Source organism: Ostrinia furnacalis, unplaced genomic scaffold (genome assembly GCF_004193835.3).
Source record: "Ostrinia furnacalis isolate ACB-3 unplaced genomic scaffold, ASM419383v2 OfSCF1780, whole genome shotgun sequence".
Lineage (NCBI taxonomy): Eukaryota > Metazoa > Arthropoda > Insecta > Lepidoptera > Crambidae > Ostrinia > Ostrinia furnacalis.
The window spans coordinates 1011667-1143100 of record NW_021132019.1 but is presented as its reverse complement, the minus strand read 5'-3'; the positions used below and the strand labels follow the sequence as shown (position 1 = coordinate 1143100).

The following is a 131434-nucleotide window of genomic DNA, read 5'->3' as shown; positions in this document are numbered from 1 at the left end:
GGAACCTCGGCCAGGTCATCCCGTGCAGTTCAAGTTGCAGCTCACAGATGACTACAATAAGAACATGGGGGGAATTGACCGGCTAGACCAAATGCTGGAGCCGTATTTGGTCGAGCGCAAACAGTGCCGCAAATGGAACAAGAAACTGTTTAAGCATTTATTAAATATCACAATCCAGAACGCCAGGATTTTGGTAGAGAAATCTGCCAATACCAAAATGGACTCATTGGCGTTCAGATTGACTGTACAAAATGACAACTTGAATGATTTTCCCCAGCTCACACACAGTCAACTTATACTAATTTCTTTGGGCACATATCAAATAAAGCAGGCACGCTCCTATTATGGTGAACATGGTTGATGACGAGGGAATGATGGTTTTGTAATAGAAGTGTGCAGGGAGGTCAGCAACAGCCTACTTCGAGAGCTGTCAGCTTCTAATACATCGTGGCTACTTCGAGGACGAATTCCAGACATATTAGCCGAAAAACATATTTTATTTATATTTTAGTCGACAGCTCTCGAAGAGGAAGGGAAGCAATACTAAAACATTATTTATAATTAATAATTAGCATCACATTCTAACAATATTTTAATAATTGATTAATTCTATCTTTATTTTATAATTATCGAAACGTTTAATAATTACATTTCCACCTATAATAAAACGACTTGAATGCTTGCAGGAAACGAACCGAAGTTTTATTTGATCAAACCACATTGACATAAGATGGCGCTACTAGTTCTTCCTTAGTATAGATTAAACATCATTATTGTTTATGATATTATTTCAACACCGCCACTATATCTAAACAATAATTAATTAACATTTTGAATACCTAATTTGTTTAGAAATCTGTAATGTTTTGCAGTACATAAGACCTTGGTCAACAAATCTGCAGGCATCTCAGCTGTTGACATATACATCAAGTTAATAACTTTATTTGCCACACAATCTCTACAAAAATGATACCTGATGTCGATATGTTTGGTCCTTTTGTGAAAAACTGGATTATAATGCTAACTTTTGCGCACTTTGGTTATCATTATAAAGATCAATACTATATTTTATTTATTTATTTATACATTGTTCCTGTAATCTCATACTGCAAATTCTTTAAATAAATGAAAATGAAATATTTTATTAAATTAAATTAAATTGATTCCTTACAAGCTTCAGTTATTGCCATATATTCGGCCTCGCTACTTGATAAAGCTATGGTTTGCTGTTTCTTGCACTCCCATGAAACTATACAGCCTGAAAAAATAAAGCAGAATCCAGTATAAGAACGTCTATCAATGATATTGCCACCCCAGTCAGCATCAACATAACCCTCTAACATTGAATTTCCATTTAGCAGAATATACAAGACCAAAATCTCTAGTCTTTTTATAGGCACAATGTTCAGTCGTGTAACAATGATTAAATTGGCTCAAAAATCCTACCGCAAACGAAATGTCTGGCCTGGTGAGCACTGCCAAATACATTAGGCAACCTATTATTTGCTGGTGAGGAAAATTACCAACACTACTATCATTTTCAGATACATTCAACTTAGTCTCCATAGGAGTCTGAACTGTTTTACAATTTTCCATATTAAATTTCTGCAAAATTTTATCAATATATTCCTTCTGATCAAGAGATATACCTTTGTTACATTTATCAACATTTACATTAACACCAAGATACTTCTTTATTTCACCCAAATCTTTGATTTTAAAATTAGCAGCTAACATGTCTTAAAAGTTGGGTTTCCTTCATATTATTTGTGAAAATAAAAAAATCATCTACGTACAATGTCACTATAACAATCTGTTTGTTTGACCTTTTAATGTACTATCGGGGACTCTTCCGCCTGACCACTTTGTAGAAATTATAGCGTAAGCGCATCGCTCCGGTCACGTGCTCACCCCGTCTCTAATTGGTTACGCATTTTACTATATTTTTACTACGACCAATAAGAGACAATCAGGGCTTAGGTTGCAATACGAAATACCATTGTGCACTTTATTGTCATACGGTTAGGGTTTAAAACGAAATGTTTCTTTTTCTTCAATCTTTCTTAGTTTTAGGCTGAGTTGCACCACCTAACTTTGACCGTAGCTATAACGGTAACCGGTGCTTTTTGTATGGAGTTTGACAGAATTTTGACGTTTGTTAAAGTTAAAGTAAGATGGTGCAACTCAGCCTTAGAATTTTAATAATAGAATTTGGTTACAAACAAATAGATATGTATTTTTTTTTATATTGTGTTTTTATACGAGGTCTGTATGCTTTTTGCTTTGGCGATCTGTTGACATATTCTCTCCTTTGTTTTTTTGTGAAGTTTCGTGATCAATAACCGATTGATTTGTGTTGACCCGTGCTAGTAATTGGACTGTTTGATTGCCTTTTTATTGACCTCCGCTCGATTACTGAACCATGCCTCTCAAAATAATTCTTATATTTACTTACAAACTTATCTATACATTGTTAACTGTTTAAGTATTATTTAGTTTGAAGTTTAATTGTTATTGATTTAAGACCTTGTGTAAAGACACTTAATGTGCAATAAAAAATTGAATTTGAAATAAAACTAACTTAATATTATAATATTTACGATAACCAATTACCTGGATCATTGCTACCTGGACCCAGAGCGTCGGATACCGGAGAAACTCGGACCCCGGCGAGATCCATAACGGATGAAACGAGGTACGTGGGATTCTGATAGTTTTAACACTCTTTTCGATCAAATGATCATTCTCGCGAATCTCTATATTGTATAAATAGATTGAATAACGTACAACCATCTTATACAATTTTAACGGCAGCCCCGTCAGCCCCAATCGCAAACATTACCAATCAAAATACGTTGTTAGCATCACCACAATCGAAAAGCACTTTAAACTACAACTATTAGTAGACTGGGCGGCCACCCCCAACACTGAGCCAGCTTACAGCTTGAATTATTAAATTCTAATGTTTTTTGCAAACTAAGAAGCTTAATAAGTATGACAAAATGTGCTGAGTGGTATCCTTCCGTTTGGCCAAATTACTTTTCGCCAAATTTCACTTCGCAAACAACTTATCGCCAAAGTTTCATTTCCCAAATAAACTTTTAGCAACTGTACTTTTCGCAACTAATTCATTTGGTCAAATTATCATTTGGCCAAATTTTACTTGGCAAATGTTTAAATAGCAAATGTTTTATTTTGCCAAATATTATATCCCAAATAATTTGTTTGGTCAAATTGACACTTCACATACTTACCCACCGTTTCCCACAAATCAAAGCATAAGGCAGATGATCATGGTTTTTGCATTGCAGAAAATAGTATGGTTGCAGAAAGTAGGTATTGCAGAAAATAGTAGGTTAGGTTAGGTTAGAACAGTGACCCTTAACGCGCGAAGGCGAGCGAAGCGTGCCGCGGCAGCGGCCGCCGAGCGCTAGAATCACCTCTATTGTTAATTAATCGTTTGGAAATTTCGATAAAAAGATCTAAATAAGGAAATTAATGTAGAACAAATTTTATATTAACTACCCACTAAACAAAATAATTACCACAAGCTAATTTGTATCCATTCTATGCACCAATCAAATTATTTTGTAAATAGTTTATCGTGAAATATTTTTGCCTAATGAAACATTTGGCAAACCATACTTTGCCAAACAATAATTTGCTAAAGAATAATATGCCAAAAACAACATTTGCGAATTCAAAGTTTGCAATAAGTTGCTTTGCCAAATGAGAATTTGCCAAATGAAAATTTGCGAAACGTTGTTTGCGATGTGATAATTTGGGAAACGTTTTTTGGCCAAACATTAGTAATCCGTGCTGAGTGCATCTAACATGTATACCTCTATTTGGCAACAACATAATTTAAATTGTAATGTGACATGCAATAAACGTTTTTGAATTTGAATTTAAACATGTCACGAGCGTATCCTGGCTAAAATTCCTAATAAGCATTGTGCGAGGAGCACCCTCCCAGTGCTGGATTTTTGTTCGGCAAAATCACCCTGTGCTCGTACTGGTGATATCCAAAAAATAATCCGACCTTGGTTCTCTAGCCGGTCTCTTCAAGCAAAATCAAAACATAATAATATCTTTATTTGCTTAGACTGATTAAATTAGTTCTTACAAATCGTCAAATACGAATAAGTAAGCAACCTTTACCTACACATCTTATTATCTTTAAAGCAAATACATAAGCCTCAAAATAACTCCCTTCGATTTAGAACAAAAAGCCAAGGATTCCAAATCAGTCCCTTCAGGTCCCCTTGACGACCAATAAATCAATAATTATAAAATTCATTACAAATGAAGGGCAGGGCAGCGTAATAAGAACAACGAGTCAAATGACCATCCACTCAGCAAATTCTATGGAAGCTGCCTTTGAGCGTATCTTGGGCATTGGCAGGCGTCATCATTCTGCGGAGGTCAACCTGTTACCTGACAATGGTTCTAGGGATGCGTCTGCCATTCACCTCCAAGCCGGTGCTTGCCCCTGCAACGCCGTGCCTTATTCAGCGTCTTAACACTTTGACTGTCTAACGCTGACCAAATAAGAATAGCAAAGTCAAGTGACTTTCCACTCAGCAAATTCCACGGAGGCTGCCTTTGAGCGTATCTTAGGCAGTGGCAGGCGTCATCAGACTGCGGAGGTCAACCTGTTACCTGACAATGGTTCCAGGGATGCGTCTGCNGCCCAAAACTCTTTACCTAGTTGGGCATCGAAGAGCATACATCTCGCCTTCTCTACGACTGTGCGGTTAAAACGCTCACACAAGCCGTTCTGCTCAGGCGTGTATGGGTTGGTTTTCTGATGGATTATGCCAGCTTTATTCAGGAAGATATCAAATTCCTTGTTGCAGTACTCTAGTCCGTTGTCGCTTCTTAATATCTTGATCTTTTTCTGTGTCTGATTTTCGACTTCTGCCTTAAACTGTTTAAAATACTTCAAGGCTTCATTCTTGTGTTTCAAAAAGTACACAAAGGTCATGCGACTATGGTCATCAATAAACAATATAAAATATCTGGAGCCTCCGATTGATGTATTCTCCATGGGTCCACAAATGTCGGTATGCACTATTTCTAGTAAGTCACTGCTTCTCTGGCCGGTACTTTGGAATGGTAACCGACTCTGCTTACCTTCACAGCATGTAGTGCAAGAGGATTTACTTATGTTCTCAACTTTATTACTCATGGACATGCCAAGCACTGCATTGTTCATTTGTTTCAAGTAATCCTTGTTGACATGACCCAACCTGCGATGCCACGTTCCTGCCGACACAGCTGATGCGACGAGATTCTCTCGGTTAGACAGGTTCACTTTGTAGACTCCATTTACTAGCGACGCTGATGCCACAAGAACGTTGTTTTGATTATAAATCAGACAACCGGTCTTGGTAAACGAAATTCTGTTTCCTTTTTCAATGAGTTGACTGACAGATATCAGATTCGTAGTCAAACTTGGAACGCAAAGTATTTCCTTTATCACTATCTCATGTTCGCAATCGTCGGTTTTTGTCGTAATTCTTGCATCGCCCGAACACAAAACTGGCACCTTTTCATTGTTTGCAACAATAATTTCCTTCTGTTGTTCGTATTTTGCATTCATAACACAATTTTCATTTGGTGTCAAATGGACGCTTGCGCCGGAATCAATATACCACTCGTTTTTATTAAAATTTCCACTCAAGAACACTGCGCTGAACGCGTTCGTTTGAGTTTTATTGTTCTTCTTTGAATTAGACGAGGAATTTTCATTTAAAGGGCACTGGTTACGATAGTGCCCGGTTTGTTTACACCGGTAGCACTTCACCATTTTGACATTTGATTTGTCACTGCTGCCTACATGACCACTATTTTTCGCCATAGACAAACTCGTATTTTTCTTTCCATTCACTTTTAAACGAGTTATAAAGGCTCCATTCACTTCACTATCTTCATATTCTGGAGATGACATGTCCATTAACTTGGTTTTGATGGAGTCGGCTGTTAATGACATTCCTGAATGCTCGATCGCCATTATCATTGGCGAAAAACGGTCCGGCAAACCCGCCAACAATAACGATCCCGTCCATTGATCATTAATCTCAAATCCAATCCCACTTAGTTTTTGAGCAGTATCGATAAATAATTTGAGTAACGTATGATGTCATTGATGTGCAGTTTTCAAGCTTTATTGATATTAGATTCCGCAGTAGACTTATTCGCCGCGAAAAACCACTGTCATCGAATAACGGCTTGAGTTTCTCCCATAATTCTTTCGATGATCGCACTGTCTTTAAATGGACGTATAAAGACGGGTCAATTGTCATAATCAACTTTGCTTTGGTTTTTTCATCATCTGCAGCATCCACAATTTTGTCTGTCACTGGAACTACACAATGCTTCATGCCTTCTAGCATTAAAAAGTTTTCTGCTGCGAAGCACCACTCGCTATAGTTCTCACGGCCTCGCAATTTTGGCACATTAACCATATAGTTAGCCGCCATTTTTCGCACCAAAAGGCTCCTCTACACGTCGGCGGACGCATCTGCAGACGTCATCTGCCGATGCGTCCGCCGACGTGTAGACGGGGTAATTTGCGCGTCTGTTGTAGGTATTTAATGTCCGCAGATGCGTCTGCCACTTATCCGTTTGTTGTCGGTTTTTGTGGCACGGATCAAAGGGTTTTGGCGCGAACGTCCGGCGTCCTGTCCACACGTCTTACGACGCATCAGTTTGCTCGGAGTTGCGATTGAATGTGCACGCGTACTTGTGCTTTAATTTACTTTGCGCAGCATTCGTGAAAACTTATGAAATGGCTAACAATATGAGCACTGAGGATCAAGCTGAAAATTGTTTATGGAACCCTAAAAATAAAAATGTTGTAGGTACCTAAACTATTATTATAATTTTAATAATCTATGTATGTATAGTCAAGGAAATGTATTCGTGTACCTTTTTGACTATTATAATCTTATTTTCATTGCGACGAGAGTGAAAAAGGTACTTACGCGAATACAATACATTTCCTTGACCGTACCTATTTCAATTAATTCATTCTATTGAGGCTACTGTAAAAGTAATTGGACATTTAACAGTAGTCTAGTTAAGTATTTTCTTATTTCAATTGAAATAAGAAAACTTAAACAGTTGATGTTTTTATTTATTTTTCAGGTTAATGATTCGTGGAAACGTATCGCTGACGCGATGGGTGTGCCAATACACGAACTAAAAAAGAAAATCTACGAGCTACATGAAGAAAGTTGAGAAATAATAATATTTTATGTTAGCGTCATTGATTTTTATACTGTGTAAATTGTAAATGACAGCTAGAAGACTCGATGACATTTGTATGGATATTCTTCCTACTCTATGGTAACCTGACCTGTGCAAGACGTAATAAAATAAGTTAACTAAATACTCTTTCATTTAAACTAATTCTAACAGGTTATGGGCTGATATTATATTATAAAAGTGATAAAGAGTGTAATTTGCTATTAAGCCAGATGTAGGGTTTGCTCCCGGGAAATCCCGGTACTCATTTTTCCCGGGAATTCCCGGTAATCTAATCCTTTATCTAGTTCCGGTACTGACGATGCAATTCCCGAGACTTTCGGTACTTTCGGGACTTCAATCATTTATTTTTGAATAACAATTTTTTGACTAGATGCCATCATCTTTTTACGTACACACTATCAACAAATGAAAAAATATTAATAATGTTCCTATTCATTACTATCCTTTTAAGACTGATTATTTTATCTGATTGTACTTAGGTACTACTTATTATTTCTTATATTAGCGTGTTTTTTTTATAAACCTAATTTAGTTAATTTATGTTTTGTCCCTAACTCTTGTCGCTGCCAGTATTTGACATTGATAGAAAATACTAGGTTGATTAAACGATTGTTGCTTTTTATGAATATGGCGGTTATGATTTTTAATGGGCATTTATAACTAATTTTGTCGTGTTGTGTAACTGTTTTGACTGATGTATTATTAAGGTAACAGACCAATTGAACTGAACAGAAAAAGTTTAATATTTTTGTTAACCTATTCACATTTTTATTAAAATTACGTACAAATTAGGTAATTTGTTTTAATACCATTCACGTGGGTACCGAAATTCCCGAATTTCCCGGTTTTCCCGGTACTGGCTTAGACCTGGTACCGGTAATTCAGTAACACTCCTTAGTACCGGGACTTGCAACCCCTNCATTATTGTTTTACGATATCATTTCAACAATTACAATTCTATATCCGTAAATAATTTCTCCTTTCTACCGTGTTCGTACTACTGTCCTCGTAAAATCATCGTAACCGATTGTTGTAATCGGATTACATGAACATCACTCGACCATGTATGTCCATTTGGACATATCGGAATGGCACGCTTTGACGATCAACTTGCTGTATCTACTCTAATCCATATCTGTGCCATTGCTACTGGAGCTAATACGTGAGTGAGTGATGTAGCGGGGTAAAAAAAGATCAGCTAGCAACACGTTTTAAAGGCTCTATGCCTTTGCTACTGGAGCAAATAATAAATGTGTAAAGGAAAAAAGAAAATCAGAGCCCCGATTACGGTAACTTTTATAACGTCTACAATCCAGACGCGTTTCTGATTCTGCGATACGATTGGTCAAAACAGCTGACGTACGCTGTTGAACGACCAATCGTATCGCAGAATCGAGACGCGTGTCTGGATTGTTGACGTTAAAAATTACCGTAATCGGGGCTCAGGCAGCAAACACCAATTTTGTAGGTGGAATGACAGTTATTTATGCCTTTGCTACTGGACTGGAGCAAATAAGAAGGTTAAAAAAAAGAAAATCATGTAGCAACAGGTTGAATGAAAGTCATAAATCTTGTAATTCTTCTCTTCGTCTTAGATTTTTTAAGGATGCTCCAGATTAAAAACTAGTCTGGTTGCTAGACCATTATCACAATTTTTGATAAGGTTACAGTAGAGTCAATGAAACCGAATGTAGAATTACTGATTTAAGGCTGAGTTGCACCACCTAACGTTAAACGTAACTTTAACGATAACCGGTGCTTTTTGTATGGAGTGTGACAGATTTTTGACGTTTGTTAAAGTTAAAGTAAGATGGTGCAACCTAGCCTTAGTAATTAACTAATTAAATTAACATTTTGTCAGTTTTCTGTGGTTATGTGATTTACAGTTTTCTGTGTTCATATTTAGGTAGGTACCTACCTGTATTGAACACTGACATCATTTGGACCTCGGTATTAATGGATAATTAATGCAAACTTAACGCGTACTTAATTGACCGTTAAGTAAAATAATACAGTCATCCTACCTCATTAATTAGGACATTAACTCAAAATTAAATCATAGCTATTTTTAAAAAAAGTTATTAAAACAAAGTAAATTAGTAAAACAAGCGCTAATAGGTACACTCGGCTTTGAATATGTAAAAGTAGGTAGGTATTCGTTTCAAATTAAAAGGTAAAATAAGTACTTGAAAGTAATAATGCTCATTTATCATCATGTTATTTGATGCCATCATGTTATTTTGGCAGACTAACGTTATTTTTTTACCGTCTTTTAAGTAAATTTAATAAATGAAGAGTACCTGTACTTAACTACGTAGGTATCTACTTACTAATGATGGTATCTATCTTGTATTGACGCTTTAATAGATAAAGATATCAAAAAGATTTATGGCATTTGATCTCCATAATTTGATCATTATTTTACATTAATCGAATAGATAAAAGATGTACGATAGTGGAAACAGATTCTTGTGCATTCCGAAAAAGGGAAAATTGCGTCAATAGCAAAACCTACAGTCTAGAATCGTCACTCTTTAACATTACATAATAATTAACATAAATATAATAATATCACTCTATAATACTAAAATGCTCCAGCTAAAGCATTTATCTATCAGAATAAAACTTGAGATAAGTACATACCTACCTACTAGGTACCTACATACTGTGCACTTAAAACTAAGAAAGAGTCAGCAATAGTCACTAGGCTTTATCTTGGTTCTGAGATAAAACTTTAAGCTATTATAAATTTCTAGGCTAGCAAAAAAGGGTAGGTACATTTGTAAAAAAATTTGACAGACCTAAGGACGATTTCGGTCAAATTCTTAATTTCTGAGATCCACACTGAATCTGGGTAGCATAACCAAGGAATGTGCCCTCACCAAATCAGCCAACATAATAAAACAAAGGCGCCCAATCGCCAATCCAAGTCTTATTTCTACTACAATAGAATTCATATCTCATCAGATGGAGTTCCTGGAGCGCCTGCCGTACTTCCCGTACCAGATGGAAGAACACAAGCGGACGCCTGGCATAGCGCGTGCGCGGATCTGCGACCTACTACTTCTGGCCGATCTGGAGTTCTTCGAGAAGGTTCCATTCTAATTTTAAAAACACTATGATAGTTGAGTATTTTTCTTCTTTTGTTTATGGCCAGGTCTTGGGTAACAGAGAAACCTCCCCACTGAATCCAGCCAAACTGACGTTAAAACACACCAGTAAGGCTGGGTTGCACTATTTTACTTTAACTTTGACAAACGTCAAAGATACAAAATACACCGGTTACCATTAAGTTACCGTCAAAGTTAGGTGGTGCAACTCAGCCTTAGACATTAAATTACTTTGTATGACTTGCGTTTTAACAGAAGTCTCCATTTTGTGTGTAAAAGAGGATTATGAGGTCTCCAGGCTAACTCAATAGACAAAGCCACTAAATCAAAAAATATAGTGCAAATAGAAAAGTACTTCGATTTTCAGGACTAGATTGAAGTGTCTTTTAAAAGAAGTTATATGTCTTGGAATCATTATTGGACGGTGTTTTGCCTACTCTTTATTGACATGTTTGACTTTTAACTCGCCAATGGCAAAAATGTTTAGGTACACCTTCCATTTGAAACACCAACTAATAGAGCCTTAGTTTTCCACATATTTTTGTAAATAAATTTATTTTGAAGGATGCGAACGCAAGCCTGAACCACGTGGTGAGAAGGATGATGCACGCGGTCGCGCAGGCCGATATCATATTCAGGAACGCCGACTTTGACGAGGACGGGGTGCCTGATAATATTGGTGAGCAAACAAGTGGATTAATGAATGCATACGTTTAAAAATAAACTATTAATTTTTGATACGGTACATTCCCGAATAGTTCAGTAGGCGATGGCGATGGGGATAGGAATCGAACTACTAATTTATTGATCATACGCCTAAACCGATGTCTGGGGCTGTTGCCGCCATAAATATGGTTTAGTAAAACCAAGATGATATTTCATACTGCAGCTGTTTTGACTTTCGAATTTTAATTCTTCTCAAAAATCCCCTTCTCAAAAATCCTCAACGTTCACAGATGATACAATGTAGACCTTACCTTTTTCGTGCCAAAAAGAAAACCGTCATTTTAATGACAGAAGCAAATACCAGCCAGTATGATCGACCCTGCAAAACGCTTCCCTTCACAGTTTTCTCTTCGCTACAGAAAAGCCTTTCAATAGCACATAAACCATCTTCTTTTATCTTAGGTTTTTCAGTGAAATACATCCTAGTGCTAACGTCCGAAGACACCAACATGCGGGTATTCGGCGAACTCCTGAAGGAGCACTCCATCGACGGTCGCGATTACCTGATGCGGTTCGCTCGGCTGCGGCGCCTATCAGAAGTCTGTCTCGGAGTCGCCTTCTCAGGACACGCCTTCCATAATAGGACGCTTGGGTTGAGGTAAAAGGAATATTAACACTCGCAAAACAGAAATATCTTAAATCTAAAGGTTTTATACCTCTAAAGCCACTTACTCATAGTACATTTGCACCACGCACGATGATGGTTTTTCACTGTCCACACTGATGTACCTGCCTACAGGAGTAAACTAAGTACTTATTTTTTGACTATTTGGAACCACTTTGCATTCAACTCTCCCATCGCAACACCTTTGTACTGCGTATAGGCGGAAGAACCAAACCCAGGCTAGTTCTTGGTCGACTCTACAGTGTGAGTCACGTTAAAGTGTACATATGAAAATAGATGAAACTAGACCTATTTTTATCGACAAAAAAGAGGTCAAAATTTTTTTGAGATTTTTTTTTAAATTTTTTATAGAATTTTTTTTCTTCCAATTACTTATTGTAAAGAAAACGTAATAGCTTTTAAACTAAGCGGTATATCCTGATAAAATAAAAACAGTAATAATGCAAAATAACAGGCGATACTAAAAAAATACATAAAATACACAAAAAAGGCCAACAAATAATAAAAAATGACAATTTTTGAAAAAAATCTGCTTAAAAATTCGTGTTTTTTTGGTTATTTGATAAATTTCTCCAAAAAATGCCCCCATAACCGGTAGTTTTTATTACTTTGTATTATTCTCTATCGTATTACCTTCGTAAAACCAAAAATCGCATGTCTCTATCCCTATCACAACGTTTGCAATGATCGTTTGAACTAAGCCTCTCCGGGCGCGCCATTCAACGCTTCGTTAACAACAAAACTGAAAATGGCTCTAGATTTGTAATTTTGATAAAGACAAGTTAGATTTCAAATGAAAACAAAATATTTCGAAGTAAAATAAGCATTTTAGTTAAAATTAAAATTGTCTCCACCTGTAGCGGAGAATAATGTTGTGGCAGGCCTTTGTTCAAACGATCATAGCAAATGTTGTGATAGGGATAGAGACATGCAATTTTTGGTTTTACAAAGATAATACGATAGAAAATAATAGAAAGTAATAAAAACCACCGGTTATAGGGGCATTTTTAGGAGAAATTTATCAAATAACCAAAAAAACACGAATTTTTAAGCAGATTTTTTTCAAAAAGTATCATTTTTTATTATTTGTTGGCATTTTTTGTGTATTTTATGTATTAGTTTAGTATCGCCTGTTATTTTGCATTATTACTGTTTTTATTTTATCAGGATATACCGCTTAGTTTAAAAGTTATTACGTTTTCTTTACAACAAGTAATTGGAAGAAAAAAAATTCTCTAAAAAATTTTAAAAAAATCTCAAAAATTTTTTGACCTCTTTTTTGTCGATAAAAATAGGTCTAGTTTCATCTATTTTCATATGTACACTTTAACGTGACTCACACTGTATAGAACACCTCTGTTAAATCGTTAAGTTGTCCATGGACTAAAATCAATGATGTAATGTTTCATCGTTTTTCCTAGAGGCGGCTTTACCTAAACGGGCGCACAGGCCTCAAGCCTCCTATTATTACAAGAGAGCGCTAGGTTAATCGTCTAAAGACGCCAATGGTTTTTCAGCTTCACCTCCCTCGGTGGCGGCATGGGCGGCGCAGCGGGCGGGCTGTGCGACCGGCGCGCTTACGGGCGCTCCTTCAACACACTGGCCATCGCCCACGCCACGTCTGATGAAAAGGAGCGCGTGCCAGAGAGGATAGCCGCTTTAACCTTGGCGCATGAGATGGGTGAGGCAAACACCAGTTAAAGAACAGGTTTCAAGGGTGACGAGTATGATACTCCCCAACCCATGCCAGCGTGGGACTGTTATTCCCCAGGCCGTCTGGCTAGCGTGGGGAGGTGTAGATCAAGTCTTTCAATTGCCTCTGGTACTTAGTCTCGTAAAGTGGAGAGGGTCGTACTCCTGCAAAGGATACTAAAATGACCTGCACACAAAAAATAACAGGCACAAAACTTCAGAGCAAGCTTCAAAAGAAAATGAGAAGCTTGTAGGTATACAAGTTCCCTAAAACTGCGCAATGCGCATGATCGCAGTACACGTCGACCCATTGGGATCTCTTGTGCTTGTTGTCATAACATGTTAACACGATTGATCCAATCCGAACCAGCGAATCGCTGTCACTTCTACTATCCGGAACATATTGTCCGCTGAATTTGGTGAAAGTCGCGGAAAGTACCTGGATGCGGGCAGCGCAGGACCGGTCGTTAAAGAAATCTTTGGGGGAGGCTCTTGTCCAGCAGTCAGAGAACGTCATTTGTTTGAAAAGAACGAACGAACTTCTTTTGTCCACAGGCCACAGTTTCGGCGCCCACCACGACGACAATTTCCCAAACCCGGAGTGCCGCGGATACCTCATGGGCTCGCAGTCCACCGCGGCTGATAGTGGCATGAACTTCGAATTCTCTATGTGCAGCAAGCGGCTCATAGCTGCCACTCTGAGCAGCATGAGCTACTGCCTGTCAGAGGAAGACAGGCCTTATTGCGGTAATGGTAAGGGTCGTTTTTGCCTCGAGCTCTTTATGAATGATGAACGAAAATGGCGTGAACTTCGGCTAGCTAATAGCAGCGACATTAAACAGCATAAGTTACTGCGTATGAGGATACTTTTCGAGTTATTTATTGTGTAGCTAATGGAGTATAGTAACCATGAGCTGCCAATCTAACGTAACTTTTTAAACACTTCATGATACAGAAGTACAATTGTTGCAGGTATTGTGGAAGAAGGCGAAGCATGTGACTGCGGTCTCCCATCACGGTGCAGCCACAGAGACCCTTGCTGCACCCCGCGAGCTGGCGGAGCGCTGGTTTTTGATGAGGGGTGAGTGAAAATAATGACAATGACATGACCTTATCGCCCGTATTCACAAACGACGCTTGCTTAAGTGAAGCAGCAAATCGAACGCACAGCGTTGAGCTCTGTAATTGGTACCCTGTGCATCCACGCTCACTGTGAGACCTCATAGTAATATTTGTGAATACGAGCGTATTTCTTCTTCATAATCATCGTCTATTAGTCTTAACTGCAACTTTCTAACTGCCTTTTACGACTTCCATGGGCAGAATTGAATTGAATTGTCAATCAATAATTTGATTTGTTAACAAAAAACTTGACTATTTTAACCAGTCACATCCAGATTTGATGATGGCAAAAATGTGTTTTCAGAGCCCTACATAAAGAAGGCTGCTCAGTGGCGCCCTCTGCGGTGTGCCACCCCTCCCAAGGACTGTGCTGCAACTCCAAGTGCCAGTATGCGGACCTCTCGAATAGCGGTATTGTTAGTAGTTCTGACGAAAAAAGATATTTTTAAATAGAATAGACTTCTACGATCGCGTGTTAAACCCATCTCATGCGTCCACCCCACACTGTCCTGTATAGGGATATTCCGATACTAATAAATACGAGTAGGTACTCGATACTTTTGATTCGATACCAAGTATTTATTGTATTGAATCAATTTTGCGATACATAATCGGTATCGAAACAAAAATACTTGGTATCGAATCGAATCAGCAAAACAACCGAAAACAATAAAAAAAACCGAGAACGCATCATACAGAACTGAGAGAGCAAAAACAGTCAGCTAATCAGCTTTAATCGGTTACCGAGTTACCGGTATTCGTCGCGTGGCGGCGTGAGTGACGCGTTGTCTCGCTCTGGGCCAGCCGAATTCGTCCGACTTCAGCCGAGCCCGAGCCGAAAGAGAGAAGGAGACACCCGCACCCGCCCGCAAATCATCTCGCCATTCCGCCATTGTAAAAGTCCAAAAAATCAAATATATCATAACATTCAAAATAAAAGTTCCAAAAAGTATCGATATCAGTAACTATCGATACTTTAGGAGTACTTATTTAAGTAGTATCGAAAAAAGATTTGAGTATTATCGAAATGAGTAGGTATCGATACTTAGGTGGTATCGGAACATCCCTAGTCCTGTATGCTCATACTAAGGTACTTGATATAAATAAGGCCTACCTAACTTTAAATGCTTATATTTCAATAAATATTAACGCTAGTCAACAAAAACAAGGTTAATTAACTTCTTCCATCCTTTAATTTTAGCAATATTACAAAAAATAACACAATTTTTAAGTAAATCTATTCAAAATAAGCAATTTACGAAACCACTGATTTTGGCTTTATTAAATCACCTACACGGAATAAGGCCTATATGATTCAAATGCCTGTAGACCTTAAAATTGAGGTTGTATTAAACAAAATGCGGTCTTATAACATTAAACACGTCGATTTGTTTGCGTTATCAAAATTTTACATACCAAGTAAACAGAAATATACTGTATATCTCTAGATAAACTTAAATTCCACTTATTAAGAATAATACATAAATTATAGATAAAATTAAATATTCATAGTAACAAAGTAATGATTCCTTACTTAAATTATTAAAAAAAATATCAAAAACAAACAATATTATTTTTTTGTATAGGGCTTATTAAAACACCGTGTTTGAATAAGGCCTACACATAAAACCTTTTAAATAAATCAGTTTAGGAACATAATTTAGTCTTGATTTTTTGTAAATAAAATGAGATCTCAATTTTTGTTAGAACCAGGGCATAAAAAGGCTTCAGAATCATTTTTACGAACTCCTACACAATCTATAAGATACCACCAAAAGCAGTCCTTTATGGTAGCATATCTGCTACATTGTCTTCGAGACAGGCATGATAATATCAGCTTTAATCCTTTAGAATTATACATACGGCTTTTTTTTCTTATTTTTATTGGTTTTGTATTTTGTTTCTTTTTTTTACAGGTTTAGTAATTTTTTTTTACTCTGTTTTCTTTTTATTTTCTGTGCTGTTAGTAACATTCTTATTAAATAAATATTTAGTTACTCTTTGACTCATTTAGTTTAATGAATTTGTCCGTAATCAGGTGTTGACATAAGTATCCAATATGGCCTACCATGCTGAAATAAGGCCTAGGCCTTATTAGATATTTCGCTCTTGTTGTCTTTAAAAATTTACAAATAATGCATCTATAGCCAGTAGTACAAATTAAGGTAATTATTAGCTAGTAAGAAATATTTAGAAACGATTACTAAGAAAAGCTTAATCTAAAACAGCGTTATTTTACCGAAAATTTAAGATGAAATCCCCAGATTTTTATAAGAGAGCACGAAATCACCCACCACCTTAGAAGAACGCGTGCCAATTGGTGCTGGGATCGTGGATCGGGACGCTCTTGCACTCTACCGGGTTGTAGGGCATATGAGTACGTGTCCTTGAAGTATTATCCCGGTTGGATTTGTTTATCTGTGTTTTCTGATGTATGGGCCTTATTAGAACGTAGGCCTTATTTGTATCAAGTACCTTATTTTTCGATAAAACACGCATGTTTGTTGTAGCGTAAGCCCCTGTGGCTCGTGTTTGGCCATGTTCGGCATTACCAGGGAAGGGTCAGGGAATTCCGCTTCTTAGATAATAAAACGACTGAGTTCCTTCTGCCACTTCATCTCAGTACCAGACCTTATGCTGCCCCAAAGTGATGGTAGTCCAAGCTACATTTGGAACGTGAACAAGTGCCTTGGAAATGACCTAACTACTGAATACATAAATGATTTGAATTTGAATCAACATGATTCCGACACAGCAACGTCATATGCCCTGAGTCCTGTTGAAACAATTTTACGCCCGTATTCACAAACGATGCTTGCTTAAGTGAAGCAGCAAATTGAACGCTTGAATAGAGCTCTGTGATTGGTTCGTGTGTCACCCTGTGCGTCCACGCACACTGTGAGACCTCACGGCAAGTAATTAATCCTCTTTTTCCTCCAGGACTGCAAACGGCAAGAGAGTGAATGCACATGCGTGAGCGAGGCCACTGAGTGTCGCTGCGGACTCAACGGGCGTTGCTTCGAGGACGGTAGCTGTCATGCGGCCGAGTGCGCCATATTGGGGCTGCGGGAGTGCCCCTGTCCGAAGAAGGGACCGGTATGACACTAGTACATTATCTAGAATTCTAGATGATATGCTTGTGTTCTCGAGTGGCGAGGACGGGACAGAAGACGTAGTGTGTAGTGTGGGCAGGACTAGGTGGGCCGATGATTTATTGAAGGTTGCGGGAAGTACCTGAATAAAGCAGCGTAGTACTGGTCGTTAGGGAACTCCTTGGGGGAGACCTTTGTCCAGCAATGGACGTCATCTGTCTTAAGCTGTAGATGCGTCGATGCATATGTGTGAGCGAGTCTACTGAGTGTCGCGGCGGGCTTAACGGGCGCTGCTTCAAAGACGGCAGTTGTCATGCGGCCGAGTGCGCCATATTGGGGAGTGCCCTTACCCGAAGAAGGGACCGGTATGTTCTTCTTTTTCTCAGTTTTTTGGCTTTTCAGAGCGGTCGTAGTCACATTGGCATTGAGGTGTCCACATCCATTGTAGAGGCGAATACAGCTTTCCGCACGATCTCCCGCGATCTCACTGTTGGCACACTGCCTTACGCACGCGGTATCCCATTGCGAATTTCAATTCGTCAATCCAGCGCATATGTGACCTCACGCGATTGGGTTCTTTCAACTTTTGTCTGAACGACCAATCGCTCATCATTTCAGGAACAGAACGTTCACTGCTGAACATAGGGCAAATAATTCCATATTTATCAGTAGATAGCGGTGTGCATCCAGCGCCTTCTTTAATGCGTTCCTGCCCACTTTGTAGTGGACGATCCAATAAATTTTGTTACCAAGTCGCATAAACTCTTTTCTTCATTCCATTTCTCTTTCAATTTTCCAGGGTGGCACAATCGGTTCCCTAAACATGTGTAGCATATGCTGCGAGTTGAACCGCACCGTGGGAGAGAACGGAGGCCTGTGCATGGGAGCGGAACTGGCCGCCAGAGAGCTGGTGGCTATTGGCACAAAGCTGCCCGAAAACTGGCCGGACGAGGACTATAGAGGACGTAAGCGATTATAAACTTTATGGTTTTTTGAGTGAATACTTAGGATATGATATCCTCTGAAGTTGATACCAAGCAATACGGGTAATCTTACAAGTTAGGTTAGTACCTAATAAAGTCAACTAAAGCTGTGTGGTGACGGCAGAGTAGAATACATTTGTCACCAACCCCTACTCTTCCCGCGGGTGTCGTAAGAGGCGACTTAAGGACTAGACACATCAAACAGAGAACGGGCAGCAGCGCTCTCTGAAAAACATCAATCTGCCTGCGAAGCATCATGCGATCTCCAACCCGCCTGCCAAGCGTGGGGTTATGGCAAAACCCTCCACTATAGTGGAGGAGGCTCATAGTCCAGCAGTGGACTGTAAAGGGCTGTTGATGATGATGATTATGAAAGTCAACTAAAATGCACACAGAATTGATGTTCACTTGACTTTCATCATAAATACATAGCGCCAATACTTTTACTACTGATTGCGGCAGCATTAGCTCACATGCAGCGGCTGGATTACTGGTTTATTGTATTTCATGGCAACCACTGCACGTGCTATCGGAATAGCACCTTCACAATCTGGCTGTACAAGAAGAATCTGTGTAAAAAGGCGTTAACAGAAACGCGGGGCAGATTTTAAAATGTACCTACTTATTTGAAGTGTTCCCATTTAAGGTAAACGGCTATTAGTTCGTGATAGTACGTAAGTTCGTAAGTTTTTTTTCTAGCTCAAATAATAAGCAAATGGAATATTATTTATAAAAATTCTTCATTACTACAAAAACTCTATTATTTAAGCTATCTAAAAAACCAAGTACCAACATTGTGCCGCCAAAAATGAGAGCAATACGAAGCTTCAAACTCTCAGAGAGCCAAAAACAGCCGTGCGGCGTGCAAAGGTTGCTCTCATCCTAAGGTTAGCGCTCCAACTTCTTAAGCTTATAGAAAGGCAAAGGAACGCCCATTTGAATAAAACTTGTAATAGTGGTTTCATGTGTTCCTTGACAATTGATTTGGCTTAGAAAAAAGTTAAAAGAAAACGTAGAATTCCTTTAAAATTGCGATTAATTGACTCACGAAATAGCATACATATAATTTTTCGGGTGTCCCCTACTTCATGACACTACCGAATCAAGGATATTATGGATAACATTTTGATGCTTAGTTTTTAAATAATTATTTATGATAATTTAAATGTAAGTTATGAAACAAATAATGCATTTATTTAAGTTTCTCATGACCTAAATTCGGTATACGTTTCGTTCACTAGAATTTATATGACACGAGTTTGAAGTTCACATAAATGATCAATTTTAAGATAAATTAGCATAAGTACTACCAGTGCAATTTTGGTTTTAATTCGATTTGTTTTATTTATCTTTGTTTATTTGTGTAATATATGAGTTAGATAATAGTTAATTGACACAATTTGACAAAAATCCATGAATTTTACTAGGGGAATTTGGAATAATCAATATCACGAAACAAGAAACCGTATTAATGTTACTTTTTTCCAAGTTCGTGATATATAAATGTATAGTGTTAGGTACTTTTATGATACATACCATCAAAGAAATCGACATATTTTTTAGTTTTTTTAATACTGACCTACCTAAAAAATGTATTAATTACTTACTTTTTATTATGAATAATTGGCGTATCTGGGGTTATTTTCAGGGGGGGCTACCCTCACTTGAAGCAAGTCCAGAGATGGGATTAGGGGGAAGGGGGGCCGCCAGCCTCCCCCCTCCCCCTCCACATTTCTAATGGCTTGTAAAAATATTTTCACATACTTATCGTCAGAAATAACAAATCAAAATTTCACGGGTACGAAAGAGGGGGGGGGGGGCAGCCCCCCCCCCCCCACATTTCTAATGGTTATATCAATATTTTCACATATTGTTAAACTAGAATTAACAAATCAAAATTTTATACGTAAGTACGTACCTGCCTTGCTTGACTCACAATATTTCTCATAAATATTTCAGGTAAGTAATATCGTTAATTTCACACAATTCATTTATTCTAAATGTATATTTTCGTTTTTAAATTTATTAAACCCTTAATCATTATTAAAATATCATAACTCGATCCATAAAACCTTATCCCGAAATAGGGGACATGAGTTCACGAACTTAGAATCAGAGCAAAATTTTATCACGAAACAGGATCCAAACAAGAGGTCCACAGAACAATTGATATTAAAAAAAGTACAAAATATATAACTATAATTTATGTATTAAGTTACTGTCAAAAGACCAAAGTTTAGCATACAAAAGCTTTCATACTGATATCATGCTTGGTTATTTTTAAATAAAATGTTAAAGTCGTAAGTGCCTTAATATACCGAAGTAGGGGGCACTTACCTTATATTGGGTGCGTTTGGTGGAAAAAAGCCCTTATAAGCAAAATGGCGATAGCTACGGCAGTTTTCTGCGAGGACACGTTTTCTAATATTTGCTAACCTAAGTTATCAAAAAAAATCCCTATTGAGTGACGTGTTTCATTAATTTTTTAGCAGTTACAGTTAGAGTGCTTACCGGTTAGCGATCGCCATTTTGCTTATAAACGCTTCCAAGTGCTATTTTCCGCCAAACTTACCTCCTATTTATTTTAATTTAGACGTCCTTTTCTTCAGCAAACGTGTCAATCCGCCTGTGCAAGAACGAGCAGTGCAAAATAGCGGAGCTTCGCGCGTGGACGCCGGGAAGTGCGTGCGTCACGCGTAACGCAGTCGGAGTGTGCGCACCTCGAGGAGTCTGCAAGCAGAGCTACCTTACACCACGCTCGAACATCTACCCCGACATTATGGTACTTATTCCGCTGTAATAAGGTTCAAATTGTCGCGGCTCGGGCAGCGGGTGCCTCGAGGCAGAGTAAATACAAATGAGTAGGTCATCTTCATAGAAACGCACCGAGCGCGGTTTGTATGTGAGCGCGCCAATACGTATGCGGCGCGCACGCACACACTGACAAAATTTAGCGTGGATCAGCGGGATGTTGCGCCGAATTTTGTCAGTGTGTGCGTGCGCGCCGTATACTCATTTGTATTTACTCTGCTCGAGGCCTCTGCAAGCAGAGCTACGTCACGCCGCGGTCGAATATCTACCCTGACATTATGGTACTTATTCCACTGTAGTAAGGTTTAAATTACACTTGCAATGTACTCCGTGCGGCGTCTGCAAACAGCTACGTCACGCCGCGCTCGAATATCTACCCCGACATTGTGGTACTTATTCCGCTGCAATAAGGTTAAAATTAGCAGAACTACCTAACGCCGCGGTCGAATATTTACCCCGACTTATGGTATGATCAATATGTACTTTACTCAACTGTAATAATATTTAAATTCCAATGAAAGCCAGCAGTGCAAGATAGCTGACCTGCGCGCGTGGGCACCATGCATTTACCAATTCTATAAGTACTTCTGTCTTCTTCAGTCTGCAGTGGGTCTAGTCAAACCGCACTTTAAAATCGCAAACCCATCGCAAACCAGTCGCAAACAAATAAACAAATCGCAAAAGAGGTCGATAACAAAAAAGGCTTAGTCAAACGGCAAAAAATCGAATCGCTAAGCCCTACCTATCGATAATCGAAAGACTGGATTGAAATTTCCCATACAAAGGCTTAGCCAACATGCATTTAAGACTCAATCAAAATCGAATCGAATCGCAACACCCGCCATTTTCATTGCGATTACTAAAACCCCGGTGATAAGCTTGGATTCGATCGAAAACCAATAGGGTGAGTTGCACCACCTAACTTTAAACGTAACTATGACGTTAACCGGTGTTTTTTGTATGGAGTTTGACAGATTTTAGACGTTTGTCAAAGTTAAACTAAGATGGTGCAACCCACCCTAAGGCTGTTTTGACAAATCCGTATCGCGATGTCGTTTTGACAGCTAGTTTGACAGCGAAGCATAGACGTAAACAGAGAGCAGAAAGAAGGAAGAAACTAATTTAAAAAAAAAAGCTAGAAAAAGTAAAAACAATCGCAAAGTCATAGACATTTTTTAACTTTTATTCGATTTTGAATGAACTTTTATATCGCCGCGTCGTTGGTGGTTCAATGTGCATTTTGGCTGCCATTTTCCGATCGAATCGAATCACTGGTGACGCGGCGACTGACATTAGTGAAAACTTCACATTGGTTTGCGATGGCATTTTGACTAGACCCACAGATCCTCTAACATTGTCGTAAAAGTGGTAAAGATGACCCACGCTGAACTGTCCCGCCAAACTCAATGACAGGGGGGCGCTACCATCGTTCAACTATATGGTTTCCAACATGGCAAAAATCGGAACTAGCGATCCGGTATTGACGGTGGCGCCCCACTGTCAATGTCATGCATAGGACAGTTCAGTATTTTGGAACTATGTATATGTGTAGTTGACATCTGTCATTACAAAGAGTCCAGCGGGTCTAGTCAAAACGCACTTTAAAATCGCAAACCCATCGCAAACCAGTCGCAAACAAATAAACAAATCGCAAAAGAGGTCGATAACAAAAAAGGCTTAGTCAAACGGCAAAAAATCGAATCGCAAAGCCCTACCTATCGATAATCGAAAGACTGGATTGAAATTTCCCATACAAAGGCTTAGCCAACATGCATTTAAGACTCAATCAAAATCGAATCGAATCGCAACACCCGCCATTTTCATTGCGATTACTAAAACCCCGGTGATAAGCTTGGATTCGATCGAAAACCAATAGGGTGAGTTGCACCACCTAACTTTAAACGTAACTATGACGTTAACCGGTGTTTTTTGTATGGAGTTTGACAGATTTTAGACGTTTGTCAAAGTTAAACTAAGATGGTGCAACCCACCCTAAGGCTGTTTTGACAAATCCGTATCGCGATGTCGTTTTGACAGCTAGTTTGACAGCGAAGCATAGACGTAAACAGAGAGCAGAAAGAAGGAAGAAACTAATTTAAAAAAAAAAGCTAGAAAAAGTAAAAACAATCGCAAAGTCATAGACATTTTTTTACTTTTATTCGATTTTGAATGAACTTTTATATCGCCGCGTCGTTGGTGGTTCAATGTGCATTTTGGCTGCCATTTTCCGATCGAATCGAATCACTGGTGACGCGGCGACTGACATTAGTGAAAACTTCCCATTGGTTTGCGATGGCATTTTGACTAGACCCACTGTACGCTATCGACCAATGTTAACCACCTGACCTACATCACCTTTAGATACGCGCTGCGATGAATTCTTATCGTGGTATGCGGATGGAGTAGGATGCGCGCCGTGATAAAATCTTATCGATGATTTTTGACGACAAATGTATGGACTTATCGCATAAGATCAATAAAATGGCGTGATAAACGATTATCCCAGCGTACATCTTAGGGCTACAGGACTAATCCGGGTGGAAGATCCTCTTTCCCACCACTGTATGACCTACCTATAGGCAGCAACTACAGTTTGGCATCTAATGAAACCCAACCAGTGAAGGTTGAGTAGTCCAGGCATAGCTTTAGTCTTGAAACCCGCAACATAATCAAAAGTAAAGAATATCATCGGAAACTTAACATCTCGCGTTTCCTTTTTTTCAGAGAGTAAAATTTTTGGATCAACGTAGAAAATCTTCAACATGCTGGCGGCCATCGACTATGCATTGCTTAATACCATTTGCTCTAACCATGATTGTTAAGTGAAATATACCTTTTTGGAAAACGAAGAGCTTTTATTCAACAAATATTTAAAAATTACAAAACAACTGTACAATATTAGTGTACTAAAATAATATACAATATGATACAAAAAAAATACATCTAAAGACATAGTACGTATAGTTCGCATAGAGGTGCCAAAATGACAGACTTTTTCGATAAAATTCAGACTCAAAAATCTAGTCGTTTCAATAAAACGATTGATAAACTATATCTAATCTATTGGTAAACGGTTACCCCGAATAAGTATTTACAAATTTTAATTTTATTTATAAGTAGATATCTAGGCCCTCTACAGAAAACTTGCCTATTGCAAAATAACTCGAGAAAAATATGAAAATTACGCTATAATTAATTAATTATAATTACGTCACGACACATCAGATAAATATAAATCCACCTTGTCTTGCTCGCAATATTACATACACAAACAAAAGTACCTATACCGTAACTATCCTCCCTTTAACTTTGATTTTATTCATTAACTACGTGCGGCGTTACTGACGCACTAGCGTGCTAGAGATAGATAGAAAATTTATCGTTCGACAAGAGTGAAAAGGATGACTTACAAAACTAAACGATTCACAAACGTTCCATTCTGCCGCGCCGTCCCACCCAATGTTCGGTGATTCCCCGATACATCGAGAATCACGCATTCAGATAGCCGCAGTGTTGCCAGGTTACTTTTGTAACCTTTTAGGTTACTTTTGAACTGCATTGGTTACTTTTAGGTTAAACTAATGAAAAGGTTACTTTTAGGTTAAACTAATGAAAAGGTTACTTTTAGGTTAAACTAATGAAAAGGTTACTTTTAGGTGATTTTTCAGAAATTGTAGAATTAACTTTTACAGGTTATTCAGTAAAAAATATTAATAGTGACAATTTAAAAATTATGTCATAAACTGCATTTAAACATGAATTTGATTTATTATTTGTTATAAAAAATGAGTTTTAGCCAATGTTTTTCGATAGTGAAACGCAAATCCATGAAACGTTTTTATACGACCGGTCACTTTTCGGTCTTCATGGAATGGTCAAAATTTCGAATTTAGGTAAATGATTGATGATCAATTGTATTCATTTTCCATCCATGAACAACCTTACACAATCGCTCCGCACGCCCCCCCCGTAGAAGGTTACTTTTTATTCAAAAAGGTTACATCCCAATCCCAACTTTATAATATTATAAATGCGAAAGTAACTCTGTCTGTCTGTCTGTCTGTCTGTCTGTTACGCTTTCCCGCTTAAACCTCGCAACCGATTTTGATGAAATTTGGCATAGAGATAGTTTGAGTCCCGGGAAAGAACATAGGATAGTTTTTATCCCGGTTTTTGAAACAGGGACGCGCGCGATAAAGTTTTTCTGTGACAGACAAAATTCCACGCGGGCGAAGCCGCATCGTTCGACAAGAGTGAAAAGGATGACTTACAAAACTAAACGATTCACAAACGTTCCATTCTGCCGCGCCGTCCCACCCAATGTTCGGTGATTCCCCGATACATCGAGAATCACGCATTCAGATAGCCGCAGTGTTGCCAGGTTACTTTTGTAACCTTTTAGGTTACTTTTGAACTGCATTGGTTACTTTTAGGTTAAACTAATGAAAAGGTTACTTTTAGGTTAAACTAATGAAAAGGTTACTTTTAGGTTAAACTAATGAAAAGGTTACTTTTAGGTGATTTTTCAGAAATTGTAGAATTAACTTTTACAGGTTATTCAGTAAAAAATATTAATAGTGACAATTTAAAAATTATGTCATAAACTGCATTTAAACATGAATTTGATTTATTATTTGTTATAAAAAATGAGTTTTAGCCAATGTTTTTCGATAGTGAAACGCAAATCCATGAAACGTTTTTATACGACCGGTCACTTTTCGGTCTTCATGGAATGGTCAAAATTTCGAATTTAGGTAAATGATTGATGATCAATTGTATTCATTTTCCATCCATGAACAACCTTACACAATCGCTCCGCACGCCCCCCCCGTAGAAGGTTACTTTTTATTCAAAAAGGTTACATCCCAATCCCAACTTTATAATATTATAAATGCGAAAGTAACTCTGTCTGTCTGTCTGTCTGTCTGTCTGTTACGCTTTCCCGCTTAAACCTCGCAACCGATTTTGATGAAATTTGGCATAGAGATAGTTTGAGTCCCGGGAAAGAACATAGGATAGTTTTTATCCCGGTTTTTGAAACAGGGACGCGCGCGATAAAGTTTTTCTGTGACAGACAAAATTCCACGCGGGCGAAGCCGCGGGCGGAAAGCTAGTTTTTTTTTATTTCTGGTAATTTCTGACAAGAGCATTTTTCAAGGGCGCAGTTTTGAAAGTTCGCACCGGGCGCATAAAAGGCTAGTTACGGCACTGACTTTGGATAACGTTTTTCGGACTAACCCCGCGGGCGTCCGAACCGTGGTCCGAACGCTTATGACGATTGACCGTTTTAGTTGAATTAATGCTACTGTACAAAGACTCACTCTACTGTACAGATTAATACCACGCGCATAGCTTCTCCAGCATCACAAAATAACAATACTTGATGTCAAACTCCATGTCATACCAGTAGTTGGCGGCCACACAGCCGTGGCTCTGTCGGACGTGGTGGTACCATAAGCTCGGCAGGTACATACAGTCGCCCTTGTTTACTAATCCATTGGGAACGACCACAGCTACAGTTTGCGAGAGAAAAAGACAAAACATCTTTCGGTTTGCAAGAAATCGTCTTTCATCAGTAGGACTACTCCGAAACGCTGTTTAGTTTCGAGTCTTTCTGTCACCGTCGCTCATGCTGGCATCTTGCTTTGCGTGAGAGGGATGGCAACATTCGCAATATTGGATAACGTTTTTCGGAGTAACCCCGCAGGTGTTCCTATGCCGATTGACCGGTTTAGTTGAATTAAAGCTACTGTACAAAGAGTCTAATGCCCGTTTTCACCATCAATCCCTAATTTTTAAGTGACTCCTATGGTAACACATAACAGGAATTTTGTTTAAAAAATTAATACCACGCGCATAGCTTCTCCAGCATCACAAAGTAACAATACTTGATGTCAAACTCCATGTCATACCAGTAGTTGGTAGCTACACAGCCGTGGCTCTGCCGTACGTGGTGGAACCATAAGCTCGGCAGGTACATACAGTCGCCCTTGTTTAGGCGCACGTGGTAGCGGTGAGCGTTTTTGAACTCGGGGTGCTTTGTGTAGTCCGGGTTAACGGGATCTGACAATTTTTAAGGGTTTTTAAAAAACTTGAAAAAGTCGAAAATGGAAATCTATAGTTTGAGATGCAACTCTTTAACTGTAAACATTTTCAATAACTATTTCAAAGATTGTTGTAATGTTGAAGTGTAAGAAAAGGTGTGAACCCTGTTTGAACCGAAAAAATGTTGATACAAAAAGTCTTTGTATTGAGCATGAGAATCATCCCCTTTAGGACCTTTTATTGCATGCATGATTATTTAATTTTATTCAGTATTTGAATATAAAAATAGGGGATAAATGGCGTATATTGGGGAGGCCTATATTCAGCAGTGAGCCAGTGATGAAGTAATGAATTTATCTCAGTTGAAATTTTAAAACGATAAGCAGTTTGGTATTTTCAAACATAATGAGCCAAGGTTTTTCAACACAATGAAGCTTGAACTTGAATCTAACAATCCAGTACTTACTTACCAATGCAAATCCAAGGAATCCCCGGCCTGTTAAACTCATCCAACTCTTGGTCACCCTCTTCCAATGAGTCTGCTACATTTTCCTCTAAAGGCTCGATATCCCACTTGCCGTTGTCATGTTTGAAGATAGCCTGAGGGTACCTCTTGTATGGGACGTAGGGCAGATCAGTTGGCGGTATGAGAACAAAGTCTTTGTATCCGTCGATGACACAGTAAATGTTCTCATAAGGATCCTTGTGCACTGTGGAAGGACAAATGAAGTCTTAGGCTGAGGGCAAACGAGCGTAATTTACGACGCGTTTTTGTGTCTACACAAAGGTTCTTCATGAAGTTTACGACGACGCAAAATGTGTTGGAACTTGAGCGTTTGGAACGAACGGAAATTACGCTCGTTTGGCGTTAGCCTTAGGGCGAGGAAGCGCCATTGTGGCGCATTTGCGCACTACTACCGTGACACGCAAATGGTAGTGGCGCTGAAACCGCGCATCTAGAATTTTTATGAAAATTAGGAGTGGTGCAGCAAGCGCACCTTAGTGGTGCATCCTCGCGCCTCTAATTTGAAGGCACCCTTAGATATAACTATGGGTTTCAGTGTCACAGAATGTGTCAGTGACACTTTTCTGATGCTTTAACTTTTAGCATGATTTATATTTTTTGATTGAATGAACATTGAAAGATGATTGATCAGTAGTTCAGAATATGAAAACATAACAAAGAAAGAGACATAGGTGGAGTTACTTTCTTAAATACTAGGTACTGATTATTTTACTGAGATTTTTTGTATATGCCCTTACTAGAAGTTATAGCCCGTTCGTCTCCCATCCAGAAATTGACTGCATCAGGTTTCTTGTTGAACGCTTCACTGGCAAAGTCCACCTCCGGGGCTATATCGGACAGTAGCTCCTCGAAATCCCCAGTTAAGTTGGAATTTTGCTTCTGAATGTAGGGAATCATGTTTTCTCTGTAAAGTAAATAAATAATATAAACTGAATGGTGAAATTAGATATAAACTTCATTAGAAATTATTATCTAGTTGTGAAAAAAAAGTGTGTCAAATGTGTTGCTCTAGAGTGAAAATTACTTCTGTAACAACATTTTAACGAGTGCATTACCGCAGCAAAATTTTTATAAATGTTGTGCTTTAGAGAGTCGAGAGTATAGCAGATAATTAGTCCATCGTGAGCAGAAATTTGTCCACTAATAGCAAAATTCGTTCAAATTATAGTTTTAAAGTTATTAGGAAAAAACAGATTTTGCTGGGGTAATGTTTGAAACATTACCCTGGCAAAATTTTTTTTTGAAAGTCGTTCTATCCCGGAACCAAATACATGGATAGATAGCTTTTGTTGCGTATTAATTTGTCCACGAATAGCAAAATTTGTTCGTGTTCCGGTTTTCAAGTTATTCAGAATTTTGCTGGGGTAATGTTTTGTGATGTCCCAGATCTCGTAAATGGCTCAACGCAGAAGTTTAAAAAAAATACCAATGATAGGCCTTGATATGTCCAAATTAGTTCAAGCATTAGTCATTGATTTGAATGATAAACACCAGTGTAATTAAATGATTTCGAAAATCAGATAAAACGGATTTGTGAGTAAACCAGTACTCTTACAATCGAATAAAAAGGTGTAGCATGTACCCTTGGTACACCTTTATAACCACAGTAAATATAAATGATGTGGCTTTGCGCAAAAGAGAGATTTCAAGAAATTTAATTTATTTTAACAGTCTTACTTTCGTGGCCGAATACGCAATTCCCTTATAACAAGGGAACATGGCATACAATGGACAAATTAAAATGTTCCTTGAATAAGCTATCCTGTTAATTTCAGCTTTATATTACGGCTTATAAGAAAGTTATCGGACTGCAAAAAAATATCAGGAATTCTTCTATAAGCCGACCAAATTATAAAGGTCACAAAAAAGCGATCACTCCATACATACAGGTATACTTCGCAAATTAGTAGCTTAGCTGTCAATGTTTTGTACAGTTATGTGGAATATTGTAATTCGTGCAAACGATTTTTAAATATTAAATTTCTAATCAGTCTCCATCGTCCTTCCACCATGCGTTTTTTTTTTCAAAAATAATGTCTAAAGTCTGTAGCTAAAGGTCTACGCTGCAAGATGGAAGAATCTTCTAACCAAAAAGATGGCAGATGCAGCAGATGTCAACGGATTTAAAACTGGAGTTCATGTGACTCCTTGTAGACTTGAGTGTCTAGAGCGTCCCTTCCTCCACCATGCGTAAGAATTTTCACAAAAATACTGTCTAAGGTCTGTAGCTAAAGGTCTACGCTGCAAGATGGAAGAATCTTCTAACCAAAAAGATGGCAGATGCAGCAGATGTCAACGGATTTAAAACTGGAGTTCATGTGACTCCTTGTAGACTTGAGTGTCTAGAGCGTCCCTTCCTCCACCATGCGTAAGAATTTTCACAAAAATACTGTCTAAGGTCTGTAGCTAAAGGTCTACGCTGCAAGATGGAAGAATCTTCTAGCCAAAAAGATGGCAGATGCAGCAGATGTCAACGGATTTAAAACTGGAGTTCATGTGACTCCTTGTAGACTTGAGTGTCTAGAGCGTCCCTTCCTCCACCATGCGTAAGAATTTTCATAAAAATAATGTCTAAGGTCTGTAGTTAAAGGTCTACGCTGCAAGATGGAAGAATTCCTGATATTATTCGGCATGTGACGATGCACAGCATCTGGTGAGAGAGAGATGCGTCTACTTCCGGTGTAGTTTTTTACCTTTTTATACCTTAAATGACGTCATTTCCGCAATTATTTAATAGGAATTGATTTGACTTACTTCCGTTTGCCGCCATTTTAGTCACCTGGAGGCGAGCTTGCTCGGAGTTCTTCATAGCGTCCTTAACTTCCAAACTAGCAACATCGTAAGCAGAAACTCTGCTCAGATTTTTACTGAAATAATTTATTTCTCAACGTTCTTATACTAAGTTTAAAATTAAAAAGTGCAATTGACCGCGCGTGTGTGACCGCAAACGACATTTGTACATGATGGTGGTTGGCGCCAAAGGGGACGAGTGTCTTCCGGACGACGAGCAGGCGGACCCAGAGCGTCGGATACCGGAGAAACTCGGACCCCGGCGAGATCCATAACGGATGAAACGAGGTACGTGGGATTCTGATAGTTTTAACACTCTTTTCGATCAAATGATCATTCTCGCGAATCTCTATATTGTATAAATATNTCAGTAGCTTTCCAGTTTATTCATTTCAAACATACAAAAGTACAAACCCTCCTACTTTGTGTTAAAGCTAGCTAGTGCTGCTCTCACTGGGCATTTAGAACAAAACATGTTTATACCCTGAAATTAATCATGTTCTAATCTAGTTCTGTTACAGAAACTCGAAAACTTTCATCACATAGCGCCTTTGGTAAGTAGTCACCAGGAGCTAATAAACAAGTCTCTCACCAGATGCTGTGCATCGTCACATGCCGAATAATAGTACAAGTTTTACAAAACAATAAAACTTGTATTATTGAGCAGAGACGATGCACAGCATCCCAAGAAGGCCTCCTGGTGAGCTCTCTATGAAGAACTCCGAGCAAGCTCGCCTCCAGGTGACTAAAATGGCGGCAAACGGAAGTAAGTCAAATCAATTCCTATTAAATAATTGCGGAAATGACGTCATTTAAGGTATAAAAAGGTAAAAAACTACACCGGAAGTAGACGCATCTCTCTCTCACCAGATGCTGTGCATCGTCTCTGCTCAATAATACAAGTTTTATTGTTTTGTAAAACTTGTACTATTTTTTTGCAGTCCGATAACTTTCGTATAAGCCGTAATCTTAGATTAATAAAACTTAGTTAGCTAACTTAGTTTTATTAATCTAAGGCCGTAATATAAAGCTGAAATTAACAGGATAGCTTATTCAAGGAACATTTTAATTTGTCCATTGTATGCCATGTTCCCTTGTTATAAGGGAATTGCGTATTCGGCCACGAAAGTAAGACTGTTAAAATAAATTAAATTTCTTGAAATCTCTCTTTTGCGCAAAGCCACATCATTTATATTTACTGTGGTTATAAAGGTGTACCAAGGGTACATGCTACACCTTTTTATTCGATTGTAAGAGTACTGGTTTACTCACAAATCCGTTTTATCTGATTTTCGAAATCATTTAATTACACTGGTGCTTATCATTCAAATCAATGACTAATGTTTGAACTAATTTGGACATATCAAGGTCTATCATTGGTATTTTTTTCAAACTTCTGCGTTGAGCCATTTACGAGATCTGGGACATCACAAAACATTACCCCAGCAAAATTCTGAATTACTTGAGAACCGGAACACGAACAAATTTTGCTATTCGTGGACAAATTACTACGCAACAAAAGCTATCTATCCATGTATTTGGTTCCGGGATAGAACGACTTCCAAAAAAAAATTTTGCTGGGGTAACGTTTCAAACATTACCCCAGCAAAATCTGTTTTTTCATAATAACTTTAAAACTATAATTTGAACGAATTTTGCTATTAGTGGACAAATTTCTGCTCACGATGGACTAATATCTGCTATACTCTCGACTCTCTAAAGCACAACATTTATAAAAATTTTGCTGCGGTAATGCACTCCATTTTAACCAATTACAACAAAAGGAGGACTCAACTCATTTGGTTTTTTAGGGTTCCGTAGCCAAAATGGCAAAAACGGAACCCTTATAGTTTCGTCATGTCCGTCTGTCCGTCTGTCCGTCTGTCCGTCTGTCCGTCTGTCCGTCTGTCCGTCTGTCACAGCCGATTTACTCGGAAACTATAAGTACTACAGTGATGAAATTTGATGGGAATATGTGTTGTATGAACCGCTACAAAATTATGACACTAAATAGTAAAAAAAAGAATTGGGGGTGGGGCCCCCCATACATGTAACTGAGGGATGAAAATTTTTTTTCGATGTACATACCCGTGTGGGGTATCAATGGAAAGGTCTTTTAAAATGATATAAAGTTTTCTAAAAAACATTTTTCTTAAAGTGAACGGTTTTTGAGATATCAGCTCTCAAAGTCGTAAAAAGTATGTCCCCCCCCCTCTATTTTTATAACTACGGGGTATAAAATTCTAAAAAAAATAGAGGTGATGCATGCTAATTAACTCTTTCAACGATTTTTGGTTTGATCAAAGTATCTCTTATAGTTTTTGAGATAGGTTGATTTAACTGTTGCTGCTACGGAACCCTTTGTGCGCGAGCCCGACTCGCACTTGGCCGGTTTTTTATTATGTGATAATAGAATAGCTTATTTAGTTAGGTCTTACTCTGGGTGTAAGTACACCCAGCTGATGCTTAACTCCAACTGAAATATTAAAATTTATCTGCTTTTTATATAAATAAAAGTTTAACCTTTTTTCTTCTAAACAATCAAGGAACTCGGCCATTGTCATCTCGGTCTCGTAGGGCAAAACAAAATGCTCCACACCCTCACTGTCTGTGGTGATGCCATCAGCTAGGCCATTCGGTGTTAGTGCTACTGTCACCTTTTTATCAGGAATGGTGTTTCTGTAAAACACAATAAGACTTCAATTACTTAAATATTTTAAGACAAGGTAACCCTTGGTATGTAATTATTAAGGCCATTCATTTCTTTCTCGAACAAATGTGAAAGTTTAGTAAAAAAACTTCTTACCTAAAATAGCGAGCGTTCCATTTTTTCGTAGCTGGCCATGACGCGCACCCTCCTCTGATAATAACTGGTAGATTTTTGGACACATACTCTCTATGAAACTGCAGTGGATCTAATTCATTGGTCTCAGCTACTTCATCGCCAAGGTATAACACTGATAAGCAAACATTCAGAACAATTTTATTTTTAAAAGTTACTATTTACCAAAAAAAATTGCAATTCATTGTAAATTACCTACATGAAGTCTCCTCAAGTAGCTTTTTAAAAGCTGCATTAATTTGCCTATTCATTTTTATTTAATTTTAAGCATTTTACACTCGTCGCACTTAGAAAATAACCTAAAATTTTTACCGATTGACTTTGACAGTAACTTTCCAAAACACAGGGAGAAAAAAAAACTATAGTGCAGAGTGCAGCCAAGTGTCTGGCAAACTGAATCGACTTTTAAAAATATTATTGTCTTCGAGGTGTTTCAGTACTAGAGACGTCTTATAAAACACTTTTTGTTTTGAGCATATAAAGAAACCGGTTTCTACCAAAGCGGAGACGAGAGGAAATGTTATATGTAGCCGAGATGTGAGCTATCGTCAGCAGAAATTCTACAGAAAACAGAGGCCGCGCACAAAATATCCTCTCCTCTCCACTCGATCAATTTCCACCGAAGCTGGGTGGAGAGATTAACGGAGTCTGATTGGTCATTCAAAACACATCTCACGTTTCCTTTCCCCTTTCGTCTTGGTGGAAACCGGGCTTAAAAAGAAATTAAATCGACGTCGTTATGGCCACTGTCAAAACTCATGCGGGTGCACAAAGCGGGCTCCCGCCAGCGCCTACAGAAGTAGAATAGGTCTTTAGAATGACAAAAACAAGCAATCAACAAATCATTACTTTATTTACACAACCATACAAAATTTTATATTTATATTTAAATCTAAACAACATAAATAGTAATAACGTTCAATATTTTTACGACAAGTACTTCATTGGCATTGGTTTCTTCAGTATTCCCTTGATAGGTGGTACAGTGGTATCAAGCGATGGTTGCTTAGGTTCAGGCGGCGCTTCCATGGGTGGGGCTTCGGGCTCGCGTGGCGATGGTTCCGGTCGGTTACGCCAAAAAGCACGTGGCATGAATGTGTAAGTCGAATCGATTGCTGTCACTAGAAAAGAAAAAAGAAATATTGTAGGTATAGCCTGACCAGGAACATAAAAACCCTCGCCATGTTGCGGAAAACTAATGGTACTAATTTCTTTTAATGGCAACAGTAGAGTAGAACTACACTGAACTGTCCTTTATTTGACACTGACAGGGGGCCACCGTCTATAGCGGATCGCTAGTTCCGATTTTTGCCACGGTGGAAACCATGTATAGATGACCCACGCTGAACTGTCCCGCCAAACTCAATGACAGGGGGGCGCTACCATCGTTCAACTATATGGTTTCCAACATGGCAAAAATCGGAACTAGCGATTCGGTATTGACGGTGGCGCCCCACTGTCAATGTCATGCACAGGACAGTTCAGTATTTTGGAACTATAGTTGAACGAAGATAGTGGCGCCCGTCTGTCAATGTCGTCGGTGGGACATTTCAGTGTAGTTCATCTATAACTGAAAACTTCATTGACATGTCACCTTGCATGTCAGTCTATTGCTGTCAAAGTGTAAACAAACTTTATTTTAAATGTGCGCAATTGATTTTGTGAATTAAATTGCCAAAATCTTTTTATAGTCGTGAAAGAAAAGTGGTTCACAATGTGTTAAAGTATTTGTCGAAGAGAAATACTAAGGGTTCGGACAATATTTTCATTGAATAATGTTTCCGACAAAGGTTGTCAAATTGACTGACATGTTTATCGTATAGTACCATAGACTTATTAACCCAGGAGTGGAACTGACAGGCAATCCCCTCTAGCAATGTGAGTAGACCAGTGGTTCACTCAGTTTATTAAAAACTAGTTGCAGCGCCACCAATGACATATTCCAAATGTCACTATTGATGAGTAACGTGCTGAGACAAAAATGGTGAATTGCAGTGTATTTTATTGTAAAAAGATATCTGAAACTTCAAATCTTGAAAAGGACAATATTACCTTCCATCAGTAAATATTATTTTATTTATTTTACTTTAATTAATACACTAAATTTGCAAAAAACTAAATTTCAAGAAGTGTTGCCACTGGAAAGCACAAATTCCTAATTTTGTAATATTTTTAAGAATAGTGTACTTATGAATATAATCGAAATTTTATGTTAAAAATTTGATACTGCCTACCTATTGGCAGGAAGTAAGTATTTGGAAAAGAAAGTTTTTTTTTATTTGGTCAATATACTAATTAATTAATGTAAATAAATCCTATGTCCAAACGTTTGTATTAATACAATAAAATAATGTTCGTCGAATCTGCCTATTTCATTATTACATAGTACGGTCAGTGTTTGGTAACCCAAAAGTGTTCATTTTTATTTCAATACGCTGGCCACCCAGCGGAAATTTTAGTGTGGTACAGCACAATATGAAATATCGATATCGACATCGACTTGGTGATTGTATTGTTAGAAAAATGTAAGAGTCGCACTTCTCCTGTAAATAATTTTACGTATAAACCGAACAAAAGAAAATTGAAACAGAGTTCCATACCATCTTTTAAAGTTGAATTTCGACGTTGAGCTACCCTTCTCAACGTCGAAATTCAATATTGAATATTGAAAGAGAATTAATACTCCAAATACCACCTCCTGTTCATCCTCTAAGATCCGGTTTACACTAAGGCAGAGCGGAGCAGAAAAGTTTTTAAATAACCAATCAGAGCCCCGATTACGGTAACTTTTATAACGTCTACAATCCAGACGCGTTTCTGATTCTGCGATACGATTGGTCAAAACAGCTGACGTACGCTGTTGAACGACCAATCGTATCGCAGAATCGAGAAGCGTGTCTGGATTGTTGACGTTAAAAATTACCGTAATCGGGGCTCTGATTCCCTTATTTGCTCATCGCCACTGCTCCGCTCCCATGAAGCTAAAGATAAAAATGGAGGCCAGACTTGGAACAAAAACTTGAGTCAAATACCTACTTATCTCTATCTCGCTCTCTGTGGGCCGACCTCTCTTTTTAGTGTGGACTGTAGTATTGCTATCTCCTGATTTAAATCTCCTAGTAAATTCTTCGAAATAGCTAATTCACAAACCAAATCAGAAGTTAAACATATAAATAATTAAATATTTCTTTTTGATATCCCATAACTCTAGGGTATTAATACGACCACATAATAGGATCGAATGGCATAGTTAATATTTTTCAATTCATTATTTCTTTTTCATTTTTCATGCAAATTCATTCGCCAAGAATACGACTATTATGTAAAACACCGTTACATTTCTTTTAAATTATGAATAATACAAACGAAGAATAAACCTCACGACATGTTGACTTAAAAATCGTCTTTATCTCCTACAAAATAAAAGCGCATGTTGCATTGGAACGGTTACACTTACTGTACTGTGGTATGTACTAGTGTAATTATTTAAACGTCGCAAGTATAAAAACCAGTCATAGCGGTGACAGTTTAAGAACTAAAAATGATGATATCTTCGAAAATATGCATTTTGGGACACATGATTCTTGGACATTATAAATTATTTTTATGTAGGTACAGAATAAACCCTTAAAGTAATGGGATATCAAAAGGTTACACGCTGTATAAATATTAGGTACCTATTTCATGAGTAGTAGGGTAATGGTGGTAGGGTTAATACTGGGACGTTTTAAATTGCTTTTTAAAAGCCCTACTTGCATAAATAAATGGCTTGTTAGTTTTTTTTTTCATGTAACTCTTAGACTTCACAATTCGTATTGGTGCTAAGGAAGAAATGCCAAACTTCTGCGTATTTTCCTGTAAATAGAGATCTGAAACATTGAATCTTCCTTATGATAATAAATTAATTCATATTATTTAAAACAAAAACCATAGACTATGAACCATAGAGCAATGATTCTCATCGACAAAAATATCGATAGTGTCCCAGCGCCATCAGCTGTTACACAAATGTCATTACCTCGTCCCCCTCAGGAAATGGCGAAATTTTTTGTATGGAAATAAACGCGCGCTGCTACTCCTGGGTTAATAACTCTATGTATAGTACAGTCCACTATGAAAATTAGCTGTGGTTTGTTTCAACTACCTATTTTAATTTTTTTTTGTCACTTTCTAAGTGTTGAATTTTATGGAATTGGGAAAGAAGTAGGTACCGAGTTTGATGCGTTCATGAGCAGACATTGCCGTTGAATATTCAAGTTCTGAATTTGATTATTGATGAATAATAAAATAAATCCTACTAGCTCGATTGATGGTTTCATTTAATTTATTTAAACCAGGTTACCTATAATAATATTTTTTTCGTTAATTTATGAAAATATCAAATTAGCCCGTAATCCTAAATCCTGATACCTACATAAAGTAAGCCTATTAATTTAACACAGGTACGACTGTACTCAGTGTTGCACTATCAAATGCAATTGACGCGCCTCTATGCCAGGGTATTTATGTTCCTGGTCAGGCTATAACTTTAAAATTACAATGGAGTTTTGGAAGCATAGGTTTTAAACTTCTTACTTTTGGGCTTTTCGTTGGTAAATTCCGATATAGTGTATGCGCTCTGAGCCCTTGGCCCTGGCAACATGTTCAGCTCGAAAAACTCGTCAACTCCTCGCCGGTTCATGTCTAATTTGTTTTTCTCGTGTAGTTGACGGAGACGAACGGCTTTGTCGAAGCTTTGCAAAAATGTTTTTGAGTTGTTGTGGATGACTGTGGTATCTAAAACACCTGTAAAATATTTCAATAAATTAATTTAAAAAAATCTTCTAACATAATAATAATCATCTAGAAATAGACTTACGCAATTGTGAACATCTTGCAATAATGGTCTCTTTATAGCGATGCTTTTTAGTCATTGGGTTTCCAGTAAAATTGGCATCAACCAGGGAAATCAGTGTGCATAGATGATCAGCAACACTCTATAAAAGTTAAACTCAATAAATTAAAGCAGAAATTAAGGAAAATGAAGAATTATTTTTCTTTAATTTCGACGTAACAAACTTTACCTGGTGATCTTGTAAGTTATTCTTTTTTGCAATTAAAACTTCAAGTCGTCGTAAAGGCCTCACCCAAGCCAAATCTGTTATTTTGTTTTCCGATACGTTTAAAATTCTTAGGGAAGGCTGTAAAGTGTTATTAATTATTTATTTTCGTATCTTCATTTTGAACTCTTTAATATAAAAGCATTGTAAGATATTTTGTTAGTGACCTAAAAAGTCAAAAATATTACCCCCAGTGACATTATGGACCGTGGATCAAAGCAGAGACCATCAGCATTATCCATATTTTGTTTTTCAATGTGTACCTCTTCCAAATATTTTAGATTTTCTAAATTCTCTACCACACTAATGTGATTATTTCCAAGGTATAATTTCTTCAGGCTGTGCAGTTTTTCAAGGCCTTCAATCTTAGTTATTTTGTTCCATTGCAAGTGTAAATGGGTAAGATTGTAAAGCAATTCAAGGTTTTCTATTTTGCTTATATGGTTATTGTGATAGTATGCGTAAATAATGTGACTTGTATTCTTCGGTTTAGGCTAAAATAATAACAAGATAACAATTAAAATGCAAAATATCCGAGTGCTCCCGAGAGTCGGTCAAGACCCTCGTCTTCGGCTTGCCGAAGTGGAATCCGAGAGGGTCTGCAGGACTTTCACCTCTGGCTTGCCTTAACCGGCCGGCCAGAGTGGAGTCGCTAGAGCTATATGCTCCAGGGGTGGAAGTGTTAAAGGGCATAACGCCGCGAGTAACTCCGGAGAAAGCGCAGCACACCTCTCTACACCCCTGAGCTGGCAGACGCCAATGTTGCCCCTCAGTCCGGTCTATACGACCCATGACGTCAGGGGGGGCCCATTTAGTCGCTGGCTAGTCACCGCCTGCCATTTTTTCAGTCCGAGACTATGAACCAGGCAGGTGACCCGTAGTCTCCATCCATAGCCCAGTAACCAGTCCCTCCATCCTTCATCCATAACCCTAGTCCGTTATCCAATAACTGCAATAGCTCCTGTGCACAGGCTGGGGATGGTCTCTGGCTACATCCCATGATATAGTCAGAGACTAGATCCAGCATGTGCACCACTTTCACTTTTGTCGATTATTTTACGCTTAAGTACGGCCTTCTTGAATCTGAGTCGCCATATTACCAGTACCAGCCGGTGCCAGTTCTTGAAAATGGTCATGCATTGCTCTATTGGGATCGGTCTATCATCACAGACAGGACTATTGTCTGTAATAAACCTGATATTGTGGTGGTTGATCGATCCCAACGTCGGGCAGTGCTCGTTGACATCACCATCCCGCATGACGAAAACCTCGTGAAGGCCGAGAAGGAAAAACAAAGCAAATACCTTGACTTGGCCCACGAGGTGACCGCCATGTGGGATGTTGACTCGACGATCATTGTCCCGATAGTTGTCTCGGCAAACGGGCTAATAGCGAAGAGCTTCGACCAACATCTAAAGAAGCTCTCGCTAGATGGTTGGCTCAAGGGTCAGATTCAAAAGGCGGTGATCCTCAGCACGGCACGCATTGTCCGGAGGTTCCTCAGCCTGTGACCCTGACCACCGGTAGCTTGGGCCCTGCTCCGCTACCAGCGGATTAACTATTTTTAAGAATTTTTTTTATAATGTATTTTTAGTTTTTTTTATAATTTACATTGTAAAAAAAATATTAAAAATAAGAAGGAAATTGAATAAAGAGATAATAATAAAAAACGTTTATCTGGTGATGACTTAGAACGTTATTTAGGTAGTGTAGTGTACCTGTTTGTTGTTAAAGAACAAAATCACACTTACAATGTTAGTCAAACACTTTTCATGTATGAATAGATGAGTTGGTCTTTTAAAAGAATCTTTGTTTCTCTGCCTTGCTAACTTCTTCGCTTGTTTACGTAAAATTTCTTCACTCTCCTTGAGAGAACTCAATTTAGTTACACTAGTCATAATTTATTACACGTACCAGAAAAAACTCTTCAGAAAAATATTGTTTGAAAGTTTGTATCGATCAAACAATTTAAAAATGGCGCTCACTTGTCATTGAAAAGTAAAGTTACGTCTATTGTCTATGATCATTTAACCGTCCATGATTATCCTCTTTTATAATTTTAAAAACACTCAATAATAATATTAATACTTTATCACGTTCTACATAATTTTGTATAATTATCCCGTATTTATTATTACTACGCTTCTAGTCGTATTTTATCATTAGATTTTTGTTTCGACTTAACTTTTTTTTCACATCACTAAATTTTGATATCAGGGTTTTTTAATCTGTGATGACAGCTGACTGTCAGTGTCAAAAAATTGGCTTGGTTTCTTGTTGTTATTTTTTATTACAAATCGAGTGGCTGTAGTAGTAATTTCAGTGATTATTTCTTGTAAATATAGAAATAATACCGGTAAGGAGTACTAGTTGTGCATAACATACATATCTCATTAATTTACCAACATAATTCAATTCTAACCTCTGCCACTTCTTTTCAGCAAAATGGGCGAAAGATACAACATACACAGCCAGCTTGAGCATTTGCAGAGCAAGTACATCGGTACGGGTCACGCAGACACCACCAAATACGAGTGGTTGACGAATCAGCACCGGGATTCGTGTTGCAGTTACATGGGACACCCAGATTTGCTGAGCTACTTTGCGATCGTCGAGAACGAATCAAAGGCTCGTGTCAAGTTCAATCTGATGGAGAGGATGCTTCAGCCGTGCGGACCTCCCCCAGAAAAGCCCGAAGATTAATTTTAAGTTTAAAGATCTTAGGTTAATGTGTGTGATGCGTTTTTGATGTAATAAATTCCATAAACAGTATCAGTGTGTGGTATTTATTAGTTTATAGAAAGTATACCTATTTTCATTGTTGTTTGGGCAAAAATGTTAAGATATTTTCATAATCTCTAACACACTTTTCTGGTCTAAGTTGCTGCATTTCATGAACAAAAGCTAACATAGCAGTTTTGGGGAATGTTCATAAATAAAACACATGTTAAATTTCATCCAGAATTTAATAACTTTTTCCACTCCTCCATTTTAGCATTCAGAGCCTGTTCTCTCTCTTTAGATTCCTCTTCTAACCGTTTCCTTTGTTCGATGCACTGCACTACATTCACAACTATCACCTTTTGTATATTCGGTACAATGTTTTCACATTCTTTCTCTAAAATCTCCATTGCTTTCGTAAGGCATTGCGTGTCCAACGATCCTATGAGAGTAAAATCGGAGACTTGCTTTAGTTCTGATAACATAGACATTGTTAATATTCCGTGGTTGGATCCTTCTGTGTCCGGCGACATCATGGCCAAATGTTCCTCAGCTTCGATTGGGTCCACAAACATCTTATCGCCGATGACTGCGATGGAGCAGGCAGTGATGATATCGTACATGGGCACGGCTGCGTTTGCCAGAGCTAAGCCAGCTGCATTTATTGCAGCTGCCAAACAGGCGCCATCATGTTCAAGAATGTAGACAAAGACGTCAATCTGTAACAAAAGTACATAATGTAGCCCTTAAGTGTCAGCGAATTGAGACAATAGAAAGCTATTGTTACCGGGGTCTTATGTGACCAACCGCTTAGGAAAATCAAAATTAGTTACAAAGATATGTAGTAAACTAGCATGTGGGTGCTATAGTGGTATAACTACTTATGATGCTCATAGTGTTAAGCTTCATAGAACGCTGATTATATCAAAAAAACATGTAGAATATTTTAATGTAGGTACCTGATAATTTGGGAACAAATGTCTGCAAACAGCAGGTTCCAACGCCTGTCTCAGGGCGACTGACAGAGCTTTTTCATCTGGATCGGGTGCATGGCCTCGTCGCTGACGAGGACATGAGAACGGAGCAAACTTCACTTCACAGAACAACTGGCCAAGTTGACTATAAAAAAAAACAGGATAAGTTAGAAACCAATATCTGATAAAAGGATTAAAAGTAAGTTTTAAATATAGACAAAATTTTGATTTAAATAAGGCTTCATTAATTATTTTCCTTGAATAAATAAACAAATATATTATTATAGGTTTTTGATTATGTACAGAAAACAAACCTGAATTCATTTTGATGAGGTATTTCTCTAGGGTCAAACACAGAGCAAACAGCTTTTGTCTTCTTCAATTCTACATAGGCTGAACCCTTGGCTTGAGACACCATATCTGTTCTTGCAACTGGAAAAAATAACAGCATGTGATGAAAATTTATATTGAGTACCAACTAACATAACAACTCAGTAGTGTTTACATTTATCTTAAGTAGAATGGTTTTTTGCCTAATTGTATGTTAATTATGACGAAAGAGCTTTGACAGTGTGTTGTTGGTTACCATAATATTATCTATTTTATCATAAAACACTGTAAGTACCGACTACCTACTTCAGTTTTGTCAAGATGAATTTAGAATTTTAGATTGAATTGAACCTATACCTACTATCATTTCGGAAACTAAGCTTAAGTTTTTGGTTTTATACACCTAAGGAGGCCAATAACACTCAGTATACTATTTATTTAAAAGTAAACACATACAAAACATACACATGCTCCTCGCCTCTTCAAGTGCGCGCCCATCCTTGCGACAGCCTTTTTCGTCCAATAAATCGCTGTATAATTCACTATATGTCTTCGAAAAGTTTTTTGTGAAGCGCTTATATGGTATGCTATCTTCTGGGCCATTAAATCTTCGATAATCTAAAGGCATTTTAATTTTTTTTGGTTATTTTTGTATAACAACAGAGAAACTAACCCATAGAGAAAAGTAATACATAGGAAAAACTAACCAATCGTTCATATGTCAAATTAAAAGTGTCAAAATTCTGTCTCAAATGTATTTTTTTTTATTATTATCTTCCAGCAAAAGAAATAAAAATATAGGTTTCAGCGAAAGAAGTCGATATCAAAACGCAATTATCGTTATCAAATTAATTGCACAGAATCTAAGGTCCAATAATTTATAAAAGTTTAGTTTACCCAATAATTAATTATAAAATAACTTAGAATTTAGTACAAAAATAAAATAAGAAAGAAATCAAATCAATCAACAAACGGAGAACGGGAGAATTTGTGAGTTGTCAAACTTGTGTCAATTTTCACGATAACCTTCAAATCCTTGTTGAATTGCTGGCTATTTTACGTTTGAGAATGAATTTAATTACATAGTTTAGCCCTGTTTGTTATTAGTGAGTGTTACTATTATCGATATAGAACAAGTTAAAAAGGTCTGCACGCCTTTATTTTAAATGTAAGTACCTACATAAATTGTTTTCGTCGTTCTATAAAGGTGACGTTTCTTAGCAAGAGGAACTCGATAAATCTTACTTCCTAGATACTTACATACTCGAAATAATGCGGTTTACATAGCTAAGATAACGATTTTATTACGTATCCAATGTTTGTTCCCCGACACATACTGGATGCGTATCTAATTGCATTGTTAAAGCTGATAATATGGGTGTAACGTTTCGGCCATTAGTTTTACGTGATGGACTTCTATTTTGTGTACACAAGGTAGGCAGTTCCATATCAGAAACCTATTAACTATATTAGGTAACCTCAAACAAAATTCAACCAATATAGCATTTACCTCTGTTTACCTAGTGCATTAGATAACCTGTTAAGGTACAAAACACCTGTTTTCAATGAGCTAAATACCTTTTATTCCAATTTCAGCTCCAAAATGCTCAAAAAGAGGACTGTCTGCCTGGCGGTGGGTGCATTTGCTGCGACATGGGTGCTCACTGCTGCCCAGGGTCAGGCGCCATTGCCACCTTCATCGTCACAGGGTCCTAATACTACAGTAAGTCATTGTAATGTTAGGTTCTATAAAATAAAAAATATCAATCTACATGAAACAATATAAAATCTTATCCTATTGTATTTCATGTATTGTGTATGTAAATTATCAGAGTACATTAGGGATTCCCACAATTTATCATAACACATTTATTAGCAGTTATTCAGGACTATTTTAATGTTTTATTTGGGATGAAATCATACAGTGGAAGTGGGATACAGCAATGTGGTATTGATAAACTGAACAGTTGTTAAATGAAATGTTTACACATTTATTTTCTGAGTTACATAACAATACTGCACTCCAATTGAAATAAGCTTTATCCAACCAGAGCTCAGTTTTAATAAGTTTATTGAGAGTTTTTTGTTTCACTTTGTATGCACAGGCATAATATACTTCAAATCAAGTAGCCTAAATAATTTATTGAACAATGTGATACACACCTAGTTTATATTAATTTAGTAGACGAAATTACTTACAAATAATCAATTAGATTATGAATGGTTATCATATTGAAATCTACTGATAATGTTATTTTTGGAACACCAACTAACATTATGTATCTTCAATGTTATTATTATTTAATCATTAACAATTAATTTACTTACCAAATTAAATTGGTCAAACATTATTGATTAAAGCCAAGTACAGGGAGAGGGGGGGGTGTCATTACTATAATTAAGTTGTTTTTCGGGAGGACTTTTTTATTTTGTCAGGAGGACTTAAAAAATCGAGGGAATCCCGCCAATTTCCGACTATCTGGCTATTTAATTTAATGCTAGTCTAAACCTCGCTTATGGAAGACATTATCGTACGCGTGCCCCCCTTTCTACTACAAAGTGAGATAAATCACTATCACTAGGTTAAATTGGAGCATTAAACTTTACTTGTAAAAAGTTAGCTGTAGGTGGCACTGAACCATACTAGAATGATGACCTTTAACTACCAAGATTTGACTCTCCTGAGGTTATATTAGCTTTCTTCTAAAGTTTGTGTATCAGAATATTTATTTTATGTATTTTGTTTGAATTTTTCTTTACCGCCTAACGCCTATTTTTCTTCAACGTCTTAATACGCCCATGAATAATTTTGCTTATTATATTTCATAGGCGTACAATGTAGCAAGATAGGTATGTAAGGCTTGTTAATGTTAAGCACGTGTTAACACGCGTATTTCAATACGTATCACGTTTTCACATTGGTCCAACCAAAAGTTTCTCATTAGTCACGAACTTTAACAAATTAGGTACCACATTAATAGAGTACTCACCAAACAACAAATGTATGCGGTGTCAACGGTCCCAGTAGACTCAGAAAATCTTTTTGACGAATCGCTTACGTATCGAATTGACCTAAGTATAAAAAAAGGACTTAGCGAAGCAAGCGCAGCTGGCTGGTATTTAGAGAGCTGCCACACTGCCGGATAGCAAGCGTTTTCAAAGCGGCTATCCTCCGCCCATTTTTCGCGGCGATCACAAGGCGACAACTCTAGGCGTAAACGTTGCGCTGTGCGCATCCACAGCGTCTCGGCCGCGTCGCCGCTCCGCTTTTAAACCGCCAGTGTAGCAAGGCCCTAAGGCAGTTCTATGTAGGTACGTCGATCGACGACATTAAAATTTGCTGATAGAAAAATTGTGTGGTCGGTCAGGCAGGGTATTTAACCTTTTTGTAAGTTTTTGAAAAAGTTTACAAGTTAAGCACTCTTAATTTTTTGTCTTTGTTTTTTGGACTATCACGTGTACGGTGCACTGCTCACATGTTTTGAAGCTCTTCTTAACTGTTGAGATTTGTATTTACTTCACAGATGTTTTTGCTTAAGTTTTCTTATAAGGGAAAACTCATGCTGATTGCTTAAGTGACACCAACTAAAACTCCCAATGTGGTTAAGTTACTTACATAAGTACTTAAGGAAAATGTTGACTTGACTGACACTTTATCTCTAGGACAGATTGGGGACGCATTTAATTGTGTGCTTATTTGGACATAGCATAATTCATAGAAGTAATGTTAAAAATCCTTATTTAATATTTTGCATTTTAACCACGTCTAATTCGTAATTTATTCGATTATGTCAGACTGATTCAGACTTCAGACTCACAGTAGAATTAAATAATTAAGTCGCAATGATTAGCATTTTACGTCTTCTAAATAAAAACTACATTAACATCTGAAGTCGAGACGGATTTATATATGTTTTGACTAAGGCCCGGTTTCCACCAAAGCGGAGCGAAGCAGAGAAGTTTTTTTAATAACCAATCAGATTCCATTATTTCCACATCTCCCTGCTCCGCTTCCGTGGAAATGGATCGAGCGGAGAAGTTTCGGGCGCACGGGATAGTATCTAAAACATTTGAAAAAGGATTAAGTTATTATTTTATTGCGAAATTGTTTTTTCTTCTGCGCAAAACGCAAAAAGGGTAAATAAGTACATAGAAATGACTGATCTTCACGGTCGGGTAGTTACGGTAGCCTTTTAATGTGCTGTTGAATATTTTAACGCCGAGTCGACTTGAATTTCGTTCAAAACAACTGAAAGAAAAGTTATTTACTTTGTCGTTTGAATGACATAGTTACAATACATTATTATTTATGAAAACAAATATCACAAAGTTCGTCCTTAAGATTGCTACAGAGCACTTTTACATACGTTTTTAACAATAAACCAACATTAGAAATACAAACGGTAAAGAGGGACTCATGAAAAAATATTTACTTAGAGCTGGAAACATGGACAATTTCTATATTTTCACAGTATTAATTTCGTCTACTCCATATCCAAATATCATAATCAACATCGGCGATAGCATGTCCACTGCTGAAGCTATGGTCCCCAATGGATTCCAGAGTGGCCAGTTTGAAGCCTGCTTCTAGTGGCTTCGTATACAACCTTTCTGCAACTCTAATGTATACTTATTCAATGTAATACGAGTACACTATGACTAATAATTTCTTATGCGGGTGTCGTGACATGCTCATCATGGGGCAGGTAAATCCCTACAGCTAGGAACAAAGAAACAATTTGGCACAGGTGCTGATTTGAATCAATAGAATTCGTTTTGACGCTTGTTTTCGGAATATTTTTGTTTATCATGATTTTTAGAAATGCTTTGGCCTTTGGGGTTTTTACTACTAAGGCCCGATTCGACCAAACTTTTATCCGACAATAACTCCTGGTATAACTGGCACATTGACAGTTTCAGTATGGGAAATATGTCGAAACTGACGATTTATTCTGAGATTAATATTTACTCTTGTTTGGTCGAATCCACCCTAATTGGGGTAACTTATTTGAGTTAAGAGAATTTATGTATGCAGGTACTAGATATTAATATATTTTATTTCAAATCGCTCATGTAGTAGCAGCTTTTTTGTGTTTTTATTTATTGGTTGCTTAGGCCTACTATCTATCAGCGTTACTTACTGTGAAAATATTATTATTATAAACCAGTTTTTCTATTGAATGGATTAAGTGTCACCGATCATAAATCCATTTACTATAATTTAGACTGACCTCTGTACTTTAACCTGTTGACAAAATGGACTCGCTAGATTTTATACTACAGACGCACGCTAAGCTAACACTGTAGACGAAGAGCTAGTGAACGCCAGACCTACGTCATTTTATAAAAGCTGAAAGTTTGTCAGCGTATGCTCCCAATATAGGATATAATGTTGGTGAATTATGAAGTTTGGGTCATCGTGCCTTTGGGAGCTACCCTAAAAAAACTATATCCTATATTGGGAGCATTCGTTGACAAACTTTCAGCTTTTATAAAATGACATAGGTCTGGCGTTCACTAGCTCTGTCCCCAGAACTGTAGCACTTTAATACCTAGCTTATATGATAGTACATGACTAGCTCTTAGTCTACTGGCGTCTTATGTGGCTGTAATGTATAGAGCTTTAACCTTTAGACTATGTGTACTTACGGCAAATTGTGGGAAGTCCATGACCTTGTTGTTTTTCGGCAACCATACCAACCAAGTCCCATACCTATTCGGTATTTTACGCAACGTAATTACAGGATGGGCCACAATTCGCGACAAAATGCGTCGCAACCATAATGGTTTACGTGGATGACATCATTTCACATCAACACGTCGATAAAGATTCGTCATTTTTCTATCTTGCATTAACATCCTAGTATCATTTATAATCATGATTCATGGTGATAATGATCATAATCAGATTTAAGCAACAGTTCATTAAATCAATAGGAAATTAGTACCTATTCCATATTAACATATTTTTCATAATTTGGACAAAACAAAAAACCGTGCATCGACTATGGTCCGTTCCAAAAATTCATCAATAATTTTATAATGTTCTCTAACAGCTACATGTTCAACGAAATCATAAAACTATTTAATGGGATTTACTATTTAAATAGATATTATAGTTATTAGTACGTCACGTTGGGTTTAGCCACACAAAAAATATGCAAAAAAACAAATCTCTCACTCTTGTGGGCTATAATAATAATAGATGATGGCCTCCAGCCTCCACGTCCGCCATAGACGTAGAAAAATTATGTTATAAACACATCACCATTTTTCGATGACAATGTCTAGGATTTTCCTTTTATTGTAATGTTTTTTTATTCATCTGTCTCTTTCCTTATGTAGCCCTCTGCCTTTTAGTATTTCATTCGAAGATGCGACGAATTTCGTCACCTAATCGGAAGATAGAGTAGAAATCTATATTGTTAAATGTGTTCAATAATTCACTCTGTTATGAATCGGTATGGACATGATTGTATAAATAATCTTTGGACAATTTCACACAACGCCAGCTAGCCCCAAAGTAAGCAACTTAATGCTTGTGTTATGGGTGCTAGCTTAACGGATATACTACTTGTATACTTTTTTTTTAAATACATAAATATTATACATAGTCACACCCAGACCCGTCACAGAAATTAAAATTCATCATTTCAATTTCTGCCCGGCCGGGAATGAACCCGGGACCTCTCGGCATAGTAGTCCGTTCTGAACCACTACACCAAACGGCCGACAAGTAGTAATAGTAGTGTATATATGTAAGTGCGCACAATACAGCGATTTGATTTTCATACAAATTAAATCGGGCCCAACTATCGGCCGACTAAATGTTGGTCGTTTGCGCCTAGGCTAATGCGCAATTTTTTTCGTAAATGCTACTATTTTAGAACTGTGTCTGTGCAATAGATCACGTACACACCTCTATCTGGCTCGATCGGAACATCAAAGTATCTATATTCTGTAGGTAGCATCTTATTTAGGTTGTAACTAAGATTATACATATAGTTTGAAGTGTTATCTCATTGTAAACTTACTATTCCCGTGGAAGTGCCCCAAGTCGAGAAAAACTTTACGGTAGCATTCCCAAATGTTCGTGCCTTTCAGCCAAATAACGTCCACTGCTGGACAAAGGCCTCCCCCAAGGATTTCTATAACGGCCGCTCCTGCGTTATCCGCATCCAGGCTCTTCCCGCGACCTTCACCAGATCGTCGGTCCACCTAGTGGGGGGCCTGCCCACGCTACGTCTTCCGGCCCGTGATCGCCACTCGAGAACTTTTCCCAAAGATTCACATATTATTTAACTTGGTCCCACACAAAATTTGGTTGAAGGTTCACTGGTTAGTGGTTAGTCTACTACTTACTACTGCCTAATGGGGCAAAAGTGTAGTCTAGGCAGCATTGTAGGCTTTAATGAATGATTAACAGCTGGCATTGCGTGAGGCACGAATGCTTGCCTGCGAACAACGAAAATAAAACGTAAATTGTTAACTCGAAGCTACACCAACTAAACTAATAACCTAAACTGGTCTAACGAAATGTATGACGCTCTAGCTATACTTACTTTAAAAAGACGTAATCTTAGTATAATAATATGGTGGTACATTACTCTAATTAAATAATTATTTTTATCTTTCTAAGCTATGACAAGGAATTTTCTACTACTCTGTAACCACCTATTTAAGGTAAATAAATTATTATTTATTTAAAGTAGTAACTGGGATCTTTAGAAATTTACGTCCATTTAGGTGTAGTTATTTTTATAATTGAATTATGTACTTAATAATACGGATAATTTACCCGTGCGTAAGACCTTGCTCCATATTTATAAATGCATGTTTACAAATAAATAAACATGAATGCTACCAATGTTATGAAACTTGTTTAAACTTTATGACATTGAAATTGAAATGGTAGTGGATAATTTGGATTTTTACTGGATGCTGAAATGGTAATAATAGTACTTGCCATTTTAAAAGTTACGACTTACGACATAATAATATGCAACAATGATTTTTACTATAACGAATAGTATTAACATCACGATGATTGAAAAAATGAAAACAACTTTGAATTTTCTTAACTGAAGTGTGAAATCGTAAAAAGCTATACATAGTTTAGCATGCATAATGTGAAACATTGATAACAGTTTTCTTTCAACATCCATTCCATAATTAAATGTATTCGATTTGGATATAAATTCGTTTTGGCTGAATTTATAATGTCCTCTTGGAACATAATTTTCGCGATTGACGTCAAACGCATCTATGTATCCAGACTATCCAGCAGAAAAACATATCCAGACTTATTTTCAATCGCGCTATGACGAATAGAAAATGCGTCTAACCGCTTCTGGCGCGCTTTCAAGACTTAAATAGTATTTTTTTCCTGTCTGATTTATTTTCACGGCCAGTACTTACTGGTAACCGGCAAGCCTCCTTGTTTTCCTCGAGCGTAGTCGCACCGCAGAGCCGCGAGCGTTCGGTCGCCCTGCCGCCTGCGACTGAGCCCTGACGAATGCCCGCGTAAAATACTTTACTTATCTGATGTTTGAATGATAAGTTTATCAATATTTAATATTTTCTCACTGAAGCCGAGCATGCCAGTGGCAGTGTAGTCTTTAAACGCGAGCTGAACGGCTGGTTGCGTTTTTACCGCGCGTTTTTCCAAAATGAATGTGACGGACTTACTTTTTTGGCCGACCAGTACGGTCGTGCCTGATTTCACGACAATTTTATCGGATGTGCCGACGACTTTCTCGGACATGTCGAGTTTTTCGGACGTGTCCAGCACAGTTTTCCCTGACATGACGACTATTTTGCCGGAGATCAGCACGATGATACCGGAATTTACGTCCACTCTGATGCCAGAGACGACAACAGCAGCTGAGGACGTAAGGAATTGGCTGACGGATCTATTGATGAAGGTTCGTTTACTTTAAATTTACGAGTTCAATGAACCAGTATATAAATTATGTACGATAATAATATTGATTGATAAGTAACGTAATTGTAACACGCGCCGCGTTTAGGTAAAATGCAAACAATGATACATGTTTGTTATTTGTGTGTAATGATTAACTTTACGCAATACACACACAAAGAATAAGGTGTAAATAAAACTTTCGCAACCAAGGGCTAGTAATTTCTTTAGATTTCATAAGACGAGGATTGATAAATAGAATAAAAGTTAATGGTAACTTATATTGGTCCAACGGAATGTTGGTACCAATTGCTTTGAAATTATGTTGATTCCAATGAATACTTACTAAATAGAGTTACTCAATTTACAGTTATCATTGTGGTTTATCGTTAATTGTTGCTAATAAATAACTAGTCACATCACAATAAACCACTAAATAACACATGTTAAATTGACATTCAAATGAAAATACTAGTGCTTTGTAGACTTACTTCAATGTCTACTTGAGAATAAGTACTTTAGTCAATATCGTAAAGTCCGCAAATAACTAGAAAATAATTGTAACAAAGAGCAATAACAATGTTATCTAAAGTAGGGTAAACACAGAAAAAAGTATGTCATGTTTGACCTTAAAAAAATATTTGGGTGTAGGTATTACTTTTTGTACTAGCAGGTGGCAAAGGCACATCATCTATACATGCCTACTACATACTCATACATATTTGATTAAGTTAAATTGTTAGTTGAAGTTTAAGTAGATATTAGTTATGGTGTGCATGGAACAATAAACTAATGATCTAGTTTTTTTTTCCATTTGGTTTAGCGTCTTACTGTCTAACAATTTGTATACATGAATGTTTACTATACATTACGTTACTGCTTCACCAATATCCGTTTGCCTATTATTAGGGTTGGCAACATTTTTAAGAACGTGTCTTTCTATTTTAGTTGAAATGGAACGCGAAAGTTTAAAATCTAACATTTTTAAGAGTTATTGAAGTAGGTAACTTAGGTGTAGGTATCCTAAATTCCAAACGGTTTTTTTCGTACAAGAATTCATATTGTAATGGTCCAAATTCCAAACTAGTCCAACGATACAACTTTACCCCAATTTGCGTTGTTCCAATATATTTATGAATTAAATGGTCAAACACTTGATTTTAGTTAGCCGACCCACCGGGCAAAAACAAAATAAAAGCTCGTAAAAAACGCGCGCTTTTTCTTTACAGTCAAATAAAATGAAGCCTAGGAACAAATGGCTAGAGTTACTTAGGTTTATATTCCTTGGCAATGAAGTGCGGGTAATGTCCTCGTAAAGTTCGCATTGAACTCTAGCTAGGTACCTATTTGCTTTTCGTAGTTTTCCCTTTTCACTACTGGTTGAGCTTTCCTTTGGGAATAGCCAAATTCTCTGGACGTAAGACAGTCGCATTTGCATTATTTTGATTATGTCTGTCTCTAGACAAACTCAGACAAAGTTAGTTTCTCGATTACCTATGTCTCTTTATAAATTGCTCTCTTTAAAAACATATTTTTGAAGGATTAAGAACCCACCCAATTAGCTTTCGAATTTCTTTTATATTGCGAAAATCGTATGCGCTATTAAAAATATGTGAGATGAATTAATATTATAAGATTTCTTAGATTAAACATCTTGGCAGCCCTAAGTATGCATGTGCATACCTGCAAGGACGATAATAAATGGTTAGGATGTGTTGTGCCCGATACGAGTGTTTGCATCGTAATAAGCTAGTAGCAACGAAACTGGTCGCGATTGAGAAGTAATGCTACTGGTAGAATTTACTTGAATTAAAGCCACCAACGAAATATTTTAGATAATTTGAATTCAACTTTGTATTGGCTCGTTTTTCGAATTTCAAAATGTCAAATCAAAGCAGGGCACAGCCCTTACTTACCCCAACTTTGGAGTAATATCTCTCTGTAGGTACCTACATCCATTACCGACTCATAAAGATTGAGTTTACAATTACAGTGATTGCATTTCAAATTAAAAGAAATTGTACCTAATAGAGTTCACAATTAGCTAGTTTGGGCGCCTTAAGGGATAATTTTTCTATCATGCTTTCCCCACGCGCAACGTCAACGTCGTAAAGGAGATGTTCTTTTGATCAGGTTCCTTAGTCATTGTTAAACATATGTACATATAATAGTCAGGCGAAGAAAATAGATTTCATGTAGTTTTTAGTTTATAATAAGCGACAACTCTTTTTAATATTGTTTAGCTTTTAAAATAAAAATAAGGAAACTACGCCTGCTCTACATAATTGCACCTTGATCTTAATTGAAAATGAATCGTAAAATCAATTTACCAGTTTTTGGTCGAAGCAGAGTTTTTTAACCCCGCCTATTCAAGGTTTCCATGATTAAGGCGATTAGTGTCCTCAATCCGCGCCAAATGGGCATTTTGTAAAGACTACTCCTCTTTTACTGCTGGACAAAAATAGTTGAAAAAAATATATGTTATACAACATTTCAAGGACTACATTTGTGACGTTTGAATTTTCGCTACGTCTCTTTGTTTTGGATTAAAAAAATAAATACGGGACATCGATTTTTTACTTAAATTCCCTACTCCTCCAAAACGGCTATGTTAATTTAAAAGATTTTTGCACGAATAGATTGGGAATTCTTTAATCTTTAAATGACACGTTGCGTTTTTCAATCGAACATTACTTTCATTCATAAATTTTACTTTTGATAAATTCCGAACGTTTTGCTGTTGAGGGGGCCTTCTTGGGGTGCGGGCGGCAGTCGGCCGCTGGCCTTCAGACGGGGAGGTTGTGTCACTCGCTGCAAACTGACATTAGCGATCAAAATGAATTTTTTCTTTGGCTAAGTTGCACCACCTGACGTGACCTAACTTTGACTTAAACCAGGTGTGTCCACAGAAAGCGCCATTTTCAGCCTTAAGCACACTGTCAAGTACTATACAAAGAGGAAAACGCCGGTGTATGCGTGCTTCCTAGACTTATCTAAAGCCTTCGACCTGGTAGACTATGGCCTACTATGGGAGAAACTGGGGAGAGCTGGTATGCCGGCAGACTGTACTAAATTATTTAGATTTTGGTATAAACATCAAAAAAACCAGGTGAGGTGGGCTGGTGCACTCTCAGATGAGTATACCCTTCAATGCGGAGTGAGGCAGGGTGGGTTAAGCTCGCCTACCCTTTTTAACCTCTACATTGACCAGCTGATTGGGGAGCTCAGTGGCATCCATATTGGCTGTTACATAGACGGACAGTGTGTAAATAACCTAAGCTACGCTGATGACATGGTGCTGCTGAGCCCTTCTATTGGTGGGTTAAGAAAATTGGTTTCTATCTGTGAGACGTATGCGGCGGCCCATGGCTTGGTGTACAACGCCAAAAAAAGTGAAATCCTTGTATTTAAAGCGGGAAAGCGTGCGCCAGGTTATGTGCCGCCAATAACTCTGAATGGTTCGATATTGAAAAATGTTGAAAAATTTAAATATCTTGGGCATATAGTCACTGCAAATTTAAGTGATGATGAGGACATTGAGAGAGAGCGTAGGGCGCTGGCGGTAAGAAGCAATATGCTTGCACGCAGGTTCGCTCGATGTACGGGGGAGGTCAAGATTACCCTTTTCAAGGCTTTTTGTCAGTCCTTTTACTCGAGTGGTCTGTGGGTGAGTTATACGCGTCGAGCCTACAGCGCGCTACGCGTGCAGTACAACAACGCCTTCAGAATGCTGNTGCGGGGTACGCGGGTGTTGCTCGCGGCGTGAAGGTAAAACGCCCAAGGTCATTGAGGACTCTAATCGCCTTAATAACTATGAAACACGTGAACTACGTCGCGTTAGACGGACGGGTCATTTTGTTTTACACATAAAAAGAAAATTATGGGAAAGCCTACGGTTATTATTAGACAAGCAAGACCTGTAAGAGGTCGTTTGAGGTTTTGTTTGTCGAGCACACAAATCCTGATTTCAATTGACAGGCTTTAGATTTATTACATAGTTGCCTTAATGTTAACTGAAATTTGGGTGCAAATATCATAATAATGTTCATTACGGCAGAATAGAAGGACTACTCTCACTATTTTGGATGTCGTAAGAGGCTATTAAGGGACAATATGCGAACATTAGACATTCCCCCGTCTGACTAGCGTGGAGTGTGGCTGGTCGAATCTTCCATTTTTGCATTAGATGGTTTTTTGTATTCAATCATAATTCAAATTCGTCCGTCAACTGTCAAAATTAATTCGCCAGATTTGGACAAGGATTGAATATGGGAAACAGGCGTTAGTGCTTTGCCGTAAATAATAAAATTAACCTGATGAGGCTGATGCTTTTTAGCATCAATCATTTACCAGTTACATTGATACAACTTAAAAGACTTCCTATATACCAGTTTTCCTGAAAGGCTTCCAAGCAAATCAGTAAGCAAGAACTAGTGAAGCGATCATTTCTTTCACTATTGTATTTCGAAGCCGAAAATTAATCAATGTCGGCCTTGTAAAGCAAAGCGTGTATCATGTAGAGATAGTAAGTAGATAGATAGATAGTATGGTGCGTAGGTTTTGGTTGGATCTTTGATGTATTTGGGGTTGTGATCGATATCTTGTAAAATGTTCTTGTCAAGATTGAATCTACTTAAGTACTTCCTTATAATAAAAACACAGTCGAATTGAGAACCTCTGCTTTGAAGTCAGTTAAAACGACTTTACGTTTTCGATTTCATGATCATAATTGTATGTTCAAATGTTTATTAATACCTAAACCACATCAAGCTTCGAGTCTACTTTATTGAGTTAACACAGACGATATCGCGGGCTAAAGCTACTATTTTCGTCTGTGTTAACTCAATAAAGTAGACTCGAAGCTTGATGTGGTTTAGATATTTTATGTAAAATACCTAAACTTTTAAAGGTACCTGTGCGAAGCATTACATAACATTGTAAGAATAGACAGATAGGTATTCCCCGTCCAGTAGATAAATGACCACGAAAATTTTAGGTATTCACGATGCGCGAGCGCGCTAGATGCGATAATAAGGTCGTTTCGACCATCGCGCGTCGTGTGGTTAGCATGGCGAATCGTAGGTTAATTGTTGTCTGTTTCCTTCTATTCTTTTCAAGGGTCATTTGTAAGGAGAGCAAAACATTTACTGGGTATCCACTAATAATTATTGTTTTATCAGTGTAGCAGCAAATCGAATGCACAGCGTTGATTGAAACTCTGTGATTGGTTCGTGTCACTCTGTGCGTCCACGTGCACTGTGAGACCTCATAGTAATGTTTGTGAATACGGGCAATGGGGGGTCTCTACCTGCAACTATTCGCAAGTCATCATGGGGCAATGATATAAAATCCTTCTTCTCCCAAAAAGATAATCGTAAAGTGATGGGATTAAAATAGCGAAAATAAATAATGTAATTTAAATATCTCTGTTGAGTTTGGCAATCTACTTATCTCAGAGCAAACAATAAATAGAGACACAGTTTCTGTAGGAACTGTAATGCCATAAGATATGAATAAACAATCATTTTCGCGGGCCTTGTGTTGATATAAAAAGAGAATTTTCCATTTCCGATCTTTATGGTCCTCGTTTTCATCAATCGCATTAAAATTTTGTATCAATTAACGACACTGAGGAGTAAAGTCAAATTAAGAACAAATTAATAGCCCTCATTAAGGTAACGATTTCTTTAGTAAGCTGCTTCCTATTGGAAAATCTTTTTAAGTTCTGTATGAGCCTTATTTTTACGAATGGCTTCGTTTCACTAATGCATCCTGCTGTTGTCGTTTCTCCTCATTTATATTTACTTGGGTTTGCTTTTAGCAGCTGTACTTGTTGGAGTTTATAAATAAATCAGTTCTAACAATCGCAGCAAAGAATTTACGACAGCCGCCACTACACAAAGGTTAGATAAAAACATTACATTATCATCCATCTATGAATATAGACATGTGATAACGTTTAATACAAGTACCAGTTCTGCCCGAGGCTTCGCCTATATTTCATCTGTCGCAAAGCATTTTTAGACCTACTTTTGTAGTAGTAGTCTAGCTACGATGCTTTACTTTATATCCCTAACTTGAAAAATGAACCCATCTAAACATTCATCCCCCATTTTTCGTAATGTATTCTTCTCCACAATCCTACGTCAGTTAAGGGTAAATAAGCCGTCTCTACATTTATATTGTTCAAGTATACCTACCTACTCTCTGTTTGGTAAACGTATTCGTTAGGTAATTTTCTTCTATTCTTAGCCTGATACTGATAGCATCATCACGCGAAAATAAACTACGGTATCGATTCCTCCACCAGTACTGCCAATCACAAAGTGAATGCTAAAACTTTTGGTATAAAATCTTTCCGTAAAATTATTTCTAGTTTAGGTATATTTTTGAGGAGTTAAGCATCCCAAATGGTCGTCGACGTTGTTATGATAGTTAGTAGCCAAAATTATAGCCAAAACAGCATGAGTTCTTTAAGAAAAACCTTAAGAATACCACTTCTTCTGTCAATGACGTGTGAATTAGTAGTTGTTGCAACGTGAGGATAACCCCATCAAGAAACAAGTGTAAAAACATTAGTTCTTTTATAAATGGCGTTGAACTTATGTTTTTTGTCACTGTGAGCTATAAAAATACTTTCTATTTTAGATATATGACGGTGATACTGCAGATACTGAAGTGTACATTATATTACATACAGACTGTTAGGTCAGCCCGTTCGGTGTATGAAAAAGTGTATTATATTTTGTCGGCTGTTGTTATTCCCAAATAAATAATATTTTTTTACAGAAAAGATTACATTGCTAAAACTATTAGTTATTTACCCTTTATTTATGACCAGATAGCACGTCCTGAATGGTTGTTATCGTGCAAAATTCTGAAATACGTGATGTATTTTGGTCTTTGATGGTAGGCGAGGCGGGGAGCGCCAAGGTCATTGCCAAATAACTATTGACGTCATACGGCTTTTCGCCACTATCAAATTGCGTGCCATCATTAACCGGGAGACGCCCTCCCATATGCCTGCCTATGTGTAGTCAGCGTCAACAGACTCGGACAATTTGTCAATTAAGTATGATTGATAATATCACCTGAAAGATATATCGATTGAACTGGCTCAGGGCCGGTTTCTGAATTGTAATTTTTAGCTTGACCGTGCTCATCCTCCACTTTTTTTTCACATGAACTTAATATGAAAAATTCACACTTAAGTTACAGCTTACAGTAGCCAATGACGTGCTTATTTATTGGCTACTTAAGTGTGAACTCAAGCTAAAAATCTCAATTCAAAATCCGGGGATCGGTATGCTAAAATTACTTTACCATACAATCAAGTTCACTATTACAAAGACGGTCAGTGTTAATGTTATTCTGCTGTATTTGATAAAAAGTGACAGTTTCTGTTGTTGCAAACTACAAATTGTTTAACTAGGAAGTTTCTTACACTGTAAACAACAAAGATGCGGGACGCTGAACTATTTCAATAACATCTTTACACGTGTATTTCCTTGTCACCAAGATATTTATATCTTCAAGACGATAGAGTTATGAAATCCAACGGTTTGAATTTAATTGTAGCCAAATAGCTTGACAAATGTAAAATGTTTCCTATTCATTTTTGGAAAATTAATTTTGGTGTTTCAGCAATTTTCGCGTCAGTGAAGAACCTTATTTTTTTTGTAAACACATAATTTTCCTTTTCGATTTTATAGTATCCGTGTTATTTTTGCAATGTTTGAAATCTGACTGATTCATCTTCAAGAATAGTACATGTGTTTTGATTAACGTCTCTTTTACTACAGTAAAAAACACTAGGTAAAGTTTTTGCTGTGGATTTTTTCTAGTGGATTGTCCGGTTTTTACGTGGTTTATTTAGGGATGTTACTTTCTGCAATCATTTCTGTAAATTGTGATTTAAATTCATTACTTATAACATCAAGTCATCGGCTTATATTGTTTTCGAGGTAAATAACTCTTATTTACAGATTTAAAAAAAGAAGGTTCTCAATTCGTTTGTTTTCGTTAGTAAAACAGTAGGTATCTTTGCGTGTAAGGATAGTTTTTTTTTTACGTTGTTGTGATAGGGATAGAGACATGCGATTTTTGGTTTTACAAAGATAATACGATAGAAAATAATACAAAGTAATAAAAACCACAGGTTATAGGGGCATTTTTTGGAAAAATTTATAAAATAACCAAAAAAACACGAATTTTTAAGCAGATTTTTTTCAAAAAGTATCATTTTTTATTATTTGTTGGCATTTTTTGTGTATTTTATGTATTTTTTTAGTATCGCCTGTTATTTAGCATTATTACTGTTTTTATTTTATCAGGATATACCGCTTAGTTTAAAAGTTTTTACGTTTTCTTTACAATAAGTAATTTGAAGAAAAAAAAATCTATAAAAATTTAAAAAAAAATCTCAAAAATTTTTTACCTCTTTTTTGTCGATAAAAATAGGTCTAGTTTCATCTATTTTCATATGTACACTTTAACGTGACTCACACTGTATTTTGCATCGGATTCTGTTATGTTTTTAAGTTGGCGATATTATTCGGAAGTTCATAAAGATACAATTAATTAAATAAATACGCTGGAGATCACGCTAGTTCTCGCTGGCCGAATACCTACTATATTATAATAAAGTGGGTTATGTAATGCAATAATTTGGCGCAGAGCAACAAAACGCCGCCGTCACATTTCCAAGAGAGAGATTAACACACGTGCGGTGTCACTTCCTAATTATATTTGCTAATAATAAAATTATAATGTGATAAGAATCTCATGTTTGCGAACTTACTCTTTCCGTGCATATTTTTATCTGGGTAAACGGAACCACGCTGGAAACATTCCCTCAAATTGCTATAAGCTTAATGAAACGTTGTAAAGGTTTTTTATTGGATATTCACTGAATACTGAATTATACAAAAATCCTAATATTGTGTCCGATTCAAATATCAAAATTACAAATCATACGTGTAAAGATCTCAGTCCAAATAATATACACCGAAATGCTTGACGATCAGAAACTTATTTGTTCAATTTCTCTTTTCAGCGCGAAGCGATCCAGAGTAGGAGCTTCTGGCAGGGCTTCATCGCGTCTCTCTCGGTAGTCGTCGTCTCAGAGTTGGGAGACAAGACCTTCTTCATAGCAGCCATCATGGCGATGAAGCACCCACGAATCGTGGTGTTTGCTGGCGCCATTTCTGCCTTAGTTTTCATGACAATACTCTCTGCAGCCTTCGGATGGATAGCAACGGTTATACCACGAGTGTACACGCATTACATAAGCGCAGCTCTCTTCGCGATATTTGGTCTTAAAATGTTAAGAGACGGTTGGAAAATGAACCCTAATGAAGGACAAGAAGAGTTAGAAGAAGTTCAAAGTGAACTAAAGAGAAGAGAAGATGCGGTAAGTCGATTTATTAAGCACGCTTTCTGCTTGAGTTTGAACAAAAATATTCCCATTGGTCGTTGAGAGTTATAGTCATCACGATCCTTGGAAAGAATACGCGTTGTATTTTTGGTCAAACTGACTTTTTCATCTCTAACCGGGGAAGGGCACTGACAATAGATTCAAAATTAACTTCAAAATTGGAGAAAAATCCCCTTCCCCTTTGCCAAAAAAGGAAACTAAATCTGTGACATAAATAAATTCACACGCTTATCGGTGGCGGGTTTTGTTTAAATCTAGGTGTAATCTGTTTAGATAATTCGAAGATGCGATTGGCTTAAATCGTTCGTGATTTTGAACATAATATTAAATCTTTACCCTTTTATTCATAAATATCAAAACACTTTTTGCCCGTGTGGTTTGACACTTTCTGTGAAAAATATAAAAAATGAAAAAAGACAATTTAGTAACTGTTTAATCAAGACGGTTAATAGGCAGGTATTTAGAAGCTTTCCATTTATGTGACCAATTGAAGCGTAACTTAATGTAAATAAGTGTAATATTAGAAATGAGCAAGTTACAAGTAGGTAGGTATAGGGACCTTTTATTTTCACAATTGCCTCGTACCTAATCGATCTTAATCGCGAAGGTCAAGGCATTCGTTAGTAACAAATGGCACGAAATATAATTACAACTCGACCGCGTTCTTCAGCTGAATAGCCGAGATGTAATTTCACAAATTGTACAAGAATTTTCTAGATGAAAGAAGAGAAGTCTCTAAGAGCTACTTTATATTCTGATCTTGTCGAATACATAGTTACGTTGTATTTTGCCAGAGCATGCCCGTTAATTCGTTTGCGTCAAATTCAAAATCAAAATTACTTAATTAGTTTGAATTACTGAAAGTTCCATTAAATTTTTTTAGCGCAAAAGAGTCGATATTTTCTTTCTCTTTCGCAGTAAGTTTTATATCCGTCTTGAAAGTAGATAAGAGATTGCGAAGATATCGTTCCCGTAAGACCTACAAAGAATAATATACTTTTACGACACATGATTTAAATGCATTAACGCTAAACGCCTTTAAAGTCTACAAAGAACAGACGCAGTGATAAGATAACGTAATTACAATCTCATTTACATTTTTCGATAAGAATTCAATTAATATCTCTAGTTTCAACGTTTGTGGAAAATTGCCTCTTGTATTTTTCAGGTAGATAAGGTTTGGAACTAAATTAGCATGATTCAAAATTAAAACCGCAAAGTAGCATCATATAATATAAGTAGAACCCATTCATTTCAAATGAATTTCAATTGTAATAAGTGGAAAAGAAAAAATGGAAATATTTAGAAGATCTTATTTAAAAGAAATGGAGTCCAAAATGTAGCCTTTAAATTTTTACCCGAGAAGGTTATGTTTATATTTAATAGAGCTCAAATTAAACGCGCCTTATTGTTATTAAAATTATTTATCAAACACGGATTCTTGTTTTGCAAGAAATCTTTTTTAAATGCTTAGTACCTGCTTCGATAATGGCAGGAATGGTATCTTAATTGGTTTTACCTAAAATCGAAACTATCACGTAGGTACAATGATAATCCACTTAAGCACTTTATCAAACCACAGTATCTTCTGTCGGATCAGAAAATTACGATAATTTATTTTTATGCAAATTGTTTTATGATATTATATCATTCATAAAATATACCTATCTCTATGTAATTTTACCTTTTACTAAAACATAGCTTACTTACGGTGGTATAAGTCATTTAAGCAATTATGTATATTAATTCACGTAATACGGTTCTTTTACTGCCAATTTGACCGATAAGAAGATTATAAAGTAACTTACTATTTCGCTATGAATAGTATCGTAGAAAGATGAATATTTTTTTCTTTTACACCATACTGATAAGTTTTGTGAGAGAGTGGAGTGGAGTTTGTAGAGATGAGGAATTAATTTAACGAACGTGTGTGTATGCCATTGCCATGTTTTAGAAGTAGTAATCTAGCTGAAGTATGCTAATAATTAATACCTGTGTAGTTGTAATATTAAAACTAATTTGCTAAAAATACAAAATCAAATGTTGAATTCCTTATTCTTTTTATTATTAGTGTTATAAGTTTTTCAAGATGTTAAGTAATTAGGTGCAGTTTCTTTGTTATCAAACAAAAGGGGAAGGGCATTTTTATTTCGTTAAATCCGCAAAATTGATTTATCTTGAATGCCTAACTTACTTATTCGGACTGAAGCTATCAAGGCTTTAAAAATAGGTGATTGGTATTGTGACGCTGCACAGGATGCGTCAAGAGACCGATCGCGGGCATCCACTGCGCCGGCGTCTCCCACGTCAGTCAATTCAGAGACCCCCGGGCCCTCACGGTCCCCCGAAGTAGAAGCCCCCGGGCCCCCCGAGGAGCCCCAAGCAGGCCCGTCAACGACGCCCGATCCGCTGAGGGTGAACTTACGTCATTATGCCTGGCAGTACGAATGACACCATAGTTTTTTTTTCTTTTAGCCTAGCCTTTTTCTTTTACGTTCCGTTTCGCACATACCACATCATTAAAAAGCTTAACGACGGCTTATTTAGATCTTTGCGAAAGTGCAAAGGAATTCAGCATTTGAATATTCTTGCCTTTGAGATGTTACCAGAAAAATAAAATAAATGTACTAATAAATTCAAAATATTTACGTCAATAATGTGCTAAAAATATCTCCCCTTATAAACTTTAGTTACAATAATTAAAAACATCAATTAGCAATTCGTTACATCTTAATTTATTTTTCTGGCAATTAAATAGGCCTATGTATGAATGTAGGTATGCAATCACCGCGCTTAGTGAGCATCTTGACCCATCCTGTATGCAGGTTGTTATGTTACTCAGACCTTACTTTATTTTACTCCTACTTGTATAATGCAGACTTTTTCGTCGAAGAAATCTTCTAGAAAGGTATATTAAATGTACAGAAGTTCTTTGAAATCACACAAAGAAGCTTAGTTGATTGGCATGCGCAGTTCTGCACTAGACTTCTGGTACTTTTTTTCATTTCTGATTATTATTCTCGAGCCTTTTTCTTGAAAACAAGCTGTGACCAAATAAGTCACACATAATTTTCTATCCATAAAATAATTTGATGCTTACAAACGTATAAGAGGCGAAAATAACAATAAAATACGCACGGTTTATTGTTCTAGATGTGTTCTGAAAAACAATATTATTATTGCGCCTTTTAGGAATATTTTCAACTTTAATATTAAAAAAAGTATATAAGTAGTATATCCGTTAAGCTAGCACCCATAACACAAGCATTGAGTTGCTTACTTTGGGGCTAGCTGGCGCTGTGTGAAATTGTCCAAAGATTTATTATTATTATATTATTATATTAAAGTACCAACAAGATTAGATGATAAATAAATACACTGCGTGTGTGTAAAATAGATATCGGTTTTTCTGATCTTTAATATTACAAAAAGTTATAGCAAAAACTTTATCAAGGTTATCTTGCAATCAATCTGTTGTTCTCGATTAATTTTTGATTTTACAAAACCTTATATTCGACCTAAAAGGATCGCGTTAGAATAAATTGAAAATAATATTTTTATAATAACCAAGGTCGGTTGTAACGGCTTTAACTATATTATTTAAATCGTAATTTAATACACATCGTTAAACTCCGTATCAAGTTTACAGATACTATAAGTAAATATAGTTATTTTTTATAAGTAGTTAAGTATTCTAGGTAGATTTGAATTTTGTATAATTTTGGATTAATCAGAATCATTATACCTTTTATCAATGTTATTTTTATTGCATTTTATATGTATACCAAGCTTTAGCATGCTTAGTCAATAGTTTAAAATCATGTCTACATACAAGGTATTTATTGTGTAAATACTTAGTTAATTTCGTATACTTTTCAACAACCCCACGGCAAGTGTCGCTAAGCTGTCATTGTCAGTCGCTCAATGTTGCACGATTTCCACTGACACAATATGTCGTCTGTCTAGCGACACTAGTCACGGGAATTTGTCCACAAGGAAGTTATGATGCTTATTAAGTCAGTTTTTTAAAATAAAATTACACGCATCATCCTGACATCGGTCTATCCTTTATTACAGATAAGATTGATGATAATCAACTGGATTGATTATTTTTAATTAACCGCCAAAATGCTACTTTATGTATATTATTTTTTAAGTAAATTAAAATCTTTGAAATTTTGCAGCATGACAAGGAGGAGACCTTGGACATGCTTGAACAAGGACAGGCGGAGAACAGGCGGCGGAAACGGAACGCGATAATCAAAGTGAGTATTTGCATTGAGTTCTTTTACGAAATTAATTAGATTGATTTCTTCCTCGGTCGTAATTTGACTGGGAAATGTACAACAATAAAAGTATTAAAATGAAAGATTTCCTACACTAATATGACATTTAATTATAACTGTAATAAAAACTTGCTCAAATATTTGCTTACCACTTAAAAAATTCTAGGGATTAAACGTATGAAAAAGTCATAGTGTTTTGATAAGAGCTAGATCACGCGACGTTAACTTTGAAGCATGTAAAATCCCTTGTGCTTTCTGATGTTACATAATTATTATATTATTAATAATGATCTCAAACGAAATTAGACACGTGACGTTTAAATGAAAAGCTAGAGCAGGGCGTGTGTATATCTACAGCTTCCTCATAGTTCATAGAGAAATTCTAGTAAAGTAAAGCAGCTGCTCCGTCTGTAATGCACAGAAGCGGGGTCCGTTCTTGAAGAAAGCTTTACCGTCTATGACATAATGACTTTACAATATCCGCAAGTGCGTTTGACCTAAACACGATATAAAATAATTACCTTACCAAATACCAGGTGCTCCTGCAAGCAGCATCTCTGACCTTCCTCGCCGAGTGGGGCGACCGCTCCCAGCTGGCGACAGTGGTGCTAGCCACTCGGGAGAACGCCGTGGGCGTAGTCGTGGGCGGCTCGCTCGGGCACGCCCTGTGTACCGGGCTCGCCGTCATCGGAGGAAGGATGGTGGCGCAGAAGATTTCTGTGAGGACTGGTGAGTTAGAAATCAGTTACAAACACTAGATGCTCCAAGCGGGCTTAGTAACGTACCTTGCGGAGTCCCAGCTAGCAACTGTGGTGCTAGCAGACTCTGTGACCCCTGATGCGACTGGTGAGTTTACGTACTAAATTAAATGCTGGATAGTCCTTCTAGTCTAATGGATAACGTTCTTCGCGGAGTGGGGCGTAGTCTCAGTCGGTAACAACAGTTGCAAATGCTAGATGATTCTCCAAGTGGACTCAGTAACGTACCTTGCGGAGTCCCAGGTGGCAACGGTGGTGCTACCGGACCCTGCGACCCCTGATGCGACTGGTGAGTACTCGTTGGTGGCGCAGATGAACTGGCGAGTTGAAGAACTTAGTAACCTACCTTGCGGAGTCCCAGCTGGCAATGGCACTGAAAGCGGCCCAGTGTAACTGGTGAATTTGAGATCGGTTCCTAAATGCTAGGGGTTTGTTCGGTCGGTTTCACAATTCCTCTCGCACTGGGGCGATTGGTACCAGTTGCAAGAAATGAAACAAAAAATATATTTAGTTGATGACAGTGATGCCGCAAAATAATTGTAAACTGACTTTCCTGTCTTCTCTTTTTGTCACAGGTGTATTAGAAAAGATTAGTTCTTAGAATAGACGTATCCGGCTCGAAGGACCATATTTTGATATGATCTTTTTTTTCTCCTTCCACAGTTACCATAATCGGTGGTTTAGTGTTCCTGTTCTTCGCTGTTAGCGCCTTGGTCATTGGTCCCGGGGAATAGACTCGCAGCGGCCTGTAAAGTGTAAGTTACAATATTGTATAGATGTAAATGTGCATTGTTGTTGTAGCTTCCATGGATTGTATATTTGATGCATTTATTTACTTGGGATAGTACTATCTTGGTGTAATTAGTATGTGTGGTAACAAGTAAATAACTGTGTTGACAGTTACTGGAGTAAAAGCCGTGGACGGAATACCGTTAATGAATGAGCTCGACTGTGAAAATATTTTTATCTCTATGATTAAGAGGTTTAGTTAGATATTTGTGGGACTTTTGTTGTGCTTATAAAGATTTTTCTACTTAACGGATATGAAATAATGAGACCATCAAAATATCGTTTCGATATATTCAGTAAGAAAAAAATTACCAACTTTAGAGAAAACAGAAGTGTCACTAATGTAGAGTAAATATTGTATTGAGTAAGTAGTGAGTAGGTATGCAATTCTCCGGAAAAACTCAAATTAGATATTTTATCTGTCTTTGAGACTTGTCATAATAATGTGTTATAAAATCCAGTAAAGCTCGCATACTTCATGCGATACCTACAGCTGGAACATTATCAATTCGATAATGATCAGCCTTTTGGTGTACGTGACCGAACATACTTGATGCTTGCGATGTCATTTACGCGAAGATAGTGTTGTCCTGAAGTACCTACTGACGTCATAGGATTCGGTGTGCCGTCAATATCGGTCGAGTAGATCATCAGTCATGTTACATGCCGATAACAAGTTTTTTTTTGTCTTGCTATAAATATATGCACGTGAATATTAAACGTAAGAACTTTCCAATCTGAAAATGAAGACACACAAGTTCTTATAAACTGAAATAAACATAACTCCTAATAGATGTTGTCCTGTATTCTTTATTTCCAAGTCAGAATCGATTCTAAATTCTTTATTTTTAAACGATTTTAAAGTTTTAAATATGAGTGGATCCTGTGGGATTTTACAAAAGCCCTTGTTGTGGGGTTATTTCCTACTTCATTTTGTACTTTCGGGTCTTATCTTTCACTGTCCTACGTGCTAGTATCCCCCTATGCGTGAGACGAATGAATTGTTGGATTAAGGAGGTGCCTCACTAGGACAGTTAAGCTAAATATTTCGAGGTATTGCCATGAATCACACCATTTTAATACCTTTAGGCATAGAACTGATGTCAGAATATGAAGTCATCTGTGTTTTACATGCACTATTACAGATAAGTCGTGCAAATAAGGCAACTCATTTCTTTCATTCTTTGCGGTCACAATGTAAAGTACCGTTTTTTATTGTGTGTGCTATGTTTATGACTATTACTCAGCGTTTGTCTATATACCTAAGAAACATAGACAATCTTTGGTAACTAAACCCATATTTGGCCTTTCCTACTTCTTTATATCTTCTGTTCAGATTTTATTAAAAATTTAGTAACCATGTTAGGATATTTACACAAAAGATGTTGTCGGCATGTGAATATTATTTAATTTTGGTTTAATGATTTCAAATGCACCCAGTTTACTATTTAGTACCTATATTTTGATGGCATACTGCTCCTGATAAGCTGTGAAATATCGTTATATGACTGCTTTATTATGACGGATTGAACATTGTTACAAACGTTTATTAAAGCGGCACGGGAGGGTGTTTTTTGTTACGTCAAACGTCATCGAGACTTCAGATGTGTATGCTCTCTCACGGCATAATAATTATGTCTAAATCACCCCTCCTGTGCCGTTCCTATACCTCAAGCAATGTCTCAGTGAAGCGCTATAGTAAACGACACATTTGACATTGTGTTAAACATTTTTATGTTTTTATTATGTGTTGTACAAAAATTCCATTGTAAATGTTCAATCCCTCATAATAAACAATCAATTTAGAGACGGCTAATTAAAGTTAATGTACTTGTTGATGTCTGTGATCTTTATTTATCTGTATGTATCTGTTTATACTTTTTTAACATGTGTAGAACGGAGCGCGTTTGTCGAGTGATGATTCGGAATATTGACTTAACTTGCTATATACGGATATGGATATTACACATGTATACAGGGTGTTTCGGAAACATTGCGATAAAGTTCGACTAAATTAATGTTTATTTTTAACAAAAATAAATAGAGACCTTACACCCTGTTATATTTTTTAAGACTATAATATAGCGTGAAAATTAGTGAATGTTTTGCGTTTAGATTATTTTAATTTAATACAGCGATGCCTTTTTAAAACCATACATGTATGGTAGTTCCGAGCACCCGTGGGTGTAGACGTAATGTGTCAATTCTAAAAATAACAATAACAAGTGCAATTTACTTGTACCTTGGTCTTGTTTGTGCTAAATTGGTCCAATATTTGTCCAGAAGTCGGCAAATACCATTAAATTCGACATTTCTGAACAAATCGGGAAATGTCGAACTATGTCGTCAACATCTAAACGTTACATGTGTTAAGGTAAGCGTCCAATGTCGTTTGATACATGTTGAGGAAAATTTTTCCTCCAGTGAATTTGTTTTGGGCTTTGAAACAAACGGTGATTAACATTAATCCTGGTGCAGTCAACGTCCAATAGTTCGTATCATCCAAAGTAGCCAAAAAGTTCGCAACACGTCTTTGTTACAATTGAAATAAGGCTGAGATTTTGGCCACTTTGGGTGACACGAACTATTTGACGCTGACTGTTGATGATTGGAGCGCTTTGGCACAGACAGAATCAAATTTTAATATTTATTACACATTAGAATAAATTCTAGATTAGTGATTCCACATTATACATACCAGTGTAACCAGTGTTTTAATTTCTTAACTTACCTTCTTTGTCGGATCTGAAATGTACTTGGTATTTCTGTAAGACAAGGAATAAAATGTTCCTGAAAAATAACACTGAATAAATTAAATTAGCAAATCCTAACCGACAATAATAAAATTATGCAACCTTTAGTTAGCTTCAACTAGCGCGAAGTAAAAATGTCAAAAGCATTTTTGTACTTTTAAAGCAAACATATTATGGTTTCTTTTCATCCGACGAACAAATTGATTTGGCTGAACAAAATAAGGTCAATTTAAAGGTTGAACTTATTATTCATGTTGAGGTTATAATTTTCCACTCTAGATTGTGCAATGTGTGCTAAAATATACTGTAGTATAATGTAATGTGAATGAATTTAAATTAATGCAAGTATTTCTTAAATGTATGGAATAAGCTTTTTAACTATTATGTAAGGCTAAAGCTGCACTTCAAGTGCCAAGCTTAAGATTTGTATTGTCGAGAGCACATCAACCTACCACGAATTTCAACCATAAATCCAAATGGATAAAATTGAAAATCGATTGGGGAAGTTTGTAATTTTGTTGTTGATTTGCTGGCGACAGTACTGGAAACATATTAGCAGTTACGCCGTATGGGGTTTGTACTGTATGAAAATGTAAAGTTATTATTAAGCATTGGAAGGATATTTTTGACGTAGACTGTACAGTTTGACTCGGTGTGGGTATTTTAACAAAGATATCCTTATTGGCGCAGTTACACTATGCGGCAAATTGACCGAGACGAAGCGCGAGTACGCACACCGAAGTATGAGCGACGCACGGCGAAACTAACTGAAGTGCGCGTTTACACTGTCTCAATTAATTTCCCGCATAGTGTAACTGCGCCATATAACCTATACATCGAACATGAAATCTTTCGATTATCACCTCAAACGTGAGAATGGAGAGACAATGTATAATGTAACATTGAGATTGTGATAATTTTATAAAAATGTATACAGGGCGTAAAGGCACAGATTTGCAAAAAAAATTGTGATTACTTAAGGCTATACTTTCAGTTATTATTATTATTACCAATTATATTAATAATCAAGTTTTAAACCAGCCATTTTTATTTTAAAATCTATATTATGGTTAGTAATATGAAATGAATAGATTCAAGTCCTGGATTGGCAAAACTAGTTTTCAGCCTGTTTCATAAGCGCCAAATGTGGTATATCAAGTTTAGGACAGTAATTTTAAAGTTTTCTGCCAATCTGTACATTACACCCTGTATTTATGTACGTCTGTGTGTATTGTTATGTTCTTTTAAATTTAAGTACAAAATATTTTTTTAAATTGTGTAATCACACATTGCTTTTGCTAGACGTTGAATATAAAACAAAAGTATTATTTTTATGTAAAAAGAAATAAAGCGTTGCAATTGGAATTTTGTTGTTTTCAATGTAAAATAACTGGTTCGTATGCACTTACTAATGTGACAAATAGTATAGCAAATTGATTTGTTAAACACATTTCAAAATGTATTTAAATATCCATCCATATAACAAACTTTGCTAAGTTTGGGACAAGGTGGCGTTATGTCCAAGGGTGGTAAAAACACAATCAAGGTTATTCAAATCAAAATAGATTTATTATCACAATCAAGATATCACTTTCTACAAAATTATTTATCAACCAGGCTTAAACTAAAGATTAATCAATAATTTGCAGCTGATTTTATCAGCTTAGCCTTTAGGTAAAGCTGTCAAGGCATGATCGATCGATTTTTAAACGTTTTTTTACGATCTATTAAAAATTAAATCAAATATCGGCATAATCTTGCGCCTGCGTCACTGGTAATTTAATGATTTCAGATTAAAGATTGATATCTTTATAGATAAAATTTTGAAAACAACATACTTATATAATTTTATTATCTCGCAAGAGAACCTTAAAAGATTACTGAAACACCTGAACATTTGCACAATTAAATTATTAAACATGCAATACTCAACTTTGTATCCTGCTAAATAGAATCGAGTTCAGTGAGAAATAACATAGATGTGTTATGAATAAGTACTCAACCCTGGGCATTGTCAACATAAATAAAACTATTCAACATGCAAAATCAAATAAACAATTAAAAAAACGTGTCAAAAGAACAAATACAGTCAAAAAGTATAAAATTAACATTGATTTTTAAGCAGTCGATCCACGACATTGTCAACATAAATAAAATTATTCAACATGCAAAATCAAATAAATAATTTCAAAAGCGTGTTAAAAGAACGAATACAAAAGTAGTCTTGATTTTATAAAAGCTTCAGATCAATGTGGCGTAAATGTGCCCATTAACCAATAATTCCAATTCCAATACAAGAATTCTCAAAAAGAATCTTTCTTTTCTAGGACGCTGTTTAAAACTAAGTCATAGATTCTGTCCTATGATTGATATAACTAATACGAATAAATATCAAATAAATCTAAGGCTCAATCTACGAGTATGCTTGAAATTGAATGGAGTTTATTTTCGTTCTGTAATACACACCGTAGCTTTTTTGTCTAATGAGGGTTTTCGCGTAAGAAAAATCCGCCAGATGGCAATACGTAGACGCGAGGTCCAAATGCTGCATGATTGGTTAATTTTGACATGGCATTGTCAGATATGTCAAAATCCACCAATCACGCAGCAGTCGGACCCCACATCCACGTCCCGCCATCTAGCGGATCTTTCATACGCGAAAACCCTTATTGTCTATCTGTTTGGTGAATCAATTTCTCATCGACCGAGGCTATTAATAAGGCTTTGTAATACGAGACCTTCGAGAAGTTGTGCCTTAAAATTATTGGTCAATGGTGGTCAATTTACAAACCACTGAGGTTAGTAAGGCCTTACGTCAGATATACAGCGATATAATCGTCGCAGGCGTCCAACACGGCTTGCTGTCGCATCGGGTCGCCGCCTTCAAGCGCCGCCGTGTGGCTCGGCAGAAACAGGCACATGCGGTTGGCTTCTCCCCATGAGTAGTTTAGTGTACCTACACCCAGCAATATTATACACCAGCCACCAGGGGAGTTAGACAAAGTGACAGTTTTGAATTAGAAATCACTTCACGGAGCAAAAAAGTGGACTAAAGTGGATAAAGTAGCATTCGTGCATGACAGTTTTGATAAGTACACGGAGCGAAAGAAAAATGCCGGAGTGAACTGATATCTGAATTACTTACAACTGTCACGTTTGTAACTTTGTCTAAGGGGCCAATAGGTATAACAGGCACATAGCGGTTAGCCTGCCCCCACGAGTAGTTTAGTGTACCGACACCCGGGCAATGTTAGATACCAACCACCGGGGGATTTAGGTAGACGAAGTAAGACTGCGAAAAAACGCCGGAGCGAAGCGATTTCGCAATTATAACTGTCACGCATCCCCCAAGAGCAGTTTAGCGTACCTGACACCCAGCAATGTTAAACACTAGGCACCAGGGGGGTTAGACAAGTGAGACAAGACGAAGTGATTTTGGAATTAAAACTGTCCTATTTTTGTAATATTAGTACATGAATAGAATCAACTCAGTTAAAAAATACAAATTTCTTCCCAGATACAAAATGGACGCAATTTAATTTTTCTACACATTAAGCATGTTAGTTACCCAAGCACATAACACACGCAAAGGACATTAATACAAAATTACAAACCGAGTAGTAAACCACACAATGCATCTAACAAAAGTATTTGTTAATATGCATACACCTGTACCTCTAGCATGAACAACTTTTGTCTTCGAATCGTTTGCGTATTCGATAAAATTCGATACTCAATCTTTGAATTAAACGATAACTTGACAATTTTGATTCTCCAAATAGTTTCGTGCAACCACATCTCATACTAAGTTCACTTTGGGACACGTTCACAAGTTCGCTGTTGTAGTTTTCTTACTTAATCTTTTGATTGCGATTCGAGTACGCAAACGATTTGAACTCGAAAGTTTTTCGTGCTAGCCGTACTGATCTCTCCAACCCGTCTAGCTAGCGAAGAGGTCGTGCTTCTGCTCTGGAAACTTGAGAGATAGAACTATCTTTTAGCGTGGCTAATGTAAAGCCCGGTCTGCGAGCACGTAGAATTTTGTCCAATGACCCCAAGCTACCCATCCTTATCGCTCGCGCGTAATTATCTTGCTGTCGCGCTCGCACACTCACTGCGGGCGCCCGTCGCACAGTCGCAACAGCAATATAATTACGCGCGAGCGATAAGGATGGGTAGCTTGGGGTCATTGGACAAAATTCTCACAGACCAGACTATAGCTAGCGAAGAGGTCGTGCTTCTGCTCTGGAAACTTTAAGAAAGATAGAACAATCCTTTAGCGTGGCTAATGTAGTAAATGTTAGGGGCTCACCGTAGTACTGCAGAGGCCACTGGCGCGGCGAGTGGGTCCTGCTCAGCAGGCAGGCCGGCACGCAGCCCGGAGTCAGCACCCGGGCCGGCCACCATGCGCACGTGCCAAGCTTGTGCCACACTACGTCGTCGTAGCTGCAACCATTTTGGACTTTATTGGCAACAGATATAAAGACGAAAAAGGCATAATAACGAATCCCGCGCGCAAACGCGTTGTCAATGTGTTATGCCGCGCGTGTTTTCTATACAAACTGAGGTACTTGCATACAGGGTGTCCCAGAATGGGTGAATCAAACTGATAGGGGAGGTAGCTCTACTAATGTACTATCCCAAAAAAATATGAAAAAAAAAGCGCAAAAGGAAAAAATTTTTTTTTGATAAAGTGAAGATAAATCAGCTTTGCCTAAGTATCTGGCTATAATTGCTGCGTTTGGAGTTTATTTGTACTTTTTTCTTACTAATATTAATTGTACATGATCGCTTCGTTTATCTGTAAACAAACTTTTGAAAGAATGACTAGATTTCGAGTTTAGAGCACTTTATTAAAAAAAAAATCCGAACTCAAATTTTTTTTTCATATTTTTTTTGGGATAGTACATTAGTAGAGCTGTGCTACCTCCCCTATCATTTTGATTCACCCATTCCTGGACACCCTGTATAATGATTAAATCTGTGCAGTGTGCCGTAAGACTAATTTAGACTTTATTGACAATAGATATAAAGACGAATTTAGTAAGACATTGCTTGTGCCACACTACGTCGTCGTAGCTGCAACCATTTTGGACTTTATTGACAATAGAAATAAATACTAATTTAGTAAGAAATTGCTTGTGCCACACTACGTCGTCGTAGCTGCAACCATTTTGGACTTTATTGACAATAGAAATAAAGACGAATTTAGTAAGACATTGCTTGTGCCACACTACGTCGTCGTAGCTGCAACCATTTTGGACTTTATTGACAACAGATATAAAGACGAACTTAGTAAGACATTGGTTGTATTAGATCGTTTCATCCACGAAGACGCGCCCCACCATTCTTCCGTTTTCCACTCCTCTTCCTGTTTGAGTGTTATCGGTACACACTAAATTATCCAAGAAAGGACACGCACACTACAATAATGACGCTCGGATTGCTGGGATCAAACTGCACCCCGCGCTTCCCTAAACCAAAAATTGGGGCGCCTGGATGAAACGATCTATGTATACCAGACTAGGTACGTTGTCGTAGCTGGAATGATTTTGAACTTTATTCACAACAGAAATAAAGTCGAGCTTAGCAAGACTACGTCGTCGTAGCTAGAATGATTTTGAACTTTACTGAACCCCCGACTTTTTGAATTGTTAAAAATAATCCAAAATAATTATTGCAGTTATTCTTAATTTTTAAAACCACTACTTTATTACATTATCTCGCTATTCTAGGCCCCTATTAACGATTTCATTGATGCCAATAAAAAACTTTATTTTATTAACTATTTACTCCACAAAATTTATTTTATTACTTACATTTTGTGATGGCTACGGTCACGTAAAATGATAACATTTGTAACACATCTTTTGTTAAATTATCACTTATTGGTATGTAATTTAGATTTTGCATTTACAATAAAATCTATCTATGTTCACCTGTTGATTCGAGAAAAAAAAAGTATGATATAATACGCGATTTAAAATCGCGCCGTGAGTTCTTAGAATAACCGCGCAAATCACTTACCATCAGGTGAGATACAGGCCAAGAGCTTCCTCGTTGTGGATAAAAAAAAAAAAAATAAAAAAAATAACCGCTCCGTGAGTTTTGAAATAAAACGGCAATTCCACAACCGCCGCGGGCGCGGGTGAAAATCGCTCCGTGAGTTCTTAGCCTTACATAGAGCAGTCCTGGATCTGTCAATAGGCCGTATAGGCCGCGGCCTAGGGGCGGCAGATTTCAGATGACACTTACTCGATTTCAGAAGATAAAAGTTAAATAAAGATCCAACCCCAACCTAGCCTACGGGCGGCAAAACTGTAAATCCGCCACTGCATAGAAGTCTCTTACCCATAGCTGGGCACCGTTAATCAAATAGTTAACTTCGTTAATCGTTAAACCGTTAATAAAAAAATTAACTTCGTTAAACGTCAAAACGTTATATTTCGCAAGATTTAACGCAAGTTAACGTTAATCGTTAATCCGTTAACATGATAATAAAACGAAAAAAAATTTATGAAAGGTTCAAATAATTTCGAAAGCTTGTATCGCGCATGGAATTTATTTCCTCTTTTATGTTTGCGCTACAAGCTTTCGAAATTATTTGAACCTTGCATAAGTACAATTATTTTTTTCGTTTTTGTACAACTCCATTTCAGAATAAAAGCCTGTTTTTAAATTTAATATTATAATTTGATTTTACACTTTTTATTATTAGTAGGTATCTCAATCTCAGAGCCTTGGTTCAATTACAATACAATTTAGCACCAAAGTGCTCAAATAAAAAGACAAATCCAACTAACCCAAACTCGATAAGTTTCCACCGTTTCGTTTAGGAATTCCTATGGCCACCTCCTGACTCCATCATCAGGAGCCTGGACATCATCTAGTACTAAAGTGCTCAAAAAGACAAATCCAACGAACCCAAATTCGATGCGATGCCGCCGTTTCATTTAGGAGTTCCTATGGCCACCTCCTGACTCCACCATCTGACCAGCTCAATGGTACCATAACATTGCATTGTCATCGTACTTACATAAGTATACTAAATTTCAGCTCAATCGGTTGAGGAAAACTGGTCATAAATTCAGTTGTAAAATTTGTCCCGGCCAGTAGAATTATATTTTAAATCGGAAATAATTCCTACAAAAGATTTTATTGCGATTTTATCGACTGAGTTGTGCTTAAGTGGTGGGGGTTTTCCGGTTATACCGCCTAAAGGACTTACCCTATCGAAAAGTGGTCTTCCTGACGGGTGAAGGGCATTTAATCCTGCATTAAATAAGACCAAATTCATATGTTTTGGACAAACCGTTCTCGTGCAAATGTTCGGCAAAGTAGAAAATATGTGTATAATTAATGACCCTCTCCACGTCCAATAGCTCGTCACCCGTAGGCTCCCAAGCCTTGTAAAGGTCCGCCTTAACCAGCGTATCCCTGTCAAGGCTCACGAGTTGGATTCGCTTATCCTTGTTCGTCCCAGCCGTTCCTTAACTGCGGTTGCTGTACCACTTCCTGGCACTCTCCTGAACGACTCTGTGTTACCTAATGTAGCTGCCCCTCTTTCTTGTACCCTTCTGTAGTGATAGTTTAACGGAAGTTAACGAGTCCGTTAACATTTTTTAAAGTTAACTTAAAAGTTAATCCGTTAATAGAAATGTTAACTTCGTTAATTAACGATTAACGGATTAACGAGTTAATGCCCAGCTATGCTCTTACCCCACTCTCGGTCCCCACATGCAGCTGGGGCACAGATCGATGTTCTCCCGCTCCTTGCGCACTGAACAGATGGTTCTCGTGCTGGAGAGAATCTTCTCTACTAGGGTCACCTGCTTGACCGCCTTCTTGGGAGGGTTCTTGCGGTCTGGAAGTTTTAAAAGAAAAGTGCTGTAGGTATTTTAGAAAATAAGTTCGATTGCATTTCCATAAGTGGGCGGGTTATGTGGATCTCTCCCCACATTATCAGTGGGTCCTACTAAGAAAAACTTACCGATTAAGTGAATGCTAGTAAAATGAATCGCAAAATGTGTTGGTAAGCGCATAAATCAACAACGCCTGGACCAATTTTACCAATTCTCTTTTTTTAATGTTCGTTGAAGTCCACGATGGTTTTTACGGCGAGAAAAATTCGAATAATTTCCGGGCAATTCCTAAAAAATAATCGAAACTTCGGGGTAAAACGGGGTTTACGCGTACGAAGTCACGGGCGGCCGCTAGTAGAGAACAATAAAATCTCACTTAATAGTAAAAGTTGTTACAAAATTATCCTTATGAAAAAGACAAAAGGACACTTACGTATGATAGTAACCAGCCACTCGCGCCTGCATACAGGGTGGAAGGACGAGGACAGTTGGGGCACTCGCGAAGCTTGCTACCCTTGCCGCAGACGAGGCACCACGGTTTGTGGAGGGTTATAAAATTAAAGGAGGGTTATAGTAAAATAACCCTTATTGCAAGGACAATAAGATACTTACGTATGATAGTGACCAGCCACTCGCGCCTACATACAGGGTGGAAGGAAGAGGGACAGTTGGGGCACTCGCGCAGCTTGCTACCCTTGCCGCAGACGAGGCACCACGGTTTGTGGAGGGTTATAAAATTAAAGGAGGGTTATAGTAAAATAACCCTTATTGCAAGGACAATAAGATACTTACGTATGATAGTGACCAGCCACTCGCGCCTGCATACAGGGTGGAAGGAAGAGGGACAGTTGGGGCACTCGCGCAGCTTGCTACCCTTGCCGCAGACGAGGCACCACGGTATGTGGAGGGTTGTGGTAAAATAAACTTATTGCAAGGATAATAAGATACTTACGTATGATAGTGACCAGCCACTCGCGCCTGCATACAGGGTGGAAGGAAGAGGGACAGTAAATTTATAGTAATAAATGTTATTTTTGTTGCAAAATTACCCTTATTAAAAGGACAATTTATTTATTTATTTATTTATTTAATTAGGACAACCAACAAGACAATAAGATACTCACGTATGATAGTGACCAGCCACTCGCGCTTGCATACAGGGTGGAAGGAAGAAGGATAGTATAGTAATAAATGATATTTTTGTTGCAAAATTACCCTTATTGCAAGGACAATAAGATACTTACGTATGATAGTGACCAGCCACTCGCGCCTGCATACAGGGTGGAAGGAAGAGGGACAGTAAATTTATAGTAATAAATGTTATTTTTGTTGCAAAATTACCCTTATTAAAAGGACAATTTATTTATTTATTTATTTATTTAATTAGGACAACCAACAAGACAATAAGATACTCACGTATGATAGTGACCAGCCACTCGCGCTTGCATACAGGGTGGAAGGAAGAAGGATAGTATAGTAATAAATGATATTTTTGTTGCAAAATTACCCTTATTGCAAGGACAATAAGATACTTACGTATGATAGTGACCAGCCACTCGCGCCTGCATACAGGGTGGAAGGAAGAGGGACAGTAAATTTATAGTAATAAATGTTATTTTTGTTGCAAAATTACCCTTATTAAAAGGACAATTTATTTATTTATTTATTTATTTAATTAGGACAACCAACAAGACAATAAGATACTCACGTATGATAGTGACCAGCCACTCGCGCTTGCATACAGGGTGGAAGGAAGAAGGATAGTATAGTAATAAATGATATTTTTGTTGCAAAATTACCCTTATTGCAAGGACAATAAGATACTTACGTATGATAGTGACCAGCCACTCGCGCCTACATTACATACAGGGTGGAAGGAAGAAGGACAGTATAGTAACAAATGTTAATTTTGTTGCAAAATGAGCCTTATTGCAAGGACAATAAGATACTCACGTATGATAGTGACCAGCCACTCGCGCCTACATACCTACAGGGTGGAATGACGAGGGACAGTTATAGTAATAAGTGTTACTGTTGTTGCAAAATTACCCTTATTGCAAGGACAATAAGACACTCACGTATGATAGTGACCAGCCACTCGCGCCTGCATACAGGGTGGAAGGAAGAGGGACAGTTGGGGCACTCGCGCAGCTTGCTACCCTTGCCGCAGACGAGGCACCACGGTATGTGGAGGGTTATAGCAGCTTTCTGGGGAGATGTGGCATTCTGGAAAGAAAATAAACAAATGTTGCTATAGTAAAAGAATTAATACTTGTGTGTAATAAAAGTATTAGCCACAGTGACAGATTTTGAAAAAGAAATGATTTAAAATTAATTTATTAAATTATCAAATCATTAAAAGATAGTGCTAGTTTGGGGACTTGTAGCTACTTTAAACACAACTACAAACTATGTTTTTCTATCTTCTTAAAATGAAATAGTTCTGGGTTTTTTTATTTTGTTTATGCAAAAATTCACCTAGGTATTAGGATTAAATGTACTTAGTTCAGGTATTTTTTCAGAAATAATAAGTTTTATTTAATTTTATTAAAATTAAAAGAAGATTTTCTACGCTATCTTTCATACTTACTGATTTCTCCGGTGTATCTTTACTATCACTCTGCTTGCATATGAAGTTATACCTCCAACATTGATGCAGGTAATTTTCCAACTCTTTCTCCGTAGCTATTTTCTTGATCACCATCTCAAACTTGTCTTCCGTGCTCGCATCAACGTTTAACAGGTAATCCAAGCAATCGTCATCTCGTACTAAAGCAGTTTGGAGGATTATGAAGTACTGATCGAATAGCATTTCCTTGCCTCGGCGCACAAACTCGCTGAAAGCATTCTCATATTTCCCTTGCTTTAACGGCATGTGACGGATATCGTAAGTGGTGTTAAGATCTGGCTCTTTGTAACTTTTTGATATCTTCACGCTAAATGGCAGGGTATGGTCTTGTTTGATTTTTCTCTGAAAAGTTTTTTAAATGATTCATTATAACTACTCATAAATATTCAGAAATTATAGTTAAGTTTATTAATGATGCTATAAATAGAAAGTTAATATTGTTAAAGGAATTAAATTATTTTTATGTTGGTTTTAATAGATAGTAAGAAACTTTTCTAATTAAAGTAACAATAGGTATAATCAAAGAAGAACTTTACCACTTTTTATTGCGGTGTTTGATTATCAAACACCGCAATAAAAAGTGGTAAAGTTCTTTTGGAAAATTGGAATCTTTTAGGAGCAGCTACTGAACTGATTTTGTAAATTCTTTCACCAGTAGAAAGCTATTATTCTGAGTGACAGTCACTCAAAGCTAACATCTAAGTTACTATAATTTAATTTTATGATAAGTTTCTACAAAAGTTAGGAGAAGAATTTTAATACCTTTTTAGGCATATCAGAAGAGGTTTTACTGGGTTTAGGTGGAGTTGTCTTGTCTGCAGGCCCATAGAAAGGCCGAGATCTCTCAGCTAAATGGAGGCAGGTGTATGGAAGCCATAGTCTTTCTTTAGTTCGAATAATCTCAACATAATAGCAAAGTTCTTCCGTCACTGTGATGCTGCCGTCTTCGTTTGCTGATATACCTAAAACTGTGTGGCAGGAATACTTAAAATAAGTTCCATAGCTTGTTTAAAATAAAGTTTTTAAAGTACTAGTTTGAAAACAAACCTTTCGTATCATAAAACAGGCCTTTTTTATCATACACAACATGAACTTTTGCATAAGCCTTCTTACATATCTTCGCAAGGGCAACATCACCTAATTTCCAATGATAAATACTCATTGTCAAAGTAAAATATAATAATAATATAAAACAATCTAAATCATAGAGAAAAGTAATACATAGGATCTAAATGAATCCAAATTATTATAGCCAAAGCAGTGATGTTCTTGATACGGCAATTGCCGTAATATACGGCATTCAGGCATCTTAGGCACCATAAATACGGTATACGGCAGCTCTTTCATTACCGTATCAAAATATACGGCAATTGATTATTGTAGAGTTTTATGAGTTTTTCATGAGTTTTAGTAAACAAAAAAAAATATTTCGTCTAATGGAACGCACCAAATTGTAAATCATAGATGAAGTAGAAGCGCCATGAAAAGAAACGTCAACAGAATTCAACCAAATGCAACCTTATCCCGAGATATTAATGTCTAAAATCGTTAGTTCCTCATTTTGGTAGATTTTTCACTTTTATTCGGGTAGGTTCTAGGACTAAACTATTCAAAACCTTTAAAAGTGAAGAATAAAATAAGTAAGTTTAAAAGTAGTTTACGTACTTATAGTACATAATACATCAACATTTTTTTTAATTTTAACCTTCCAAGTAAGCATGTTGTACAATACGGCAATTTTTCTAAGTTTTCCTTAAAAATCCGGCAATTTTAGAATTAGAATACGGCAACCCTAAATTTGTCAGGAACAACACTGAGCCAAAGCCAAACAAACAAAAGTAAACTTTTCAGGCTGACATGTTGTATTCTATTTAATTTTCAACTTATTTGCTAACAGCATAAGGTTCACTTTGCAGTAAATTAATAAAGCCGCCATTAAATGACAAGCTAACTTTTAAATTTCTGGCCTTGAAACACGGCATAATGCATCTTTCCCTTCCTTCAGCAAGTCCATAGATCACAGATATGGATTAGAGTAGATACAGCAAGTTGATCGTCAAAGCGTGCCATTCCGATATGTCCAAATGGACATACATGGTCGAGTGATGTTCATGTAATCCGATTACAACAATCGGTTACGATGATTTTACGAGAACAGTAGTACAAACACGGTAGAAAGAAGATATTATTTACGGATTGAGAATTGTAATTAACAGCACAAGTAGCAAATAATTAATTAGAATAAAGTAGCAGTAGAAGAAGTATAAAGTAGCATTGTTTTTAATACATATCCTGCGATGTACTCTTAAGAGTTAAAACCATGGTCCCTGTATGTGGTGCACTCATACCGATCCCAAGGAACCGTACTTACTCATAACAATAAGACACACACTTTTGTCTGACAAATTTATGTCTTGAAACGCTGGTAGGGTAAAATAAATAACGAGATTTGACGATTTGTAAGAATTAATTTATTTTAAAAAGGTAAATAAAGATGTTTTTGGTTTTGTATTTAACAAATTATCAGTTTTATCGGAATTAATTAATTTTCGAATCGAGTCGCACGATATCATTCGATGACTTTGCAAATGCAGTACGATGATACGATTACTTTTACGTTGCGGCAATCACTAAAATTCGCTAAAATGACACTAATGACGTTTAAAAAGTGGCACGCTCGGCTTCATACAATTTTTGACACATGCTGCATCTATCCATATCTGTGCTCGGCTTCATACAATTTTTGACACATGCTGCATCTATCCATATCTGTGCCATAGATAAATCGATCGGAACGAACGAATGAATGAATGGGTATAAAAATAAATAGGGTAAATTTCTCGACAGTACTGCCATCTAGTGAATAATTAATATGTATGGTATGTAGTACCATCTAGCGGTGAGTAAAATAACAAGTTACTATCTATCACGACATCTAGCGGTGAGTAGAAATACTTAATTTTCTCAGAATTTTAATGTAATTATCATAACATAGATGGCAGTAGTAGATAGTTTATTTTCGCCTAAAATGTATTTTTATGTACCAAATTTTTCCAAACTGGGTTGAATCATTGAATGCAATGGATCATGCATGCATCTTTATAATGACTTATGGATTTGTCTACGCAACACAAACCTGATAATAGTTATTAGTTTTATAGTTAAAACACCACAATTTAGGCGGTCTTCTCGTTAGAAAGAGATCTCTTCCAGACAACTCAGGGAGAAGATAGTTGTGATAAGAGTTGCATTTTTCCTTTTTAGTCTTTGTGGATTGAAATTACCTTACTCTATCTAAGTAAATACAAATCTTAAAGGAAAAAGCTGAAGTGGAAAGTCTCTTAAACTCATTACATTAGGAATGATCGGGTTGATTGACACTTGTAACTAGCAAGCTTGATATTATGCGGTCTTTTGGGCCCTTGGAAAGATTACAGATAAGAGTTTTTTTGCACTTCATAGAATTCTAAGTTCCAGATTTTTTTACACATTGCTGTCTTTGGAAAGGCGATATTTACCTACTAAATTAACGCCTGTATCACAAACGTTACTATGAGGTCTCACAGTGCGCCGTAACACACGAGCTCTATTCAACGCTGCGCGCTGTGCGTTCGATTTGATTCGCTGCTTCACTTAAGCAAGAATCATTTGTGAATACGGGCGTAAGTTGAAAACTGAAAATATTATTGGCCGTTTCAAAAGTCCATTGAATTAGGTATTTAAATAGGTATACGGTTTTCGGTTCAGTTAACCGTATCTAAGATGTAAAGTAAAAGCAATAAATAAGTAGGTATAGCTAATTAACAGTTTCTAATTAATTAATACAGACAAACGGCCGAATACTGAAACGCCATTTAAATATTTGACGGCTTCTCAAATAGTTAAGCAGCTCCTAAACTTACATTTCGCATACTCAAAACAATATCTGAGCAGTTCTCAATTTTTAAGCACCTCTCAAATTAAGTTGCACTCAAACGCCACTTAAATGAATTTTCGCATACTGAAACGCCATTCAACGCTAAGCATTACTCAAACAACTGTCAAATCGTCTTAAGCAGCTGTTAAATTTGAGAGTGCTTGCGCGGTATCTTAAATCCTATTATTTTTATATGATAAAACGAAATTTATATATAATAGAAACTAAAAGTAAACTGTTCTATGTTAAGTTGATTGAGTATATTTCCATAAAAGACAATACATAACCAAACGATGCTGCGTGTAATGGATAAAAGACGTAAAGTTATCATTTGTGTAAATGAAAACATACTTTTTTTGGTAAATGTTGCCATTATGTAAACATTTGAGAGCTGCTTAGCTGATCACGGCTTCAAATCCGTTGAGTAGCGTTTGAGAATACCATTTAAAATTGAAGGATACTTAAATTTAGGAGCCCGTCAGCTGAGTGACAGATTTGAGTAGTGTTTCAGTATTCGGCCGATAGTAACTTAGGCAGGTTCGTATTATCAATTCACTTTCAGTTGTCTTCATCTTTCCTTCCTACTTATTTTGAAGGGAAAAATCTTTTCTTTCTTATGCCATCATTTTGAAACAAGTTTTATTTATCTAAAATTTTCAGCGTTTCTCTTACATCAAATCAGAGATGTACCCAACAGTAGGTATTGCCCTCTCCCTTAATACATAGGTACCTACATAATGCACCCCAAACTCCCGCAATCTCGGGGCCAAATCATTGCGACACCCCATCCCGCGAGATGCGCAGGATTGGATGCTGCGGCCCCGCCCCCCCATGCGCGGCCAATCACAGCGGAGATCTCAGTCAGCACTATTTTTATGTATTGCCGCCGAGAGAGGCACTTCTCGATTTGGGCGCGACAATCGAGATGTTGATGTTCTTGAGTTGAGGGCAGTGAACTTTGTGTGAACAAAAGAACTCGATTAGTTTTTGACTGAGAAAAAATTTAGATGTTTTGTTGTCATTTCTGGTTTTTCATAAAGTTGTAGATTTTAATTAAAACCTTTTCTATAGAATCGAAATAATTATAATAAAAATATGTAATTTAACACAAGAAAAATACAATACAAATATAAAGAAATCAAACATTACCGTTGACGTCACTCTTGTTGTTATTGGTAGAGGTTTTCTGACGTCACGTCACAAACTGAATCATTCGTTTCAGCCGAATGACGTCCACTGCTAGACAAAGGCCTACCCCAAATATTTCCACAATGATCGAAACAAACTGAATAAGTAGTACCTAGGTACGTCCCCAAATTTTCCTGAAAGTAAATATTATCAACTTTATGAGCTGTATTATTAATCAAGAAATTATAGAAAGGATGGCATGTAGTAATAACATAGAGCCACATACCTAAATTATTTGTGGCTGTATGTTATTACATACATATACACACACGCATTTCTTGATTGATAACAATTATAGTATTTTAACTCTATTTTCTCTAGGCAGTTACTTTAAAAAAACATGAATGCATTAAACATTACATTGCAATGCAGCAATGGGCTAATAGGCACGGTTTAGCAAAGTCAATTTAATTGTAAGAAGTATTAACCCAAGAAAAAGACCACCCACATTCGATCAAACATTTATTACATTTATTCATAAAAATAATAGCTTGTAGTAAATTATTATGCAAAATACAAACCTTATCTTTGTCCAGTTAAAATGTAATAAAAAGCGAAAGCGACATGGCAGTGACAGACAGATGTACGGACCACTTTCCCTTTATTGTAATAAGTAAGTGCAATGTGCACTCGAGGTATTGGGCACATTGTAGCACAATTTCGTGCACATTTTGTTGTGTAATATGCACAATGGAGGTTGGTAACCAAGCAGGCTTACTGCGTTAAACTTAATATTTGAAGCTGTAGATCCTGGCTACACAGGAGTTGCAGCGGTGGGAACGAGAGGTGGGAATGGTCCCGTTACTACTATTTTGCTAAACCGAAAAGCTTTTTGATAAACTTCACCAAATTATTTACGCCCGTATTCACAAAACATTACTATGAGGTTTCACACTGCGCGTGGACGCACAGAATGACAACGAACCAATCACAGAGCTCTATTCAACGCTGTGCTTTTCACTTAAGCAAGCATCGTTTGTTGAAATGTGAATACGGGCGTTAGTATAACACACTTTTTCAAATTAAGTAGGTTTATTAGATAATTTTCTTAATACAGGTTCTAAACAAAACTTGCTCTACCACGACTTTGATTAAACTTAAGTTAACTTAAATTTCACTAAGTCTAAGAAGGAAAGAAAATATATTTATTTGGTACAATACCTAGTTAAGTGTTGGGACTCTTTCATTGCTCTTACAATGTATGAAAAATAAAGTACTTAACTTAGTACTTTGTGTAAAACTTTTGTTAAGTTTTACCTATTTATAAAAGGCCCCTCTAGAACGAATAAACGTTTGTTAGTGAGCCTACCGTTTCATTCGGACTTATAATTTAAGTAGGTGCTACTAGTTGTTAAAGTTGAAGGAATTTTGGGTTGCAAATTAAGTTAAATGTAGCTACAAAATTGATTGCCCTCGCAAATAATTACCAAGTGTCGCACGTGTCACATTATAAATTTGGTCAAAATTACAATTTTTTTTAAATGGGAATAATTAAAGCTTAATTTGAGCTTTTCTTGAAAAATTAAGTCAGCATAAGCCTGCTTGAAATAATTTAGGTAGTGCATCTACCTAACTAAATACGAGCAGTCTGTTTTAAAGATGAATTTTATGACACTTTTCTAAAATAAACGAAAAAAAAAAAATCAATCAATATCAACACAATTTCAGTTTTTATTATGTACATAATTTGTTTTACAGTGTATGGAAATCGACGGGTAAAAATTTTTGTGTCAATTTCAAAAATCTTGAGGGCAATTTTAGTTATAGCAAAGTTCTGTAAAGCTGATTTGGAATCCGATTCTAAACGTTCTTATTTTCATAACATTACAGTAAGTAAATATTTCCAAAGGCCATATTTATGCAGTAAGAGTCTTCCAATGACTTGGCCCACTTTTAGCTTGGTTCACGGGCCAAGTGGCTGGTTTAAATTTTTAAATAGATTTTCTTCCAATCCCCACCTTCAATGTTTTATTAATAAATTAAACACCAATTCAACAAAAATCTACTTTATAATCTTAGAGGTGGGCCCCGTCACTGGAAGAAAAACTATCTATCTATTCTATAAATAAAAATGAATTGCTGTTCGTTAGTCTGATTAAGACTCGAGAACGGCTGGGCCGATTGAGCTGATTTTGGTTTTAAAATGTTTGTCGTAGTCCAGGGTAGGTCTAAACGGTGAGCAAATAAGGAAAAATTGCGATGGCTTATTTATTGCCTTTAAGGCGGAACAGAGTTCGCCGGGTCAGCTAGTGTAAAATAAATATTTAAACCCGTGACTTGGCCCGTGGACCAAGCTAAATGTGAGCCAAGTCACTGGAAGACTGCAGTAAACGGTCAAAGCATAAGCTTATCTATCTCGCATAAAAAGAGCTAGCAAGTGGTTCATTAAGCAGAATGCAACATTGATCCAACGCCTCGAAGACAATCGGCCGTTGCGGCTCGTGCCGGCCGGCCTTCCGGTACTGTTGTGAGAGAAATGCTTTAGCAAATTAATATTTCTGAAGCTTGGGACATAGACCACACTTTGTCTAAAACTAATGATGAACTTTTTGAGGGAACAGACAACTTTTCCTTAGCAAACGATGACGGTAAAACGTGTTCTAAAATTGATACGTAGCAATAGCGACGAAATTGCTGCGCAGTATACTTACAGATCTGCATCGCTTCTAGCCAACATGAGGAGTGCACGCCAAAATCTCTAGTTCCTTCTGTTAAATAAGAAAAGGTCGTGCAGGAGCACGACATGGAGACTAAATGGCCTAACGATGATGATGAAACGATGATGATAGAGATAGCTAACGATTCGTGTAGAGAACCACATTGTGTTTTGGGGGACAGGCCAGTGCTAACTACCCGATGGAAAGGAGTAATTTCATTCGCCTTTGACAGCATTTTCTGGAAATAAATAGACGTGGCTTGTACGCAATGTACCTAGTCGGTATTATTGTTCTATCCTCTAGGTTGTCTGGAAGAGATCGGTTTATAGCGATAATACCGCCTAAATTCTACCGTATCTTTTGTATATTTATTTCTTGTCTTCTGTGGTGTACAATAAAGTGTCTACTATCTATCTATTTTTTATCAGGCTCATCTCAAAATTCCCTTAACACTTTTGATGGCGACTGCACCACCTTTGTCCGCATCTGTCGTTGGTTTTTTGCTGATCCGTTAATTTTCTCCGGTTTTTGCCCCAGCTCGTCTTATTTTAGTACAGGTAGCTTCGAACTCTCACCTCTTGGTATTGTTACTCGTATTAGAGTACAAACGGTTAAATTGTGGTGTGCGTTTATTATCAGGCTTGGTTCTAAAGCATTGGTGCATTGTTTCAGACAAACCGCAGGGGTTTGAGTAATTGTAGAATTAGAAATTTATGTAACAATGTAGGTTAGGTATGTAGTGGGTGCCATAGTAATAAGGAGTCTCTGGAACCAAGTCTGCAGGTTTAATCAAGATTCGTTTTAGTTTGTCTATGACTTCGTCCACGTATAACTTCCATAAAATTTACCAAGCTTAATTAATACTCGTAGAGTACTCTATGTATTGTTCTGAGTATATGTTATGTTATAGTATCGTCAAGTTTTATTCTTTGTCCATTAGTTTTTGAGTGATCCATCCATCCTTATGCTTTCGTGTTTACAATATTTACTAGTTATAGACTGTTAATGTTTCGACCGGGGATATCTACACCACAAAGATTTATTTTGGGCTAATCAGCCTTACTATCTCAGGAAATAGAATCAAGTTTTTACTCATAAACAAACAATTAATGGACGTAAATAAAAAGCTTCTCAAATCAAGCTTGAAGTTCCGTTTTTGTGGCACGAGACACAGGATAGTTAAGCTTTTTGTTCAAGATTTTGTTAAAGCTGGCGTGTCGAGCTTTCGATATGGAATCGAAGACTGTGAGTCTTTTGGTTCAATTATTTGGAGATATACATGTATTTTAACGTTATCTTTATATCTTCTATCTATTTTAATAATTACCTATAAACTGGATAACTGAATCAGGACTAAAAGAGGGAAGAAAACCAACACATACAAGGGTTGTATTAAAACATGTAAATTTTACTGATGAAATGTAAAACTAAACTTGTCAAGGATACAAACTACACCGTGATTTAAAAACCAATCAGCGCCATCTAGCGCAAATTAAAATATCTAACTTACAAATCTACCACAGTAAACATGACTTACATAACCTTTGACCTACAACAGTGCAGTAACCACAAGTGAATATAAAATGAAGTCATCAGCTTATCCGAAACCGCGTGGTAACAAATTGTAATTACGCTTACGTTCATTAAAATGACATAACGTTACGTTGCGATATAATTGTGTAGAGATCGACGGTCAATGTCGGCACAACCGTGAGTCATCGCTCTCAGGCGAGCCTAGGTCATATGCTGAAGCGGAATAAATTTTACAAAAACTGTCGTATTAATAGTAGAATTGCACGAGCACGTGGAGTGTTTCACAATCATGTTTCTTTATATGAGCAAACCTACACCTCACTAATAATAACTACAGCTAGTTTTTAGTGATTAGGTATACAACGTACCGACAGATATTTCCCAGCAGAACTACCTATTTAAAATTTGATGGTTAAGTCTCATTGGAAGCCAAGCTGTAAAACTGACTACACAAGAGTTTGCAGCAGTGAGAATGCGAAGTGAAAGAGTTTCGTACATGTCTGTAAAATAGAGGTTAAAACAGGAGTACCCAAAGCTGCGGACTTTATATTGCTTTGCAGCACCAAGTAACAAAGGAAAAATTAATAGAGTAAAGAATTTCATACAATACCAACAGCAGCAACAGAAAACGTAGCAGAGCAGTAAATTGAAACCACTTTTTATTCAAATTCCATTCCATTCAACTTTTGCATATTTTTCCGAGCAATATTACATTAGAATATGCGTAATGTAAATACTTTGGCTTAGCGACAGAATATGTTCAACAGTTTCAATAAAAGAGATCCATGCTAAATATTAATTGGTACACGCTGTGTGCTTACGTTTTGCGGCTAGCAGCAGCCTCACGCGGCTCTATAGCGCAGACAGGCTGCCGCGAGATGCGCACGCGCCGCCGAGCAGCTGACCGCGGAGTACGCCGACCGATGACACTTAATACTTGATATTTACGAGTATTATTGGGTTTCATGATAAACTCTGGACAATGTTGGATTGATATTCTCAAAGGTTGCATTTAATCTAATGTTTTAGTCATACCTAGAAAGGTGAAGAGTGCTTAGTACAGATTGATTAGATTCTAGTAATCTGAAATTTGTCTGTATCTACAGAAAAAATAGTACTATCCCGTACCAAGTCTATTTTTGCTACAAATAAAATAAGTAGGTAGTTTTTGGACATAAATCATGACAGTACCAAACTAATGGTTAAGTATCATCAACGCTTGATAAAAAAGGTAGTCGAGTATTGTGGTGAATTACCTATTTAGCATAGCAAGAGAAGTTAAAAGGAAATCTTAAAATAACATGCCACGGAATCACATTTCTTTACGGAATTACCTTAGCTCTATCGATTTATCCCGTGGGAACTGAACTTAAGACTTCCAAATTAAAGTCTAACTAGTTTAAAGGTCAAGACGTACTACTAATCTATTCTGGACTAATCGTCGTTAGTCTTATTGGAGGGTTTCACTCAGAATCCTTCATTTACCCATTAATTTCGCTTCAAGTATCAAGACTCCTTGATCCCGCGCACGCGCCGAGGCAGATGCTGCGCGCATCTGCCGGCATCCAACCTGCCCGCACAGCTGAGCGCTACCTGGTCTTTTTGTAGCTGGATTTTAAGATTTACAATTTCTTATTAGAATGGCCAGTTCGGCACCTGTTGTGGTGACAAGTGTGTAACGGGTGCCTTTTGGAAGTTTGTCAAACTGTGTTTAGAGATGTTTTCCACTTTGTTACTTGCTTACAATTCTGAGCCTTGCTTACTAATTTTGTATACAAATTATGATCAGTCAGTAATCAGTCAAGTCAACACAGTCATTTAGTTTTGCAATTTAGATCTTTAAAAAGCTCTTTAATACGTCCCAGATCCCAGTTAACTCTACCACTTAAGGGACAAATAATGAGAAGAAGTATAACTGTGGTGACTGAAAAACTTAAACAAGTATTCTTAAACGCTGTGTTTATGTTTAATGTTTTAGAAGATTTCTCAATAATGAAGATGCAAGTCAGCAAGTCTTATGTCCATACATTAACGATGCGATGGGAATGGTGAGTGAGTAAGCACGTCTAAGGCTGAGTTGTATCATCTTACTTTAACTTTAACAAACGTCAAAAATCTGGTAAACTCCATACAAAAACCACCGATTATTGAACGGTTAAAGTTAGGTGGTGCAGCCTAAATAAATTAATTGTAACTACCCAAGTAAAAAATGCTAATTAAAGGCTATTGCCTACCTCCAATGTTAAAAGTTGTCTGTTACCAAAATTCGCAACAATTATAATTATAATGTAAATTCGATACGATAACAACATGAATATGAAATTGTTGCAATTAAATTATGCAAAATGGACACAACAAAATTGGGTTGGAAACCAGGTCATGGGGTTAAAAAACGCCAAATTTGGCATCACCAGCTGCATTCATAATGGCTACAGGTGATATTTGCTTTACTGAGGACATGCAATGGGCTGGACTAACTGTCGCATGAGCCGTTGTATGAATTCGGGAATGCGAAAGGGTGGGTGTGGCTAACAGTGTTTTAGGGTTACTAACCTCTAAAAGCTGTGCTGATGTGTTTTGTCAGATCATTCGTTTGAGTATGGTCCTTATAATATTCTGAAATCACTCTAGGCTCTTACGAACGTTCAAAGTTAAATTCCATTTCAAGCCTAAATTGAGGATTGGTTGACCAATTAAAGGACTCTATAAATAAGATAAAACGTACCACATACTTATAAGAGCTTCGACTCTAGGCTTCAATTTGAATAGAGTTTTGAGCTTCATTGCAGAATCAGGCACTGAAACACTTTACGGCAGTTCAAAGTTAGGCATTGAAAAATCACAATTTCTAAAATTATAAGTTAAGTTCAAGAACTTTTATATTAGTCTGATATAAAACAATAATACTGAAAACTGTCATCAAAATCCGTTCAGAAGTATGTAGTTGTCTTTTATGAATTATAGATAGAAAGATTACTTTAGAAAATTACTATTACATATTACATTTAGGTCAAGCCTCTAATTTGTCATTTATGCCTTGAAATGATGAAGACATCGAAAGTTGGCTATTAAAGCCATAAAAGTGCTAACTTTATACTAAAAAGCCTACGGGACTCTACATATTTGCGGATACCTATGGATAGAGCCCTACCTGAGGTCGATGGCAGAAATCCCATGGCAGGTGGAGGGCAGATGGATTTAGCCCTCCCATTTTATACAGCTTAGCACCATGGTATTTATTCCCTTGGTCGGGGGTAAAAGTGTGGGGTGGTATCTTTGAGGCTCGCTCGTAAAAAGTCATGAATTGTTTTTACTGTAATTTCTTTTAGCTTTTGTAATAACGTGGGCTAGACTTAGTTAACTTTGTCAGCATAAATTGATTGTTGAATTGAATTGAAAGGGAATCTACAAATTCTCGATACTCTCCGAAGCTAGACTCAAATATTAATAACAAATAAGTATTGCGAGACTAATAAGTTGATATGGTTGAATTTACGATGTAAAATTTTAGATTTGTCTATTTGAACCGTTTAGAATAGATGTTCGTTTATTTTTTTGCTTATAACAATGATAGGTCGTAAATGTAGGAAAATTAGGCAAAATGACGTTTCTTATCCTCATATCATTATTTTTGGCGTGTAATAAAGAAGATTTTTGAGTAAATGCATAGGAGCAGAATCTTTATTAGACTCTACATTACAATACGAATAATTTACAATTGCGTAAGTGAAAAGATTGACAAGACAAAGTAAGAATAGATAAATTAATTACGTACACACTTTGTCTTTTATTCATAAGTTATTTTGCATTACCATAAACAAATAGATTGAAATGCACAGAATGCACAATAGGTTTTGCAATGCCTAGTTATTCTGACATCTGTAGGTAACACCTGACATAATTTAATGTCCATGCTTTGGGCTTTGACCTGGGTGGGTTAAATGATCAAAACAATAAGTTAATTGTAGTAATAATGACATTGATGACTGTAAGTGATATGTAATTACAGTTTCCATAATTTATTTCTTGGTTTATTTGGAAAACAACTTTTGTAGTCCACAATGATAGAGACAGAGCCTACAAGTATGATAGAGGCTTCATAATAATTTTGTGATTCAGGTATACTTATCTATCATTACGATTGATTAAAAACTATTTAATTAAGTATTATCCATGTATGACAAACGCAAAACTTAGGAAAGTGGATGGATTGAATATGGATTTTGATATTCCTTCATTTTAAAACACAGGAAGGATTTTGATGAAACTTTACATCCATCTTTCATCTTCACTTATGACTTTAACTGTTTGATCACTTGCTTGATAGCACATAACTTTATAAACTGTGTAAAGGCTCTTTAAAAGTGGCATTTATCCTATCAAAGGTTAATATCTAGAATGTTCTGCATGAAGTACTTACAGCTTTAACCTGAGATGGCTTACAGCTGCACAGTTCGTTTCAACCTAGCACGTGTCCGTACTTCCTTATGCGTCATTTCCACGGCTATTTTTTACCCACATTTAGACGTAGTCTTGTACTTCTGTGGGTACACCTGACGATGATCGTTGACCCGCATGGGTAGACGACCTACGAGTATGACTAGATGTATTGAGATAAAATTAAAATTGACTACATTTTAGGCTAGGTAGGAACGACGAATCTACCTAAAAAAAGATCGATTTTTGACAATGAGGTCTAAAACTTCTGAAAGGTAGGTTTCTCAAAAACCATTCAATGATCAATTGGATGGAGCTATTTGATTATTATTTTTTATTAGTTTTTCTTGGAAATTATCAACCCGATTTCAGTATTGAATAAAATTATTATTATTTAAAACATTTAACAGAGCACGTGTTTTTATAAAAAAAGCCCTGTTTGTCAGAAAATTGAAATAAAGTAGGCACTTTAGAATAAAATTAATGAAATCCAATTTTTCTTCTCCCCCTAGGTAGGTGCGTAAGTTTATAGGTGCTGCACGTCACTAAAGATCGATAAGAGGAAGAATATAGGTAATTAAGTAAGTACCTTCCTTCTCACCTACTGTTTATCTCGGTTAGAGCATACTCAGTTGCTTGCTCTTTGTCCGAAGCAATGCCCAGACAATAAATGATTCAACGATTGTCCAATGGAGGGTGAGTCACAACAGCGTCTGTCTGTGGTGCGCTAGTGATTGACTGGTTTGCGGTAGTACCGGTATGCCGATATTAGCACTACTGATATTAGGTTATGCAGTATAATGTTTCTTGGGTTAGACATTTCTTAGATTGTGCGAGGTAGTGTGATAAAAACGATCTTTTTTTTTTGGCGCTTTTAGGCAGTCCTAAGTTCAGCAGCAGACTGCTGAAGTAATTGGCTCCTTATATTGATGGGTATAATAAGATGTTGATGAGACGCAATTTTGTAAAAAAGGCACGATATCAAATTAGTAAATGAATAAACTTGACGGTGAGTTCTTCGTTTGATACCTGGTTGTTTTCTAAATTGGTTATGGTGGAAAAAGTTATGTGCACTGGTCCTTTACATCAATTAATCAAATCAGTCTCTATTGATATCCCTACGGATCCTGTCAAAATACATAGGTATCAGCTAAATTACCGGTAATTCCGGTACGGAGAAACAGTTTCCCATCTCTATTCTCTTTGGTAGAGGGATCGAATATTTTTATATTTCGCATATCGCGCCACTGAGTCATTCGCGTACGCACTTTCGACTTCATATTGGTTATGATCCATTTTCTTACACTGCAATTAGTCATCATAATGAAGAATTAGGTACGTTCAATTTTACTTACGCATTGTGTTTCTATGCATACAATTTTATAATGTTACAAAAGTCTGGAAAAATGAAACTCTTATCTTTCATAAGGTGATACTTGACTACCACAGAATCTACATAATGTTTTTGCGATTTCTAAAAGGGGTAAAGCAAGGGATGAAGTTTGAGCCCATTCTTTTAAAACTAGTGACATAAAAGTTATTTTTTTAAACGTTTTAAGCAGTTAGACGTTTGATATAAACTAATAGGCTAATCAAGCAGAATATAATAATTTATAAAAATGCATTACCAGTCACGATCTTTAATAAAAACCGCGCAAACAATCTGTAATCGTCAATCGAGTTACGAGTACGTAATAATTCAATAACAGTTTAAAACAAAAAGGATACCGCGCGGGTGCGTTGACATCGCAGGTGCGGCGCACGCGCCACCTTGCGGCGCAATTGAGATTCTAATATGATTGCGTCGGGACAATTTTTACTCGACTGCAGAAGGTGGTATAATGGTTTTGAATTCAATTAGTTTCTGTGAGTTACAATTGGTTTTGTTTTATTTTTCATCCCCCATTTCACTCTCTTACAGATTTTTTGTGACGTATAGTGTAAAGGTAATAATTTCGCTTATTAGAATGGGTTTACTGCACTTAAAAAAATGTTAATACCTATACTAAATTAAAAACTATGTACCTTTAGGAGTAGATAGGTAATACTACCATTTTGTTGAAGTAACGAATACATATCGAAACCCTTTTTTGCATAACGGATGTGCATCAGATTGGGTAAACGTTTTTGTATAATCGATTACTGATTAAAATCACGCTTCCGTCCCTTTATAAAGAATTTATTCCTTTTTAAGTTAAACAAAAATGTGAGTGAGAACGATTGAGTTTTCCAATTATGTATTGAGTGACATGTATTTCTTCCAAACTAGCCTTTCCACTCGTCTCTACATCATCATCATCATTTCGTCCATTGCTGAAAAAAGGCAATGATTTTTTCAAATTGTTTATTTAAAATTTAGTTTGAATCGCTAAGAAATTTTAATAACGAATGATTTCCATGTTGACCGGTTGGTGCTTGGTGGCAGCCAGCTTCCAGCGCCTTCCTGCGTCTCTATCAGCGTCAATTTTATTGCAAACCTAAATTTCTAATGCATAGTATTATAGGTATTATTCGCTTTCTCATCCAGCCTCTTCTGAGATCGTCAGTCCATCATGCCAGAGGAAGTCCTAATTATGCCTATGCCGAGCCGAAGTCTTTACTCGAAAATCCATTTATGCCACCTTCCATCAGTTCTGCAGCAATAGATACGGCTAACCTATGATATGTGCTAACTCGTTTTTAATTCACAATTAAAGTTAGTGACATCGTATTTAAGCAATGGAGGCCGATAGCTCACGAAATGAAAAGTTACTTAATACTTGATTTGCTGGAGGCAGCTAACATAAATCAATACTGTTTTGTTTGTCCAGTAAATACTTGTGTCACTTTCTGCCGATTCGGCGATTCCTTATTGTTAAAGATTTAAATGTCAGTTTAGTGAATCAATTTATGAAGTCTAATTATAACTGACTCTACTAATAGGTCTGCAGTAGGGTTGCCACGATCAAAAACACAAAATCCGGACTTGGTGCTTAATTTGGCCGGACATTTTACCCTAAAATTATGTTGAAGGCAACGGTCAGATGGAAACCAAGAGAGCACGCGGTCGATCGCCAACCCGTGGATAGAAGCCATCACAAAGGCTACCGAGTTCACCATAGTCCAGTGTACTCGCGACGCCTCTAACCATCAGAAATGGAAGCACATCACCAGGAGAGCTGCCCTCGGAGATGACATCGAACACTCCACCATGTACCTCATCAGCGCAACCACGACAACTCTGGCGAGAGTGCCCGACATAGAAGAAGAATTATTTTCTAAAAGCCGAAAAATATTTCATAATAAAAAAATCGCGCTGAGGCTTTAGTTTCAACTGGTAGGGTAGTAAAAGCCTAACAAAAGTCGGACAGGCTGGATCAGAAAACCTTGTGTGTTTCACTTCTCTGCACTTGCCAAATTAATGTTTGTCTCGAAACGCTGGTAGGGCTAAAAATAATGAGACATGTATAGGCTTCTTAAGAGCATTTGACGATTTGTAATTACTAAATCAATTAGTCTTTATACAATTAATTTTGATTTAATGCAACCCTATCTGGAGTTTGCATGCTAGCAGCAAATTGGTGCCTGCGTTGATTGGATGTAGTTTAGCACCGTTTCTCCATCGGTTGTCACTGGCCAGTGCTCTCGGTACAGTAAGTACTGCCGCAGGGTAGTCATTTGGGGCCACGGATGCATCAACGTTTCAATCGATACGCGTGGCCAATCAGAAATCTTGGCAGCCTTTTCAAGGTGCTTATGATTCTTTAACTGCAAATAGAAGCAGGCTACCTACTACTATTCTATCAATAAGCACTGATCAGGACGAGACATAATATTACTTTTGCATTGTTGTCTTGAATTTCGACATACGACCGGTTATGTCACTTTTGGTAGACACATAGCAAAAACGTGTTTAAAACTGAAAACAAAAGTTGCTACTTTGCTAGGGCTGCTTTTACGTTGCTTAATTAATGTTTAGGTACTTAGATAAAAACAGTACATAATATATTCATGAAATAATAGACCAATAATGTTCAGAGAACAAAGATTTTCGACTCTAAAATTTCCTGTTATTTAAGCATAGAGACTTAAAAAACCTGTGCTTACAAACGGAAATTGTCAAAGCATCTTATTAAGCTTAAATGCATTTAATTAGTTTACTAATTGCCTATTTATACTAATTCTGTACAAAAGTCAAACGTGCCGGAAACTGGTGCCATCGATGCAAATTTTGAAGAAAAAAGGTCGTTGGGTACAAAAGTGTATTTTTTATGTTGGCCTCTAATACAGTAACTATGTCTATAGAAAGAGGGGTCTAAGATTTTTGGTCATGTGGGAACACCTATTTTATCTTAGTCTACCAATACTTATCGACTCGTACTGGGATAGAGCTCTCAATAATTTGGTCATCAATAAGCGAATGATCAGCATTTTAAGTTGACACATTAAGGACCGTAATTTAAAAAAGTTAAAGGTCCTGTTATTTGTTTTGTTGACTAAAATTATGCAGTTCCGTTACTAAATTGTTTCATTTGAGATTCTTCTGAATATTACATTTGCATAATAGATTTGGGACGGATGCTCATCAGTGTAATTAACAAAAATAATTTAAAAGGCAAAATCTTGATGTAATCATGTCGAAGTAAGTTGATAAAAGCCATAAGACTATGGATAGCGACTAGTTACTAGCAACAGGGTGAAAAGTAACAACAGTGAACAAAATAGGGGTGAATAGAAATCGATCACAGAATTATCTACTTCTAGGGAAAATAAAACTCTAAATCCAAAAAATGAATTTGAGTTGATTTGAGTGTTGATACCTACTCAAAATTTTTAACATCATAATTTTAAAGCTTAAATAATTTAGAAATAACAATGTTGTGGTTCGGCGGTTGAAGGTAAGATAGCCAGTTCCTCTCAGGTTGAGGATTCCGGGAAAAACAAGCTTCTATCTTCGGCTTGATGATCACTTTCCATCAGGTGATGATGGAAAATCCAGACGCTAAGATGTTCTCCAATGTGATTGTGAATACTTACTTAGTGAGTCAACATAACTGGCGCAGTGAATTGAGTTAGCTCAATTGCGCCACGCAATTTTGATACATTTTGATAATAATTTCAATTTTCTCTACCTTAATTTGCATGCTTAATTCTTAATAGCTAATCATGTCTGAAACGTTATTGAATATTCCATATTTGTATACCATGTTTACTGGCAAATAAGATTTATTTATTTATTTAGTACCCGTCTGGTACGCGATAAACGTGCGAGCCCGTGAGAACACATCTTATCGTTGCGCCACACTGACCGCAGCTTCCGATGTCTCTTAGCGTTCGTTGATGACATTGTTTTACTGTACAAAGTATACACTTACACCCGTATTCACAAACATTACTATGACGTCGCACAGTGCGCGTAGACGCACATGGTGCCACACTAACCAATCACAGAGCTCTATTCAAAACTGTGCGTTCGATTTGCTGCTTCACTTAAGCAAGCATCGTTTGTGAATACGGGCGTTACACAATTAGGAAAGTAAGAGATTGAAAAGGCTTTATTTTAGCAGGTTTTTCTGGAAGATCATGATTTGAACGTAGAATACATATTCATCATTGTAAGGTGGAATAGTAACTCTTCATCCGGAGCACAACCTCTTTATGGTCCTAAACTAAACATATTAAATCTTTTTTGAGCTTAACTACAAAAACTCGTCAAAATAGAGACTTTTATCTACTTACTCTACTAAGAAACTACAACATAACATACAATTTTTCCACAGGAAGAGGCACAATCGCTTCTTTAACTCCTTTTGACATAAAACTTTGGTCTTTGAAGCAATCTGCATAAAAACTAATCTTTTTTCTGGTTCCTTGTTCACTTATAGTCCTGAGGTGAGTCTATCTAGACTCTAGAGCATTTTATCAAGCAGTCGTATGTAATGTATCATTATTTATTATTTATTATTGTTGTTATTACAATTATTTATTTATTTATATCTTAAAGCGGCTCGTTGTTCTGTAACAAGTCTACAAAGGAGAGTAAATGCTTTAGTCTACCTCTACTCACCTTTGTAGATACAGGAAATAAAGCCACAAAAACTATGTTTCTATTGTAATATTTTTCAACAAAAAATGTACAACATAAAACATAGTTTGCTGTCACTTGTACCACAGTATTGATCTGCCGCTTCCCACAAAAGTAGCAAAACAGTGTCCGGGCCGGAACGACGGTCGGAAGGTAACCGTAACCGGACACCGGGAAGCCATACCCTTCCCTTCGTATCGTTGTCGGGCCGATTGTGCCTTGTACTGTTTACGCAGGGTTTGGCGTAAAAATACGGTTAAAAAGTGTTTAGTAGCTTGATTTGAAAATTGCGTTTGGGGGTTTGGGGACATCTTACTCGTATTATAGGGTTATTCGTGCTATAGGTACTTATTTAAGGCTTTGTTGCGTCATCTTACTTTAACTGTAACAAACGTCAAAAATCTGTTAACCTTCGTACAAAAACACCGGTTATGGTTATAGTTACGGTTAAAGTAAGCTCGTGCAATTCAGCCTAAAAGTTTGGCTTTTCCAGACTGCGTTACCAAGTCTAGATGTTTCCAGGGTGCGCCGTTAGAATGCTCCTTTCACACACCATCCCATACTATTAACTATTTTCCAGACACTTGTCTAAACACACTAAACTTAGTAATTCTAGCCCTGAAATATCATTAAGATTTTTAATGGCTTTGAAATCAAGTATTTCAAGTAGGTAAGTCAATTGAGAAAAAGTGATGTTACAGCTAGTTATCTCATAAATCAATCGGAGAACAATCAGCTTAGTTAATTGTAGATCGAAATATCCTCATAGATTTCACTTATCCAGCTCTAATAATTTAGGTATTCTGATTGTGACAGATAGACATGTTTTGTGAATATGTTTTTCCTTGGAGCTTAAACTCTGCCTTTCACCTCAATCGGTCCAGTGGTTTAATCGCAAAAGAGTAACATGCATCCATCCAACCTTATAAACTTTCACATTAATTTAATCTAAGTATATCTATAAAAGCGAAAGGTCACTCATTGATTGACTCACTCATCAGAAATCTCAGAATATAAGTACCAGGAGTCTCAAATTTTGCATGGGGGTTCCTTTTTTTTTTTTTATGTGATAGGAGGCAAACGAGCAGACGGATCACCTGATGGTAAGCAATTGCCGTCGCCCATGTACACCCGCAACATCAGCGAAGTCACAAGTGCGCTGCCAACCTTTTAAATCCCATTTTAGATCGTAGGTGCTCACTAAGACGGGATTTTGTAAAATTCCCCATTTGTCAACCCCTAAGGGGGTAAACCGGGGTACACGCGTACGAAGTCGCGGGCGGCCGCTAGTATTGTATAAAAATAAGAAACAGCACGTTAAAAAGGTCCTTTCACATGCGCGTGCCACCCTAGACGTTGGATGCCCGGCGGAGCGCGACGCGGCAGATGCCCACGCATCTGTTCTGTCGATGACCTTCCAGGCCCAGACCTAAGATTCAGAGGGTGCTTGGCCTCGTGGAACGACCACCCTTATCTTAAAGGCTATGAGGGAGCTTATGTGGAATTTGGCAATGTTAAAAATAAGTAAATAGAGCATACAAGGGAGAGCATACAGAATTTGGAAATGTTTTAAATAACGTAGAATGACGCTAGTTTGGCAATAATATACACACCTTCTCACCTAAATAATCACTAAACCTTGGCACTTACTCGTAACATTGTACATAACACAAAACTGAAAATCACAGAAATCTGACTGAAGGCTTTTATTTTTACTTAGTTTACTAAGTTTAGAACTTATCGGTCGGTATTTATATTGAACTGCTCGTGGGAAAGCACTAAGGCTACTGTTACTTCATTTTCTTTCAAATTGTGTTAATTCGTCTTATCTAGTAGTAGTAATTTTACCCTTGTAATTTATTTATTTATTTATTTATTTATATTTAATGAGCAACATAATAAGCTTACAGAAAACCCAAAGCGCTTACATGTTTAGTCACCACATCGTAATAGGTGCATAAAGATTTTATAACATGAATGCTATTACTAAAGTCAAAATACATTTCCTCATTGGCCCTAAAGACTCTAGATATTACAGTCTCTACGAGTATAAGAGTTTCCTCTCTTCCTATCCTTCTATAACTTAGAATGACTTATCTTAAAGGTTCCCTTATTTCTTTCAATATCTTTCTAAAACCAGTCCCAGTTCAATATCCGACGTCCACCCCATCATTATCGAGCAGGTGGCTGCCCAGATGGTTACATAACTACACGAAAGCTATGGTGACCTAACCGCCCTGCCTCATAATTTAATTAATAACTCTATTGGTTAATACATGTTTTTACAGCGATTGAGGCAGGATTGTCTAAGATTTGATTCGTGAAATGTGTCTGTTAAGACTTTAATCTCAAAATAATTATGTGCAATTTCTTTTAAGCTTGTGATCATAATATAGTAATAACTTTTACAACAATAGCTTTAACTTAAGAGCCATTTTACATTTTCGTGCGAATTTCTAAGATTTTGGAAGCATGAATCAACACCCAGAGATTATTTAATAACTGCGAAAGATAGGTCGATCCTTGTTGTTGACCATTAATGAAACGGATTTACTAAAACTCTTTTGCTTAATTCACAGTGCCCCATCTCCCACAACCATTTTACGAAAAAATTGCCGCAGACTCATTTTCAAAGTCCTGTATCTATTATTTATGCTCATATAATAAGCCTAAAAATATAAAGTAATCATTGGACATATATTCTTGTAGTTCATTAATGAAATAGATTCTTGAATTTCATTACCATTATTGAGTAAAATCTAAAAATAATTTGGCAAATTTGAAGATTAACGTCACATTTTGATCGTGGTTTTTGGTTTAAAAACACAGCAATAACTGCAATAAAAGTATCCCAAAATAAAGAATATTCATTGTAGAATTGATTTCTACAGTTATTGTTTAAATATTAGTAACCACTTTGTCAAAATATTGATGTGAATATCAGTATAAATTACAATGCGCAAGCCGACATCGATTAGTATGGCGCGAGCGCCCGTCAAGGCAGGACGTGTGTCATTTTTCCCGCCGTGACGTTTACGTGCGTTCGTGTCGTGAAGCGGTGATTTGTACGGCGACCAAATACATTTGATACTATGCCGAGAGGCTGTTTCGAGTCGGCCGGCCGAGCAGAAATTGAAATGATGAATTTTAATTTCTTTGACGGATCTGGGTGTAACTATGTATAATATGTAGGTACCATGTATTTAATTTAATAAATAAATTATAAAAAAGTATATCCATTATGATAGCACCCTTAACACAAGCATATTGGTTGCCTACTTTTGGACTAGATGGCGCTGTGAAATTGTCCAAAGATTTGTTTATTTATTTATCCGCTTTGAGTTTTGTTTCGTGAAGAAGAAAAAGAAGCGTTTTGTTCTGTTGTTAAATCTATACTAATAAAAGAGGAAAGATTTAATTGTTTGTTTGTTTGTTTGGAGGCAATAGGCTCCGAAAAAAATTTCTTTCACGATTTAGAATCCTAATTTTTTTCTATGTTGGCTATAAAATATTTTCAAAAACTTTAGTCCAAAATCTTTGATAAAATTCGACGTTTAATAAATAAATTAGATAACATATTAATACTTTTTTTTTCAGTACGATTTTAGTACTTGTTTTTCAGAAATTCTACGATTTAACTAAACTTCTAAAGTGTTTATATTTTATGCATAATTTATTAACTTCTAAAATATACATATATCCTATTGATAGATGACGTGCTTCGTATTTTATTAAAATTATTACCTGACTAGGTTAAAAAGGTGTGGAATGTTATTTTGGAGATAACTTGGTTCCATAGAAATATAGAGAGATGCTAAGTAATGCGCTGAGTTCGAAACTCAGTGTCGTATTAGAAATTCACACACACAAAGAAATCAAATTATGTGCTCATTATCCATTGCGGTATCAGTATTCAACGTTCGAATAATCTTTAGTACTATGCAAGCAATATAAACTGTTTACATAATGACGTCGCTACTGTCATCATTGCTTTCACAAGCAATATGTTCCAATTTGTCCCTTGTCACATTTCCCTTTAGTTTCTGTGATCTGTGCTTGTTTCTAAGTTGATATCAATGAAATATTCCTTAGTACTTTTGATTTAAATTATTTTTTTTATTTTGACACGTGTTTGAAAAATCAAGGTCAGATTACAATAAAATAACAAGTGAAAACGTAACATTGCATTGCAACTCGCAATTTCGCAATATTGATGAGGAGATTCCATTGGAAAGTCTGTATTCATTCCTAGGATTCCCCTAACACCATCAAATTCAAGAGAATTCAAGAGAGTGCAGTTTCCCATCTCATGCTTAGGGACCACGGTTTAAAATAGTGTGGTTGCATAGAGCCTGCAACGGGCAACCGCGTGCGCAGCTGCTCATACTAATTTTCGATACAAAAGCAAGTGTTGGCGCCCTCACGAGTTTTAGCGGAGTTCCATATGGTAGCGGGAGTAGACTTAATGGAAATCTATGCTTCTCCGACGACCAGTTGTATGTGGAATACTCCAGAGTATGCGCACACAATAGCCTGGTGATTTTAGCACCTGAAGGAAAAACAAAAAAACATTGTTTACAAAGAAATCTGCGGCAGGTGTAGTGTTTTAATTTTGTTTTAGAAAGATCTCATAATTTTGTAAGTATTCAAATATTTAAACATAATGATGTGTAGATTTTATATCAAAAAATATAATCATTTAACAAAATTAATTTTCTTAGAATATTTTAATTCTATTAGAACCATTTTCCACTTCATCGCAGAAGAAGTCGCGGGCAAAAAGCTAGTATGAAATATGTAGTATTGCCCGCGGCTTCACCCGCTTGAAATTTAGTTTGTCACAGATCGTCATAAATTATAGCCTATACATTGTAATTCTGGTCGACGCCAGGGATGGATGAGCGTCGCTGTCGCTGGCGACAGGGTCTTCTGGTTCAGGGTTCATGGCGTAGGTCTCAGGCAAAATGAAATCCACTCGTAGAAATTAATAAACTCAGTGTATTCACGAAAATAATTACACACAGCACTAGAGTCGTATCGGAACTGAGTGAACCAAAGGTCTTGCGATAGGAACGTCCGACCCGAGTGATAGTTGAACACAGACTGCCTAGTACTGCTGTACTGTACTGTAAAGTTTCATCAAAATCTGTTCAGTAGTTTTTGCGTGAAAGTGTAACAAACATCCAGACATCCACACAAACTTTCGTATTTATAATATTAGTAAGACTAGTAAAAAGTAAGATAGTAAGATGAATTATTTTAGTTATTTGTTTACTTATAATAATATTTATTTATTTATTTCTTAGCTCTGTCTGATAATGGATCTGGAGAAGATGCAATGGCCACCTCCGTAACAAAACAATAGAACCCTATGGAGTTAAGGCTTGTGTGATTCGCCTTGACGAATATTTCGTATCCAGGGTCCGATGATGGAGCTGTAAGGGGGCAGATTTATTTTTCACTATGTGACTGTCTTTATTTTGTACTTAATATATATTTTACATATTATACCTATTCGTGTTTCATTATGAATCGAAATATAAGACTTAATAAACTCTATTAAAAATTTAAATTATTTATTCAAGTTTGAATACCTCATTCTACCTTAAAATTAATAACTTAAATCAAGTCTTAATACGGTCACGGCTCAAGATTTTTTTGTCCATTTCAGCGTTCTTTTTACTCTTTTGACGTTGCGTTGACAGCTTTTACCTAAATTCGCGCGGAATATTTTTGTGAAATGGCTCTTAAGAGATACAACATTTTATGTATTGTAAGCATGAAAAGATACAGTAAGTTATGTATTTAGTAGGTATGTACTTAACAAAATGTACGTAACTTAATGTTACTTATAAAGAAGAACAGAATATGGAAATGATGACTCACTCATAAAATAATCTTTGGATGTAAATGAAAATAGGAAGAATCACTATTAGTAGATAATATGTAGGTAAAAATGACACAACCAGAATTTATTTACTTACCTTTTTACACTAGTTTATTTCGTAGAAATTTAAACACTGCAAAAAAAAAAAAGGGACCAGAATTTGGCCCTTTTAAATACTAAACAACTCCAATTATAATCGTTCAAAGCAAATAAGGTAGCAAAGAAATAATAAAGCCAAGAAGAAAGTGGAAATTGGCGCTCAAAATAACGGCCTCTAACGAACGCCGCCAAGACGAGGGGCGTGCGCGTGCGCACATGACGTCACCAGCGTAGCGGAACAGAAATAAAGAAATTGATATGAGTATTGTAGATATTCTAAGTTGGAACAATCGATAATGAAGAAAATACTTAGGTTTACTGGTTCCTATTGTTGTTGATTCTTCGGAATTTCCATTAAGTTTATCTGTCATAACAAGGATAGTTACGAGTAAGGTAACCCCCAAATAAAAAGTTTCTTATTACGGGTGATTTTATAAGTCACATTTCATACGGACACGTAAAACCAAAATTCGTGGTGTTCAATTGCTATCAGGAACTTCAGAAATCCGTTAAACTATCAGTGGCTTTCAGTTTTTTCTTGTAAAATATGAAATCAAGGGGCATCGGAATTAACTAGGTTACAATAAAAAATCTTGGTTAATGTCCTTGGTAATCAATAGGTACATTATTAGACAAATTGTTATCAAAAAGAAGAATGAAGACAAAAACAAGAACACAAAGGCTAAAATAGAACAAAATATCTTGTACCAACTACTACGCGCTACCACAGGCGCTAACAATCTCAAAAGAAGCATTGAATTGAAACTTTTTAATCAAAAACTTTTTCGAACGCAATTTAAAATAGGTCTAAAAATAAAAGCAAACCTACATCCTACTAGAGGTGACCAGTCCCGGATACCGGGACAAAGGAAGCGGGAGATAGGGGTGCGAGCGACACCTGTGAATAGCGCGACCGAACTGCTTTGATACTTGATGGTTTTGGTTAGGAGGTTTTATTGGAGTGCTTATAAGATTCTAGTATACAGTTTTATTCAGGAATTATAACTAACTGTAAGGTTTGTGAAATGGATTAAAAAAGATATACTAAGTAGAGTGAGATGTGGAAAAAATTATGATTCTTACACCTGTTTTTAATTTCTGACTGTGCTATATCTAAGGATTGAATGATTGTTAATTGGATTTCTATAGAGAATTGATAGAGGCTATTGAAAATGTAGGTTTATAATATTTTAACTTTATCTATTTTCCAAATAAATAATTATGTACTAATTATTATTGTAACCTAATTAAAAGTATTTTTTATTGAATAAAATCCTTACTCGATAAAGTTTGTATATCTAAAAAATATCGCTGTAGGTATTCGTAAGAACATTTATACTGTGGTCATTACATTTAAAATTGGTTCCCAAATGCTTTTCATTATTTTTTCTACAACCGTAATGGACACACAGTCACAAAAATTCCATATCAATGATAGTTTAACATCATGATGATGATAGCTGCTAAATACATTAACCTCCGTTCAGATACTAAATAAAACGACCACAAAGCATTCTGCCGCTCGTCATGACAAGTATGCGAAACCCCTAAGTTTATGTTATTTCGCGGTGCTCTTTAATCAAGACGAAAATGGCGGCAAAAAATAAAAATAATAACGGATCAACACATGCGAGGCGGTTGAGAGGAAAGTGCAGGGGTAGGAAACTATTTGTGGGACATTTAAGATATTCTAGTCCTTTATAGCCTGACCAGGAACATAAAAACCCTCGCCATGTTGCGGAAAACTAATGGTACTAATTTCTTTTAATGGCAACAGTAACTGAAAACTTCATTGACATGTCACCTTGCATGTCAGTCTATTGCTGTCAAAGTGTAAACAAACTTTATTTTAAATGTGCGCAATTGGTTTTATGAATTAAATTGCTAAAATATTTTTATAGTCGTGAACGAAAAGTGGTTCACAATGTGTTAAAGTATTTGTCGAAGAGAAATACTAAGGGTTCGGACAATATTTCCATTGAATAATGTTTCCGACAAAGGTTGTCAAATTGACTGACATGTTTATCGTATAGTACAGTCCACTATGAAAATTAGCTGTGGTTTGTTTCAACTATTTTAAAAAAAATTGTCACTTTCTAAGTGTTGAATTTTATGGGATTGGGAAAGAAGTACAGAGTTTGAAGCGTTCATGAGCAGACATTGCAGTTGAATATTCAAGTTCTGAATTTGATTATTGATTAATAATAAAATAAATTCTACTAGCTCGATTGATGGTTTCATTTAATTTATTTAAATCAGGTTACCTATAATAATATTTTTTCGTTAATTTATGAAAATATCAAATAAGCCCGTAGGTAATCCTGAATCCTGATACATAAAGTTAGCCTATTAATTTAACACAGGTACGACTGTACTCAGTGTTGCACTATCAAATGCAATTGAGGCGCCTCTATGCCAGGGTTTTTATGTTCCTGGTCAGGCTATACAATTAATCTTTTTGTTATGGATTTCATGATAGTAAAATGATAAATTAATTGAAAAATATTTTACTATAAAAATAATAAAAAAGATACAAATCTGAATAACTAAGGTACAAAAAATCTCCAACAGGCTTTTTCAAGGTTAGTACCTAGATCATTTTAAGTATAACGATCCTAACTCCAGAGGTCCATTATTTATTATGTGATGCATACAAACGGTGTATTTTGAATAAGTGTGCGAAATAAGTGATTTCTTAATTAATAAATAAGTTATTGGTTATTTATAATATTAAAGCTTATCGTTCATCGCGTAAGTAATGTTTTTATTACTTAATTATCACTAAAACTCATTAACAGATGAGTGATTCAAAACAGGTTGTCCCTCTCTGGCTGAAGGCACCTGCGCCTGCGCACGTGCCTCCCCCTCCCTCTCCCCTCTCTTCCGTTGCATCCGGGGTGACGGAGGGTCCGTTCTTCCAGTTTATTTCCCTTTTTGTGGTCTTGTTACTTTGTACTCGGGCTAGTCATGAATAAGATAATAATAATAATAAATATCCCTGGACATTTTACACTACGCTTCTAGTCCCAAACTAAGCAAAGCTTGTACCTACTATGGGTACTAGACAACGAATATAAACATACTTAAATACTTTTTTTTGTAAATACATACATAATATTATACATAGTAACACCCAGACCCGTCACAGAAATTAAAATTCATCATTTCAATTTCTGCCTGGCCGGGAATCGAACCCGGGATCTATCGGCATAGTAGTCCGTTCCGAAACCACTACATCAAACGGCCGAGATAATAATTGTAATACAATATTTCTAGCAAGTTACAGTCGAAATAAACATGATGATAAGCAGTTCTATTCGCATTATCAAGATGAATTTGTGGCTCTATTTTACTCCCTAATTACTTACTTAATAATTACCTACTTACAGTATTTTTTTTTCATCATGTTAGTGTCAAGTAAAATGTTATTATTTTAAATGAACAAAAAACATTAAAATGAAATTAAGATTTTGACTGAACGATCTTCCCTTTCTCTTGACCGGTAAAGATCTGGAACTTAGTGATACCTCAAACATTCTTCTTCTTCTTTAAAAGCTGCAAAACATGACGCTATGATTTCCCTCCAAGATCGTTTTTTGTTTTGTAGAGCATTCTTTTGTTTATTTTGAAATCAACACCTAATTGTCATTTCAGTGAGATACTTTATCTACTAGAGAAAGTATTCCGTAACTTTAACTTAAAAAGTTAAGATAATCTCCTTAACAGTAAAGAACCGCTATGTCTATTAGAGGTTATTCGTTTTGTCATTAACAACGGTTTTTTCTTCAATTGACGTATGTTGGTCATAGTAACTAGCGTTTATACGGGTGTAGTGTCGATCATTAGTTCATTACAGTAAGCATTTTGAATGATAAAATCCTAATCTATTCAGTAATGAAGACATTTTGAAAATAGCATTGCTCTCCCTTTTCTGGGAATTCATAGTTTTTTTTTAATAAAGTTACATTGTTACTGATATTATTTGCGCTGGTAGAAGAGATGAAGAAGCTAAATAAATAAAGCAAATGTTAATTAAACGTAAACATAAAAATATTAGTCTTATTTTGTTTTGCACCGAATAAACGTTAATAATCCTTTCATACATTCATAATTATTATTATCAATACAATTATTTTTTGATGTTCAATAACTAGGTAGCTCATCTATATTATAAAAGAAAGTCGTGTTAGTTACTCCACTTATAACTCAAGAACGGCTGAACCGATTTAGCTGAAAATTGTCAGGGAGGTAGTTTAGAGCCAGGAGAAGGACATAGGATACTTTTTATCCCGTTCGAAATTAAAAAAAAAAGTCTGCTTATTTATTGCTATTAAGGCGGAACAAAGTTCGCCGGGTCAGCTAGTTTCAAATATTCCTACATTGATTCATATAGGTAGGTACCCACAGGAAAGGTATAATTTTTAAAAGGACAAATATAATAGGTAGGAAACTATTTTGTAGATATATAAAATAGTTTCCTACCTATTATAGGATAGGAGTATTTATCTACTTATTTTATTATTATGTTTGTACGCTTTGGAGCTCACGGGTCAAAAGTGGCCCGGTCCTTTATAAGGCTTGCGTGGGGATACAGATCCTGTTGGAAACCAACAAGGAGTTTTTATACTTTTTATTACTTTTTCTTCTAAACAAAATAAAATCAACTTCTTCTACTTTGACAGCTCAAAAAAGTTGTTTCATTTTATACATTTTTATTCATATTTTAATTCAATAATTCAGTAATACAATAATTAATTTATGTCATAAGCAACATAAATTTGGTGCCGAAACCCGTACATAATTCATTCATACAGGCAAAATAATATGCCTCACAAGACTGTATTAGACTCAGGGAGTGAAACTTCATTTTGTAATCAGGCCTTGGTTGTCGTGCCAGGTTTTCATGCATACAATACAAAAACTTTTCATTCATTGGGTAAAAGACGGGGTCGAAATGACTCTGATCTGCTCTACACTAATAAGTTGAACTCTAGACCAACATGAGTCTCATCTTTTTGTAAATTTAATTGTTTTAACATTATTTAATATCTTTTTATTTTCATGCAAGTGAGGAAACTTGGACCAAGTTTAGTTTTATTTACATTAATTTCAGTTATCTTTCAATATGAAAGATAAGTGTTTTGTGTTTGTTTTAATTGCTTATGTGTTAGCTCTGATACAATTCGAAAATATAATGTTATACATAGACCGGTACATTTCCAGAGATTGCTAAGAATCTATATTTCATGATTGCTTTGATTTCATACACCTGAAAATGTTATCTTTCATAATTGTATTTTAAGAGTAATAATTGCAAGTTCAGTCAGTTTAATTATAAGTTTTTATTCATTGTTTAATACAAATAGCTTTAATTCTAGTGCGTGTTGCATATCGCGCGCGAGACTATGTTGGAAACCAACAAGGAGTTTTTATACTTTTTATTACTTTTTCTTCTAAACAATATAAAATCAACTTCTTCTACTTTGACAGCTCAAAAAAGTTGTTTCATTTTATACATTTTTATTCATATTTTAATTCAATAATTCAGTAATACAATAATTAATTTATGTCATAAGCAACATCCAACACGTAGAGGCCGTTTTAAGCGCAAAATATTCAACAAAACTGAAAGTGGTGCACATGCTGGATCTAGTCTCTGACTATATCATGGGATGTAGCCAGAGACCATCCCCAGCCTGTGCACAGGAGCTATTGCAGTTATTGGAGAATGGACTAGGGTTATGGATGAAGGGTGGATGGACTGGTTACTGGGCTATGGATGGAGACTACGGGACACCTGCCTGGTTCATAGTCTCGGACTGAAAAAATGGCAGGCGGTGACTAGCCAGCGACTAAATGGGCCCCCCCTGGCGTCATGGGTCGTATAGACCGGACTGAGGGGCAACATTGGCGTCTGCCAGCTCAGGGGTGTAGAGAGGTGTGCTGCGCTTTCTCCGAAGTTACTCGCGGCGTTATGCCCTTTAACACTTCCACCCCTGGAGCATCTAGCTCTAGCGACTCCACTCTGGCCGGCCGGTTAAGGCAAGCCAGAGGTGAGAGTCCTGCAGACCCTCTCGGATTCCACTTCGGCAAGCCGAAGACGAGGGTCCTGACCGACTCTCGGGAGCACTCGGATTAACAACTGGCCCCGTGGTGTCGCTACTCACCAACAGCTCGCCACAAAGCTGCCCTGCGGGGCTTATTATTATTATTATTTGTTTCAAAGATTCTATCTTTCTCCATCTTAAAGACGGATATTTTGACCTATGGCGCGGGCCTCAGCCAAGCGTCATAGGGTGAAGAGCTGTGGAACCTGTGGATAAAAATTTACGCGTAATGCGGCAGGTGTTCAGTATTGAGGCTTTTTGAAGCCTGTAGATCAGATTGCTCGGGATATCTAACATTTCAAAGCTTTGTTTTAGTAATTTTGGTATTATTCCTGTAGACGATAAAACTATGGGAATTACGTGGATGGTTTGTGCGCGCCATTGGGTTTTTAATTGTATTGCTAGATCGTGATATTTAGTATAGTAATTTTTCCGGAAATGGTTGCTTGGATATTATGCGAGTTGGGGATTGCTATGTCTATTAAGTAAACTGTGCTATTCGTTTTGTCGTGGAATGTAATATCTGGTCTATTGAAATGTATCGTTTTATCAGTAAATAGTGTCCTGTCCCAATACAGCTTAAATTTTCTGTTTTCAAATACGTTTGTGGGTGAGTATTTATAATATGGTACTTTTTCAGTAATGAATTTAAGTTTATATGCGAGGTACTGGTGTATTATGGAGGCTACCTGATCATGCCGGTGTTTGTAGTCGGACTGTACTAATGCTTTGCAGGCTCCTGTGATATGCTGTATTGTCTCTGGCGCGCTATTGCAGTGTCGGCAAAGGTCTGTTTGTAGTTCTTTAGTGATGTGTTTCCTGTAGTTTCTTGTGGCTATTACCTGATCTTGGATGGCCAGCATGAAAGCCTCCGTTTCGGGGAAAAGCTCACCTCGTTTCAGCCACTCGTTCGACGCATCCTTGTCGACATAAGCGTGGCAGAGGTCAGCTCGATGTCTCCCGTGAAGTGCTTTCTGCGACCATTCCTCGATTTTTCTACAATTATCTACTATTGTTTCGTTTTTCTGTTTGGTCCTATCCTGCATATTAAGTGGTGTTAGTTTATTATCTATGAGTGTTGCGCATTTGTGTAGAGTTGAGAGTTCAGCTTTGTTGTAAAAGTATTCTCTGAGTGACGATATTTGTTTATTATGTAAATTAAGTAGATCTATTAGGCCACGTCCACCTTCATTACGAGGGAGGGTTAACCGTTGGGTACAGGATTTCGGGTGGTGCTTTCTTTGCTGCGTTAAATTTGTGTTAATGGTTCTCTGCAATGCTTTTAGATCAGATTGTGACCAAGTAATGATTCCAAATGAATAAGTCAGTATTGGAATAGCAAAGGTGTTTACAGCTTTTATGATATTTTTGGAATTCAGTTGTGATTTTAAAATTAACTTTAATCTATGTTTAAATTTCTGTTTTAAAGTAACCTTTGTTTGTTTTTGCTGTATTTGATTAGATTGGTGAAACCCTAAATATTTGTAAGTAGAATGTTCATCCATCGGTGTAATTTCCTCTCCCGTATCTAGTGTGTAACGATTGTTCTGTATTTTACCTTTCTCTATCGAATTGATCTTACATTTGTCTACGCCGAATTGCATGTGAATATCTTGTGAGAATTGTTGAGTAATGTCAGCCAGTTTAAATAGTTCTTCCTTATTAGACGCGTATAGCTTAATATCATCCATGTACATTAGATGTGATAATACATGTTGATCCCTGTCGTGTTTAAGTGTGTATCCTATCTGAGTTTTGTTTAGCAGACGGGATAGTGGGTTGAGTGCTAAACAAAACCATAGCGGACTCAACGCGTCTCCTTGAAATATCCCGCGCTGAATACGTATGGGTTCAGTGATGAGAGAAGTGTCATTGTTTTGTCTGACTTTTAGTGTCGTTTCCCAGTTTGACATTACTGAACTTAAGAAATATACAAGTGTTGGGTGTATTTTATACTGTTTGAGAACTTCTATCAACCAGTTGTGTGGTACGGAGTCGAATGCTTTACGGTAGTCTATAAACATGGTGTGGATATTTATGAATTTACATTCGACACATTGCTTCATACTTCGAAGGATTATTTAGTCCATTGCATAGGAATGATCCATTCATAATGAAAATCCAACCGTTGCTCCGCGACTTAAATACTATCGGCAAAAACGTTGGCCAACGGTCACTTCGACCGAACAAAAACTGTATCAAACAAAACATAAAGCCAATCATTAAAAAGAGACCACTCTTTGTCTAGCTGACAACGAATCGCCAAACTTTCCCATAGACTCACCTTTGTCCTGCTACAGTTTTGCAAAGAAACTAGTGCGTTCTCACGCACGCAAAATTTTGCCGATTAGACAAAACGGCCGATCTATAAACGAAGAATGGGCGTCCAACAATGTAATAGATTCGCGAAAGGGATTACAAATAATGCCTTGTAAGAAAGGGGTTGTCTTCAAAAGGGAGGTCAGTTGGGTCAGCGGGTGCAGGATGACCCCATCACTCACGGTGCACTGATTCGGGGTGTTTAAAATGGCGTAAAGGGTTGTCGTGACCTCTTCTTTGTGAGTTGGGGTCAGCACGGGTTGGCTACCTGGTCGGGTCGCGATGACCCGGGACAATTAAAACGAGAATGAGCGCATCAACGGTTGCAATTTGGGAAATCGCGATAACCTCTCGTAGATCATTTTGCGATCCTTTATACGGCGATTTGTTGGCGATTTTGCGATTGTAATACACTTACGTTATTTTTGACAGATTTTTCCAATGTTTTTAAAGATTTTCTTTAACGGTTTTGATCTAATTAAACAGACAAGTTCTCTAGACAAAGTGCAAGTAAATCGCCGTTATATTGTCACTTGGTTGACGTATAACCGTATAACGGTCACTCATTACAAAAGGACAGGCACATAACTAGACCATTATTCGTTGTTATTAAATCCACATAAACTGTATACTTGCCAAAGGCGAATCCGTTGGCTATTGAAGTTTCGGACAATGCAAAAAATGGAGCATAGAAATCTTCCCATAAAAATTGTAACGCGAAAAGGGTTAGGTTGGTCATAGACGACCATTGTTTGGGCAGTGGGAAAATTCGCATAGAATGAAAGGGCTCTTTTTTAAGAAATGGGTCAGTTGGACCGTAAGACAGTGCTGCATTGTGGCCGTCGCATCGCAGGGTTGCGCGAATTGTTTGAACAATACCAATCTTTTGAGATGCGGTCGACGGTTGATGGTTAGATGGACAGGGATAGAATATCTAATAACAATAATGAAGAACAAACTAACAAAATAGACATTTGGGAATAACAAGGAAGAGTTGAAGCAGGTGCGTTACATTAATTCTGATTACAAATTATCGACGTAAACATTGCTGATAAACGATTGTCGTGTAGTTTTTGAAAACAAGAGCAATAATTAACTTATAGGTAACTAGNTCTGTCACAGAAAAACTTTATCGCGCGCGTCCCTGTTTCAAAAACCGGGATAAAAACTATCCTATGTTCTTTCCCGGGACTCAAACTATCTCTATGCCAAATTTCATCAAAATCGGTTGCGAGGTTTAAGCGGGAAAGCGTAACAGACAGACAGACAGACAGACAGACAGACAGACAGACAGACAGACAGAGTTACTTTCGCATTTATAATATTAGTTGGGATTGATACGTTGATACGTACCAATTCATTCATTTTGCGATTAAAAATTATGTAAGACGATTACTAAAGACGATATTATTTTTGTTGTAGTCCAGACAATGATTGATATAGTTGTAGGTATTGAGATAGTGGATACGTAGAGCATTTAAAAAGGAATTTAAGTATAATAATATTAATGAGAAATTAGAAAAAGAAAAGAGAACTCTATTCTCTATTTGGTTATGACTAGATGAAACAAAGTTCAACGAGAAAGCATTATGATGGCTAAACATTAAGATATTTTCCACGATACAATTAATTGATAATAAATTATTAGGAACTCTTTATAAACAAATAAGTCAACGATTTTAAATTCTTACTAGATTCTTATTATAGTGATAAAACGACAACGATGTATTTTCTAATAAGATTACTATTGGCCACGAACCTAAAGGACAAAAACGTATGAAATGTAGCCAATAATGACAATGTACTTATTACACACTGCATTCTTAATGCATACCGTTTAAGGGCAGTTTATCACATCAATAATCGGCAACACAAACATTCCGTAATAAAAAAGAAAGGAAAATTACCAATGCAACATGATCATTAAATGCAAAATGGCCGGTCGGTGTTTCACAGCAAATTAAAGTCATTGATGAGCGACCGAAAACACCGTAGTGTTTCTTCCCCCTACATTTTCTTGTCACTGATAAAACTACCAAGGTGCAAAACGTTGACCTCAATAACGAAATTACTAACTTAAAAATGAATTTTTCAAAACCATTTCTCCCTCAAAAGTGTACCTTGCTGTTTTGTTTTAAGAGTCACGGGAAATTTTCTGAGAATTTTTTGATATTTTTGTCAGAGCAACCCACACACAGATGAAGCTCACGTGTGAATCATGCTCCTGCGTCGGCCACGTTACCTGTGCGGTTTTGAAAGCCTTATTATTTGGAATATAAGGTTTATTATCCAAAGTTACAGCATTGTTTGGTACCATTATCCTTTAACCGCTGTTTATCGTCCAAACGGGTTTGTTATCAGTCTCAGTACACCCGGCAGATGTAAATTCGAGTCGTATTTGTTTAGGTATCGATTTTTCGATTCCGCTATTCTTGTTGTGATACTTCGTTTAGAATTCACGTGCTACTGTTTTAATCGATTCTATTGGTTCGGAATTGATTGGTTTTGTATAAAAATTCAAAAATTTTTACAGAACGAAATATTGTCACAAAATAATCATGCATTTGAAAATAAAGTAAAATTATTAGGTATTTTCACTCAATTTCGTAAATAAATCTAAATTCTAATTAGACCTTCGAATCTAACTTCGATTTCAAGAATAGGCTGATAAGCTCTAGCCATAACATCATAAAATATAAAGGTTGAGTTGCACCACCTTATTTTAACCATCTCGACCATCTTGACAGACTTTTGACGTTTTTAAAGTTAAAGTAAGATGGTGCAATCCAGCCTTAGTGAAATCACAGACTCTTTCATCGTTCATCCTCAACACACAGGGATCCAATTTATTTATGGGAAGAGTCTTTGAAATGATGCTTCTAGAAGTAAAGTTGCATCTTGCCCATCCCAGATTTAAGGGAGCTATTAAAGTGTATGTTCAATTCTTTAGATGATAACGTTAACAATAGTTTCTATAATTCTAAATGCTATAACTTTGTCTCCAATAGATATTTTTTTTTAATTTAATTTGATAATTTGCCAATAGAGATCCAATTGATATCAGAAGTATTCGTCTTATCCATAGCAAGAGAGTGGTTAAGTCTATTAATGCAGCCCATGTGCACGATGGCGATCAGTAGAAATCAGTACCTACTATTGCCATCGCCATCGCCACGTTGGTTTCACCGAACCAAAAGAGAGCATAAAGACTCATTGGAGTATTACCGTAAAAGTGTTAAGTTTGTTAACAGCCTAAGGTCCGCTAGACCTGTGGGAACGGTCAGAGGTCGCGCCAGCATCTCATTCTCACGTGACGCATGCGCGAACGAGAGCATGTGCGTTATGGCTTAACGGGTAGCTGTGATCTTTGGAGTGAGTCATAGTTGCATTTATAGTAACGGGATTAATAAAAGTTCAAATATTAGCAAGCTTCTGGGAACGAGATCAAACGCGAAGCTCAAGACGTGAGCGACGGAGGACTGTTGTGGACGCCCTCTGCCCCATCTAGCTAGCGGACACAGGACCTTAAGTCAAGTAACTCAAATTATTAGCTCTCGAAACCAGTGCAACGAAATGCTATTCCTGTATAGCCATCTATTAAGCGATCTTACAGGTGAGTATGATTACTAAAGCATTTTCTGGAGCATTTCTATATAGGTAATTTAACGTTCTTACGAATGGTAAAATACAGGTAAAATGTACGACGTTTGGTTCACATTATCATAAAGTGGCTAGTTGTTTTGTTACAAGTAAATGTTCTAGTCTATAATCACCTTTGAATAAAAGGACAATGACCAAAAATGTATAGAGTGTGGTCCAAATGTCCACCACTAACGAGACCTATGTAGTAAAATAGTCTACTAAATACTGATTAATTATAACCAAACCGCAATCGAAAATATGCTGTCAGTAAAAAGTTATGACTGAATGAAAAGTCTGTTTTTTACCTTTTCATCCGAAAAATGTTCTTGATATCATTCTATCCATTGCACATTTTGGACTAATCTACGCATGTTATGTCATTAATTCGCATGTGGCGCGGGGTTATAGATGAATTTTATTAAATATTATACTAGCTGTGCCTACGACTTTGTACGCGTGAAAATAGAGTGAATAATATTTCCCATTTTTACTACATTTGTCTTTACTGCTCCGCCCCTATTAGTTGTAGGGTGATGTTATTTATCCTAAAACCATCCTTGATAAATGGGCTATCCATAACAAAAAGAATTTTTCAAATCGAACCAGTAGTTCCTGAGATTAGCGCGTAAACTACTACAATTTTTCAAACAGTCATAACTTTTTACGGACAGCTTATTTTTTTTTCGTCCCATACTGAAAGTTAATCTCTATTTAAGAGCGTTGTCACATTTTTCATGCAGAAATCGAGAATTTGGCAGATTTCGAAATGATTTTAGTCATATAATTTATTGTTATAGCTTCTTTTGACTTATATCATCGTAAATATCATACGTTTTTACGGAATGTCTATTGACAAAATCTCGTTCAAATTGGATTTTTGCCTACGAAAACAGCGAATTTCGAAAGCCCGATTTCCAGGTAACTCGCGAAGGCACAACTTTGAATCAATATTACAACAAATTTATTTCCAAGTAAGAAGATAAAATATATTCATTAGAATAAGCATACCCTGAAGAAGAAAGTGTATTGAGAAAATTTTGATGTTTAATTCATTAAAATGCATTTTTATCATGTCTAAGATAGTCAAAATTCGAGAAAATTACTGCAAGAAAACAGGTCACATCTCATAATCTAAAAGTCATTTGGAAACATAAACTACTTTATACTTAAGAAGAAACATAGTACTATTATTGTGTGAAAAAGAAAAAACATCTATCTTCAATCTTCAAATGAAAAATTAATTTGAAAATACTATAAAATCGGGTGCATCAAATGGCATAAATCAGTCGTGCTTTGGCACTCGTAGACGCCGGGTCTATGTCAGTTGACTGCCCACTNAAGAAAAAATATCTATCTTCAATCTTCAAATGAAAAATTAATTTGAAAATACTATAAAATCGGGTGCATCAAATGGCATAAATCAGTCGTGCTTTGGCACTCGTAGACGCCGGGTCTATGTCAGTTGACTGCCCACTGACGTATATGCGTCACGCGTGATTTTTTCGTAAATTGTAGTATGATTGAGTACTTTTGATCCGCAAGTATTTTTAATTTATTTGTTTAGGTAAATCGGACTTGTAATTTCTTTCTTTTCAAACTTTTTACTATTTTACTTACAGAATATGGGTAGAATAGATAAAAGATATTATTATGGTATCTGTTTGGTCAGGAAAAAATAAATGACTAATAAAAATTTTAACAGGGTGTCAAAACATTAGTCTATGCTATTGTGTTTCTACCAACATAAAATATACTCTTCCTTACTAATAAAAGTTGAATAGCGTCTGTATGGTCACACAACGCTTCGTCATGTTTTTCCGAAAGTTCAATTACTGACGACTGAATGAAAGAAATTGGTGCGTAACTATTCATCTGATATTAAACGTTTAGTAATAAAGGGGTAGGTCAGGTAAATGGCAATCCACCAGCGGTCGCTCCATGACACTTAGACAAATAGTTTTATAAAACGTCAACTAAGTTGGTTAGGTATTTGTATTGTAGATACTTATACAAATGAACGTATAAAATGAGTTTATTTTTAAAAGTATAGGTACAGGGTGGAAACGATAAGTGATTTCATTTGATTTTTAATTATACAAGATATCGAGAAAGTGTTTACTGTTCCTGTAAGTGCTTCATGAGCTCTTTAAAACAATAACAATAAATAGGTCAAAGAATAAAGTGGATTTATGCGAAAATTCAATGTTTCCGAATTTCATACTAAACTAGCGGCCGCCCGCGACTTCGTACGCGTGGATCCTGTTTTACCCCCTTTTCCCGAATTTTCTTTGCTATAAACCTCACGGAGCCCGAGACCTTTCCAACGAATGCAAAACCGTGGAAATCGGTTCGTGCGTTCTGGAGTTATAGCGTCAGGGAGGAAAACCCGACTTATTTTTATATAGTAGATGTATGCCGCCAGCCATACCTACCATATTAGAAGTGTTAATTTTTTAAATTTAAATTTTTAATTGAGTAATATATAAAAATCAAACAACAAACTCGTAAATTGCATTCTTATTTAAATTACACTATGCAACACCAAAAAAATCACTGATACCCCGAGTGATGATTCGTATTAGGTATACTTAGTAAACAACAGAAAACAAATTCATAACTTCGTATCACGTCCCAAAACATAAATAATAGAAATCTTACTTTATTTACGTTCCGCAACATTTGGTTGAGGGTACTTATAAAATTTTATCATTGATGTGTACAAAAGTCATCAGAACATTTAGATTACTCATAAATCTACAAAATGCCGCGTGTATGTGTTAATTCTCCTGACTTATTTTGTTACGTTTGTGGTCAATTTACCCCTAAAAGGCAATCACAAATCACCAGATTTTCATGAAAAAATTAACAGGATGCTGGATGCGTATCACAAACTAGGATGCAATATGTCATTTCTTACACTCCCATTTAAGTTTATTTCTGGATAACATGGGTTCAGTAAGTGATGAACACGGAGAAAGATTTCATCAAGAAATAGCAGAGTATGAGAAGCGTTACCAAGGTAGATGGGAGCCAGGGATGCTTGCAAATTACTGTTGGAGCCTCCAGAGGGATACTGACACTACTGACCATAAGAGGAAAGCCAATCGTTCAAAAAAAATTTTTTTTAATGTAGAATAACAATCTATGTCCATATTTCGTACAATTTTAAATAGAATCAATAAATGCGTTTCATTAATAAACTTGATGTGATACAACAATTTTATTTCAATATTTCAAACAGTATTAAGGTGGTAAATCATAATTACATACTGTGAACCCAGTGATTTTTTTTTTTAATTTGTTGCATAGTGTTATTTACGGAAAACATGATTTTAGGTTTAACTTGCTACAATATCATCAAGAGATACTAATTAATAAATACCAAATAAACAGATAAGGCACTCAGAGTTCTCAGAAACCATTGATTTCGTGTTTGTTTGTAACTGTATCAAATGTATGAAAGCTGGAAATATAGGTTTTTTGAATAGATTCAGTTTGTTCTTAAACATATTATTATTGATGCCGTTTGCTAGGTCTCATGAAGCACTTTTTCAGTAAGTAACCATTTGTTCGACATCTTGTATACCTACTATAAGAAATGTTTGAGTGAGATCACTTATCGATTATTTTCATCCTTATTTGTATTAAATTTAATTAAAATACACTAAGGCTGAGATGCACCACCTAACTTTGACCCTAACTGACAATAACCGGTGTTTTATGTTAGATTTTTGACATTCAAAATTATGTCAATGTTAAAGTAAGACGGTGCAACACGGCCTAACAAATGTATCGTAGACAGTACTTTTTATTTTCTTCATAAATCTTTCTTTTCTTTGTAAAGCTATCTACAAGCTTTTATTTTCTTTGACATCTGGAGTTGTAAAATCTTGCAACTTAAAATTTACTTACTTCCCGTTTTACTTGGTATTCCATGGATCTCACAACTTTTTACCGTAGAACAACTGAGTAGTGAGACTTGGTTTTTTGACAAGTATTGTTTTTGATGGGTTTGTATTACAGAACGCATGTGTACCTTATGGGATAACTATTTAAAAACACGATTAGATAAATTTTGCTCTATGGATAAAAATCTTAAAGTTACCTCTGATTTTTTAGCATTATACGACCGTGGTTTATAATAATAAATTCTATAAAATCACAATGATATCAGTATTTATCTCTTTGATTTCCTGACTTGTTTAGATTTACAAAAACTAAATATTATTAACTTTTAGATAATAATTTGAATGGCGCTTAGAAGTTTAGTTACGAGCTCTTTGATGGACACAGATATTATAGATAACGTTTAAAAAATGGCACGCTCGTTTTCATACATTTCATTCTATTTATTTAACCTATCCATATTTATGTGCAAAATCAGAATACATTTTAATTTTTCCATCCCGCATCATAAAAACTAAAAAGTCAAAAGTAAAATTTAAATAGTAAATATTTTTCATAAACAAGCTTTTGATGCTGTAAAAAGAATAAAATAAAACATAAATTCTTTCAAACCCATCAACTTATTACTTTACTCAATTTAAAGATTAAAAACTTGTCGCGGGATTTACTAGTGTAAAAAATACATTAAATTAACGTAACTTGATTTTGCTAAAAGTCTGATCTGTAAAAAAATCAAATAGGTAAATTATACATTATTTCTTTATTATTATGTATGATGTACTGTCTTAGGTACGATACAACTACGGATTAAGATCGTTTAGTCGACGCAGCGTTGAAATTGTACAGATAAATACAGTTTGCGCACTCACTACGCGACGTCAAGCAATAAAAACCTAAAATTCGAACGCCAACTTTTTGCTACAACGCTCTTAATGGACTATAAGGCAATATAGGTCTCAATAGTGGTGGACATTTGGACCACTTTTGGTCATTGTCCTTTGTCTCTACTCTAGTTATCTAAGTTTGAATTCTCGATACTTTGTAGGTACATACTCGCTACATCTCTAGATTCTAATTAATATAATTTCTAATAACAGTCCAGCTGTAATAGCTTATTATATAGCCAGTAATAATACCCCAAAGTCCATGGGAAGATAGCGAAATTCTCAATTAAAACCGTACAAAAGAGTGCATTTAGCAAACACTTCCGCCATTAGGATCATAACATTCATCTCACCCTTCATCTTGTCCATCCCATTCAGGTTGACCAGGATTTCACGGGAGCTGTCAGGGTTGTCACCAACGGCTTTTAAGTTATGATAGAGTTTAGAGTTCTAGTTTGATTGACTTTTTTGGTAGAGCAAATGTAAAGAGAAATACAATTTACGAGAATCTGGGATAAAGTGCATTGAACATATTTTATTTCGAATTGGCCTACTAAGTTAATTACATCCGTAATCAGCAGAATGAGTTACGCAGTAGGTAATAGGTTTCTAGCGAAAATAGTTCATGATCCGCTAATGTCCAATAGCTTTTGTGTTTCCTGACATGAAAAGGACTTCTTAAGTTCTTATTAGGTGGACTAATGAACCTAAATGTTCCCTTTTTCAAAAGCATCTAAATCATAATTTGTCATAATATCATTTAATTTCTCAATAAACATCTAAAACTTAGATAAACTATGATACTTACTGCGTCACCATAACCTAAGATCAGCAAAAATAAAATTGCCATCCCTAAATTTAACCCCTCAACTGCATCGCCTGGCCGAAAGAACTCATCGCTTAAAAAAACAAAAGAGCGATTGTTGCGCGGCGTCGCGGAACTATAGGATCAGACAATTTCCGGACAGAACCGGTTCGGACTGGTTTCCGTCAACCGTCTTATAATGCGTTGTTTATGGTAATTTAGCACTTTATTGTGTGGGGATGTTGGTTTTTTACGTCAAAGGGATGCTGGCTATGAAATAAGATTAGTGGTCGTGTTTAAAATTTTAAGTGAGAGAGCTGAGAAAATTATGATTCGTGTGACGGTGTCAAAATGAACAAAGCATCCTTATGCTGAGACAGTGTCTGTTTTAGTTTATTTTTACCATAAAATAAATATTCCAATGACAAGAATACATGATGGCCATCTGAATTCAATTGCCGCAGTCTAGGTGGGCCTAGTCCCTCTTACATTAAGTTTCAATATAAATAAGTTAATGCCCGTAATAATCAACAAGACCAATCCATCACAGATCACGTAACTTAGTATCAGATTTCTATTCTTCTACGAATAAAATATTTTTTATTTTAAGTCGTTAATATTTGTAAACACTTTTAGCTTGAAAACAACTTATGGTGTAGATTATCTATAAAATTTTAATGACGATGCTTTAAAAAGAATAATGAAATAAACAAAACACAAAATTGCTATTCATTTAGGTATACTTAGTTACTTCATTATCATCTTGTGAATTGACCTTCATTAAAGCAAATTCTCATGTAACGAAAGCCCAACTAATCCAAACTGCAAACATTCTATGATCTCCAAAACCAGCAGAACCACTTGCAATCAATCACTTTTCTAACCCTTTCTTAAGTTTTGTTGTCCCCGAGTATTTATGCAAATTCTCAATTATAACTTCGCACGTCTAACGGTTGCGAATCTTTTGTTGGACTGCAGCTGGACGATGGGGATGGGCATAGACAAGCCGTTGATTCTTCGGCAGTTATTATACACGATCTTAATAATGAGGACGATGTTTCACTAGAAGAGGAAGCTCTTGGTAATCACTCGAAAGGCAAAAATGAATAATGTAAAAATCTAATCATTGGATATGTGATCCTCCGCAAAATAATATAAAATACCTTGTCCAGAATAATATTACATGCAATCTGATTTATACCAAGTTGAGATTAGGGACATAAAAAATAACTTAACGCTACTTATAACAACTGTTTTTAGTTGAAACGGAAAGAATTTGTGTTCAAAAGAACCGAATACTAGAGTTAACGAGTATCTAGACTCTAGATAGAAAATCTATTGAAAGACAAAGTAAACAAATAGGAACGAATCAATTACAAAATCAAATTACTTCAATTCCATGCACATCCAGATAAAAAATTGCAATCAAAACGTATATTTCTTCAGTAATGTCAAACTTGCATGCTGTACTAGTGTTACTAGTTACTACTTGCACTATCAACGCATTTGTTAATAATAATAAAATTAAAAATAATTTAGTCACTTTGAGAGCTACAGTAGACGTAGAAGTTCCTTATATACCTTCTCTTGGTGTTTACAAAAGCCCAAAACCACTGGAAGACAAAACAAACACTATTGAAGAAGGAGATGCAGAATTAATTGAAATTAAAGGTATGATGTTGCCGAAGTTTGAGAATGAAGGGCAAAAACGATTCAAAGTGATTGTAAATAAGAAAAAAGTTACTCCTAAACCGAGTAGAATTCAGAATGTGTACAGAAGTAAAGATAATAAAAGAGAGGTAGATAATTATGTCAGTGAGATAGAAGTGAAGACTTTGATGATAAGACTTAATACACTGTTGAAAAAGTTGATAGACATTTTGCCTGCGATCAGAACCGTCTTTGAAAGTTGATTGTAGAGAGATATTAACGTATTGTGTTTATTTATTTAGGTATATTATTATACATTTTGTAATTAAATAAAAGAGTAAATCTTACAGTAAATGTATTATTATTTCGTACGAGTAGCTACGAATTGTATTATTTGCAATTCAATGCAAATAAATCCTGTTCGGGATAAATTTCACAGAATGGTCAAACCCACTTTTGCATCACAAGTAATTGTAATAAATTCATCCTTAACCCTCCAAATATAAAGGCACTTTCTGGCCAATGGTGATTTCTTTGAATAATAATTCTCGGACCCTAACTGACCAGTGACCACTCATCCGATTTCGCTTGACCCTTAACCCTGTAATATGACCGGGGGTCATCTGGACCAATTCTTCACAAAAGGTGGATCCGAAAAAAACTCGGATTGGCGCTCGCTGACAAAAGAGTTTGACCCTTTCAATTAGGTTTTTTTACCTTTTGTCGTATTGTTAGGTAGGATTTAGAGGTGTAACGGATAGAGATGAATGGGTTGGATCAAATGCCGTGGTTATTCTGTGTTTACAATAAGCTGTATTATTTGAGAAAGGGGCACGTTTCGATTTGAGATTTCGATCTAAAGAAATATTTATAATGTTTTGCCCGGGACGTTGCCTGCATGCATTAATTTCGATTTGTCATTATGAACAAAACACACCTTTAAAATCTAAAGTTACTACTCCTTCTGTCCTTCTGTAATATTTAATCTATGTGTCTAATAAACAAACAAATCGACAGGGTAATTTTCACATTCATATTCCTATGTATTAATTTTATTGTCTGCATCATAATATCATTCTACCATATCACTTACGTTTTCTTTTACAGTTCACACAAAACACGGCGATTCTAGGTTATTGTATCATTTTCTACTTTACTTTAGAATTTCCAGCCGGCCATGATAACAGAGGTTTTTAATTTCACTATCATCTATGCAGTTTGCATAATATGTGGACCTGTATTACGTGACGTGAAAGATACTGGGTTTTTTTGGAGTACTCAAATTACCAGGTGTACTAGATAGAGGACTAGTTATGTTTTCTCATGACGAATTCGGAATCTTTGTGATTTAGAGACTATTAATTTGTTGCCTTACTTGAAAATCGTCAAACTTTAAAAAAAAAGAAACTAATGACTTTTATCACTGTAATGATAAAAAGTACTGCTTTTAAATATTTCAAAACTTAAAATTATTTTAACATTGAAGTTTTCGCTCTACTAGCGCTTCGAGATTTATCTTGACTACATAGCAAGTGCTTTAGATTCAATGCAGAGCAGATAATGAGGGTTTTCGCGATTTAAAAATCCGCCAGATGGCAATACGTAGACGCGAGGTCCAAATGCTGCATGATTGGTTATTTTTGACATGACATTGACAGATATGTCAAAATCCACCAGTCATGCAGCATTTGGACCTCGCGTCTACGTATTGCCATCTGGCGGATTTTTAAATCGCGAAAACCCTCATTACTAGTCTCTCGATCTATCTCCCATAAGATAGACAAAAGCCCAAAAATATTGGTTGCAATTGTGAATCTATCATATCATTACATATCATTGACAGAGATTTTAAACTCACGATCGACCAAACTCCATCACCCACCACTATTACCACCGCAAGTTGCGTTTTCTCGGCCATTTCACGGTGTTGCCCACGGTAAACGCGCCGGTTACACTATTAATTACTAATACCAGTGCTCGCGGGGTTGTCAGTTTAATGAAAAAGCTCCGATGTGAGCAAAAAGTTTACACCACTTTGTTGCAAGTCTTTGTTTGATGTTTCGGCTCAATTAATAGTAGATTTTGATAGTGAAATCGAAGTAACGTCATTTTATGCATGAAATGTTTAATTAAATATGATAATACTAGATTTCAGTTAAGCTCTACATAGGCTATGGCTTAGAAATTGAATAATGATTTTTAATCATTGTAAACCAATCATTTGTAGAATATCTAACTCTAACAAAATACCTACTGCGCGAATTTAGGCACGAACGACAGTAACAATAATTAGATCAAGCTTTTAGCTTGTTGCTAGCTGTGGCATCTTATTAATTTTGTAGATTGGATAGGTGCAAAAATGTAGTCCGATATGCTGTTGACTGTATTCTAAATAAGAAGAAGAATTCTAAACAAAAAGGCCTGAGGCATAAAGTAAAGGTCCACGATCATTGGAGGGTTAGGTTCTCAGAATTAGCTAATTTGCATAAGCCCTGCTTAATCAGATTACGCATTATGAAGTAAGAAAAACATTTAGGTAAATTGTTTTTTTAAGCGTTTTAATTCATACTTGTACAGTTTACGGATTCGTCCTCGTGGACTGTCTATGATTTAATTTTTTAAGACATCTTACTTACCTACAAAATTTTCTATGATTACTCCTACATGAAATTTTAATGACTATTTATATAAGTACCTATCTATCTACCTATAGTATGTAGGAATATCGCGCTATTTCAGCTATTAACAATTCCGAATTATGAAAAAGTTATATCTGAAAATGACATTAATCAACTTTTTCAACAGAAACAAACCACTCCCAGACTGTCCTCTTGATTTCCCCGGGGAAGTCCCGACAAACGTCCAGACTAATTTCACTGGACGTAAAAGGTTAATAAAGGCTGGCCACACCTCTTTTGTCATTTATCTTGACGTTACTCCTTTTTTGAATTACTCGGGGTTTTTATAGAGGTTAATTTATTTTCGACCAAATTGAATACTGGATACACAAATATTTTATAGCCTGACCAGGGACATAAAAACCCTGGCATAGAGGCGCGTCAATTGCATTTGATAGTGCAACACTGAGTACAGTCGTACCTGTGTTAAATTAATAGGCTTATGTATCAGGATTCAGGATTACGGGCTAATTTGATATTTTCATAAATTAACGAAAAAAATATTATTAAAGGTAACCTGGTTTAAATAAATTAAATGAAACCATCAATCGAGTTAGTAGGATTTATTTTATTATTCATCAATAATCAAATTCAGAACTTGAATATTCAACTGCAATGTCTGTTCATGAACGCTTCAAACTCGGTACTTCTTTCCCAACTCCATAAAATTCAACACTTAGAAAGTGATAAAAAACTTTAAAATAGGTAATTGAAACAAACCACAGCTAATTTTCATAGTGGACTGTACTATACGATAAATATGTCAGTCAATTTGACAACCTTTGTCGAAAACATTATTCAATGTAACTAACACCAAAAAACGGCAGAGCGAAGTGATTTCGAATGTTTCAACTGCTACGTTTTGTTGTCACTTGTCTAGGAGGGCTAATTTTAGTCTAAGGGAGGGGAGCTTAGATGACATTACAGGAAACGCACAATATAATAAAAGAAAATAATGTAAGTAGCTGAACCTTTTTGCTATTGAGCACCATGAAAATTTAACACAATTTAGCCGATTTGTTTATTTTCACAATCGATTCACAATGTCTATGATGAGGCGACCGCAGGAACGTCTCTATTCGAGCAATCCTATCAATGAAGTACGACATTTTCTGGTGCAGATTTTATCGCCATAAATTATGAAACTTGATAGTCATGGATTTGACTGACAGCTGTCCGTCAAATTCCCGCCCCGCACCCCGCACTGTACATATTTTGTTCGCGATGTCTGTTCTATACGTAGTAATATTACTTCAATGTCCGAACCCTTAGTATTTCTCTTCGCAAATACTTTAACACATTGTGAACCACTTTTCTTTCACGACTATAAAAAGATTTTAGCAATTTAATTCACGAAATCAATTGCGCACATTTAAAATAAAGTTTGTTTATACTTTAACAGCAATAGACTGACATTCAAGGTGACATGTCAATGAAGTTTTCAGTTACTGTTGCCATTAAAAGAAATTAGTACCATTAGTTTTCCGCAACATGGCGAGGGTTTTTATGTTCCTGGTCAGGCTATATATACTTTGACTTTTTTAATAAATTAATTATATTAATTTATATAGATGACATGTTTTTGTCAAACGATGAATGGAAAACAACACACACGAAGTAAGTAAATAATTGAACTCTATTTATATTGACTACTCTATCTATACTTTTTGTTGAATAATTCACCTCTATGTTTTATGTCACATAAATTACGTACACTGCATTATATTGATTGTTTTGAGAAATGGCTTGGGAAAACACGAGATGAGAATATAGTTACGTGTTGCTAATTTACATACATCTGTCCTAGTTTTATGATACTTCCAACTTGATTGATTGTGAAGCTATTTAATAAACATTATTAACAGGTGCTAATGCCCGTATTCACAAACATTACTATGAGGTCTCACAGTGCTCGTGGACGCACAGGGTGACACACGAACCAATAACAGAACTCTATTCAACGCTGTGCGTTCGATTTGATGCTTTACTAGCAAGCATCGTTGGTGAATACGGGCGTAAGTTATCAGGGTTTTCTTTTGAATATTTGATTCAGAATATAAATAAATAAAGTATAATTATGTTAGCGGCTTCTCAGATGCCATTAGATATACAACTATTATTATGGGGCCAACACTGAAATTACAAAAAAAATCTGCTGTTTCTCATACATTTTGGCCAACCTGTAGGTATTGAACTTTCATATTACTCCCATCCCATAGCTAAAGTTGCTTATACGTATTCATGGGTAAAAATCCTGTAAAAATACCGAGTCGGTAATAAAAACATTTAGTATTTTCACTATGTTTTTTTATAGCAGCATATTCAAAGTTACCCTGAAATAATTTGTGGCATGTTTTATCTTGCCTTGGCTCCCCAGAGGCGCGGGACAACACCTATGTTTGTGGAGGGATGGAGAGGGAATGTGAGGTTCTTGTGAATTGGTGTCTGTAGCGTTATAAGTAACTTGCTTCGGAATGTATTGTAACTTCCTACTTTTTTATATTTTTTAAACCGGCAGACAGTGGTGACTGAGTTTGTTGCGGCGCTTCTTCTCAACACTTGCCAAATGTTTGTTTGCAAGTGCTAATTTAATTTCTAAACAAATAATTTTGATTTTGATTTTATACACACGTAACGTACCACGTAATTAGTTATTTCTTCAACGTTCTTATGTTTTCAACCTACTTCAGTTCTACACATGATAAAAAATTAAATCAAACCGTTTGTTACTTAGTTTTAGGTGTCATATCTTACTTCCTTCTCAGCTGGAAGACGTCTACTGCTGGACAAAGGTCTCCTTCAAAGTTTTCCACAGTGATCGGTCCTGGGCTGCTCGCATCCAGGTATTTTCTGCAACCTTCACCATAGTGTACATAAATAATATCGAATACACATTTATTATCAATAAACGCAAAAGCTTGTGGAGATGAATGGGTGTTTTTACTTCTTCACTTATTAATATGAAATGCTATAGGCTTTTAAGACCAAGCCGGCGAAACTGCTAGCTCTGTCTTTTAGTATAAATAGTGTACCTGCGTACATTCTGGCTCTATTTCCTACTGGACAATGTATTAAAATATCCAGTGGCCAATCCACAAAATCAGTATTACTACGGCCGACGCCAGCGAGTCTCGCACCCACACATAAATTGCGCACGCACACACGCGCGCGAAGATAACGTGTGACTCACCTGACGAAGGGAGAAGGTGGTGACCGTGATGTAGAGATGTATTTTGGGACATTTCTGTATTTTAATCCATAAATTTAAGTGTTTCTTTTTGAAATTGGGCTTTTTAAAAGCTCTTTTTAATGTCCCAGCATAATTTTAACTTTACCTCTGCTCAATCAGGGAGCAGAAACAGTGCAAGAAAGTTAGTAGGCTCTACTACAGTATTACTTCTGTTATCAGTTAGTTCCTTTGTTAGTACTAAAATACGACTGTTGCGTTGGGCTCTCTACCACTAAA

General features: G+C 36.4%; 6 protein-coding genes and 1 long non-coding RNA gene across 10 annotated transcripts; 3 read left to right on the top strand and 4 right to left on the bottom strand.

Annotated features, from left to right (window-relative positions):
- Positions 1-10242: 10242 nt before the first annotated feature.
- Positions 10243-24262, top strand: LOC114353679 (disintegrin and metalloproteinase domain-containing protein 10). The gene is given in 11 exon segments (XM_028305748.1): positions 10243-10368; positions 10950-11064; positions 11514-11709; positions 13254-13417; positions 13984-14181; positions 14401-14509; positions 14855-14966; positions 17491-17656; positions 18434-18607; positions 21235-21407; positions 24161-24262. Coding segments are annotated over 11 exon segments (1635 nt in total).
- A 2476-nt stretch (positions 24263-26738) lies between these two features.
- Positions 26739-40708, bottom strand: JMJD7 (Jumonji domain containing 7). The gene is made up of 10 exons (XM_028305723.1): positions 40490-40708; positions 38927-39232; positions 38703-38819; positions 38498-38615; positions 38215-38424; positions 34669-34760; positions 33321-33472; positions 28745-28911; positions 27952-28191; positions 26739-27499 (listed from the first exon to the last, which is right to left on the bottom strand). The coding sequence occupies exons 1-10, from the start codon at positions 40634-40636 to the stop codon at positions 27279-27281; spliced, it is 1770 nt and encodes a 589-aa protein (XP_028161524.1). The 5' UTR covers positions 40637-40708; the 3' UTR covers positions 26739-27278.
- A 264-nt stretch (positions 40709-40972) lies between these two features.
- On the top strand, positions 40973-41510 carry Sf3b5 (splicing factor 3B subunit 5). Its single transcript, XM_028305722.1, has 2 exons — positions 40973-41094; positions 41180-41510. The coding sequence occupies exon 2, from the start codon at positions 41184-41186 to the stop codon at positions 41439-41441; it is 258 nt and encodes an 85-aa protein (XP_028161523.1). The 5' UTR covers positions 40973-41094; positions 41180-41183; the 3' UTR covers positions 41442-41510.
- A 175-nt stretch (positions 41511-41685) lies between these two features.
- LOC114353654 (exosome complex component MTR3) lies at positions 41686-43472 on the bottom strand. 2 transcript variants are annotated; one of them, XM_028305720.1, is made up of 4 exons: positions 43220-43472; positions 42748-42865; positions 42419-42578; positions 41686-42178 (listed from the first exon to the last, which is right to left on the bottom strand). In XM_028305720.1, exons 1-4 carry the CDS (start codon positions 43389-43391, stop codon positions 41693-41695), a joined length of 936 nt encoding a protein of 311 aa, XP_028161521.1. In that variant the 5' UTR covers positions 43392-43472; the 3' UTR covers positions 41686-41692. The 2 variants fall into 2 exon arrangements, with proteins under 2 accessions (XP_028161521.1, XP_028161522.1); XM_028305721.1 differs by having other exon boundaries at positions 43229-43464.
- A 287-nt stretch (positions 43473-43759) lies between these two features.
- On the top strand, positions 43760-71070 carry LOC114353652 (transmembrane protein 165). Of its 3 annotated transcripts, none has more exons than XM_028305719.1 (6): positions 43760-43931; positions 44360-44486; positions 60739-61095; positions 65304-65384; positions 65942-66134; positions 66827-71070. In XM_028305719.1, exons 2-6 carry the CDS (start codon positions 44367-44369, stop codon positions 66895-66897), a joined length of 822 nt encoding a protein of 273 aa, XP_028161520.1. In that variant the 5' UTR covers positions 43760-43931; positions 44360-44366; the 3' UTR covers positions 66898-71070. The 3 variants fall into 3 exon arrangements, with proteins under 3 accessions (XP_028161520.1, XP_028161519.1, XP_028161517.1); XM_028305718.1 differs by lacking the exon at positions 43760-43931 and adding an exon at positions 44007-44197; XM_028305716.1 differs by lacking the exons at positions 43760-43931; positions 44360-44486 and adding an exon at positions 51234-51687.
- LOC114353657 (uncharacterized) lies at positions 48988-51265 on the bottom strand. The gene is made up of 3 exons (XR_003655947.1): positions 51182-51265; positions 50126-50218; positions 48988-49156 (listed from the first exon to the last, which is right to left on the bottom strand). It is a non-coding gene; the product is annotated as an uncharacterized LOC114353657 (long non-coding RNA).
- A 1249-nt stretch (positions 71071-72319) lies between the features above and the next one.
- Positions 72320-81358, bottom strand: LOC114353678 (uncharacterized). Its single transcript, XM_028305747.1, has 7 exons — positions 81244-81358; positions 80959-81164; positions 80158-80538; positions 79646-79793; positions 77425-77569; positions 74018-74151; positions 72320-72661 (listed from the first exon to the last, which is right to left on the bottom strand). Exons 1-7 carry the CDS (start codon positions 81356-81358, stop codon positions 72516-72518), a joined length of 1275 nt encoding a protein of 424 aa, XP_028161548.1. The 3' UTR covers positions 72320-72515.
- Positions 81359-131434: the final 50076 nt, after the last annotated feature.

Coding starts and splice junctions, on each gene's coding strand:
- JMJD7 (XM_028305723.1), bottom strand. CDS start 40,636: ATGACTAGTGTAACTAAATTGAGTTCTCTCAAGGAGAGTGAAGAAATT. Junction 39,233..40,489: donor AAAAGTGTTTGACTAACATT/GTAAGTGTGATT, acceptor TTATTATTTTAG/CCTAAACCGAAGAATACAAG. Junction 38,616..38,702: donor ATAACTTACAAGATCACCAG/GTAAAGTTTGTT, acceptor TAACTTTTATAG/AGTGTTGCTGATCATCTATG.
- LOC114353652 (XM_028305716.1), top strand. CDS start 51,433: ATGAATGTGACGGACTTACTTTTTTGGCCGACCAGTACGGTCGTGCCT. Junction 65,385..65,941: donor AACGGAACGCGATAATCAAA/GTGAGTATTTGC, acceptor ACCAAATACCAG/GTGCTCCTGCAAGCAGCATC. Junction 66,135..66,826: donor GAAGATTTCTGTGAGGACTG/GTGAGTTAGAAA, acceptor CTCCTTCCACAG/TTACCATAATCGGTGGTTTA.
- Sf3b5 (XM_028305722.1), top strand. CDS start 41,184: ATGGGCGAAAGATACAACATACACAGCCAGCTTGAGCATTTGCAGAGC.
- LOC114353678 (XM_028305747.1), bottom strand. CDS start 81,358: ATGAGTATTTATCATTGGAAATTAGGTGATGTTGCCCTTGCGAAGATA. Junction 80,539..80,958: donor CTTCTGATATGCCTAAAAAG/GTATTAAAATTC, acceptor AAAACTTTTCAG/AGAAAAATCAAACAAGACCA. Junction 77,570..79,645: donor GTGGCTGGTCACTATCATAC/GTGAGTGTCTTA, acceptor TAAAACTTCCAG/ACCGCAAGAACCCTCCCAAG.
- LOC114353654 (XM_028305720.1), bottom strand. CDS start 43,391: ATGCCTTTAGATTATCGAAGATTTAATGGCCCAGAAGATAGCATACCA. Junction 42,866..43,219: donor GAGGAGCATGTGTATGTTTT/GTATGTGTTTAC, acceptor TATTTTTTCCAG/TTGCAAGAACAGATATGGTG. Junction 42,579..42,747: donor CCTCATCAAAATGAATTCAG/GTTTGTTTTCTG, acceptor TTTTTTTTATAG/TCAACTTGGCCAGTTGTTCT.